This window comes from Haematobia irritans, chromosome 5, assembly GCF_050003625.1.
Source record: "Haematobia irritans isolate KBUSLIRL chromosome 5, ASM5000362v1, whole genome shotgun sequence".
Lineage (NCBI taxonomy): Eukaryota > Metazoa > Arthropoda > Insecta > Diptera > Muscidae > Haematobia > Haematobia irritans.
Genome location: NC_134401.1, coordinates 170,881,761 through 170,998,306, shown reverse-complemented (window position 1 = coordinate 170,998,306; position 116,546 = coordinate 170,881,761). Strand labels below are relative to the sequence as shown.

Genomic DNA, 116,546 nt, shown 5'->3' with positions numbered 1-116,546 from the left:
AAGCTGTTAGGAACTACTAATATTACATTCACAAACAGTAGTGATGGCAAAAACTGGCTAACAGTAGTGATGGCAAAATACTTTCATGTACATTTTGAACTTTTTGATATACTTCCCCTATCATAGTTGTAGTGACATTTATGTGCTAGCGATGAGAATGAAATGGAACTTTGTAATTTTGGCAGGGTAATAGGAAATTGGTAAAAACGGCCAATAAGGGAAGTATCATAGGACTGGTACAGGTGCTCCGTTTTATGACAATTTCAAAATTTGCTTATATACATATTTCTTTGATTTCTGTATTATCATGATCAAAATACCAAAATTGACTGAAGTACAATTGTCAGTAAAATTTGTTGTTCGACATTTTCCACGATTCACGATTTCAGTTGATTCGTTTGGGTTCAACTCACTTTCCGCCATCAATTTGCGCTTCTAAATCAAGTTATCTCTTGTTTTTTAATACAAATACACATAACATTTAGCTTCTTTATTGCTTTATTTAAATTAAATAATTTCGTTTTAAAACCTTCTATTGTACAATTGTGTAATCTGTACAATTTTATGTACATTTTTATTCTCGATTTTCGAAATTTAATTAATTTCGATTAATATCGAAAATCGATTTTTTTTATTGATACACAAGGTGGAGCGCCTTTTTGTTTCTATGAGATAACGGTATTTGGTTTACCGTTTTAAATACTTAAATGCAAGTTGAGAAATACACGTTGAATTAAAGAAACTTTAAAAAATTAATTAAAAACTTTAAAAATGGAAGTGTACATGGAAGACGACTACGACGTTGGCGCTTGTGAGTACGCCAAGGAGGTGTATGTTCCTGAAATCGACTACTATGAGAGCGCTTGTGGAGGGGGTATGTATATGTATACCCTCAACAGGGTACAGGGTACATGGTGTTCCAAAATCTGTCCCTGAGTCGAGACTCAGTCTGTCCGTCTGGTTGTGTACACATTTTTGTAATCAAACATGTTTGTAGTCATAATAATAAGTTATGTATGTTAAATATAGTTATGTATATACATAATAATTTCTATATATAATAGGATAAATTATGTGGAAAAATTAAAATGAGCGTAATTTCAGAAGGCATCGAATACGTTGAAGCTGTGGACGAGGTGGAGGTGGACATGGGTGAAGTAGTGGACAAGGAGCAAGTGGCTGAAAATGGTAAGTAGTCATGCATAGTATCATATCAATTTGATAGTGAATTCAATCTTCAACATTGATTCAAATTCTTCAAAAAACATTAATTCAAAAATTACAAAAAGTTGATTAAAATTTCCGACTTAGAGGATGTTAAAGACAACAGTCATTCACTTGAGATTCTTGGTGACATTCGAGGTTAAAATTGTCCCAAAAATATAAAACCAAAACCTTAAACGATAATTTTCATTAGAAGCAGCTTTCATGCTTCCAAAAAAAATTATTTTATGTTTCAATAAAAAACGACTTTTGAACGATTTATAGTTTTACACTTAAGCAAAAAGTCAACAATGCTATAGACGATTTCATTAATTTTGAAGATTTTTTCAGTAGTACTAAAGCCAAGTTGACTTAAGAAAAACGAAATTTTCTTTCATGTTAATACCCGCTTTTAAGCCGAGTCGTTTAACAATACAAACAAACCGACTTCAAAAAGTTTATCGACTTTTTTTGAGCAAGGAAAATACTTTATATACTTTATATTCTGTGCTAAACAAAATTAGCATTAGTATTGGATGACATTAAATATTGAGCAATATCACGCGAATAATTTTTCAGTGCATTGATACTATTGAATAAGTGATAAAGTTTTTAAATACTAGAAAAAAATTTTCGAAATTTAATTAATTTCGATTAATATCGAAAATCGATTTTTTTTATTGATACACAAGGTGGAGCGCCTTTTTGTTTCTATGAGATAACGGTATTTGGTTTACCGTTTTAAATACTTAAATGCAAGTTGAGAAATACACGTTGAATTAAAGAAACTTTAAAAAATTAATTAAAAACTTTAAAAATGGAAGTGTACATGGAAGACGACTACGACGTTGGCGCTTGTGAGTACGCCAAGGAGGTGTATGTTCCTGAAATGGACTACTATGAGAGCGCTTGTGGAGGGAGTATGTATATGTATACCCTCAACAGGGTACAGGGTACATGGTGTTCCAAAATCTGTCCCTGAGTCGAGACTCAGTCTGTCCGTCTGGTTGTGTACACATTTTTGTAATCAAACATGTTTGTAGTCATAATAATAAGTTATGTATGTTAAATATAGTTATGTATATACATAATAATTTCTATATATAATAGGATAAATTATGTGGAAAAATTAAAATGAGCGTAATTTCAGAAGGCATCGAATACGTTGAAGCTGTGGACGAGGTGGAGGTGGACATGGGTGAAGTAGTGGACAAGGAGCAAGTGGCTGAAAATGGTAAGTAGTCATGCATAGTATCATATCAATTTGATAGTGAATTCAATCTTCAACATTGATTCAAATTCTTCAAAAAACATTAATTCAAAAATTACAAAAAGTTGATTAAAATTTCCGACTTAGAGGATGTTAAAGACAACAGTCATTCACTTGAGATTCTTGGTGACATTCGAGGTTAAAATTGTCCCAAAAATATAAAACCAAAACCTTAAACGATAATTTTCATTAGAAGCAGCTTTCATGCTTCCAAAAAAAATTATTTTATGTTTCAATAAAAAACGACTTTTGAACGATTTATAGTTTTACACTTAAGCAAAAAGTCAACAATGCTATAGACGATTTCATTAATTTTGAAGATTTTTTCAGTAGTACTAAAGCCAAGTTGACTTAAGAAAAACGAAATGTTCTTTCATGTTAATACCCGCTTTTAAGCCGAGTCGTTTAACAATACAAACAAACCGACTTCAAAAAGTTTATCGACTTTTTTTGAGCAAGGAAAATACTTTATATACTTTATATTCTGTGCTAAACAAAATTAGCATTAGTATTGGATGACATTAAATATTGAGCAATATCACGCGAATAATTTTTCAGTGCATTGATACTATTGAATAAGTGATAAAGTTTTTAAATACTAGAAAAAAATTGCAAAATTTTATGAAAATGGACCAAATTCCGTTTGGTCCCACCATCGGACCAAATTTAAAAATTCGTAATCTTTCAGACCATAGCAACGCTGTTCCTAGTGCAAAATTTCAACCAAATTGGGCTAAAACTCTGGAACCATATAAGTACATATCGGAAGAAAGATATATATGAAATCTCAAACGATTTCTTCCAAAATCAATAGGGTTCTATTCTGATCCAAAACACATACTTGTGCCAAATTTGAAGTCGATTGGTCTTAAATTGCGACCTAGACTTTGATTACAAAAATGTGTTCACGGACAGACGGATATGGCTATATCGACTCAGGAGCCCACCCTAAGCTTTTTTTCCAAAGACACCATATGTCTATCTCTATTTTTAGAGTATGGTGTAGAGCTAGAGATGCAGGTTTTTTTGTCGAATCCGAAGCCGATGTTCAGCAAAAAACCAATAATCAGTCGAAGCCCATTATTTTCCTGCAATGCTGTATTACTCGAATTAAATCCAGGACATTTTAATGCCCTGTTGTACTTTTCAACTGCAGTTCATGAAATTATATTCTCTCATAGAAGATAGAAGAAAGTATTAACTAAAAGTAAAGAAGAATCGTACGAAAATCTTCTTTTGCTTTAGTTCATATTGAAATTATGTGTACGGTCATTGAACTTTATACCCATGGTTAGTTCATACAAATTTTGAGGCATACTTAAAATCAGTAAGATTTCATTAAGCTGTGGAAAATTTCTATAAAAAATAATAAAATTTAACTACAAGCAAATAATTTTTTCCAATAAAAATAAGTTACATTTAGCGTTACTGACATTGTTTTCTGTGGTTTCGTTCAGGACTGGCATACTTTATTGATATATAATAAATGACACAAAAAGCTTCGGCTTCGGTTAATCGGCCTCCTGACGCCGAAGGCCGATTTATGACCGAATTTCGAAGCCGAAGCTAAATATATAAGGCTATCATCACCAAATTTGGGAAAATCGGGCGATATTTATATATAGGAGTTATAGTTAAACCTGAACCGAACCGATTTCGATGATTTTTTGCACCTATAGTAAGTACTATAGAAAATAAAATGTGGCCAACTTTGAGTAAAATCGGTTGATAAATATTTATGACCGGTGGAGCTCTGTATGGTCATATGTCCATATGCCTAAAAAGGTCTTGATTTAGTGTCGTTAATTTCAGGAACTTATCTAACATTCCTTGATAAGAAGGATTTTTCTTTGATATTATATTAGATATATTAGACATCGATTATATTAGACATCGATTAGTATTAGTGACTTTAATTTATTTAAAAATCCTAATAAATTTTTGAATGAATTTAAAAACTAGTTTATATTTACGAGGGCGTGTAATCGTAAATTAATTATGAAATATCATAGTTTTGAATATTTTGTAAATAAGATGTTTTAATACCGTAATGTTTGATTTCGTTTAATAAAAGTTTGGAATTGGCACATAACTGGACTCGAACTGTTCCTTTGGCGACATATGAAGACAAAAACCGCCCAATATGAAATCGTAAAACATCCAAAGTTAATTTCATTGTAAACGGATAGCTCCTAATATAGAAAAATACTTCTTCTATCCATTCTGTGGAACATTTTCGGATGTCTATTGAATATATATCTTCATTGCAATTAAAGAAATCATCGGCAACGAACTTGAACCCAGACAGGCAACTTTTTACTTTGCTGCATCCATGCGAATTGAAAAATATTATCCATTCGTTTAAAACAGATTCTGTAAATAGAATACACTTTAGTTTTAAGTTTAAGTAGCTAGCGAACAGCGCTTACCATAATTTTCTCTTGATAAATTAGAAAAACATTCTATGAATGCCTTCATTCTGTCCAAAAACTCCACCGTCTTTGCTTTTGTCGCACTTTCTGGCTCTATTTCCTTGATTTTATTTATTATTCCGTTTGAGAATACATTCTGCACCGCTTCAAAGTCTCTAATGCCGTAGTAATATCCTTTTGGACGGAAATGAGTTATGCAAGCTTCTGGGTAAAAGTTTCTGGCTTTCGTTATCATGTCGCCATCAATGTCAAAGTGACCTTTTAATATGGCATTAGTTATCCCTATTATCAAATGTGTTAGATCGGGAATGAACCATATTTGCTTGTCTAACGGATTGCAGGAAGACAGTTGCGGCAAGTATTTGGCCTTGAAATTATCCCCACTATTAAACGTTTTACAAATACTATACAATTTTTGGGAAGTTGGACATTGATCGGCGGAAACGCAAATTACATCAAATCCACATTCATAGGCAACGCAAATGCGTTGGGCTATTGAATTCTTTAAGCGTCCGATTGTATTTAGACCATTTTCGATAATGTCGTAGGACGATATACACTGCCAGTCGCTTCCAATACCATTCAAAGCAAATATTCGACATAAACGTGTATCATCGTCAATATCAGTCGTTACATTGATTTCATCATACTGTTACGTTTTTATATTTAGGCGTTTTTAATTACCCGACAATTAAAACACGGTTCTTTTAAATAACGACAATCTACAATTTATTTACTATGACTTCACACTTTACAATTCGTTCACACTGAAGTTATTCGTTTGACGCTTTAATTAAGACTGACTCGTTAGCAGCATGCGAGCGCTTTTATATATGACAGTGTGGCAATACGAGAACATTCTGGTAGCACTACAATATTCTGGCAACGCCAGAACATTCTTAGACAATGCTAGAAGGATCTACGACCATTAAGTAATTCGTCTGGTGGCTGCCAAACACATACACACTCACATAGATATATGCTCGCATTACTACAACAACAATGACAATAGACAATGAGATGAAATGAGAAAGCAAAATAACAAAGCAAAGGGGTTGTTATTCTATGAGAGAGTAAGAACTAACATTTCGGTAAGCAAACAAAAGAACATAAAGGAAATTCAGGAAAATACTAGAAAATGAATAGATGATTCCAACAAGTGATAGCGAAATTTTATCGTTACAATTTTAAATTTTAAATTAACGGAAACTAATTTAAATAAACTTATATCTATAATTATCAAATTCGTAACACTGTCTCCCGCTTAAGCCTGTTCGTCCCGAACAGGCACAGAACCTGTTCCGTAAGGAGCCAATCGTTCCAGATGTACAACTTTCATCTTTGATCTAGGGCTGTCGTCCTTCTGAATCCGGTATACAACATCATTGATCTTCTTGATGACTTTGTATGGGCCTTCCCACTGTGTTTGCAGTTTAGGACACAATCCTTTCTTTCGTTGCGGGTTAAATAGCAGAACCAATTCTTCTTCTTGGAAGCCTTCAGTATTTACAGCACGATCGTATCTCGCCTTCATTCTGTTGCTGACCATTTTTATTTTGTTGCGCACTGATTCGTGAACTTCACCGAAAGTGTTTGGGATGTCGTTTCTGTTTTCTTCCATGGCGAGCTCATTAGGTTTAGCACCGAATATCAGATCACCAGGCAACTTCAACTCAGTTCCGAATAGAACATTGGCCGGTGTTCGAGAGGTGGAATCATGAATGGCAGATCTATACGACAGCAAAAACTTTGGTATATGCTCGTCCCAGTCCCTCTGGCCGTTGTCCACTACTTTTCGAAGATGTTCCTCCAGAGTGCGATTAAACCTTTCTACCATGCCATCGGATTGTGGATGTAATGGTGTAGTCCTCGTTTTCTTGATACCAAGGGATTCACACATCTCTTTGAATATGGCCGATTCAAAATTTCTTCCCTGGTCTGAGTGAATCTCGGACGGCACACCGTAGCGACATATCCAGTTTTTGTTGACAACATCCACAATCGTTTTTGCTTCTTGGTTTGGAATTGCATACACCTCCGGCCATTTGCTGAAGTAATCCATTACCACAAGGACATAACGGTTTCCAGAATCACTTACTGGGAAAGGGCCTGCCACGTCCATTGCTATTCTTTCAAACGGGGCTCTTGGTCTATATTCTTGCATAGGACCTCGACTTTTCCTTGTTGGACCTTTCGCCTTCATGCACTTCTCGCAATTGGCTACCCATTCAGCAATTGATTTCTGGCATCCAACCCAGTAGAATCGTTGCTTCACTTTCTCGGCGGTTTTGGTTATTCCCAGATGACCTCCACTGGGACCATTATGGAACTCCGCCAAAACATCTCTTATTTTGGAATCTGGAACGATGATCAAATTTCGGCTGCTCTTGCCATCTTCGCTTTCCCATTTACGTTGCAGGGATCCATTGACTAGAACTAAACTATCCCATTGAGCCCAGTATGATTTCATAAGTGGACTTTCGGCTGCGATCTCTTTCTTACTGGGCTTCTTGTTCTCTTCCTTTGCCGAAATAATTTTGTTCAAAATGGGATCTTTACGCTGTTCTGTTGGCCAGTCCACTCCAGATTCGACGTGTAACAGCCGAATATCAACAATCTCCTCCTTGTGTTCAGCTTTCGAGCAGTGCTTGCATGCTATACTGCAAGGTCGACGTGACAAGGCGTCAGCGTTACCGTGTTTTCCACCTTTTCTATGCTCGATACTGAAATCATAGCTTTGGAGCCTCTCGATCCAACGTGCCAGTTGAGCTTCCGGATTCTTGAATTGGAGCAACCATCGTAGAGCTGAGTGATCAGTCCTGAGCAAGAAGTGTTGTCCATACAAATATTTATGATAATGTTTTACACTCTCTATGACGGCTAGCAGCTCTCGTCGCGTTACACAGTAGTTCTTTTCGGGCTTGGACAACGTTCGGCTGAAATATCCGATGACCTTCTCCTTGCCGTCTATCTGTTGGGATAGCACACCTCCAATACCATGCGCGCTAGCATCTGTATCCAAAACAAATTTTTCGCCCGGAATAGGATACGCTAGAACAGGAGCTGAACATAAAAGTTCTTTTAAATGTTGGAATGAATCCTCCTGTTCGTCGCTCCACTGGAACTTCTGACCTTTTTGGGTCAATTTATGGAGACTAGCGGCGATGCTGGCGAAGTTTGGGACGAATCGTCGGTAATATGTACATAACCCCAGGAAACTTCTTAATTCGTGGAGATTTCGGGGTCGTGGCCAATCTCTGACAGCTTGGATCTTGTCTTCATCGGTGGATATGCCCTCTGCAGTCACATGATGACCCAGGTATTTAACTTCCCGCTGGAAAAGGGAGCATTTCTTTGCGTTAAGGCGTAGACCAGCGGCTGACAATTGCTGGATAACGTCTTTCAAGTTCTTAAGGTGCTCGTCAAATGTTTTGCCCATCACTATGATGTCGTCCAAGTATATCAAGCACGACTTCCAGTGCAACCCCTTCAGTACCCGCTCCATCAATCTTTCGAAGGTAGCCGGAGCGTTGCAGAGCCCGAACGGCATTACATTGAATTGCCAGAGACCGCCATTAACGCCAAAAGCCGTCTTTTCCTTGTCTTTCTCGGCGATCTCTACTTGCCAATATCCACTCTGCAAATCAAGCGTAGAAAACCATGTTGTTCCGGCTAGTGTGTCCAACGTGTCATCAATGCGTGGAAGCGGATAACTGTCCTTTTTGGTGACATCATTCAGTTTTCTGTAGTCCACGCAGAATCGGGTACTTCCATCTTTCTTTTTGACCAGCACAACTGGGGAACACCAAGGACTTGATGATGGCTCGATCACTCCACTCTCCGCCATTTCCTTTATGAGCTTTTGAACTTCGTCTCTTTTTGCCAGGGGAACACTTCGTGGTGCCTGTTTTATGGGCCTTTCTTCTGAGGTTTTAATTTCATGTTTCACTACTGATGTTCTTCCTTGATTTCCCTTTTCAGAAGCAAAAGCAGAGGCGTTTTTCCACAACAATTGCTTGGCTTTATTTCTCTCTGACGGCGATAGATGACGTGCCCAAGCCTCGAAATACCCTTCTAGATGTTTTCTCACTGCTCCATGTGTCTTTGATGAGTTGCCTTCCAAATTGACTATTGCCTCGGCTGGTGTACATTTTCCAATATCAGAAAATTTTACAATTTGCTCATGATTGTCAGACAAGTTCAAGACACGAACTGGTATTAGTCTCTCTTCGTTCGTTGTTACCAGGGCATTTGCTATCAAGATGTTGTTGCTTTTGTTTTCTGCTGGTTCAACAACCCACAATTGGCCGACTTCACAATCTCCATTCATAGAAACCCATATAATTGCTTCGGCATTCGGTGGTATAGACTCTGACTGGCTCGTTGTCAAACGTCTGACAGGTGTATTCTCGTCGTATCCCACGTTTACCGTTATTTCGGCATCGCACCATGTCATTACACGACGCTTCATATCCAGATTGAGGCCAAAAGCAATCATGAAATCCGCTCCAATTATAACTTCGTCAACTATATCGGCCACAATGAAATCATAAGTAACGGATTTGTTAGCAATAGTTAATTTTACGGTGACCTTTCCATATACGGTTGCGTCAAAGTACGCTTGTCGCCATTAATAACACCCGCAATAGTTAAATTGTTATTTTTCTGTTGAACTATTGCTATGGAGATGGTGGGGCCATCGTCTGTGGGAGCCAGCTCTTGCCCCGCTGAACTAGCTCGATTTAGTTTAAAGATGACTCACTTGACTGTGGGGTCACCTTCTTATGGCTATTGTTTAATGGAGATGGTGATGTGGACCTTGACCGTTTGCGTCGTGCTTTGCATTCTCGAGCTAGATGTCCCGGCTTATCACAGTTATAGCATTTGATCCGGGATTTATTTGCCTCTTGCTTCATTTCTTGCATTGCCTGCTTCATGGCCTCTTTCATCGACTCAATAACGGACTTTGATTCATCACACTCTGTCTCTACTTTACGTACCTTGTGAATTTGAGGCCGCGCTAGCAATCTCGCAGTCTCCTGTGCAAGTGCGAATGTTACTGTTTCAGCGAATGTAGCCTTTTGTGACGCATATGTTGCACATTTTATATCTGGGTCTCGAATTCCATTGACGAAGGTTTCAATCTTGATGCGGTCCACAAGAGGATGACTCTCACCTGGGTATGTCAAAAGCACTAGCCGCTCAACTTCTGTTGCGAAATCTTGTAGGGTTTCATTCGATTTCTGGATTCTTCCTCTCAATTCCATTCTGAAGATGTCCTGCTTGTGCTCTCCACCATACTTGCGTTGAAGTGCCGCTATTACTTCATTGTAGTTATTTCTAGAAGCAGCGGGAATGCTTTGTATCACATCAGCAGCATTGCCCTTTAATGCCAATAGAAGTTCAATTGCTTTATCATCGTCATTCCACAAATTTCTACAAGCAACCATTTCGAATTGGAATTTGAAGACATCAAATGACGTTGAGCCATCGAAAACAGGAGTTTTGATTTTTGAGCCCTCGATGACGCGCACTGGACCACCTTTAATTTCCAGCTCTGACATTTTTTTCTCGATGTGCAGAAACTTCTCATCATGAACCATAATTTTCTCATCCACGGAAAGAACTTTCTTATCCAATTCCACAATTTGATTTTCTATATGGTCCACACGTTTCTCCATGCCTTCAGAAATTTGTTGTAATTTTTCGTTGACCATTCTAGAATTTTCGTCGAATTTTTCTTCCATTTTTCTAGAATTTGCTTCCATCATTTTGCTCAAAACATTGAGCATTGATGTGTATTCCACAACACTCGAAGCCACAGATGGAGTTTCTACACTGCTTGTATTGACGAGTATTGATTCATCAATGTCTTCCTTATAATCAAACTCATGCGTCGCAATGTCCATATTACGCCGTTCAAACTCTTCCAGTAGACGCTTTTGAAGCTGGGCCTTATTGCCTGTTGTCGGCAGCTCCAATTTGCTCAATTCCTTTTTTAAGTCTTCCACACGAAGCTCATTAAACTTCATTGTAGATTTTTTTTCGTTATTTCACTTCCGACACCAATTGTTACGTTTTTATATTTAGGCGTTTTTAATTACCCGACAATTAAAACACGGTTCTTTTAAATAACGACAATCTACAATTTATTTACTATGACTTCACACTTTACAATTCGTTCACACTGAAGTTATTCGTTTGACGCTTTAATTAAGACTGACTCGTTAGCAGCATGCGAGCGCTTTTATATATGACAGTGTGGCAATACGAGAACATTCTGGTAGCACTACAATATTCTGGCAACGCCAGAACATTCTTAGACAATGCTAGAAGGATCTACGACCATTAAGTAATTCGTCTGGTGGCTGCCAAACACATACACACTCACATAGATATATGCTCGCATTACTACAACAACAATGACAATAGACAATGAGATGAAATGAGAAAGCAAAATAACAAAGCAAAGGGGTTGTTATTCTATGAGAGAGTAAGAACTAACATTTCGGTAAGCAAACAAAAGAACATAAAGGAAATTCAGGAAAATACTAGAAAATGAATAGATGATTCCAACAAGTGATAGCGAAATTTTATCGTTACAATTTTAAATTTTAAATTAACGGAAACTAATTTAAATAAACTTATATCTATAATTATCAAATTCGTAACAATACGATAAACAAACTTTGCGACGACGGCAGACTTTTCGCAAATGCTGTTAGTATTTCTTTAACTTGTGGATACATTTCTGGCATAGCTCGAGTAATGAGCCTAGAATTAAGTACTCCAGGAATACTGCGACCAATACCTAATAGAAATAAAAGAAGTACGGAGCGAGCCATCTATATTATTACCGTTGAGAAAAAGTGGCAAACGTCGAAAAAAGTGGCACAATTATTTTTGAAAAGTGGCACATTCTTTTTATTAACTTATACCAAAACAAGTATATACGGCCGTAAGTTCGGCCAGGCCGAAGCTTATGTACCCTCCATCATGGATTGCGTAGAAACTTCTTATAAACACTGCCATCCACAATCGAATTACTTAAGTTGCGGTAACGCTTGCCGATGGCAAGGTATCTTAAAACCTCCTAACACCATCTTCTAAATTGTATGTAAGTCCATACGTGGTATATATTAAATCAAAAAAGATCGATCCAATACGTATATAATTCAGTTTGACAAAGTAGACATAAAATTTTGACAACATTTTCTACAGAAATAAAATTTTAACAAAATTTTCTATAGAAATAAAATTTTGACAAAATTTTCTATAGAAATAAAATCTTGGTAGATTATTATTTTTGGCTCGAGTGGCAACCATGATTATGAACCGAATAAAATTTGAACAAAATTTTCTATAGAAATAAAATTTTGACAATGATGAAAATGTTATTATGAACCGAATAAAATTTTAACAAAATTTTCTCTAGAAATAAAATTTTGACAAAATTTTCTATAGAAATAAAATTTTTGGTAGACTATTTTTGGCTCTAGTGGCAATCATGATTATGAACCGATATGGACCAATTTTTGTGTGATTGGACCAATTTTGGTATGGTTGTTAGCGACCATATACTAACACCACGTTCCTAATTTGAACCGGATCGGATGAATTTTGCTCCTCCAAGAGGTTCCGGAGGTCAAATCTGGAGAACGTTTTATAAGGGGGCTATATATAATTATGGACCGATATGGACCAATTCTGGCACGGTTGTTAAAGATCATATACTAACACCAGTTCCAAATTACAACCGGATTGGATGAAATTTGCTTCTCTTGGAGACTTCGCAAGCCAAATCTGGGGATCGGTTTATATGGGGGCTATATATAATTATGAGCCGATGTGGACCAATTTTTGCATGATTGTTAGGGATGTACAAAATTTCAATATCATGTACAAAATTTCAGTCGGATCGGATGAAATTTGCTTCTCTTTGAGGCTCCGGAACCCAAATCTGGGGATCGGTTTATATGGGCGCTGTATATATTTATGGACCGATGTGGACCAATTTTTGCACGGTTGTAAGAGACCATATACCAACACCATGTACCAAATTTCAGCCGGATCGGATGCAATTTGCTTCTCTTTGAGGCTCCGCAAGCCAAATCTGGGGATCGGTTTATATGGGGGCTATATATAATTATGGACCGATGTGGACCAAGTTTTGCATGGTTGTTAGAGACCATATACCAACATCATGTACCAAATTTCAGCCGGATCGGATGAAATTTTCTTCTCTTTGAGGCTCCGCAAGCCAAATCTGGGGATCGGTTTATATGGGGGCTATATATAATTATGGACCGATGTGGACCAATTTTTGCACGGTTGTTAGAGACCATATACTAACACCATGTACCAAATTTCAGCCGGATCGGATGAAATTTGCTTCTCTTTTAGGCTCCGCAAGCCAAATATGGGGATCGCTTTATATGGGGGCTATATATAATTATAGACCGATGTGGACCAATTTTTGCATGGTTTATAGAGACCATATACCAACACCGTGTACCAAATTTCAGCCGGATCGGATGAAATATGCGTCTGTTAGAGGCTCCACAAGCCAAATCTGAGGGTCCCTTTACATGGGGGCTATACGTAAAAGTGGACTGATATGGCCCATTTTCAATACCATCCGACCTACATCGATAACAACGACTTGTGCCAAGTTTCAAGTCGATAGCTTGTTTCGTTCGGAAGTTACCGTGATTTCAACAGACGGACGGACGGACGGACGGACGGACGGACATGCTTAGATCGACTCAGAATTTCACCACGACCCAGAATATATATACTTTATGGGGTCTTAGAGCAATATTTCGATGTGTTACAAACGGAATGACAAAGTTAATATACCCCCATCCTATGATGGAGGGTATAAAAAATTAAAAAATAAATGCCGCTGCTATGAGGTAAAACTAAAATATATTTAGCGAATTCATGCAAATTGGAAAACAATGCTCTTTTTTAAAATTATAACCCAAAAAAATGTGAACTCAATAGTTTTTCATGGAATTATTATCTTTTTTTGCGCACTTTGGTTTAATGAATTAAAAACCCGTTAAAAACTTTTACACAGAATAATTATTTGGATTTAACTTGAGATTTAGATTTCTTTAAATTTGTAAATTGAACTTCCTATGCCACTAAAGACATTTTTAATTTTTGAACTCGATTTTTTTCCTTTCGAATTAATTTTTAGTTTTTAATTTTTCTTTCGAAAGATTTTATTGAATTTGTCGTTGTTGTTATTTTTGTGTTATCGGCGCAGCATTTGTAATACTATTTGTAATAAATTTTTCTAAAAATGTTATTTTTTTTTTTAAATATTCAAAATTTTATAAAAGCAATTAACTTTTTTTTCCTGTAATAAAATTTTTGAATATTAGTTTTAACTGTAATATCAGCTTTTGGAATGTTTCGTGGTCTATGCATTCGCAACTTTGGGTGTAAACTTCCCAAAAAGTTTAACATAATATAATTTGTGCCATTATTTGAACGAACATAACGATTTTAAACAGTATTATACTTAACTGTCGAAAATTTTATCAATTAAAGTTAACCGGGAGTTAACGCCTAACGGAGCTACATGAAATTGGTATAAATATACATACCCCCTCCACAAGTGCACCCAGAGAAATGGTTGGTTGCAATTCGATAATTACAATGAGGAAATGATGTCAGTAACTTATTTTTTGTTACAAGAACAATGTTTTGATTATTTTCCCCATTATACATTCAACACGACCATAACAAAGTTCACAGGATCAAAACGAAATTCCCATAACCATTCAATTGGTTACAATAATCAATGCCGATAAATTTGGTTTTAAGCTGCATAAAATTTTTGAGCTAACCACCAGCATAGTGAGACCTACTTCATGGGAATTAACAAATGGTTGGTACAACCAAAAGTTGAGTATACTAATAGAATCTTAGTTCAATTATAGGACGGGCGTAAGGTACACGCTCACAAAAAATCGCTTCTGTAACATATACTCCCAAACATATTTTGCTTCAAGCATATACATTTTTGGGTATTGCCCAAACATTTATATGTTTGATCTCTTCCAATATATAATATGTTTGAAAGCATATTAGTCTAAACAATATATGTTTGGGTAGTCTAAGTTTCAAACATTTTGTATTTTTGTATCCAAATTCAATAATGTTGTCTTCCAAAAAACAATATGTTATTATGTGAAGATATAATATGTTTGGAAGCATTTTGCACCCAAAAATATTATATGCTTAAAAAAATTCTCCCAAACAATATTGTGCTCAAAATTTTATTTATTTATTTATATATTTACAATCATAATGAATTATGAAAATAAACAGGTAATGTAGTTGCTAACAACATAGGTTTTCGACCTGAATGCTCAAAATTTTGTTTCTGCCTAATTGTATATTCCCCCACATCTATCTCACTTCCACGAGATTTTTTAGTTCTTAGCACCTTTTTCTGTAATACAAACATTGTAGAAGAAATTATTCAATTTTATGATTTTTTTTATTTAATTTTACCTTTTGCCAGACGGGGATTCGAACAGCGGACCACACAGTTTGTAAGGATACAGAAGTAGCTGATCAATTGCCCAAGGAAAAATAAAATGTTAATTTTGTAATAACAAGCAACAACCACCAACTTAATTCAATATCGCTCCCTGTTAAATAGCGCTCCAAGTTACTAAACACATATATGTTTATAGACTATTTCTAAATTAACATATGTTTGCATCCAAGCATATTATATTTACAAACATTTTATGTCCCAAACATAATATGTTCTAACATATTAACATATATGTCCCAAACATATTATGCTAGTTTATGAACATTATATGCTTGCACTCAAAAATATTGTGTTTAAAAATTTGTGTTCCAAACATATAATGTTTATAGCCAAACATATGAAAAACAGTCTTTTTCATCCGTGTAGTTGTTGCAACAAATAAATATTTATATCAACGTCGACATGGTAAATGGTATGACGCTACAAAATTTGCAAAACGGGGAACAGCATTTACTTGATAATAGTCCGCAATACATTGAATAAAGTTTATCCCATAGAAAAGAAGTTGCCTTCAGGTAAGTAGCGCACCGATTTATAAAAAAGGAATATTACAAAAGTTTCCATAAAAATTACAGGCTTCATACACCAACAAACACAAATACTTTTTACGGCAAGCGAGCTTTTTTTTATTGTATTAAGAATACAGGAAGAGTCTAAGTCGATCTGTATTTATATCTAGAGGCTTAAGGAAGAAATTTCTGGCAAGTATATATTGAATTAAGTTCTGTAGTTTGACCACATAATTGCAACCTAATAACCATCTGTCATTGGTATACAAACATTACCTATAAAAATTGTAAATTGTAATGTAAATTGATCTCACATATATGTAGATCAAAAGCCTTTGTTGTATTTATTTTCGTAGTTTATTATGATTGTAAATCTTGTAATAAATTAATAAAATCTCAATATAATCTGCCCTTTCATTTGATATTGGAATTTGGTTAGGATAATAGTAAAGAAAATCGAGGGCGGTTGCACCAACAAACAAAACAATTAATATGAAATTGCGACAACCAATGCAAAGTTGATCCAACATACTACCATGTAGTTACAATTGCCAAATGTTAGTTGTGCTGACAGATATCATTGATAGTTGATGGAACCACCTGCTTTCGGTTGGCAAATAATTCGGTTGAGACAACGAATTTGTTTTCTGGGTGTGCTCTTATAGTACTCGTTGTGAGTAAAATATTGATTCTGCACATCATTATCAGGTGATTCCACACCACAAGAGTCCATTTCAGGTACATACTCCTGGGCGTTTTCATTAAACTGCTCCAGCGGACCTGTAATAAGCGTTTTTTGTTTACGTTTTTTCGTAGACAACGTAAACGATGGGATTATCGTGAAGAAATACAGAATCCCACTGCTGATCATATTTATTCATTAATATTCTGGCAACGACCATATGAGAGAGTAAGATCAAACATTTCGATATGAAAATAATCAAAGAAATGTAGGAAAGCACCAACAAGTTTTAACGAAATTTTATCGTTACAATACAATCAGAGGCTCCTCTCCTTTTGGATGTTGCAAATATATGCACTAACTTATAATACCCTTTTCCACAGTGTGTCGTATAAACACAATAAAAGTTACAAAAATATATTTAGTTTACCATCACAGGTAGGCACTGAACCGATTTACTTTAAATTTCCAGTAAACGTAGAAGGCGATCATGTGGTGAAAATAGGGTACCTCATTTTTTGATATCTGGTCAGGGAAGGGTACAAAAATATATTTACTTACCATTATGTTACAATATTCAATTGTTGCTACTTCAAAATTATGGTATTGCTTAAATAAGCTCACTATTGACAAGAGTAAAACAAATACAAGAGCAAAAAAAGAGATACTGTATAAATTTTCTATAGACAAAAATTTTTTTTGACAAAATTTTCTACAGAAATAAAATTCTGACTAAATTTTCTATAGAAATAAATTTTTGTGTTTTGTTTTTTCTTGTTGGTTCTTTTGCTTTAATCGTATTTGTTGTTGTTTCGGCTTGTCTATAGGGCTTTGCCCAAATAAATTTGACAAACATTCTTTTCCTCTGTTGTTTAGTCAATGCATGGTTTTAAGCAGATATCAAAAACAACAACAATGATTAAAGAAAAAACAAAACCAACAATAACACAACAAAACGAAAATTTTCTATAGAAATAAAAATTTGAAAAAAAATTTTACCACATACTTACACCACGTACTAATTTTCAACCGGATGGAAATAGAAAAAATAACATTCTTTATCAACTTATCAACTTATCAACACATCAACTCAATTTGTAAGTGACCAAAACAAAATATATTTCTATTATAAATTCCACATTTGGAAGTGAGTTTTCCTAATCTTTCCTACGAAGTTTTGATTATATACTTTTAAATTTATATATCTACGATTTTTCGACTCAGTAATGATAACCTAAAACAAAGTATATTTGAAAGTGTGTTGAATATTAAGATTTCACCATATCGATAATACATTGATAAATCAGCTGTTTTTTGTTTTTGTTTTACGCCGTCAGCTGGAGGACTGTGTGCGGTTGAATTTTTTGATAGAGTTGTTCCCTACAACTATGAGACCCCTAATCCTCCTTCGTTTCAGCAGGCTATTACGTCATGAGCTACGACCGATCCGCCATATTAAAGTTAGTGCAAGTTGTATAAAATTCATCCATCCACAGCATGTCACCAGTGAAAATCTATGCTGTGCAAGATCGTATAGCACGCCTGGAAATGCGGCCAAATTGGAAAATGAAAAACCCCATTGTAATATTGGAACAATTGGCCATGTAGATCATGGCAAAACAACACTAACTGCAGCCATAACACGGGTATTGTCGAAGAAAGGTTTGTCAGAATTTGTATCATACGACCAAATAGATCGGGCCCCCGAAGAAAAGGCCAGAGGAATAACAATTAACGCCTGTCACATAGGATATGAGACACCTTCACGAACGTATGCCCATACCGACTGTCCTGGACATGCGGATTATATTAAGGTAAGTGGCATAAACTTAAAAGACTATAAACGTGGTTAGCATTATTCTATGATTCGCAATACTACTTATCGGCCTTTAAGGAGTCGAGTCGGTGATTGTGAGTGCATTGTCACATTTTAATTTTGCGTTTTATTTGCATTCCAGAATATGATATCGGGAGCCTCCCAGATGGACGGTGCTATTTTAGTTGTCGCTGCTACTGATGGCCAAATGCCACAAACTCGTGAACATTTGTTATTAGCTAAACAAGTGGGCATCCAACGTATAATTGTATTTATCAACAAGGCTGATTTAGTAGATCAAGAAGTTTTGGAATTGGTTGAAATTGAAATGCGTGAAATGTTAACGGATTTCGGTTTTGATGGAATTAATAGTCCAGTTATATGTGGTTCAGCTTTGTTAGCGTTACGAGATGATCCATCACCATTCGGCGTTCCAGCTATTGAAAAACTCTTGGAGCATATTGATGCATATGTTCAAACGCCTAAACGGGACTACGAATCCCCCTTTATACTTCCTATTGATAATGCGTTTACGGTACCAGGACGAGGTACTGTAGTTGTTGGAACAATTAAAAGGGGAACAATATTGAAAAATGCCGACTGCGATCTGCTGGGATTCAATCAGAATATAAAGACTTCTATTGGTGATATACAAATATTTCGAAAAAGTGTGCCTAAGGTAAGGCCAAAAGGGATTGTTTTACTTTGACAAAGAATGAGTAGTAGCTTATCTAAGCTGACGATGGTTCGAGATTAATGAAGACTTAATATACAAATTTGAAATTTACCCCTCGCAGGGAAAATTCCTAGTTACACTAATGATATGATGCAAAAATTCGCAGAAAAAATCGGTCTAGCAAAGCAATTAGTATCTTTAATTTTTTTGCCTAAACGAATGAATTCGAAATACGAATGGAAGCCCAAGTTAAGGTGTTATATATGAAAAAATGTGTAGGCTCTAGAATATAATGTGAAAACCCACAGCTGAAAGTTGTGATATGTATACAAGAATTTTTTATATTAGGCAATGTAAAATATGCGGACTCCTTTTTTTATTACTCTCAATCTTATAGGCTGTGGCCGGTGAAAATGTTGGAGCTCTCTTGCGTGGCGTTAAAATCTCCAGCGTTGAGCGCGGTATGTTATTGACGCAACAGGGATCCGAAGATATATCAAATCATTTTGTTGGATCCATGTATTTATTATCACGAAGTGAAGGAGGACGTACGAAACCAATGCTCTCAAAATATATACAACAATTATTTAGTGTAACATGGAATGTACCGGCACGTATTGACATGAGTAAGATCCATCTATACATGATTTTGCATATACATAAACTTTCTAATGTCTTTCGAATTTAGTACCAGCTGATGGCATGCTAATGCCTGGAGAGCATGGTAATGTCCGAATTACATTACTACGGAAAATGGTAATGTGTCCGGGACAAGGTTTTACGATCCGTGAGAATGGAGCAACCATTGGCACAGGCATAATATTGGAACGAAAGCCCTCACTTGACTTACCAAAAAATAAATTATCCAAGGTCATTGTTAATTATGATTAAAATAAAAGATACATTTTTTTCAATTTAAAGGCATTTTATTCAACATTATTCAATTTGTTTCCAAATAGATATATTTCATTTAATATCATAATAAATAGATATTCTGTATATATTGTTATATATAAATAAATATCGTATAAAGTTATATGATTTTATTTCTATATTGTTTCTTTATATAAAAAAGACAAATGAGTGAAAGTTATTAAATAACATTTCTCAATTCAAAACAAATTTTTTTAAGTACACAAGCATAACAATTTACACAAATGCATATTGGCATTGAACATAGCAAAAAATATTTGTATATATATAAAAAAAAGTAACAAACATAACTAAGGGCAAGTTTTACTAGGAATTATAAATTTGATATAATTTTTGTCTCGACAAATAGTTACTAGGAATTTAAGAAAAAAATCATAAGACATTGGATGGAGGATATTACACAATTGGTTTATAAAAGCAGTTTGAAATATTGCATTTTCAACTCAGGTATACATATATTGTTTCGGCTTTTAAAAAGGCATCTAGGGTAATGTTATTTATTTTTTTTTTTTTTTTTTGAGTCACACTCAATAGTGAATTTGTATATAATTTTTTCTTTTACATAACATAAACAACAATTCAATCTATGATTTATATACGGAAGCACTAATTCAGGAGAATACTAAACAGGAATATAGGATTTAAATAAAATAAGGCAGATGAGAACAGACAAAATGTATGTTCTAAATACTAACACAAAATACTAATAAGACTAATAGGTGGCTTTAGGAATGTTCATGTTTCATAGTTTTTTTTTTTTTTTTATCGAGCCTCAGGGAGATTTAGATTTTCTCTAATAAATCATCTAAGCCTAAATGTTTTGGGATTTCAATCTCTTCCAATTTTATATCACTGTATTTGAAAACCACTTTGAATGGATAAATTAGTTTTTGATCCATTGTAAATTCGTTGTTTTTAATCTGAAAAATAAAAATGAAAAATTCAATTAAGGGAGAAAAAACGACGGCACTTGGTTCAACTTTATTTCTAGGAAGGGTACATGAATAGCATTACTAAAACTAAATCTATTCTATTGTTATTTAACCTTTTTTATTAAAAAATGCGTATATAAATTTAACAGCTGCAAAATTTTAAGAATCTTTCCTATTGCGAAAAAATTATAAGGAATTTTGCATATTAATAAAATATTATTTTACGAAGGAAAAAATACCATCAGAGCACAAAGCTAACTTGATGAATGGTTTCTGAACGTTGCCTCATGAAAATTATGGATTATTATTAGAAATTAGCACGAAAGACGTTGAAGACAGTGTGTGCCCAGAACCTCCACAAAATGGGTTTTAAAGGCCGTATATTGAAATTGTAAGATAACAATATCCATGGGTGTAAAGCTCTGGGCAAAATGGGTATGGCTAACTTTTTACCAAAAACAACGACGAGTTGATGATACACAAATGTATTAGAAGATTATCCAACGTAATGCGTTTTTACGTTGATATGTGGCAATGAATACAACATGACCCTAGAATTTTAAAGTCCATATCATCTTTCTAATGCCATCAAGTGGAATCCGATTGAACGTATACAACAGATAGATAACTAGTGCCATCTATTGGAAAAAACAATAGATTTCTTTTTTTCTACACCTAAGAATTGCAAATTGCTTCAGACGAATTCCTAGCCTCAGAATTCACGCTGGGAAGAAATGTTCGTCCGTTCAAAAGGTGATGGGCGATATTGAAGCTTATTATTTATTTTGTTTCTTATTCGATCTTTTTCTGTTTTAATAAAAAATGCTTTATTTTGTCAAGCTTGAGATCTATTTTGTTTTTATTCTTTTCAATTCATCCGTCCTAATATTTCGCAATTTTCTTTATTAGGACGGATGAATTGAAAAGAATAAAAACAAAATAGATCTCAAGCTTGACAAAATAAAGCATTATTTATTGAAGCTTATTTTCAAACAAACAATAAAATCGTACTAAAAAATGTTATGGAACAGAAGAATCTGGAGTATAGGAATACAAAATGAACACAATACATTTCAAACATAAGGAAGAAAACATAATTACTCACCATTGGACGCTCATTTAGTTTTTCAGTTAATTTCTCAATGAACTTATTGGTAATTTCACTTTCATAGTCATCCAATTTATACGATTTCATTATCTAAAATGAAAATTCTTAGTAAACGTTATAAAGCTCAATCTCAAAAATTAACTCACCTTCAATACTTGAGCGGTATTCAAGTTTGTACTTAGATCACAAATACTTTGAACATCGTTTTCACTCTTGCGAGATTGCAGCAACTGCGATACTTGATTGAGTGGAGCCAAGGGTGTCAAAACATCATTAGACTTTAAATGCAAATGAAAACAAAACAAAAATAAATAAATAGCTTCGCCAAACTTTCATTATCCATCATATAACAACTTACCATTTTCTTATCTCTCACCCATTCTTCGATATGACCCAAATTATAACGGATAACCATACCTGTCTCCCACATGCAAACGTCTCCCCTCAACATTAAACAATTCATTGCAACGGCACATATGAAATACATAATCTGGGTGAAAACCTGCTCCGAATAACAACGATCCAATCCAAAATGTGTAAATTGTTTATAAAAGTGTTCCAATTGGCTTATCAGCTGTTTCCAAGCAGCCATTTTTCCATGTTCCGGCGACACATTACTTCCATCTACAGAGAAATTACGACCAATCATACCACCATGCTGGCGACCCCTTTGAATCTCATCATTGTCTAAAATAGCTGGAACTATGTATTGCTCCAATAAACCTTCTACTTGTTTCACTAAAGCTTCATGTAATTTCAAAATAATTTCCAAAATGACACGGCGATATTCGAAGAGGTTAAAGTTTTTCAATTGTTGTTGATTTTGTTTTTCTGTATTGAATTTGATGTATTCTTCCACGTCTCCATATTGCTTGAGGAGATTTAAAAGACTGAAAAAACAGTAAAAGAATTATGTTAACAGAGGTCACACATTGAACTTGCAATTTCAGCTTACGTTATTGAATTCACCAGCCACAAAATGCGATATTCGGTTACATGAGCATTTCGGTGTGTTTTCTTTATATGTTTTACAAACTTGCTCAGGAGAGTGCGAACATCTTCGTCAGCATTAATGAGATCGGTATATCTGAAAATGAAAGCAAATTCCAAATAGGTGCCATAAGAATTGAAGACAACGAATTTACCGTATGCACATGAATAGAACATAAGCCGGGAAACCAGGTAACAGACCAATTGCAACTCTTGTGGTCATATCAGTAACCAAACGTTGGAAAATTTTCTCAAGATCTTCGCTACGAAATTTAACCAAACCTACGGGCAATATCAAATAGTCGATTTATTGATGTACATAATTTTGACATAGTCATAATACCTTGATAGGTCTTGGCCTTTTGTTTACCCACCACTACTTCTGCAGTCTGTAACGACATACTGCTAACAGCGTTTGTATTCTCAATATCCTTGGATGGTGAGACAAAATCACCTATACCATGTTCTTGTAGTTTCAGAGACATTTTATCACTACGATGTTTCAATGACTCGAATTTCTTGAGGAATGTGTTCAACTCTTCTTGTACTTGAGAGTACTGAAGCATTGTTTTCTTAAGCTCGTGCTTAAGGTAGCGGTTTCTCTGCTGTAGTTCGGCAGGGTCTTCTGTATCAATGGTTTCGTCAAGACCATTTTGCAGTAGTTCTTGTAATTTTGTATTTTCTTCGCGCAGGTCTTCAATTTGTCGTGTTAGTTCAGCAAAGTGGGCGTTATTTTCTTCAGTTAATGCTCTCAGTTCCAATTCCAGCTGCCTATTTACCATCTTTTGGGCTTGGAAGGCATCCATTAAATCATTGTCCTGTAGGCTATTCATATCGGAATTTCTCAGCGAAAAACTATCTTGACCAAATGATTTCAAGGACTGAGATTGCTGTTGCAAAACTGATTTAAGTTGAATGCACTCTTCACGTCTTCGTTTCAGTTCTTCCTGTAAAGCGTTGTGTTGTGCTTCCAATTCACGCATTTCAGCCCCACTTCGTATACTCTGACGTAGTAACTCGTAATCATGGCGTAGTTTTTCATTTTCAACTTCGAGCTCCGACACGCGCAGGGAATCTTCGGTGGGCCTATGAAAACCGACAACTTTGTCCAATTGATTCTTCAAAGACTTGTTGTATTTCTTTTCTTCCTCCAACAGGTTGCGTAGTTTTATGAGTATTATAGTATTCTCGCTCTTTGGCGTGGACGTCAACTCCAAATTGCCTCGGAATGATTCCGGCGACATTCGACTCTGATCATTGTTGTTAAGAGAATGATTTGCTAGTTGATCTAGCATATTTTTGGTGGAACTGTAACCGGCATCATCCTCTACATGGCTGGAGGCATTACTTATGGATCTTACATGATGGCTTGTGGGAATGTAATCGACAGTTAAGCCAGGTTGCTTCTGCAATTGTTTCAGGTCCAATTTCAATTGATAATTCTCATTTTCCAAAATTTCCTTTTCTTTAAGTATCTTCCTATAAGCCTCGCTGCTCTCCACATTCATTGTGAGACCATCGCGTTGTGCTTCATAATCGACTTGTTTAGATTTTTCCAACATTTCATCCAATTGCTTGCGTAGCTCTTCATTTTCGGATATCCAAATTTGTTTTTGTTTGGACCACTCCTCCTGATGGCGAGCATTTTCTTCTAGCAATTGCATTTTCTCATCTCTTTCACACTCCAATTGCTTCATGAGCGATTCGATTTTCTCATCCTTTTCTGCAGCTGATTGTTTGAAACTTTTCAACTCGTTTTCCAAATTCTTTTTTGCTTCCAACTTAATTTTCAGCACTGAAATTTCACTATTCTTATTTTTGAGGTTATTATTTTCCTTGGTCAAATTGTCTATGCGTCCTTGCATAGATATAATTTTATTCTCTAGACCCTTATACATATTCTGTATGTGGCTAATTGTCTTTGCTTCAGCTTTGAGTGCCTTAAACTGGCGCTTGGCCAAATATCTTCGAACTGCCGACTGGCAAATAATAATTTGCCGTCTCCTCTTATGATATGCTCTGCGAGCCAAATACCCACGAACAAAACGCTGAATTTGTATGGCACGGTAATGGTCCATGGCCTCCTGAAACCTACGACGAGCTAACATACCCCGGGCATATTGTTGTATGCCCATTATTGAACGTCTCAAACGCACATAACGCCTTCGGCATAACCAGCCCTTGGCATATTTCGATATAATCAAAGCGGCTCGAGCCTCGCGCATCTGTTGAGCCTTCTTTCTTGCCAAATTACCGCGTCCATAACGTTGAATTCCCAAAGCGGTAGCACGTAACCGCAAATATCTCCGGCGGCATACAAAGCGTCGAATTACACTCTGTATTGTTATAATATATTTCTTTCTCAAGTTGGCTCTGACTTGCTCCAAATAGGCCACTTGACCAGCTCTGAAGAATATTTGCGTATTACCGAATCGATATTTCTCCTCATCAGTTATCCATTTCTTTATAATATTACGACAAGATTGCTTAAGATCGTTCTTGTTGAGGAGAGAACGGTGACAGAGTAACTGATAGCGCATATAAAAGTCCATGTAGGACCAGCGGGATGGAAAACCAGCAGCCGAAATGCGAACAGTTTCCAAAACCCCACAAGCTCTTAGTTGCTGAACAATTTTTGGAGCATCCCATTTGAAAGCGATTTTTTCATCGTTTGGCTAAAAGGCAAATAGATGATAATTTCGCTATAGTATAGCTCTAAAACTAAATCTTACCTTTATACATCGCACATAATGTGGTGTTGTAGCGTGCAAAGTTGAAATTAATGAAGTCAAGCTATCACGAAACTGGGAACCGACTGAGCGTCTTTGTTGCTTCGAGGGTATTACCTTTTGCAGAATGAAAAAAGAGTTAACTATTAGGAAAATCTCCAATATTAAGAAAAGTACAGAAAAGTGTTAACGGACTTAAATTGCAGAGTTATATTTTTAGTTTGTTTTAGGCGGAGCATAGGTAGGCTTTTATTTCATTGCAATTTTTTTTTTTGTGGTGCAATAAACATAGGTTAGAGCAAATGCAAAGTAATGTCATTTGAAAATGTTATTAATTTCATGAGGTTAATATATTACTTTTCCCACACAATTAAACATTAAAGATATACATTTAGATATTAATGGGTTGAGTACAGATTTCGTCAAATTTATGTTTATATTTTTTTTTTTCGATGGGGTTAGTTTTCAGTTTTGTTCTGAATGCTCATGCAAAATCAAAATTGGTTAACACAACATAAATGTTACGAATAGTAGATCAATTAGTAGCTGACGATTAGGCAAACAAAGCCAAATATTAGTCTTTGTTATTCAATACAAAATTATTTGTAAAAAAAAAAGAAATTCACTAACTCTTCGCCTTGGTTCGGTGGCAGCCTCGCCCTTTTGTGGGAAATAGAATGACGATCATAAAAAATTATTTTAATGTATATAAAATTTTATAATTGACTATTATAATGAATTGTTATAATACCGGTTTACGTGCTGCGCTTATGACCACTCTGCCTCCTAATGTATGGGTTTTTGCAGCATCAGCGCTAAGGGTGTCAATCTCTTCCATATCCATTAACTGCTTGCATAGTGACATTTTTGACGTTCGTATAACATTAGCTAACTCTTTTGATACAGTATCCCGATTCTTCTCCAGAAATCCATTAACATCGTATTCCACAGTATCGGAAAAGTGTTTTACAGAAAAGCCTAAGAGAGAATGAGAGTATAGTTAATATATATGTACTATACGATATTTCAAAAAATGTGTTCTTGTTGTTTTCTCAAAAAAACACTTACTTGTGTTACCAAACCGAGGCTTCTCAAAGTGGGGAAATTTAGTACATTTTTCAACAAGCTTACGAGCCCAACTTTCATCGGATCCCTTCGGCATCTATATTCAAAATATATCCACCAAGCTAGAATTAGTTATGTTTTTACTCTATGTATTATTATTGAATTACATACTCTGCACTCTTCGTCCAGTAAATCCAAAACACCCAATTTAGATTCTATTAAATCTATGCATGGTTGATTATCATAGAAATCTATCATGGTCCAGGTAATGCCTTCCTTCAAATACTCCTCTTGTTCTAATTTGAAAACATGTTGATTGAATTGCTGTTGCAATTTTTCATTCGCATAGTTAATACAAAACTGTTCGAATGAATTTGTTTCGAATGTCTCAAATCCATAAATATCCAGCACACCAATGAAATATGATTGCTTACGGTCATTAATAAGACCTTTGTTGATGACACTGACAATGTACTGGAAGAGACGGGCATAAATATGTTTGGCTAATGCATCTCTGGCCGCTTCTGCATTTGCTATATTCATTGGTATGAGAACAAATTCATTTACAGACTCTATTTGTCGCATCTTTAACCATTTTCTTAGCTCATCGGAATTAATCTTCAATAGTTCTCCCAATATTCTTAGATTTAAATCATCATGCTGTCGAAGGAAAATATGACTTAATAATAAACCGCAATTCGCAAATATGTTTGTCACTTACATAAATTTCGCAGCCATCTGTATCAATCTCCTCAGTGTTCTTTTTATATTTAGAACTAAACTTTACATTGCCTAAATGTAAAATGCCAGCCAATATATTCAAGATATCTGAAATCTAAAAACAAAAACAGAATCATCATGCAAAACTTAATCATCGCTAGCTAATTAAAAAAAAATAGTTGGGTATGTAGATATTTTATTTTTGGTTCTAATATCTATCAACATGTTGTCCAGAAGGGTGTTTGATTAAATAAATAAATAAATTTGTGTTACTTTGTGGATAAATAAATAATATTCACGAATCTTTAATTGGTTGAAGAAACCAATTAAATTTTAATTATCTTTTTGATTTTTCGACATACGGTATATAAATAATCTTATAATTAGAATATTTTGATGATTATATATATTTTTCCTATTTTTGTTTATGGCTGGGGAGCCACTTTAATATTGCAGGAATAATATAAATGTATATAGAATAATTTGAGTACTTGACTTATAAATATAATAATAATTACTCAGGATTTGTCATAAGTAATATAAATTAATTGGCCTTATAGGCTTTGTATTACGAAAAATTTTGAAATAAATAAATAAATATGTAAATCGGGTCCATAACTAGTTAAGAATATAATTTAATAAGCGTGGGAAATGGACGTATGTAAACATTAAAATGTTCGAATAGGGTTATATTGAATTTACCTGTCTGCTATCAAAACCTAATATCTGCATTGCTTGTATAGTTTCCTTGAATTGGTCTTTATCTGAAACTTTTTCAATATCGGGAGATTGACCCATATTGAGATACTCAAATTTATCTTGATGATCTGAAACGAAAAAGAAATTAATATTTTTCTGTGTGGCTAGTGAAAATTCTCTGTTGGTGTTAGATGGAAATTATTTAGTTTTTCAACATGGCATTTTCGTGATAATTCAATTTAATTTTTAATACACTTTATGTTATGTTGAGTTAGCCTCAACTCATGTTATACATACCAATCATAAAATAAATTAAATTACCTAATATAAGTTCAGGATAATCGCTTCTCGCCGAACATAGCTGGTAGAATATATGATAGTTTCGCTCACCAATTGCCTGGAATACAACACGAGATTTTTCAAGAAGATAGGTGTGCATGGTAGCGCCGGTCAAATTCATCACACCCATATTATTTTTGAACAAAAGTTTCGTAAACTTTCCAAAGCGTGAGCTGTTGTCATTTCTAGTTGTTTTGGCATTTCCAAATGCCTCCATAATGGGCGATGAAGCCAAAACTTTCCTTTCGACTTGTGTTTCCGACTCGGATCCACCAACCGCGGCAAAATAGCGCATAGCATATTTTGCTGAAACAGTTTTTCCAGCACCAGACTCGCCGCTTACTATAATGCTTAAATTAGTTTTTTCACGCTCTAGCCTTGTATATGCTTCTTCGGACAATGCAAATATATGCGGCTCCAATTCACCCATGGAACGACCGCGATAGGCTCTAATAATATTAGGTCCATAGAGAGGCAATTCTGCGTATGGATTTATCGCCACTAATATAATACCACAATATGTATATATGATCTGCCTTTCAGAGAATCGTACTCGTAGATTATGAAGAACACCAGGTTCATGCAGATAGGACAACGAAGTGAGGTCGTTTTGTCCAATTAGAATAGCAGGATTTCGCAGAGGAGGTAAATTACTTCCGTCCGCTTTAACAGGTACTTCAAGTATTTTCCCATTTTCTAGATGCACTTTTAGACTTGTGTTACCTTTCTGGTAATTTTCTTCTAGAACTGCACTTTCCCATACTGTGTCTGGATTGGGTAGCCAGACTTTACATCCCTGAACAAAATAGATAAGGGTTATTAATACATATATAAATAAAAATTATATTTTGTTATTAGACGTATGCGTCACCACCACTGATAAGGGAAACCATTTCATTCATTCTTTAATTTAATGTCAATTCAAATAAAATAACGGTCATTCTGCTCTATCTCACCTAATATATGATATAAACATATTTCCAATACACATAGGCCTTCAAAAATTGATATCGTTTCCATTAATCTAAATGCCAAAAGATGAACGCATTTTGCCATCGCTCATATTTCTCACCTACCTTCACTCACATTTATTATAGCGGTAAATAGGGAAGTTAACCTCCGAGCACACTTTAACTCTTCTATGCTAACTTTCTTCAATTTACTATTTATGCATGTGGAACAATCGATAGTGTAAAGAAAAAGTTAATTAATTTTTGTTCTTCAATGACTGTTTGAATACATTGTTTTTCGAAATAAACACCGTTTCAAATATACAATGCTACAAATGAGGTAGCCTTCCCCCCACACAACACAAACCCAAACATATCAATGATAATAACAACGAAGAATCCATATAAATTCATACCTTTGCATAAAGTAACTCTTCACTTGACATTATTTGGGAATTTATTAATATTCAATTTCCGATGTACGTATACTCCTTTAACATTCTTGGGGTTTCCAAAAAAATTCATCAAAAATCGATGTTTCATTACATTACTACCGGAAATTTAAATCAATAATCAATCCAAAATAATTTTTGAAAGAAAAATTGTTTTTAAATTTCATAAATTTACGGAGAAATAATAAAAGCACAATATATCTTAGTTAAATTAATGTTTCGCTAACGATAAATTTACAATATTTTCTTTGAAACCGAGAAAAATGAAATGATGGTTTGACGGTTGACGTTGACAAAAACTGCGACAGCTGTTTAACCAGTGTTGTATAATGTTGTATATAATTAACAAAATTAATTACTACGGTTAGTAACGTCATTAACCCTGGTGGTTAAGTTATGCGCCTTGCAGACTATTAGCCTGTTTCTGTATGTCGAACCAGGGGGCTAATCACGGCATTCGATATCGAATTCATAACCGTATCGAAAAAATTGTCGATACGATTAAAAGTTTGGATCACGGGATTCGATCGAAATTTGATGCAATTTCTCAAGCGTTGCCAACAGCAAAAAACGAAGCAGAACAAAATGAAATGACAAAATTAGTTAGCGTCACAAAATAGAATGTAGAAAAAACATGTTTTTTGGAGGTTTCAACGTAAAAAGTAAATTATATTGCAGTATATCTTATGGACCCATATCTCTTTTTACATTCCTCCGCATTCCTTCCTAATTGGAGGATGAGATGAATATAAAATAATTCGGCGACAAATAAGGAATAAAAGTTCATATTGTTATTGGTGTAAGTACATGGGTTTGAAATGGTGTGCACTGTTAGAAAGTCACCTTTTGCTGGCTCAATAGACGATTTCGGCTGACGAAGGATGGAAAATAATTTTTGGTGGCATGTCAACGTCAATTCTATCACTTTACAATTGTCTGCCGTCTTAAAACTTTTTGTGAGTGGAAGCCTTCATAATTCACTATTCTTACAAGGTGGTCCGGAAGCGTTATGTTCTCACAGAATGGTACGGTATTTGGTTGATCACAATCTCTTGGATATCGATCTATCATGTGCACTTTATATATGGTTCTTTGCCACGCTAGGATGCTCGCTGCCGAACTCGAATATGACCAATTTTTGTTTAACTTTTATTGGAGTTGCATTAGTCCTAAATATTCAAAATATGATCATTATATGTAGATTTACTACAAACTAGCAACAATTCGAACTAAAACTAATATATTTACTATTCCTATATGGCGAAAACAATGTAAACAACAAGTGAAAAATGTTTTACGATTGCAATTTACCAATCGAAAAAATTGTCGATCAAAAAAACTCGATATCGACTCCCGTGATCCGAAAAATTTAGATTTCGATCAAAAGTTCTCGATATCGAATGCCGTGATTAGCCCCCAGCTGTATCGATCGACTGAAATGGAAACAAACAGCTGAATTTGTAACCAAAAAATCAGCTGTTTCTATGCATTTCGATCGATAGAGCTCGTTCGACATACAGAAATGGGCTGTATAATGCGCTTTACAGACTATCAGTTATTCCGAACAGAATGTCGGTGTTTGTAAAGAATCTTACAGTGTATCGGATCGATACGAATTGTCGGCGATGACTAAATAATCGGTAAATGTGTTATCGATCCCATAAACATGCAGCAGTATCGATTATGCCTTCGGACATAACTTATAATAGCTCCGTTCGAGAACACGATAATTTTTGATAATTGTTACAAATTTTTACTGGAAGTCGTTCGTTTACACCAAAACGCCACCAAAAGAGAGCCGGAGAGAGACTACATTTGACAGTTATGAGATAGAGAAATTGCAAGTTTTTGCTAGAGATTTTTTCCCCAGTAAAATCTTGCAAACCATAGCATGCGTTGCCAGCTGGTTATTGAAAACAAACAAAGTACCAATACAATGTACATGTTCGGCAACTACGATTGGAAGTTAAATATACATGATTCGTTTTTTGTTTTCAATGTTTTAGCAGCTGAAATTTTCAATGTGCAAATAGTTACTGGATACCGTTCGTGTACTTTTCAGCAATTTTAAGCAAAGAGTGTAAAATATACTCTTACTCTCTTGCTAGTTTTTACTGGATATTTTTTACTGGAAAAGTACGCGAACAGACCTAATGTTTGGGATATGTTCGACACGAGCACTGTCGTCCGGAAAAAACTGATAGTCTGTAAAGCGCATAAGTGGTCATGTCGAACATGTCCCATATATTGTGTATTACGGTGTTCTCACCAAGCATGTTTTGGGCTCCCAAATACCATGCGGTAATGATATTGAATTTTCTCTTTGAAGCAACAGCTTGGTTAGAGTGCTTCAAACTTGAAAAAATAAAATCAATCCTTCCATCAATTACCACATGGTATGTAATTCAACCTTAATGCACAGTCCAGGCTATAAGTTTATCCGGACGACAGGCCTCGTTTCGAACATATCCCAGATGTTGGCCACATTATATGTTATGTCCGACCGCATAATCGATACTGCTGCTTGTTAATGTGATCGATGGCATATTTCTTGATTATTTAGTCATCGCCGACAATTCGTATCGATTGGCCACATTATAAGCTTGTTTAAAAACTCAAAAATTTCGTACCGAATAACTTATAGTCTGAACGGGTCACCAGTATCCGAAAAAATATCCCTTGTCTATACAGAATTTTTACAATCTTAATATCTTCTGCCAGTCGACACTATCGCCTAATATGTCGATTCTTCTCGATACCAATTATACATAAATATTTAAACCAGAAAAATTATAATTGTTGTATATTCTTCCAAAATGTTAATCTTTTCACCATACTTATTCAATACCAATTTGTTGTGAAATTTTTATAAAACTATTGTGTGCGCTTTTGTGGTGGCACAATACAGTTATTCGTACAAAATATTTCTGTATTTTCGAAAAAATCTTGTAAAATAGTCAATCGCTGAGATACATTGTACGAATAAAATTATCATGTGAACGGCACACAAAGTGTACGCCGACGATTACCTATTTCTTCATATAAGTTTACATGCAACTCTGTGTTGCACTTTTACGCGCCATAATTTTGCAAACATAACATTGTGGCATAGTTAGTAGCTTGCTTCAAAGCATCAATTAAGTTTGCTTTTAGTTATTGCTATTTAGGCTCCCGAAGAAGAGCATTGTTGATTTGGAAAATTAATTTAAAAAGAAAGAAGAGTAACGAAAAATGTCAAGTCCGGCGCGTACTCCTAGCAGCGGCATAATGTCCAAGGGTCAGAAAACCCCCACACGTTGTAAGTTCTTGGATGCTAAATTAAATGTTCTTCCACTAATGGCCAGTTGTTTTAAGCAATAAATGCTCCAGATGCTGAGACGCCTATGCGAATGGGGCCCAACCATGGTCAAGCTTCGGATAATATCAGCTTGCCCCCAACTTCACCGGGTAATATTAGTTTACCAGCCACTAGCCCAGCTCGAGGTCTTGGTGCAAACATGAGTGAAATAGATTTATCTTCTCCTTTGAATTATGGTACCCCTAGTTCAATGGGATCTATACGCACCCCTCGTTCTGGAATTCGTGGAACACCGTTAAGAGCACGTCCAGATATACGCACAGATAAAAAGATGAGACAGGTTGCCATTGGAGGTACTGGGGTAGGTATAAGAAATCGAAAATGTACATAGCATTTTAACCAACAATTTGTTTGCGTAGCTGGATCCCATACCTGAACGCCAATCCGAAACAACGGATCCAGCTTCCGAAGTTTCATCAGCACCCCAAATGGTCGTTTGGGGCACAAATGTTGTCGTTAGCCATTGCAAAACCAAATTCAAGCAGTTTTTATTACGATATATTGACCCGTTGGCTGAACAGGATGAAATTTCGGAAAACACTGATGTGAACCAGCCATTATATCTACAAAAAATGGAAGAAATTCACACTCTCGAAGAGCCATATTTAAATCTAAATTGCGCTCATTTGAAAACTTTTGATGAAGCTCTTTACCGCCAACTCATATGTTATCCACAAGAAGTTATTCCAAGTTTCGACATGGCGGTCAATGAAATGTTTTTTGAACGTTTCCCTGCTGCTATCCTTGAGCACCAGATACAAGTTCGGCCTTTTAATGCTGACAAAACCCGCAACATGCGCTCTCTAAATCCCGAAGATATGGATCAGCTTATTAGTATTAGTGGTATGGTAATCAGGACTTCAAATGTTATACCAGAAATGAGAGAGGCGTTTTTCAAATGCATTATTTGTGACTTTGTGACAACTGTTGAAGTTGATCGCGGTCGTATTGCGCAGCCTACCTTGTGCACCAACTGCAACACCAATCACTGCTTCCGTTTAGTGCACAATAGATCTGAATTTACTGACAAGCAATTGATAAAACTCCAGGAATCACCAGATGATATGGCCGCTGGACAAACGCCTCATAACGTCTTGCTATATGCTCATAACGATTTGGTTGACAAAGTTCAACCCGGAGATCGTATTACGGTGACCGGAATTTATAGAGCCACCCCAATTAAAACCAACCGAACAACGTCGGCTGTAAAGAGCGTTTATAAAACTCATGTTGATGTAGTTCATTTCCGTAAAGTCGACAACAAAAGGCTATATGAAGAAGAGGAAGGGTAGGATTGAAACTATCCTTTTAACTACAAGCTCCTTATTAATACATTTTACTATTTCTAGGAAAGATCATATTTTCCCGCCGGAAAGAGTTGAACTATTACACGCACTATCCCAAAAACCTGATATCTACGACAGATTATCTCGAGCCATTGCTCCTTCAATATACGAAAATGATGACATTAAAAAGGGGATATTGCTCCAGCTATTTGGGGGCACTAAGAAGAAGCACTCCACAATGGGAAGGCAAAATTTCAGATCAGAAATTCATTTGTTATTGTGTGGGGACCCTGGCACGTCTAAATCCCAATTATTACAATACGTTTTCAATTTAGTTCCTCGTTCGCAATACACATCCGGACGTGGTTCTTCCGCTGTAGGTCTAACTGCTTATGTTACGAAAGATCCAGAAACGAGACAGTTAGTTTTGCAAACGTAAGTAATATTATTCATGTTGGAGAATAAAACTAAGAAATAAAATTATTTTCATTTTAGTGGTGCGTTAGTACTTGCGGACAATGGTGTTTGCTGCATTGATGAATTTGATAAAATGAACGATGCAACTCGCAGCGTTTTACACGAAGTTATGGAGCAGCAAACTTTAAGTATTGCAAAAGCTGGTATCATTTGCCAATTGAATGCAAGAACTTCAATCCTAGCTGCAGCCAACCCTGCTGAGTCCCAATGGAATAAAAAGAAGAATATCATTGACAATGTTCATTTACCGCACACATTGCTATCGCGTTTTGATTTAATATTTTTAGTATTGGATCCTCAAGATGAGGTATTCGACAGGCGTTTAGCTGGTCATTTAGTTTCTATGTATTACGTTACACGTCATGAAGAGGAAGACACGATGTTTGTAAGTTAATCACGATCGACCCATAGGTAATCCAATATTTGTAATTTCTATATGTTTCTTTAGGATATGAGTGTTTTAAGGGATTACATAGCTTATGCTAGAGAACACATTTCTCCAACATTATCAGAGGAGGCTCAACAACGTCTTATACAAGCATATGTTGATATGCGTAAAGTAGGAGCGGGTCGCGGTCAAATTTCGGCATATCCTCGACAGTTGGAAAGTTTGATTCGGCTCTCAGAGGCTCATGCTAAAGTTCGCCTAAGCCAACAAGTTACAGTTCAGGATGTTGAGGAAGCATGGCGTCTACATCGTGAAGCATTGAAACAATCAGCCACCGATCCGTTATCTGGAAAAATAGATGTAGGCATTCTGACTACAGGTCTTTCGACAGCTGCTCGTAAGAAACGGGCTGACCTAGTAGCTGCTATAAAAGAGAACCTTCAGAAAAAGGGCAAAATACCTACAGTTCCATATCAAAAACTTTTTAAAGAAATTAAGGAGTCATCTCAAATTGTAAGTTTAGTCGCATACAAAGCGATTGTTCCGTTTTTTTAAATTATTTTTATTTTTAGCTTATTACCCGAGAACAATTTGAAGATGCCCTTAAAGAAATTCAAGATGAGGGTGTTATAGTCGTTATGGGTAAAAACACAATTCGAATATGCTAAAGTTTGTAGTTAAGATCAATGTTTAATTTGTTTTTTACAAAACTCATTCTTCGTATATTTTTTATTCAAATAAAACTGTTATTTTATACATTAATAACTATCTTCCGGGCGGTTGGCTGTCAAATGTTGGCACACGAAAAGTAGGGTAAGTGTGGTATAGTGGCAGCTCGATATTTTAAGCTCACTTGGAATATTTAGTCCGTTGTTATACCGCATGTTGGGGACTCCTCTCTTATTAAAGAGTGCTGGGGGCTAATCACGGCATTCGATATCGAATTCATAATCGTATCGAAAAAATTGTCGATACGATTAAAAGTTTGGATCATGGCATTCGATCGAAATTTTATGCAATTTCTCAAGCATTGCCAACAGCAAAAAACGAAGCAGAACAAAATGAAATGACAAAATTAAGTTAGCGTCACAAAATAGAATGTAGAAAAAACATATTTTTGGAGGTTTCAAAGTAAAAAGTAAATGGTATTGCATTATATCTTATGGACCCATATCTCTTTTCACATTCCTCCGAATTCCTTCCATAATGGAGGATGAGATGAAAATAAAAAAAATTGGCAACAAATAAGGAATAAATGTGCACATTGTTATTGGTGTAACTACATGGTTTTGAAATGGTATGCACTGTCAGAAAGTCACTTTTTGCAGGCTCAAAGGACGATTTTGGCTGACGAAGGAGGCGTTCCAATGGAAAATAATTTTTGGTGGCATGTCAACGTCAATTCTATCGCATTACAATTGTCTGCCGTCTTAAAACTTTTTTCGAGTGGAAGCCTTCACAATTCACTATTCTTACAAGGTGGTCTAGAAGCGTTATGTTGTCACGGAATGGTACGGTAATTGGTTGATCACAATCTCTAGGATATCGATCTAGCATGTGCACTTTATATATGATTCTTTGCCAAGCTAGGATGACCAATTTTTGTTTAACTTTTATTGGAGTTGCATTAGTCCTAAATATTCAAAATATGTTAATTATATGTAAATTTACTACAAATTAGCAACAACTCGAACTAAAACTAATATATTTACTATTCCTATATGGCGAAAACAATGTAAAAAACAAGTTAAAATGTTTTACGATTGCAATTTACCAATCGAAAAAATTGTCGATCAAAAAAAGTCGATATCGACTCCCGTGATCCGAAAAATTTAGATTTCGATCAAAAGTTCTCGATATCGAATGCCGTGATTAGCCCCCTGTCCGGCCTTTACGTGCAATTGTCATTTTACTTACAATTTGTCATGTCAATATATACAGACTCACACAGATCATTCATTTCATTTTGATATGGAAAATTGGAAGAAACCATCTGCATGAGACCGCCAGAAGGCACCTAGTTGAAATCTCAAATTTGAAAAAAGAGAAAAAATAAATTCTTGTAGATGGGAAGAAACCATTTTCTTGAAAATATTTTTCACATTTGATTACAATTATAAGGCATGTCATGAAACATGCATGCGATTTACCATGGCTCCTTTTCTTCATTTCATGGCTTTTGAATGTTTCTTCATATCATTGTCTTGCCGATGATGGAATTCTTAAAATTTTCTTTGGGAAATGAAAAGCCCGGCATTTTCCTTCCTAAATACTTCTCCCACAAAGTACTTTCGTAAAGACAGACACACTCGATTCAAATGTCTCGGTGAGTGAATGTCGTCTCTTGAGGCATGTTAACCTTTATTGTTTGAAAAATGAATAAAATTAGAATAAATAAATTAGATTTTAAAAAGGTTCTCTTTATATTAAGAAAATTGTTTTTTTTTCTTATAGTTTACGATGTCGTTTTATGTTTTTGTTCGATGGATAGAGACACATGTTGGTACTTTAACATATTTAAGCATCATCATCCAAATTTCCGTGGGATATTTTATTTATACTCTAACGGTCTTTTGATTACTAAAATTAATGTTAAGACCAAAGACAATTAAAGAAGAAGACATGAATTGGGCATGTTGTTATTCTTTTTTCTCAAGAACCAGAGATTAGCCCCATACATGTTCGATGAGAAGTTGCAACTTTTTTTCGGTTTCTCTTTTCATTTTGCATTCGTAACAAAACCTAATTCTCTTATTTTAGCAATTTTTTTAACTTTTAAAAGAACAAAAACACTTCATGAAACATTTAATTAATAATTTAGTGCAAACGACACAGAAATTGGCAGGAACTTTTGAGAAAATAGCAAAATAAAAATTGTCTGTATCAAACCAGTAAGTTCGAAGCGCTTTTCCTACAAGTATGGGGCTAATCTCTGGTTCTTAGCACTAACACTATCAAAGCCCAATTCATGTCTTCTTCTTTAATTGTCTTTGGTTAAGACCTGATTAATTAGTTGTTAGAAAAACATTTGAATACAAAACAAATGTATTGAAGATATTAAGTACTCATTTAATTGTAACGAGTACTCAAAAAATTAGTCAGTAACGAGTACTTGTAATCAAATACTCGTTACTTTTCCAACACTATTTCTAAATGGTAAACAAAAACAACATTAACATTTACAAAGTTTTATATCGAAATTTCAACTTCGACCATTATTAAAGTAAAATTCTTTCCTCATCGGACAGAAATAGAAACAAAACGAAGTTTTTTGTCATCGTTCATCTCGTTAGTCTTATTGGCAACAGGTAAGTCAGTCTTTGATTTTATGACTTTTTGAACGGATTTTTACAAATTCTTCAAATAAACAGGATTTTAAACAAACCATCATTTATTTATTTGGTTTGTGATTTAATCATTAGAAATAAAACACTGTAATTCATTAAAAAATTAGATTTCTTCGGCAATAAAAAGGCTTGATATTTTTGATTTCTTTCCTTTTTCTAGATTCTTAACTCTTTTAGTGTTACAAATAGAGGGTTATAAAGGATGCAAGCTGCAGAGACTAGCACAAATTCTAGTGGTTCTTATACAGATTCCAGTAGTGATAGTGAAGCTAATTGGGAACAGCATGTTGCAGAAGATGGTTCGTTGTTCTACATTGAGTATTTTCCCACTCCTTCTAATAAATCTACTGGGACATATGAAAAAGTCGAATTTCAACGAGATCTGGTGAGGAGTGGCAAGAAAAGCCGCAGACAACCAACAGTAAAATCTGAAACTTCCAGTTCAATTAATAATGTATTATTCTCAAATGTTAATACCGGCGAAGAAGGATGTAAAATATTGGAACTTGTTATAACAGCGAGTGACCGCTATCGATTTGGGAGACGATCCACAGCTGCCGAATCTATTTTAGGATTTAGCGTTGTTCCTTTCTTTGACCAATCTGAGTGTTTAATGGTGGATGGTTTTGTTCACGACATGCCTGAGTTTTTTCAACAAGGCAAACACATTCCCATAGGCAGAGGGGATTGGTTCAAATCTCTAGACAATATAGAAATACGAGCCAGCAATATTGACGAGTTGTTATTGCAATTTGATGAGCCAACAAAAGTATGCCTTAAGTTCCAAGGCCAGAATTCTGCAAGTTCCGAGGATGCACATGGAAGCTGTGGCGGCAACGAAACCTTGGAATGTAAAATAGAGGATTATACACAATTTGTCCAGCACTTTGAAAAACTACAAAAGTCCAATGAGACATCAATGATATTTGGTCTTTTAATACTTCCTCCCGAATGCTACCAGAGTGATGAGCACAAATCATCATTATATTATTATCCAGAGGATAACGAAAATTTTCTCTATAAAGGCCGTGGCAGTTTTCTTACTTTGAGTACTGTTCTGACAGAGGAACTAAAAACCAAGCCATTCGCATCAATCCTAACAGCTAATGACGAAAAATATCTTGTCGTCTATCGTCAAATAAATGGATTTTTAGTTCTTGTCTCCTATTTGGCTTCAATGGTTTCATTGCCAGAGGGGAATTTGCGAACGGACGAACTAATGACGTATATCAGTTTTATGCAGGGACATATGAATCTAGATAGCTTCAAGAATTCAAACTTTCGTAATTTTATGAGGAATTTTTGTGATGTGCAACGCATGCGTTTAATATCCCTTAAAGAACGAAAACGTAGTGAGTTCTTGGAGGAGTCTCTTAAGGAATCGCGCCATTTGCCTCTACCAAAGGAAGCACAATTGCGTATGTTCGATGCTTTAAGTGAAATGGAAGCAATGGACTATCGTAATTGGAACGACGAACCGTTACATACACATCGAGAGTTCTTCATATATGGAAGCACATTATACTACGACAGCCTAATGCTTATATCTCAAATGCCCTTGGACCTAAGACAATATATTGAAGTATTTCTTAGATGTAGAGGTGTTTTCGAATTTAACACGAAATATAACACCAAAGAGCTCTACATTTGGGAAGAGGTAAAAATTCCCGAGTACAATACCGATAGATATTTCTTGGCTGTTTGTGGAAGGGGCCATTTGATACTCGCCGTCATTTTAAAGTTATTTTGTTCCGACGAAGATAGCATAAATTCCAAAATTCAACCATCTCTTTTTTATATTGAAGAAATACAGGAAACACTGGATCATCTTGTGCAGTGTGGCATAGAATCATTAGCCATGTTTTGGTCTGTCTCAAATAAACGCCCAGAAGTGCAGACAAACTTCGTGGAAGGCAAACATGTCGAGCCAACAAAAGACTCTAAGAAAAATGATGGTTTCAATAAGAATCGTAAGTCTCCAACATCTGCAACGAATGCTAATCATTCGCAACGTTACGAAGAGGATGTCCACCAACCATGCTCGTCCTTAGGTGGATCGTCAGTGCACAGTCTAACTCCAAGTGAAGATGATTCAAGTAAAAAGCGTTTAATTTCCAATGCCGATGATAGTGATAGTGGCTCTGATTGGGAACATTTTATGGAGGACAATATATTACGCGGTGCTATTGATGGAGAATTAAAATCACAAGTGACAGAGTCATTGTGGAAAGAAATTAGTAACGTCGTTCCGATAAATATATCATCGGATTGTACAAACAATATCTACTACTACATTTACGTTGACGGAATAAATAATACATCATTTTCGCCGTTAAAATCTATGAAAGATATAGCACCGTTTGCCCGTGAAATGCACTTGGGCTTCCATAGAATTCGAAAAATTCTGCAGTGTAGTAGGCAAACAAGAGAACAACAGAAATCTTCGAATGCTATGATCCCAGTGAAAGAGCATGGCATGACAATGGAAGTTACAGACCATAATTCCGTCACCTATAAATTTACTGTGGTAGGACGCTTATTTCTATCGCCTCCGAAAGAGGTATACATTTGTCATAAGCCAGACATGCCAGCCAATATGGTTGAAATGGCTTTCAGACTATCATTTTTTCCATCTGGCTAATCCACGAGGATAACAATACATTCTTATGAGATGCAATTGTAAAGTGCAATATTAAAAAAAAACTTGAATTCGAGAGTATTCCGTCCATGCATTTAGTAGCAAAAAAATACTATCCATTCTTTGAAATACATATTGAAATTATTTAGTGTTTTGAAAACTATGTATTTAACTATTCTGGGTGAATTTAAAAAAATTGCCTTCGAATTTGAAAATTTAGATTTAAGCATTTGGAAATTTCAAATAAATACGAAATACAATAACCAATCAATAACTTCTCTTTTCGTTTACGTGCTGTAACTTAATCTTGTATGTTCCTGAGTGAAAATCCAATCATCAATAATTAGCAGTAAATAAGGTACGGACGTTTGAGCTAATGAAGACGGGCTCCAAAGTTGATCGTTGGCAGTGAACCTAAGAATTATCACCTCAGATTCTAAAAATTGCCTCAATGGAGAAACAAAGTATTGTTCTATTCTCTATAGCATACCAGTTTACGGCACACTGTTTTTTATTTATTTGTGTATAAACTTAGCATTTACTTATCCAATACTCTTAAAATACTTACGATGATGGTTTCTTAACTATATTATGTGTTCGTTTCATATGACCATTAAGACCCACAAATTGATGGAATTTTGCATCACATAACTTGCAAGCAAATTTTTTCACTTCAGAATGTATTTGTCGATGTCTTATCAAGGAGTGACAATTTGAAAACCCTTTGCCACAAGTCTCGCATATTTTATCTTTGATGTTCAAATGAGATTTGATGTGGTCGGTTAAATCCCGCTTCTTTAAGAAATCTTTGGGGCACATGGTACATTTAAACGCTCTTATCTTTGTATGAATAGCGGTGACATGATAGCCAAGTTGCACCTTTAATCTAAAAGATTTTCCACATAGCTAAAAACAACCAAGACAATTGTATTTGTTGTGGATGACATGTAGCGTTTATTCGCGTATTGTATAAAAATTTCACTTACCTCGCAGGTGTGGGGTTTCTCTGTTGAATGTATACTGGTGTGTATTCTTAGTTCCGACGGAACCGCAAATTTCTTATCACAAAAATTGCAAGCGTATGTCTTACCAACATGTATTCTCTGCACATGAGCTACCAAAGCAAATCTGGATTCAAATCTCCTTTCGCATTGTTCGCATCCAAAAGGCAGTTGACCAATTTTATGCATTTTAAATAGATGGGTTTGTAAATTATGCCGAAGATTAAAATTTTTCTTACACACGCTGCAAACAAATCTCTCTCGTAACCGTTCAACGGGTAAAAACTTTTTACATTTCTTAAAATATTCTTCCTCGCTTTTAGTAATTTTGCTATGTTCCTTCTCCTTGCGCTGTTTGGTCTTGTAGTACCAAGATTGTAACTGGTCTATGGTACTAGTTATAGAATTTTCGTTTACATTTATGTTATGCTCAGTTTTAAGTATATTAGAAAATTGCTCCAATGCTTTGTGTCGATCATTAACATCACCATACGCGGGGTGTTCACCATCATAGAGAATCGGAAATGTCGCATAGACATCAATAAATGCTACGGTATTATCATTCATTTCTTTAAATTCTAGTTTCTAAAATTGGAAAAATATCGAAATTTATTTTAGGAATATAATTGGTTCTGTTCTGCATCTCACGTGAGTTATCGAAGGTTTAATTTAAATAGCAATTTTGAATTTATTCTTTAAATGGTTCTTTGGACATGAAAAGCATGTACACCAAATATAGGATGCATCACGTGAGTAGCAGAAAATTTCAATTTTATACCGATTTGTTGCGGAGTTGCACGCAACTGATATTCCGTTTTATAAGCAGATCCTTCAGAAATGCACATTTATTATAGTAGTCCATTGTAAAATGTGGCATTTTCTTCCCTGTTTCTATATTGTTTTTAATAATAGCGCAATACTTGTGAACAGTATTAAGGGCTCTGTTCAATGCAGAAAGTTTCATAAATATATTAAATTTCTGCATGCCTTTTATAATTTCCTTTTCACTTTCTTTTCTTGCGGCAGGATTTTCGAAATCAGTATGGTGAATATCCCACAAAACCGGCTGATTTTTATACAGATCCAAAAAGTCGTTGAGAAACCGTTTTCTACGGAAAAATGTTGGATTGAACTGAAATATTTTAGAACAATAAATATAGTATAATTAATAAATTATGGGTAAAGCATTAATTCTTCATTATCAAAATACCCCTCTCAATGTGGTACCAAGAATTTACTCGGTGTTACTTGAATCTTCGTTATAATATGATAACGTTATAATTGAATATATCTTTTGTTTTTTTTTTTTAGGATTTGAGAACTTTTAGACAAAAAAACTAAGATTTTTCTTTAACCTTGGATTACAAATGACGTATTTCGAGATAGTAGTAACCAACTTCACATGTTGCATTACCTTGTCAGTAACCGGCATTTCTTCATCGTTGTCGGTCTCAGGGTCACAAGCTTCATCTTCATCATATTGCTCGCAATCGTCATCGGAATCATTGTCTGGCATATAATCCTCGTCTTTTACTTCAAATTCGTCATCATATGGTTCTGGGATATCCGTTTCCTTTTCCTCTAAAGCCATTGGGTCACCCACAGCCTGTTCCTGCAAACAAAGACACACATAAAATTCACTTCTTCGTTGAAGGCCGGTACTAAAGCCAAATTTTGACTGTGAATTTCCATATCACAAATGGTAATTTCCTGGATACTATAGCTACGCTTTTTGCATAAGCTTAGTACCGGCTTTACTACGAAAGATAGCTTACTCCTGCTTCAAGAATATCATATTTAACGACATCACTGTATCCCTCCAAAATCTCCATTTCCATTTCATGTTTGATTTGTATAAGAGGCTTTTCTTCGTCATAGTCCTCGTCAAAGTAGTTGTTTTCTTCTTTTACAACAACAGATTGTGGCTCGGCACAAAATTCGACCCCAGTTTCTTCGAATTTTTTGTGTTTTTTCTTTATGTGCTTTGTGAATTCCGTGTAGGCTTTCGATTTCTTTTCACACAAAACACACTGAAGAATAAATGTCTTATTAATTTCATCCAAATAAATGTTACCACAAATAATCATTTTTGCCTGTATCGAAGATTTCTTGTTATTGGTCTTTTCAAATTAATCCTAATTCAAAAGCGTTCCATCGTCCCCCTCACCCCATCAAGAATACGACTGGTCAATAGACAATAGATGTTATATAGATAGACCATGTGTCTTTTTTAAAAAAATGTGTCAGTTCCAAAAATTAATTTTCTGACATTTCGTTTTGATTTTTTCGTAAAGAGTCAGTCCCAAACGTTAATTTTCGCGCATTTGCTTTTGTGTTGTTCGTAAAGAGCAATGCTGCTCAAAATTAAATTTCGTATTTTCGCGGTTTTGGTCACAATTTTTTGTTCAAATATGAACTTTTAATATGTTAATTTATTTATAAATCCTCTGTTGCTTCATAAACGTTCTAATTTTGTGTAAAATTGGCAAACTACAAAAAGGAAAATGAAAGAGATTGTAAGCGTGCTCTTATTTTTCTCGTTTAATCTTAATCTTCGGAACTGTCAAACTTAGTTTGACACCCATGGCCTATCTATATAACATCTATTGTCTATGGTCTGGCCTAACGTCGATCATCGACACCCAGGGGGTGTAAGTTGTGCGATTGGAGTGCTTTTAACATATAGCCGTTACCGAATGATACAACGAAGCCGACTAAACATAGACAAAGGCGGTTTAATAAAATATAACTACGACTATGTAATTTTTGAACCGGTTGCACTGCTAGCAACTCTAATAACAATTTCATTTACCATATCGGACCATAATTATATATAGCCCCCATATAAACCGATGCCTAAATTTGACCTCCGGAGCCTCTTGGGGGAACAAAATTCATCCGAAACTTAGTACGTGGTATTAGTATATGGTCTCTTACAACCATGCAAAAATTGGTCCATATCGGTTCATAATTGTATATAGCCCCATATAAACCGATCCCCAGATTTGACCTCTTGAAGGAACAAAATTCATCCGCTCCGGTTGAAATTTGGTACATTTCACTAGTGTATGGCCCATAAAAACCACGCCAAAATTGGCCCGTATCGATCTATATTATTTAACCCCCAAAATTTTGTCAAAATTTTATTTCTACAGAAAATTTATGAAGCATTTCGCAGTTGGAGAGGAATATTTTGCAAAATCTTCCAAAACATCAAGAATTCTACCAATCTACCAAACAGTAAAAATCTGCCATTTGTGGTAGACTCGTGTTCATAATTGTATATAGACCATATTGAAAAATGCGATCGTAATACGGGCCTTAAACTCGAACTTATTTCATTTCATTTATTTAACAATACAGTAAGCCTTCGTGGCCAATAAATTGTATTGTTCTTAAAAATAGTAATACATTAATAGTAATTGTAAAGTTATCAATACTAATCATTAATACTTAAATTACCCTACAATGCCTACCACTCCACCATCCTCACTTTGGCCAAAGTCACATAGAAAACTAATATTAATAAAAGTAAACTAACACCTACCATTGGTAAATAACAGCCAACATTAAATATATTCATTATTTTTGTGCCCATAAACTTAGCATTTATTTATCCAATTCTTTTACGATAATGGTTTCTTAACTATATTATGTGTCCGTTTCATATGACCATTAAGACCCACAAATTGATGGAATTTTGCATCACATAATTTGCAAGCAAATTTTTTTACTTCAGAATGAATTTGTCGATGTCTTATCAATGAGTGACAATTTGAAAAACCTTTGCCACAAGTTTCGCATATTTTATCTTTGATATTTAAATGAGTTTTAATGTGGTCGGTTAAATGACGTTTCCTTAAGAAATCTTTGGGACACATGGTACATTTGAACGCTCTAAGTTTTTTGTGTGTAGCGGCGTCATGATAATTTAGTTGCGATTTTAATCTAAATGATCTTCCACATACCTATAAAAAAATAACATTTTGTGTTATGCATTACATCTAATCGGTACAAAAATATGGCATAAAATCTCAAAAACTCCACGTACCTCGCAGGTGTGAGGTTTCTCTGCTGAATGTACAGTAAGGTGACTTTTTAGTTCGGCAGGAACAGCAAATTTCTTATCACAAAAATTGCAAGTGTATGTTTTTCCAATATGTATTCTTCGTACATGAGCAACTAAAGCAAATCTAGATTCAAACTTCATTTCGCATTGTTCGCATCCAAAAGGCAGTTGGCCAATTTGATGAATCTTAAATAGGTGAGTTTGTAAATTATGCCGAAGATTAAAATTGTTCTTACACACGACGCACACAAATCTTTCTCGTAACCGTTCAACGGGCAAAAACTGTCTACATTTTTTGAAATATTGTTCCTCGCTTTTAGTAATATTGCTTTGTTCTTTCTCCGCACGCTGTTTGGTCTTGTAGTACCAGGATTGTAATTGTTCGATGATATTTGTTATAGAGTCTTCGTTTACATTCATATTATGCTGAGTTTTAAGTATATTAGAAAATTCTTCCAATGCTATGTGTCGACCATTAACATCACCATAGAAGGGATGTTGACCATCATAAAGGACGGGAAATGTTGCAAAGACATCAATAAACGCTGTAGTTTTTTCATTCATTTCCTTAAATTCCAGTTTCTAAAAATTAAAAAAAAATGTTGAAAAATTAACGACTTAAATTGAGTTTGTTCTATGCTTCACGTGAGTTAATCATACGGCAACTATCTCACTTGAATCGCAGAACAGTTAATTTGTATACCATTTTGCTACGGAATTGCTGGCAATTGATATTCCGTTTAATAAGAAAATCCTTCAAAAATTCACATTTGTTGTAGTAGCCCATGGTAAACTGTGGCATTTTCTTTCCCGTTTCTATATTGTTCTTAATAATAGCGCAATATTTGTGAACAGTATTGAGAGCTCTTGTCAATCCAGATAGTTTCATAAATATGTTAAATTTTTGCATGCCTTTTATAATTTCTCTTTCACATTCCTTCCTTGCTACGGGATTTTCAAAGTCAGGATTATGGATATCCCACAAGACCGGCTGATTCTTATAGAGATCCAGAAAATCGTTGATAAAACGTTTTCTACGGAAAAATGTTGGATTGAACTGAAATATTTCGGATTATTAGTTGTGCTATAATTAATAAAATACCACTGTATAGTTGTAACGAAATATGCTCTTTTACACTTGACTTCGTGATATTTTGTAATGTAATATGCAATTAAATTGCTGGATTATATACATCAATGACTTTACAAGATATGATAACAAAAAATATAAATTTTTCCACTTTTAGTTTAGAGTTTTGTCGGAAAACAAAATAACAGAGATATTTGGATTAACATTTTAGATGTGAAATGAAATCAAATGAAAATATCCCACTTCACATTTTGCATTACCTTGTCGGTAACCGGCATTTCGTCATCGATATCGGTTTCCGAGTCACAGGCATCATCTTCATCATATTGCTCGCAATCGTCATCGGAATCATTTTCAGGCATGTAATCCTCGTCTCTTGTTTCGCATTCGTCTTCTAACGTTTCCTTTTCCTCTAAAGCCATTGGGTCGCCCAAAGCCTGCTCCTGCAGAAGATATACACACATAAAAATCAATTCTTTCATTTCGCTGTTTTTGTGATATGCTTACTTCAGCTTCAAGAATGTCATAATTAATGACATCGCTGGGTCCCTCCAAAATCTCCATTTCCATTTCATGTTTAATTTGTATAAGGGGTTTTTCTTCCTCGTTGTCCTCAAAGTCCAATAGGTTGTTTTCTTCTTTCACAACGGACTGTGGCTGAGAATCTTCTTCCAATCCGATTTGGATTTTTTTATGTTTTTTCTTTATATGTTTCGTGAACTCTGTATAGGCATTGGATTTTTTATCACATAGCACACATTGAAGAATAAATTTTTCATTTATTTCATCCAAATAAATGTTGCCACAAATTAACATTTTAGCACGGAAATTTTTTGTCAAATCAAAATAAATTTAAATTAATTTTATTTAATTAAACGAAACGAAAACACTTCCTTATGTCCTTATGTTTATTTATTTAGTGCGTGACATTTGTGAACCGGATTGTTTTCACACAACACCAATTACCCAATAACCACAAGGGTGAGCATTTGTTATTTTGAGGCCGAACCTCATTCTCAACATATGGTAAATTGAATAGGCCCTACATTTTTTTTACATTTATCACATGTTTTTAGTATCAATAGCCCTATGATTTAAAAAAATGGTCGAAAATAACAAAAACCTTAATTTTCATTTAAATATTTACAAAATATTCACCCTTATTCCTGAAGTCGCCCTCGCCGTCGCTTTTCTTCAGTCGCCACTAATTGGTATTCCGTTCGTCGATATATTCTGCTATCGAAGAAAATCGGTATTCCTGGTGTCGCTTTTTGTCGCCTTTAAATTTACCAGCGACTAATTTAGTGTTTAATTTTTGAAGAAGTTTTTTAGACTTTATTAATCGAACAATTGAAAAATAAATGCAAAAAAATGGATATTGGTAAGAGGTAAAGTGACTAATCGTCAACAATTACAAAAAAATGGAAAAAAATCAGTATATATAGCAGTTATGGTCATCACATTCAAATCATAGAAAAGAACACTGTACAATTAAAGTAAACGTGTTGATTTTCAATTTCATTTATTTTTAATTGAAATCCTTCAAGGCCAATGTATTTTATTTAGCACCAAACTTAGGTATTTTAAACCGAAAAAATTAAAATTCTTTTTTTGCACATCAGCTGATTGTTTTCTAGTGATATCGGCCTTTTATTACCGAGTATTGTAATTGGTACAAAAAATAATCGTCGTCGTCGCCGTCGCCACTTCGCAGGAATACCAAATGAATGACGAGACGACTTAAAAGCGACAGACGACAAAAAGCGACGGCGACTTCAGGAATAAGGGTGATTATATAAAATAAATTTACATAAAATGAAAAGAGGCGCCAGCTAACAAAGATTCATTTAAATCTACGAAAGAGATCAATTAAATAAAGATATATAGGAACCTTGCAAACTTTGTTACAATTTTCTTCCTTTCAGCTTTCATCGGAATACTCTGCGTGTCAAATTTTGCCAAATAAGAAGTTTTACGTCCTTATTTAGTTTGAACCATGACGTTCAAAGGAAAAACATGAAATCTGGACTTTCCAACACCATAATACATTTTCCAACACTAACCCCCAATCAAAACAAAAAAATTGAGAATATTATTTACCCTTTCCTTATGGATAGTACATTTAACTACATATTTTACATTCTATCTGTGTTCTTTGGTGCGTCTTTACTTTTTCTTATAGGGTTTTTTCCAATCTCGCAGAATTTTACTGTAGGAAGTAATTATGATGAAAATTCTATCTTATCTTTACACGGTAACCGGTGAGTATAAGAGATAAGAGTACCACTTTTCATAAAAAACATTGTCCATTTATGATTTAAATATGTACAGCCTTTCAGTTCCACCACCTCAATATGAACAGGTGATTTTAATGTTAATCGATGCCTGGCGATCAGACTTTGCCAATGCAACTAATATGCCATATTCGTACTCCAAAGCTTGTGATCATGTCAACATTAGGGTTAATATACCAACAGTCACTATGCCTAGATTGAAAACTATTACCACTGGAACTGTATCGAATTTCATCGACATAGTGTATGTATATTTATCTGACATTCAGGTTTCCTAGATTTAAGTCGAAGTTGAAAGTTTATTTTTGAAGCTTTGTTTTCTACAAAAATTTATAAACAAGTTCAAATGTTCAGATTAAAAATATTACAATCCGAATCCATCTAGGCTAAATTTGGGCAATACAGAGAGACTGTCAGATTCTCTCCTTCACCGGTTAGAAGCCAAAGGTAAACAGGCTGTCTTTGCTGGAGATCAAACTTGGTTGCAGTTATTTCCAAACTCATTCGTTAGACAATATGCAAATATGGATTCATTTTTTGTTAATGATTTCTATGAGGTAATATTTATTCACAATTTAATATGGATGAGTATTTACGTTGTATTCATATACAAGGGCGACAAGAACATTACAGCAAGTCTGGGTAAAGAACTTAAATTCAACGATTGGCAGCTAATGATACTTCATTATCTGGGACTAGATCATATTGGTCATGTTGAAGGTTCACATAGTTACAGGATTTTCGAAAAATTGCGTGAAATGGATGACGTTATACAGCATATATCAAGTAGTCCGGTAATTAGTTTCGTATTTGATCGATAAATGTGTTTATAATATTCCGCGAATTCTACAGTTCTTTAGGAATAAGATTTTGCTGGTGACTGGCGATCATGGAATGCGAAATGGAGGTATGCGGTCTGAAGCAAATACTTCGAATATCAGTTTTTTATGATTTATAAAATTTTAGGTAGTCATGGTGGTAGCGACAAAGAGGAACTATATGTTCCTCTTATGATGTTTTCCGACAAATGTCGAGGACCTAAACAAGAGTAAGTATAGATATTAGTCCTGTCGATAATATTAACATGACATATTTTACGCTTTTTTACTATGCTACCTTTCTGTTATAGGTCTTCTTTGGAATACAATCAAATTGATATGACTCCTACTTTGGCAGTTTTACTAGGCGTTGATATCCCTTTCTCGTCTATTGGTTGTTTAATACCAGAGTTTTTAGTCAATTATTCTAGAGAGCAACAATTATATTTCTATTACTCAAATGCCTTACATTTAGTCGAGAAATTCCGGAAGAAATATAGCTTGAACGAAATCAAGACTCAATGTAATTATATAAAATCCTTTCAAGACAATATAATCTGAAAGAATTTTTTCTAGCCTTTTCTGATTATTACTTTTGGCTAGCCGAAGCAGAATTGGAGCATCAAAATTTTTTACAAAGCAATGCAACGAGTATGTTTTCGTACGAAAAAGCAAAGCAAAACTATATACGGGTGTCCAAAAATATTTCCAAACTACTCAGTGATACTTTGGTTAAGTACGACAATGATTTGATTGTTATATCACTAATGTTGACAACGTTGGTAAGTTTTTAATTTTAATTGGTTTTTTTTTTTTTTTTTGAGAAATTGTAAATTGTGTCCAGTCCATAATTTATTTTTATTTATACATGCAATGTGCAGGCGTATGTTTTAACCTTATAAAGCTAGTTAAAAATAGGAAAAATATAGCCCAAGGTGCTCAGTTTGGAATTTTCACATCCGTATTAGTTCTGTATATTTGCCATTTTTTTAGCAATGACTATTTACAATTATCCAAATTATTCGAAATGATAAAAAAATGGTAGAAATATTTTTATTTACCAAATGTCGATTTCGTACTCTTTCCTACAAATCTCTATGTTAAACTCAACATATTTAGAATATGAAACAAATTTTAAAAATTACAGTACGAAGAAAATTGGCGATTTACCCTGCTACAGGTAATCCATGAGGATCACACCTTTTGAATGCAATCAACCATCACCTTTCGGGTGTTCACTTGCATCGTTTTGAAACTCTTTATGCTCATGCGAGTAGGTTCATCACATGCATAATCCAAACACACTATTCTTTCGCTGCGCTATTTACCTTGTAGAAATCTCCATCGTAGCTGTTCTTTGTTTATTTCCTTCAAATAAAACTTTTTTTGTTTCATCTAATTCTGGTATTTCTTTGTGAATACTACTTGCATTTCCTCAAGTTCGTTCTTCGTTTCACAAGAAAGTTCTGAGCTAATTTTTTTTATTATGACATATTTTTTTAGTTTAAATCTAACAATAGCATCTCTACACTCTTTATTACAGGCATCAATTCATTTAATAATAAATACGGTTCTTAAAATTCTATCGAAATATACTGAATGGCCCCAATATTCAACAGGTCGTGTCATTATAAGTGCAGTATCATCTATGATAGCAAACATCATAGCCCATTTTTTCAATTTAATATATTCAAGACATTTCCTATATTCCATGATACTAACAGTACCTATTGCTACAAGCATTTATTTAGCCATTGATATAATAGATTTATTCTCTAAAATTATAATGCCGATTTCATATAGCCGAAAAGCACAATTTAAATTGTCTCTTTCGTGGGTATTGCTAGCTTTCCTATTGTTACACACATTTTCGTTATCATCGTCATCGTTTATAGAGGAAGAACATCAAACCTGGTATTATCTGGCACCAACATTGTTAATTTTTTTGACAATACAAAATGTTTATATCAACATAAGGAAAGTATGGAATGCCGGCAGAGATGTAACGAGCATTTTGTTATCTGAATTATGGGATAATCGTTCGTATGGATTGGCGATGATGGTAGTTGTATTTTGTCGTCGTCTTAATCAAACGGGCGATAAATTTCGTCATTTGGAAGATATAGGAGATATTTTGGCGAGAGAAAATAACTACGTGTATTTGATGATTATTTTTGCATTAGGTAAGGGCAAATCTCTGGGCTCCAAAACATATGTATGTTATAAAATAACTATTTTTTTCTATCATCCAAAGCTTTACTATGGCTTATATGGTCTCTAAGAATACATAATGCAGCGTATGAATTAAAATTGTGTGGTTTGGCCCTTATTTGTGTTTTTCTATATCGCGAATGGGGTCAAAACAACTTTGTGGTACTTCTAACATTTTGGATAGCCGTGACTGTAGTCGCATTTCTACACTATCGCAAAGTCTTTTGTATCAAAAGACTTTATAACTGTGATACTAATCAGAACCTGGTGGAGCTATGGGGCTCAAATTTTACGATTATTGTGTTAATTTCGGCATTACTGCACAAGCCTCATAATGTTATACTGTTACCTGCCCTGATCTTTGTCCTGGAGAGATGTTATACAATGTGTGATAACTTGTATATGAAAGCGAAGAAAATCTATAGCCGATTTTATATAATGTTCAAAGTGATCATAACCATATTTATTGGAAATATGTTTTATTTCTTTCAGGTAAGTGTAATATGTCTATTCTATCTAGCGTATATGTTCTTAACACTAACTACTTACTTTGTAGGGGAATTCGAATAGTCTTTCCACAATTGACCTGAATCCAGGATATATAGGCTTATCATCTTATATTCCTATAGTGGCTGGTTCCTTTATAACATTGAACACCTATAGCGCTCACATAATTTCCTTTCTCTATTTGATGTGGCATATGTTTGCTACACGGAAAAACAACGCTTTGCCCCTGAGCCAGGATACAAATGTCCCATTAAAAAGAAATGATGACAACGACTTGTATTTAGTTATAAGTCTATTTGCAGCCATTACCGTTATGCCCATAGCTGTTTATTGGTTGCTCTTGGTGGGATTCCGCCACCATCTTTTTATCTATTCAGTATTTGCACCAAAAGCTTTCTATGAATTTTTCAATATTTTCGTTTTTTATTTTAATTTTATTATAACAAATTTGTACTTTAGGCTATTCCAAATAAACAATGAATGAAAACTCTAGTCATAAATGATAAAAGATTGAATAATATTAACAATGAATCAATAAATAAAATTCGTATAGTATTATGAAATAATGACGACCTAATTTATATTTAATCTAAACTTCTTTCTTTTAATTCGAATTGTTTACCTTTAAAGCGTAATGTATATCATCCATACTAACATTGAGTAGAATCTTTTGAAAAATGTCATTGCGGGAATGTTCACAAATAAGTAGACGCTCTGATCCAAGTTTGGAACAAATGCGCAAGGCACGGCCTAAAAATATACAAAAGCTTGATTAGCAAAAAAAAAAAAATAGCAAACATTTCTTTGTACAACCTGGAGTTGGGATAGATGCGCCCATAAAAGCAGCTATTGTTTCAATTTGTGTATAGACACCCATAAATGATGTTTCCTCTACCCCTGTTCGTGTAACTTCCGCAACGACTGCTTGTAGAAAAATCTGTTCCAATCGAGAACAGTTTTTAATGGCCTGCACTTTGGCGCTGGCAATCATTTCCGCAAGAGCCTGTTGAACATGTATCATATTGACACAGTGTGTTGAATCATTTGAATTGGTTGACGCTGCGTCGGCAATTTCTGTAGCACGGCGACAAATATCTAGAGCACGGCGGGCATCTCCCGACACTGCAGCCACTTTTCTATTATTTGAAGAAGACACAATTAATTAGTACATTAGTTATTCGGAAAGTATTGTTGTTTTTCATACCTTGCTACTAACTGCACGGCATCTCCTTTGAAGGCTGTTGATCCATTTAAACGACCAGTAACAATTTCCTGCAACTGTTTGTGTGTATATGGCTGAAATGTTAAGCGAGTCAAACCCAAGCGTGATGTAACTTTACCCATCAGCAAACGTTCTGGTAAATCCATAGTGTTTGCTATCGTTACAACAACCAGCCTCGCTGCCGATTTAGTGGGCCAGTCCAAGAGATTATAGACAACATCTTGCCGGCGATTACACAATATGTCCAATTCATCTACCAATAATACAGTTGTAACTCGTCGTGGGGCTGGTGTGGTAAAACGTTTTTCCAACAACGAATGTGCGTGTTCCCATGACACCGTCTTACCAGTCAACTGTCTATATATATGGACGTATGCCTGGCGAGGTTCAGTAAGACGCATTCCATTGATTTCCAGAAAATCAAAAGGCGGAAGTTCATCTTCTTTTACTCTTTTCTGAAGATTTCTAATAACTCCCGTAACTGTAGCAGTTTTGCCAGTACCTGGTACGCCAGATACGTACATACAGCCTCCACATTGATCTTGAATTTTGCCCTCGAGAAATGTATATATGTTGTCGAATTCTTTTTCACGACAGGGTAAACTTTGCGGTACTACCGATACATGTAAGCGTTCACGAGCAATTTGCAAGTCGGTTTTACCTTTTTCAGAGCCTGCTGCAACGCCTCGTTTCTCTAGAGAAGGTTTAATTTCTCCAGATCTAATCATTTTTAATTTTTGCGATGGAGTTCTTGGTGTGCCTGGAGCATCTGATGTGGAACTTTTTGTTGCTGATCTTTTAGTTTTTGATGGTGTTCTTTGAGTGGTTTTCTTGGGGGTACGCTCCTCAGGCACATAATCATCATCACCATCATCATTGTGGGAAGATGGAACGGCAATCGTTTTACGCGCTTTGGAGCGTTTCGGTGTATTTATCACGTCATCGTCATTAAAAACTCTCTTTTCTACGATGCTCGATAATTGAATACTTCTTCGAGGGGTTCCTTCAGCTGCAATGGAAATAATTATTATACATAAGCAAAATGTTATTTTATAAAAGCAAAAGAAGGACGTACCAAGTCTAGTTGAGGCCGACTTCAGAATACTCTTTCTACGGTTTTGCAACGGTGTCCCTTCTGACACATCTTTTGTGGCTTTAGTGGGCGTTTGATAAATTTCATTCTGCGCTGCACTATCTTGTTTCGATAAAATTATTCTCTTTTTGGTTGCTGGGGTCCCTTCTGAGGAAGCTTTGGACTTCTTAGTTGGTGTCTGGTTACCAGAGTCTACACTTTGTTTTCCATTTCTAATCTCTGCTTCCAATTCGGATCTAATATCTAATGGATCTTCTTCCATAGAAGCCAGGCGTGTTGATCTTCTCCTATTACATATTGTTTTAAAATTGAATATTTAGTCTATTTTTCTTTTTGTTGATATTACATAAATTCCTTTATACAAACTATTTTAATATACACCCTCACCTTTCTGAGAGCCGCAGCTTGATTTTCATATCATTCTGAGGTTCCTTTTTATCCGGTGTATTCTTTACAATGGAGTAGTTTAGACAATCAGAGTCAGCAGTGGTATCAGCACCGTTGTCTAAACTCAAATTCAAATTTCTTTTGGCAGCAGCCACTCTGGATCTAGGGGTAACTTTGATATTTTGCTCCGCCAATGGAGATGCTGGCAAATAGTTGGCATTAATTTCATCTTCACCTTTACCCTTTCCACTTGGTGTTGATTTCTTTTTAGCCGATAAGCGAACGACGCTCCGTCCTCCAATGATTTTAATAGGGGATACTTTATTCTCTTCGTTGAAATAATTTAGATCCACAAATTCCAAAGCGTTGGAGGCGCTGATGGATGCCCGCCTTTTTCGTGTCGATCCCTCATCTTCATTCACAGCTGAACGTCTCGATTTCTTGGCAGACGTTACTGCTTTCGTACTTTCTACTGTAGTTGATTTTCGCCGTCCAGTTTCGGCCACACTAGTTTCTTCCTTTGCAAATTCCAATGGAACAAGCCGATAAGTATTTTTCACTTTGATAAACTTATAGCGGCAGACAAACATGGGACAAGATTTACGTTTACTTTCAAAGTTCTGTAAAAGACCAGAGGCCGACGTTTCCGAAGTACCAAAAATAACACTGCATTTGCGGAAAATTGTTTCTAGTGAAATGTCTGCGTCATAAGGGCGATATTCCTCAATAATTTCACATCCGAAATCCACACAAATCGTGTCGTCATCAAAATGTTTATGAGGAATACATTCTGGACGCGAATACCATTGAACGATAGCACGACAAGGATCTTTCGATGGGGACATTTCCCTTAGTTCGTACAGATGAAGAATTCTTGCTATGTCGCAGCCCTCAATTGAATCCGGATCATTGGAGTCGGCATTTGAAACCAGTACAAAATCACCTACGCTTAAAGTAAGAGGACCGAAAATGCACTTCGCGTAGAAATAAACGTTTTTATGTTGTAAATGATCGACAATAACTAATGGATCGTGAGCCCCAATCCACTTTACAATTGGTGTCGACTCTTCAATTTGTTTTAACACCATTTTTTGTCAAAACAAAAAGAATGTACTAAATTAAATTTTAAAAAGTAAGCAAGTAATTCTTTTCGACTTTCTCAGTTCCGCGAGATCAGCGTTTTCCAGTGTCTATCTTCCCAATTCGTTAACAAACAGAAAATGACCAGGTGGTGATATTTACTTTTGAGTGAGTGAGTGAGTATGTGTGTGTGTATTTGCGCGCCAAAACAAATGCTTGCAGAGCCTGTGAAAGGCTCATGTATGTCGGCGTTGAAACGTTAATCTTTCGACGGCTTTTTTACAAATTGTGGCAGTATAGGGATACCGTTGTTATCGATTGTTTACATTTTATGTAGACAAAACGAAACGGGTGTCAATTTTCTTTTTAAATTTCAAGTAAAGCCCGGTATGGAGCTCTTGCGAAAATTCCCATTGCATGCCAATAATACAGTTTTTCCATGCATTTCATATGGGAGAAAATGTAAACAATCGATAACAACTCCTCATGAAACTTTCGGTAGCAAAAATACCAATGCATTTCTTATGGGTAGCGGAAATTTCGTTTGAGGTGCATACCTGGCTTAAAGGCCGGTATGCACTTCTAACGAAATTTTGCTAACGAAAATTCCGTGAGGGTTGTTATCGACTGTTTACCTTTTGCTTATACATGGCAAAACTGTGTTATTGGCACGCAAAGGTCGGTATCATTCAGCTCTTACGAAAATGCCGAAAAGGCAGTTTTTCTACGTATTTCTCATGAGAGCAAAATGTACACAATCGATAATAATCCACACGTAATTTTTGTTAGCAAATACATATATCAACGCACATATTTTGAAAACGGTATGGATATCACAATGCTTTACAAAATAGCAGTGATACCTTATGGCCGGTATGCACCTCTAACGAAATTTTCGGCACCCATAAGAAATGCATTACTATATTTGCTAACGAAAATTCCGTGAGGCGTTATTATCGATTGCTTACATTTTGCTCCTATAAGAAATACATTGAAATTTGTCAGAAAATAGTCTTGAAATAGAACAGAAAATACCAACAAACGAACAAAATCTGTCGTAGTTAACTTTAAATACGAGTTTTGGAATGAAACGCCAAACAATTCGTAAAATATACGTTAATAAATATTAATGAAAAAGGAAGGGACTGTTGTATTTTATGTACACACAGAACAAAAATCTGCTAAAACTGAAGTCGGTGTTTGCTAGATTAGATTTCTTTACTTTATAGTCTAGCTATCTTGTAAAAATTTTCAATTTTAAAATGTTACCCGAAGTATTTTTAAGAACCAAAAAAGGGTTTTGCTTTATTTAATATTGTATTACGATAGCTTCTAGTACACCTTTTTATATATGGTAGTATATGGTCATTTGCATTTTGTTGAAATGTGAGTTAAATAAATAAAAAATAAAATGAGTTAAATAATAATTGAGCAAACTGTGACTTCTTTCCCCTTTTCAGCAAACTTTTTGCTGCTGAAAAAGTAACTACTAGCAAATTTCTTTGGTATATGCAAATGTATATAAAATACCAACTCAGGGGAATTTTAAATAGATTTGCAATTTATATCAGTTTTTATTAATACGGCTCTTATGAGTACTATTTCACATATAACGCCATTATTATGAATAAAATATATATATATACATATTTCAAGTTAAAAGTAAACAGTTCAATACATATTTGAAAAAAAAAATCTAAGTCTAATAACTACATACATATAAAACAAAAGATTTGTATTTATTGAAGCAATAAACCCTTTTGTGGAAGAATATCGATTTCATTAAAATCACAAATTATCCTGATGCATTCAGGCTACTACAGTTGTCTTGGTGTAGGATAGATCTTCATTGGGAGGATGTTTGTGGTGACGCTGATTGCGAGTGACATAAGGATGTGCTGGTCCATTTTCATAGCTAGACAAGAAGGGTAGATTCAAAAGTTTTTCGGGATATTTATCCAGCAAATAAACATAGCATGGGACAGTGCTTAAAGAAAATGAAAATTTATTAGAGCGAAACGTAGTCATACACATTTTTTCGTTTATCTTACCCTTCACCAACGCCAATATTCATATCACGCTTTTCACGTATATATATGTCTTCACAATCTTCCAGATTATCCAAAGACTTCAACATTTTATCATCCACTTCGTATATTTCACCAGTCACATAGTAACCCATACCAGGTTTATTGAGCAAAAATGGAATGTTATAACGTGTTGCAATGACCAAGGGATATTTTTCAGTTGTTGTAGCACGGCACCAAAATTTGGACAAACCGTTGGCAGTATTGGCTAATATCGAATGACTGGGTTGACCATATTTTAAGCCGCCATAAACAAATAGTTTATGAAGAGCTGAAGATGCTTTCTGAAATAGCAAGAAGAATATTCGTAAAAACTATTGAAAAAAGGCGTTTTTCGAACGTATATTTAATATATTTAAAGCGATTATTATTGGTAACAACTTCATTTGACTATATAATAAAAAATGAATTAAAGATAACTAAATTATATGAAACTAGATCAAATTAAAAGTGAGAGTGTTGGGGTCCTCGCCTACGAGTGCTCAATGAGAATTCGCATACACTATGCAAAATGAGCATTCGGTATTTGGTTGAATTCTTGATCTACCGAACAATATTTCGTAAAATGTAAACTTATAGAAAAAAGTCTGCTAAAACAGCAGTCGATGTCAGCTATTATATTTATATATATATATATATATATATATATATATATATATATATATATATATATATATATATATATATATATATATATATATATATATATATATATATATATATATATATATATATATATATATATATATATATATATATATATATATATATATATATATATATATATATATATATATATATATATATATATATAATAAAAAATTAAAATTAAATTAAAGATAACTAAATTATATGAAACATTGAAAATTCGCATACACTATGCAAAATGAGCATTCGGTATTTGGTTGAATTCTTGATCTACAGAACAATATTTCCTAAAATGTACACTTATAGAAAAAGTATGCTAAAACAGCAGTCGATGTCAGCTGTTATATTTTTATACTTTAGGGTTTAACTAAAAACAAATTATAAAATTTTTAGTTTATAAATGTTTCCCCAAAGCATGTTTAAGAATCAAATGTAGTTTTTAGTATATTTTTGCACTGTAATATACTTACAAGCTCCTAAATATGATCACCAAACATTTTGTTTGCTGTTGTGCCTCAATTTGATAAATATTCAGATTTTTGGGTAAATACTGTAGATATTCATAAAATATTGTTTTAATTGTATTAGGATATCTCCTAAGTAGACATTTGTATTTGTTTCAGCCAAACTAAAACATGTTTTAGTGTAATCGAGCTTAAAAAAATGGAAGACAATGTTTGCTATTTCAGCATTCCCTTTTTCAGCAGACTGTCTGCTGTTTCAGCAAACTTTTCTGTTGTCCCTACTAACACATTTCTTTGGGTGTATTGTTTTTATTGTTTTACAATAGCTCCTAGATAATTTTTTGGTAGTTCCAAGCGAAGAAAATTTTAGCATACAGTAATTACTTTACACTCTTCCAGAAATTTTTTGCGTTGGCTACCAACAAATTTTTTTCAAATTTCTAATAGGATTTTGTTTTAATGAAAATATTTATTCAACGACATAGGTGGTAGTTTCTTTTGGAAAACGACACAAGCAACATTATCTATGATAGTGATAAGAGATCTGCGAAAAAATTAACAATTCACAAAGCGAATGTCAAGTGAAACTGATAACAATACCAAGCAATACAATTCCAGAGACTAGGGCAATGTGGCTCGTTGATAAATAAAGTACTTATAATTAACAGATAAGTTCAAATTCTTCGCGTTGGTATAAGATGTCGTTAAAATAAACCATGCCAACGGGAAAACCTGTAATGAAAGATTAACGACTGAATAATAAGAAAAATATACCTTCTTGACTGACATATTGTTAAAAAGATTGTATTTTGCTAAAAATGATTGCTTTTATGTTAAATATAATACTCAGTTTTGTTTGTCAGGATTTATTATCGATTGCTCAATTTTTCTTCTCTTAAGAAAACATGACAAAACTGTTTTATCGACCTAAAAAAATCGACAGAAGTGAATACCGGACTTTAATAATAAAGGTGGCTATTAAGTTCGAGTTTAGACGCTAAAATCGAAAACAAATCAGTAAAAAAAATATAAAATTATACGTCTTTCATTCAAATTTTTTGGGGAATACGCCAAAGCAACTTTTCACAAAGTTTATATTATTTCACCCAAAAAAAAGTGAACCCACCGTGGAAGAAAATGTAGGTTTATTTTAGAAAATTTTAACTAAAATAGTTTTCTAATTGCAACATGTTATAAATAAGTTAATACTTTTTGTCAAACTGAAGAAATTTTTTTAAAACTAATTTTTTTCTCTTGTTTAAGAAAATTCATGTGTTGAAAGAAAAAATTGGATTTAAAAATTGTTAAAATGTCTTTAGCGCTGTACGAATTTCAAGACAGGTACAATTTTAGTAAAATTTACTCATTTTAGAGACTTATGAACTCAATTTAAGTAAGCATCTGCCATTTTAGGAAAATATGAACTATTTTATTTTGTAGTAAAATTGTGCACTATATTTGTATACTTTTTTCTTATTTTTAGTTCACGTCATTAAAGTCAACAAAAAATTATTCAAATAAGGAACATTTACTCATCTTGTGCAAAATTTATCTAAAATCGACTAATCTTCATGAACTAAAATTAAGTTCAGCTGGCATTAGTGCCCTTTTTTCTGGGTGTTATAATGGATAATTAGAGAAAAGTAATCGAGAAAAATCGGCGATTTTAGCGGCTAACCTCAAATTTAATACTGACCGTAACATGAAAAGCTATGACGAACCTATTGTTGAGTTTGAAATACATTGAATTTTCTCTCGTCAAATATAGCGTTTATTTTCTATGAACGAAGATCGAGTTTGCATGGAGAAAATTTACAACAAGTCCTATTTTGTAATATTATAAGAATTGGGCAGAATAACATTTTATTGTTTTTTTATGCCTTTGTTCAACAAAATATGCTAATGAAGAAAAACACTCCAATCTTCGGTTTCGGCCGATTATTACTTTTTTTGCCGAACATCAACTTCGGCCAAAGAAAACACACAGCTTCGGTCGAGCTCTAAAACATTTTTAACATTTTACGTTTTCCAAAAAGCATGAAATGTACAAATAATGAAACTGGTTTTGTGAGTTACTCTCTTTAATTATTTGTACGTATCTGTTATAAATATATACCAATCTATATATGACAATCTGAACAAAATTACGATATTCGCCGATTTATGACACAAGATTAATCAGTGTTTGAATAATTTTCTTGCATGTGTCTAAAATATAAAGCAAAATATTCATGTTATCAGACAAAATAGTCGGGAATTTAAGTTATTAAAAAAATAATAACAACAACACGATAAGAATATTTTGTTTTTAACAAATACAAAATTCGCATGAGTTTAATATGAAGCACAAGTTAATGACAATACACTGTGAAAAAATGTTAGTTATTGGAAGTTGCAAAAGAAAATTCGAAAATGTTAATATACATGTTAGGACTGCCTCTATCCTCTAATGATGATTTCACGGAAATTTTTGGTAATGTACATATTACCCATTTAGACCTAAAGGATTTAATATGTATTTGATATTGTCACTTGATTCCAATTTATTTGTAATGTAATAAATTCCAATGGAGTTCATTGATTGCATGTACAGATTGTTATAGAATCACTTGCATGCATCCAAAACATTTAAAAGCATCTCATGCAACCCATAGATATGAAGATTTATGTGGATGTAAATGATTATATACTGCCTATATGTTATTTTAGTAGAAAGTGCAATGGAAACTTTCGCGTTGTCCAGTTTTATTTTAACTTAATTAGTATATGTATCAATAACAAATTGTATTGAATATATTTATTATTTATAATTGTATTTATTACTTATATTTATATGTATTTCATTATCCTACGTAACCAAATCATACAAAGTCCTTATACTATTATTAACATTACTACACAGAAAAAATTTCCATAGTTAAACTAACGCCAAATTTAACTTATTTTGATTGCAAAAAAATTATTTGTTTGTAGTTCAATTTTATTACTTTCTGCGAAATTTTCCACAGTCCAATGAAATTTTCGTTTTTTTAAGTATGTCTCAAACATTTTATGAACTAAACGCGAGTATAAAGTTCAATGACCGTACACACAAGTTCATTTTTAACTAAAACAAATGAAGATTTTCGTACGATTCCCAAAAATAGTAAAATTTCAAAAATTATGAGCAATTTAAATAATGACACATCATAATGATCCTAACATTACTACGACAACATATCGATGTCCTCATTCCAGAGTACGCTAAGTCGACTTAGCATTTTTTATGAAGTTCATTGTTTTTTTATTCGAATTGATGTAAATTGCGTTCTGTCAAAAGTTGGAATTTATTGGACACTTCTATCAAAAGTTATGGTTAATATTGTACGTAGCCGGTGACTAAAGTCTACAGTGGTCTAAGTCATTTTTAGCCATGTCACAATTGGATTTTAAGACCAAAAAAAGTGAATTTGTATCTTATACGGTTTTTGAGAAATTCCAAACAAAAAATTTGAAATTGTTCCCTGTAAAATTCACTTTTTAGACTTAGCGTACTTTGGAATGGAGACATCGATATTAATACGTGTATTATTCAAAAAAAAAAAAAACAAACAAATACAAAATGTATGAACAACTTATTTTAACAGAATCTGACAGTATAATTTATTTATTTTTTTTTGCGCGATTTTATAGTTTGAAGCAGGGATCCGGAGCGGTCCATTTTTTTCGCTCCGCTCCGCTCCCGCTCCGGAGAAAAAAACCGCTCCGCTTCGAGAAAAAAAAAAATCGCTCCGCTCCTCTTCGAGAAAATTATAGTACAAACATTGTATTATTTGTTCAATTGAGTTTTATTATACCCTGCGCCACACTGTGGAACAGGGTATTATAAGTTAGTGCATATGTTTGCAACACCCAGAAGGAGACGAGATAGAGACATGGTGTCTTTGGCAAAAATGCTCAGGGTGGGCTCCTGAGTCGATATAGCCATGTCCGTTTGTCCGTGAACACATTTTAGTAATCAAAGTCTAGGTCGCAGTTTTAGTCCAATCGACTTCAAATTTGGCACAAGTATGTTTTGGCTCAGAATAGTTCCCTATTGATTTTGGAAGAAATCGGTTCAGATTTAGATATAGCTCCCATATATATATATATATATATATATATATATATATATATATATATATATATATATATATATATATATATATATATATATATATATATATATATATATATATATTTATATATATATATATATATATATATATATATATATATATATATATATATATATATATATATATATATATATATATATATATATATATATATATATATATATATATATATATATATATATATATATATATATATATATATATATATATCGCCCAATATGGACTTATATGGCCCCAGAAGCCAGAGTTTTACCCTAATTTTCTTAAAATTTTGCACAAGAAGAACAATTAGTACTTTAGTCAAGTGTGCCAAATTTTATTGAAATCGGTTCAGATTTAGATATAGCTCCCATATATATCTTTCGCCCGATATGGACTAATACGGTCCCAGAAGCTAGAGTTTTACCCCAATTTGGTTGAAATTTAGCACTAGGAGTACAATTAGTAGTGTAGTCAAGTATGCCAAATTTTATTGAAATCGGTTCAGATTTAGATATAGCTCCCATATATATCGTTCGCCCGATTTACACTCATATGACCACAGTGGCCAATCTTTTACTCCGATTTAATTGAAATTTTGCACAGGGAATAGAATTAGCATTGTAACTATGCGTGCCGAATTTGGTTGAAATCGGTTCAGATTTAGATAAAGCTCCCATATATAGCTTTCGGCCGATTTACACTCATATGACCACAGAGGCCAATGTTTTGCTCCGATTTAGTTGAAATTTTGCACAGGGAGTAGAATTAGCATTGCAGCTATGCGTGCCAAATTTGGTTGAAATCGGTTCCGATTTAGATATAGCTCCCATATATAGCTTTCGCCCGATTTACACTCATACGACCACAGAGGCCAATTTTTTTGCTCCGATTTAGTTAAAATTTTGCACAGGGAGTAGAATTACTATTGTTGCTATGCGTGCCAAATTTGGTTGAAATCGGTTCAGATTTAGATATAGCTCCCATATGTATGTTTTTCTGATTTCGACAAAAATGGTCAAAATACCAACATTTTCCTTGTAAAATCGCCACTGCTTAGTCGAAAAGTTGTAAAAATGACTCTAATTTTCCTAAACTTCTAATACATATATATCGACCGATAAATCATAAACTTTTGCGAAGTTTCCTTAAAATTGCTTCAGATTTAAATGTTTCCCATATTTTTTTACTAACATTGTATTCCATCCTAGTGCATTAGCCGACTTAAATTTTGAGTCTATAGATTTTGTAGAAGTCTATCAAATTCTGTCCCGATCGAGTGATATTTAAATGTATGTATTTGGAATAACCTTTATATATAGCCCCCAACACATTTAACGGATGTGATATGGTATCGAAAATTTAGGTCTACAAAGTGGTGCAGGGTATAATATAGTCGGCCCCGCCCGACTTTAGACTTTCCTTACTTGTTTTATATTATTATATATTTAATTCGTCATTGGAAAATTAAACAATAAAGATATAGCTATATCTATACAAATAATAAATGTGCGCATTTCTACAGTTTTATTAAATCGATTTCCATTGACATTTAAAATTAGTTTTAACCTTTTATGAACAGGGATTTCTAATTTTAAAAACAAATATTTTCCAGATTATTATGATGATATGTTAAATTTTCGTACCTAACAAAGACAATTTAGATTTAGACGTTCGCTATATTATTAACAGAACAAACATAAAAGTTGTAGATTTCATTGTGATGGAAAGAATTTCAAGGTAGCTTTGCCAAGAAAAAAGTTAAAACGATGTCTGAGCTTGCGTCAAAGATGAACACTCTCAATGAGAAAATACGCTATTTTTTTATCTTAAAAATTTTTGTTTTATTTAATGTTTACACGTGTAACAATACAAGATCTTATAATTAAAGTGTAGAATTCTCATAACATACATATTTTCCGGTTAATCATTCTACCAATAGAGGTAATTAGTTTTTAATTCAACGCTACAGATTTCCATTAGAAAGCTCTCTTTACATCCGACCATGTGAATAAGTTCCTAAGAGAATTGTAGAGAGATAAGTTCTCTTAGATGATGTTCTCCTACAATCCAAACTAAGCGAATAAGATCAAGGAGAAATTGCAGGAAAATCCCCAAAACTAGGGTCCGAACCCAAGCGAAATTTGCCAAAATTGTCTATTTTTCTTCAATACACTAAAAGAAGAGTTTTGTTTTCTGAAGAACGAAATTTTAGACAAACGAAGTTTTCTTTTGAAACTAATAAATTTTCTTTAACAACAAATAAAAAAGATTAGAGACAATCGTTTCATCGTTTGTCATAAATACGGCTTTATTTCCTCTTAAAGAAATTGCTTTACATTAAAGGCGAATTTCGTTTGTCTAAAATTTCATTCCAGAGGAAAGTATTTTTTGTTTGAGTGTATTATTCTACCTCATGTTATTTTAGAATTCATTGTACTAATTACGAAATTTCTCTGTCTTCGCTAAGGTATTTTTTTAGTGTATTATCACTGTTTGTTAGTAAATTAAATCTTAACTTGGAGGCCCGGCCGGCAATTGTTTGTTCGTATTGGAAGATGTGCATGTAGTTGTATTGTATGTACATATTCACCGTACAAAAATCATGCCACTATTTCAAGCTGTTCATAACTCCAAAATAAATTCATTCAACAACTGTCGCCATCACATTCATCACTACCATAATAGAGATTACTCATTACGCAATTAAATATCTGTATTGAGATTATGTTTTAAGCGCCAAAGTAAAACATCTAGAATATTTTATTTGAAATACATCAAAAAATATTTTAATTTTTTTAATGGGTTCAGATTCCCCCTTTAACCAATATTTCCCATACTTTTAAAATGCGTGTGCAAATTTAAATATTCATGAGGACAAAGACTTCTTAAGTGTGCTTACAAAAAATATATATGCATATACTTACCCTTAAGTTACACATTTTTTTCTTTGAGATATGTAGGTTTTATTTGTTTGTTATTATCCGCAAATATTTGCTGTTCTCTGTCCTGATAAATGTTTTCCCAAATACCACCAAAATCCAACAAACAAAAGGTGCGCTCCAGATCCCTTTCAAAATCACCAGATATGTGTACCTATGGAGAGTCCAACTTCAACTGAATATTCATTTTGGTAGCTCAATGGCTATGTGTGTTGTATTGTATATTTGTATAAATGGTCTTTATATTAGTTGTTGTTGCTGTGAGAATATTATTTCTGAGCGGCTGAGAGTCGTTGACAGGGATGATACAGTGGAATTTCTCGTGTTTGTTATATATACGAGTATGAGTCTTGAATGTAACATTTAGTACTTTTTATATATATTTTGTGATTTTTTAAATTATATTCTTTGGTACATAAACTTATTTTTGCTTAGTACTGTTTGGAAAACATGAATTGTTCGGATTTTTAATTAATCGATATATAAATCTGAGAACTCCCATAATACTACATTAATGGATGTCCCAATTAAATTTTTAATAGTTAAAGGGTATACTTAATATTATGAGAACAAAAGTTTAGGTTAGATGAGGTATAGTGGCTGCTCACAAGTGGTGAATTTCTTCTTATCAATGAGTGCTGCCCAATTTTATGTTTAGTTGAATGACGAAGGATCGCCTTTTTACAACCGAGTCCGAACGGAGCTGCAATATTTAACATTTCCTGTTGAATGCCATTAAGGAAGAAAAATGTAAAGAATAACATCGTTCTTTTGTACTATTTCGTATCTTACCTGGTACTTGCCTGTTCCCGAACTTTTTTATCTAACCTGTTCGTTGGGGAGAGAAAGCGAGTATTCATTAAAAAAAAAAAAAAAACAAAGAGAGACCACAAGCAGATATGGAAGTATGTTTGTATGTATATACCTATCTATTTATGACCATATGTATTTACTTGGTTATTGTTGCTTGACAATCGGCGAAATTGATGGACAAGAAAAGTTTGGGACGACGTTGTTCTTATTATAAGACAAGTTTGGAATAGTAATTTATTATGGACCAAATGAGTTGTTGTGTTTGAGGTCCTGTCCTACACACCGTTGTTGCTTATATGCTATTTTTATATATTGCGATAGACCAATTATTATAAACTTTTTCTAGAGTATCGCATTTAAAATAATCCTTAAAGGACACTATTTGTTCTAAACCTGAGGAGATATTTCAAATCTTAGTCGTATTCATCGGTGTGTGATTTATGTACAAAGATACAAGTTGTACGTTAAAAATTTTTAACAATGTATTAACCTCTATAATGCCGCATGGCGCTGAGGCATTTATTATATTTGTTAAATTTTTTATAATGAATTAATAAAATCTATAAATAAAAACAAGTAGACACTTATTCATATGCCAAAATCACTAGATTTTGTGGTAATCCAAAATTTTTGGTTCTAATCCTTCCTCGCAGTTAGTATAATAAACCCAATAAATTCATTTACATATGTAGTATATATACTATATATATAGTACATATTATGTACCGGTTCAGTCATTTTTGGAGTAGTCACGTACACCATTTTATTGTCTTTGATTGTATGGTATAATCGCTCATCTAAATATTAAGTGGGGTTCAAAAACAGTTTGTTGATACGTGGATAATTCAAAATTTTGGATTTATGAAATTGCAACATTATAAAAACACTCAGGATGCACTACAAATAATTTTCTATAATAATAAGAAATGATTTTTTAGATTGTATCCGCTGATATATTAAACATTTGTTGAAACAGCTGTAATAACTATGCTGTATTCATCCAGAGAAGGAATATGATCACCTCAAACATGTTTCAAGAGCAAAATGTTATTTTTGGACGGGGAACATGTAACATGTTTGTCGAAAAAAGTTTTCTTTTCTGAGGAACTAAGCTTAAGACAAACGAAGTTTTCTTTTGAAGCTAAAGAATTTTTTTCAATGGAAATTTAATCAATAGTAGAGACAATCGTTGCAACGCTTTTCATAAACGCATAATTGAATACAATATCTTTTTTCTCACTGTTGTGAATTCCGAATTCAAAACAATGCTTTTCAATCAGACTATTTTACCGGTTTTCGATAGTAAAATGCAGTAAACAAAAAGGTATGAGCAACAAAATGCTTAAGATAATGGCATGTTACGAACAAACATACATGTATAAATTGATGGCGTACACAATGTATATATCAGTACAATGCGCGCTTAATACATTAAGTACATTTAAAAAAATTCTTTAACACAGTGATGTAGAAGGGGATACATGCGACTATTGTACAGCTCCTATTGTAGTGATGATATTTTAATTTTATTATCGAGCAGAACATACGTAAACATCAAATTCGGTTATTACAATATTACAAGGAAAGAGGGCTAGATAGACGATTTCGTCAAATCTGCTCTACTTTCCAACTAATATGATTTTACATTTTATAAATAGCGTAATCCCGCCTGCATTTCACAGGACGACTATCAAGTTTCTAGTTTGAAAATGTTTATTATTCAAACGCCAAAAACAGAATAACAAGATTTTACAGGTGTCTTCTTATTTAAAAGACTTTAAGAGTGCTTTACCCTAACGGCAGTGATACAAAAAAGAGTACGGTGATGTTGTAATTAGTAAGTAGGTGATCTTGTTACAGTGATGAAAATTGCAATAATTATTTTTGTTTTTTTTTTCTAATTTTAGCACACATTTGTTTGTAGTTCGCATTGGCGAAAATTTCGTTTACATGCAGATAAGGAATATGATCACCACGAAGGTATTTCAAGAAGAACATAATCTTATTTTTGGAATGGGAAAATGGAACATTTTTGTATTGAATAGATGCTTTTGATTCAATGAAATAAATTTCTTATGAATGTCAGAAATATAGTTGCAGGCTTTAATAGGGATGTACTACTGTGAGAACAAATGTTGCTTGTTAAATGAAAAATATTTATTTTTCTACCTCTTTTTCTCCTCGCGATAAAATACATTTATCATCTTGCGATTACGATTATCGTTAGATTTAATCATTTGTTATAGACAAATAAAGGATCAAAGATAGGAGAAAAAAAAAAATAAATAGACATTTCTACACCCAAAACAAGTGACCCCACCGTGGAAGAAAATGTAGGTTTATTTTAGAAAATTTTAACTAAAATAGTTTTCTAATTGCAACATATTACAAATAAGTTAATACTTTTTGTCAAATTGAAGAAAATTTTTTAAAAATAATTTATTTTTTCTGTTGTTTAAGAAAATTTCATATGTTGGAAGAAAAAATGGCATTTAAAAATTGTTAAAATGTCTTTAGCGCAGACAGGTACAATTTTAGTAAAATTTACTCATTTGAGAGACTTATGAACTCAATTTAAGCAAACTTCTGACATTTTAGGAAAATATGAAATTTTGGTTTTTAGTAAAATTATTAAAAATATTTGTATACAACTTTTTTTTCTTATTTTTAGTTCACGTCATTAAATTTAACAAAAAATTATTCAAATAAGGAACATTTACTCATATTGTGCAAAATTTAACTAAAATCAAGTAATCTTCATGAACTAAAATAAAGTTCAGTTGCCATTAGAGCCCCTTTTGTCTGGGTGTAATAAATATGTAAATAAAATAGTCTGGAAGTTGTGATATTTACTACACTTTTATTTAGAATAAATAATTTTTGGTAACATATTACATAATACTTGGTAAATTCGATATATCAAAATATATAATCTTCGTTGTCATGATAGCATAGACCATCAGGTCCATAGTGGTCATGTTTACTGCGACAGGCGCACATATTCGGTAAAAAACAATAACCACGACGTCCACAGTCCCTGAAAGGTAATAAAACTTTATTTGTTCATAAAAAATAAGAGAATATTTTTTTAAAAAGAATTTTTTAGCGTGAAATGAAATTGTCGTTTGTCTATAGAAAAAAACTTATTTTTCAGTGCACACAGAAAAATCTGATTCTTATTGTTTTTAGCTTGATTAGAAAATTGATTATCAAACAAAAAAATTCTGATTCAATCACCAAATTAATTGATCCAATTAAGTTTTTTTTTATTGAAATATCTTCAATCACGAAAATAATAAGTATAAATCACAGTTTTAATTGGGCATTTCATTTCAATTAATTTTTTAATTGATTTAATTCAAACTTTAATATAATGGGAGAAAAGATGATTCAATTTGTAAGAGGAAATTTCCCAAATGTTTTCTCCATAAGGAGTTAGCATAAAGGGCCCAAAATTGAGTTATCTCTCCCAGCCAGATCTATACTAAAGACTGTGGAAAGGTTCATTCGCCCGAACCGAAACATGTACAGTCCAGGCGTGTATAGATTTGTATCTGGCGTTTTCTTTTCAATGGCTCTATTAACCATGTTCCTTAATCTATATCTGTCCATTAAGCTCGAAAAATAATTGTATAATTAGACTTTAATATCCCTACTAAAAATGTTTTCAAATATCAAGACCTGGCAGGCCCCTTTCTAATCCAAAATATCTTTTGCATGCCGCTAATTCGGTAGCGAAATATAAACTCACCGAATTTTCGGTAGAAAAAATATATATGCCTTTCTTAGGTGTAGCAAACCTTTCTTTAGAGGTGCACACCGGATTTAAGTTTATCCAAATGCCAAATACACAAAAACTGTTTCGGGGATGATTCCTGTTTACCATAAGAAATATATGGGCATTTTTGCCACCGAAATGCTGGTGAAGACAATGTTATCGAATATTTAAATTTTCTCTCACAAGAAATACATCACTGAACTGTATTATCAACATACAACAAGAGCTGTATACTTGAATAGTAAACGGAGTCGACTATAAAGTAGCATTATAAATTAAATCTTACTGTTTACATTCGGGTACACATAGTTGACCTAAGTGAAAACCTTCTGATTGTTTGAATCCTTGGGCACAGGTGCATTTACCCTCTCTGTCACAGTGACCATACGAGCAGCGCCTGAGAAAGAAATTACTCGAATATCATGTATTATGAGTGGTTGTAAGTGAATCTCTTACCCTAGGCATTTTTCACGGAATAAAGAGTATTTTCGACATTTCCTGCTTACCGCATCAAAAGAATATCCTTTGTGTTTGCACACACATATATCAGGAGCGGCGCAATAACCTCCAGCCTCTACACAGCCTGGTAGACAGGTTTGAACACAAACTAAGCCATTTTTATATGAAGTCATGTAAGAATTTTCGCAAGGACAATCACCATCTTCAAAGCACCAATCTCCCTCACATCGTATGGGACAACGAGACACACACTGCTTTGTATTGACAATTAACATTTCATATGCGGAACAGGGTGGCGGTGGATCATTCAATTCGTATGCTGCATAAATGTTCCAAAGCAGGCAAAATGCTATGGAACTGCTTAACAATTCTCTCAGATGCATTCTTATATGGAATGACGTTTTTGGAAAACAAGTGCGTGCAATCATATGGACGATAAGAAGATGATGTTTTTTATGGCCAGTCTGAAACTTTACTGATAACTCCTCTCTACAGATGCCGTCTGTCTATCTGTTGATAGTGAAAGCCTATCCCATTCATGAATATGAACTCCATCCATTGCAATGTTGAAAGTAGTACATTATCATCTTTCGTATATACAACTATTACGGCATAATTGTTTGCTTTTTTAATTTGCATTCTCAAGCTTATTTGCATTAACTATTACGAATGAATAAATAAATTGTAACAGTAGACGCCAGAAAGTCAAGCCGTCCTGACGGAATTTATTGATTTAATAGAGTGCCACACCACCACAATTGGTTGTGTTTGAAATAGTAAAGTTTGAGATAGAAATATGCCATTGCATATTTTTTTTTATTGAGCAATCCCTTTAAAAATTAAATTTAAAATTAGGTCGGGGAATATATGAGGGTGGATCGATAAGGTCGGGGAATATATGAGGGTGGATCGTGGCGATTTATTCTTCAACATAACCTCGATGCACTCGGCCGAGGGATGCTCAAATTTTTTTGGGGTTTTATCAAGGCCAACAACGTGATGTAATGATTAACATGTCCGCCTTGCATACGAAGAGTCTTGGTCAAACTCAGTTCTAACCGAACAAAAAAAAAAATCAGCGGTGGATAATTCCCTCTCAGTAATGCTGGTGATATTTCTGGAGGTTTTAAAGCTTCTCTAAGAAGTTTCTCTGTAGTGTGAAACGCCATTCGGACCGGGTAGCACTCAGTGACGAAAGAACAGTTTAGCACTGTGGTATTACAATGGACTGAATACTCTAAGTGAGCCCGAAATAACGGTTTGCCCCTATACCTAACCTAAGGCACAATAGACCTCCCCATTTAACAGACATGTATTTGTGTCTAGTGAGTGACGTATCAAGTTCAATAGTAGGGAGAGGCCCTACTATCGTAGATCACATCATATGAATCCCAGGAAACTGTGGCAATCAGCTTTCCGAAACGGGGGCCAGCCTACGCCCTCTTCGGAGGACGTTTTTTAATTGACTTATCCCTTGTTGTTGCATGCCATAAGGCAGTTTTGGCATGTGTTTCCTATAGCCGGAATGTACCTCTAATGAAATTTCCGCTACCCATAGGTTAGGTTAGGTGGCAGCCCAATGTATCAGGCTCACTTAGACTATTCAGTCCATTGTGATACCACATTGGTGAACTTCTCTCTTATCACTGAGTGCCGCCCGATTCCATGCTAAGCTCAATGACAAGCGGACCTCCTTTTTATAGCCGAGTCCAAACGGTGTTCCACATTGCAGTGAAACCACTTACAGAAGGTTTGAAACCCCCAGAAATGTCACCAGCATTACTGAGGTGGGATAATTCACCGCTGAAAAACTTTTTGGTGTTCGGTCGAAGCAAGAATCGAACCCACGACCTTGTGTACGCAAGGCGGGCATGCTAACCATTGCACTACAGTGGCTACCCATAATAGATTTCATGAGACGTTGTTATCGATTGTTTACATTTCACGTAAACAAAACTTTCATTATATGTGCATACCGGGCTATATGGAAGAAATAAACAGCCGATATTATCTTATTAAGGAAAATTTCAGTAGCAAAAATGCATGTGTATTGGTAGCAAAACAATCGCTGGAGGTGAACCCCGGGCAGTTTTGCTAACAAAATTTTCTTTAGGCCGTGTTATCGATAATTTAGATTTTCTACCATAAGTCTACACAAAAATCGCACGAAAAACTGTTATAGTCCGTATAAAAAACTGCAAAATCTTTGTTTTGAGTTTTTTTTTCGAACAGATGGTGGTACATCTGTGAAAATTTCGTACGGAAAAATAGAAAGGAATATTATATCGCACAAATAAGCTATGAATACTGTGTTTGGGACCCCATTCACACTGATAAATGCTGATATTCTCAGAAAAGATATTAGTACTACGCAATAAATAGTAAATACCAAAACTGTATTATCGGCATGTAACCGGAATTTTCGTTAGAGCTTTAAGGTGGGTATTAAGTTTGAGTTTAGCCGCTAAAATCGTAATTTATTCACGATTAGTTTTCTTTTCTAATCCATTTTAAATAAAGTTACTTTGGGCTATTTCCCATGAAGTTATATTAAAATTATTTATACTTTTTTGCTGATTTATTTTTGATTTTAGCGGCTAAACTCGAACTTAGTACTCACCTTTAACCAAAATCGTGCAGGGAATCGTTATCGACATCCGAAAATCCATTAAACCCCGGTATTACCCCTATTTCTTCTACCAGTAACACATTTTGTCTCATAAAAATGCATTGTAAAGGAAGTTTACGCTAGAAGTACACCTTGAACATTTTTAGTTGTTTAAAACTGTGGACTTATCAGCATCAAGAACATTTCTATTCTGGAAAATGTTGTTTAATAAAAATATAAAAAATTGCACGTGCAGTTCTTTTTATAAATTTAAAGAACTCTTATTTGGGTTTTGTCAAGATGAATGGTCATACACAGAAAAAATTATCATGAAATTTTTTCCAATTAAATTTTTAATTGAGTTAAAATTTTTTTAATGGAAAAAACAAAAATCAATCACAAAAATTTGTTGTATCTATTAATTTTTTAATTGACTTTGGTGGTAGATACTATTCTTCCTGTGATTGAAGACATTTCAATTAAAAATTAATTGGATCAATTAGTTTTGTGATTGAAGACAAAAAATATTTGTTTGTGTGTACAACGCTTTAATTTAGTAACTTGGCGTGATACATTTTTTCCCAAACAGGCCACTTTTATATCATCTTATACGACTGATTTCAACTTGATACGATATCTAAACTATATTGCCATAGTTGTGATAAATTTATATACCAACTATCTGCTCGGTGTTTAGTTTTGAAATCCACCCTAATATATCTAACATGCAGATAACATTTTTCTCTTAGATCTGGGCGCACATATATTGCAAAGAGCATTAAGAGAGCATAGCTAGCGAATATTAAGTCGATAGCGGCATTAAAGCTAACTTTTTGTCATACAGGAATTTCATTTTTTCCAACACACATTATATAGAGGGGGAGCATGTTTGCCCGAAAAAAAGCTTCAGCAGCACCAGAGTGTTTTCATTTGCCACATTTGTGTCTGACAATGAGTGCTAGTGCCTCACTGGCTGGCGGGCGGGTTTTTCAATATGTTTTTACTGTTTTCTTTTGTGCATAGCTTCCTCCACAGGGCAGGCCAGCACAACTTCTTCCACACACGTTATATTGATGATATTTGTTTGGCTGGCTCGCTGCCTGGTGGTTCTGGATGAAGTCACTGTCTGTCAGTTAGCCAGTAGTTGTTGAATTGTCTAGCAAAACGGCCGCAAAATTTTTAAATTGGAAGAAAGACAAAAAACAAATACGCTCGCGAAAATCAAGAACAGTGAACAGTATTACCACTCCAGCCTGTTGAACAAGGTAGAGGAGATCCAATGGAGGGAGTAAAAAAAATGAAAAATCGTGTGTGATCCAAAGCTTTTACTTTAATTAGCATCTGCAGTTAATTACCACCCAGTGTCCAAGTTTTGTTTTTGGTGGATTTGTGTCGTGAAAAGATGTACTAGGCTGTGGAACATGAGACACTTGATGTACAACATTTTACCCAAGAATTCTCGTTTAGGATTGGGATTGTCCAGGGATGGGGGAGTATACGTTCGATGTGTTTGTATGTTTTTCTACCACTGCCAATCGCTAGAAGGCTCATTTAAGCAGCTGCTGTTTTTTTTGCTAGTTTGCCGCACCCAAGATTGGGTCTTTCGCATATTTCGTTCTTTTTTTGTGTTTCTTTAATCTGCCTGGCTTATTTGAAAGTTTGTTAATTCATAACTTCACATTCCCTTTATTTGATGATTTGGGATTTGAATCGCTCGATCGTTTGGTATAATGATCGTTTGCAATCTATTCCCATTAATCGTTGGTCGGTTTTGCCTGCCGGTTCTCGCCCATAAATGTTGTAAGTGAATAATTCTGAATTCGAAAAAAAAAATGTTATGGAATAATAGTTTTTAATTTGAATATTGTTATGGTGTTTGTCCATAATTCAATTCCGTTCCGTAGACACCACACAATAGCTACAGCTATGATTACAATTATGTGTACTTCGTTATTCTCCCTCTCCAAATGCATATTACCAAACATTGTGTGTTGTCGGGTGCGTATACTACTAACAGTGTAGGGCAAAAGTAATCACGTATAAAATTAAACAGGGATGCAGCATTGATGATTGACATCACCCGTACCATGCGATTATAAGTATATGTTGTGCATATCTATTGGTGCACATCTAGAGGAAATTTCCGCTATTCTGGGAGGTGTTATTATCCATTGTTTTGTTTGTTCCCATAAGAAATATATTGCAAAACTGTGTTATTGGCCCCCAAACTAAATTTCCGCTAGATGTGACCAGTTCCAACATTTCATGTTTATCCCTTATCGATTTATGTTTATCCCTTATCCGAATCCCAAAAATGGGCAGAAGCTTGTAGCCATTTTTCTTCCTAATGTTGGCTATTTTTATACTCTCCACCACAGGATGGGGGTATATTGACTTTGTCATTCCGTTTGTAACACATCAAAATATTGGTCTAAGACCCCATAAATTATATACATATATTTTGGGACGTGGTGAAATTCTGAGTCGATCTAGTAATGTCCGTCCGTCTGTGTAATTCACGCTAACTTCCCAACGAAACAAGCTATTGACTTGAAACTTGGCACAAGTAGTTGTTATTGATGTAGGTCGGATGGTATTGCAAATGGGCCATACCGGACCACGTTTACGTATAGCCTCCATATAAACCGACCCCCAGATTTGGCTTGCGGAAGCTCTAAGAGGAGCAAATTTGAACAGATCTGGAAATTTGGTACGTGGTGTTAGTATATAACCTCTAACACCCATGCACATATTGGTCCGTATCGGTCTATAATTATATATAACCCCCATATAAACCGATCCCCAGATTTGACCTCCGGAGACTCTTGCAGGAGCAAATTTCGTCCGATTCGGGTAAAATTTTGTACGTTATATAAGTATATGGTCTCTAACAACCATGCAAAAATTGGTCCATATCGGTCTATAATTATATATAGCTCCCATATATACCGATCCCCAGATTTGACCTCGGGAGCCTCTTAGAAGAGAACATTTCTTGGAGACGCAAATTTCATCGGATTCGGCTGAAATTTGGTACGTTGTGTCGCTAACAACCATGCCAAAAGTGGCCCATATCGATCCATAGTTATATATAACCCCCAGATAAACCGATCCCCAGATCTCACTTCTGCCTCTCTTTTACCAAGCAAAAATTCATACAGGTCACGAACTGAATTATATAGGTTTTAATCTGCTCTTTTGTCTAATATATACCCCTATGGACTAACTTCTAATTTTTAAAGGAGTTTTAAGATATCTTGCCATCGACAAGTATTACCACAACCCAATTAATTTGATTGTGGATAACAATGTTTGGTAGAAGTTTCTACGCAATCCATGGTGAAGGGTACATATGATTCGGCCTGGCCAAATTTATGGCCTTATATACTTGTCGTTCTTCAGTTTAGCGTCAAAAGGCGAACAAAAATTCAGCATGGTACCCCGTGCGAACAACTTTTCGGCGGATGAACCGTCATCGCCTTCTTTGGAAATCGTACGATGTGAGCAATCCAATGCTTCGCTTATTCCTTGATTTGGGGTGTGTGCCGATGGATCGATATACATGAATCCACGCGGAAACTGCGTCAAAAACGGCTCCGCACACAGAAAAAAATTACACGAAAATTTTTCCAATTAAAATCTTAATTGAGTTTTAAAAAATATTCAATTAAAAATTTAATTGAATCAACAAAATTTTTAATTGAAATAAAAATCAATCACACAAATTAATAGTATCAATTAATTTTTTAAGTGGATCAATTAATTTTTTAATTGACTGTCAATTAATTTCTTAATTGATACTATCATTTCTGTGATTGAAGATATTTCAATTAAAAATTAATTGGATCAATTAATTTCGTGATTGAATCAGAAATTTTTTTTGTGTGCAATTGTCTAACAGTTACGTTTTTTTCTAAATATGCAAGATGTGACCCATTCGAAATGTCAACTATATAAATTTTTTCACGCACATTCCAACGGTAGTTCGCCGGTTAAAGATCTTGGATTTTATGATTATTTATGCTCCGTGGTAGTTGGAGCACTTGAACAAGACAAATTGAACAATTTTTGAAGTGCATGTGTCGCCTTCAGAGCAGAGAATGAAGCCGACCCATTTTTGTCGGCGGCGGCTAACACTAAATTTTTGCCTCCGGCGGCGGCGGCTTGACGGCTAAGCCGATAAAAAATTGTCTGTTCGGCGGTGCAAAATTATCTATTATAAAATCAATTTGAAGTTTTCCAAATTGTAATGAGATTAGTTGTACAACCAATCTTACAATCAAATTTACATTTTATTAAAATTTTTTGAGCTAAATTTTTGTAAAACTATTATAGCAACTTGATACAAATTGATTGAATGTGGAAAGTTCAAAATTTTGGCAAAAACTATAACAAATATTATTAAATTTTTCTGATATAAATCAATATTTTAGATTAATTGGCGGCTAAATTTGAGTCCAGATGAGTCGACATAATCGGCGGCGGCGTCGACTGCTAAAAACGGGTCGGCGACGGCTAAAATCGGCGGCGCGACTCGGCGGCTTCATTCTCTGCTTCAGAGAATGTAGCCGCCGATTAAATCGTCGCTGGTCAGTTTTTGCCAGTCGAAGCCGCCGCCGAATATGCCGACTCATCTGGACTCAAAATTAGCCGCCCATTAATCAAAAATATTGATTTAAATCAGAAAAATTCATTAATAATCGTATTTTTTTCTTTAAAATGTTTAACTTTCCATCCAAAATCCATCAGTATCAAGTTGTTATAATAATTTTGCAAAAAATAGCTCAGAAATTTTAAATGAAAGTAAATATGATTGTAAGATTGGTTGTACAACTAATCTCATTACCATTCGGAAAACTTCAAATTGATTTTAAGATGGATAAACGCGGGAATAGACAAATTTATATCGGCTTAGCCGTCAACCCGCCGCCGCCGGAGGCAAAACATTAATATTAGCTGCCGCCGACAAAACTGGGTCGGCTGCATTCTCTGGTCGCCATTTATATAGTAACATTGAATTAAAAAAAAAAACGAAGTATCTTCAACATTCCTTGGGAATAATTTTGCCTGCAACTGTGATATTAGCTCTATGACATCGCTAAAGATTTTAGTGGTGTTGGTGATGTGGTGGTGGTTTGCACAGAGTCCAGTGGCATACTTTGTTATGCCTTAATTCAGGCCCTTTAAGTGATGCACTATATCTTTCGCCTTCATTGTCATTTAACACATTGGTAGACAAGATGTTACATATGGGATTCATCTTCAAGTTGAAAACATTCGTATGGGTTATCCAATTTTGATCTAAATAGTCACTCATCTGATCTAACGAAAAACTCGCTACCAAAATAACAAAAAAAAAAAAAACAATTCTTTGCTCGGTAACTAAATCTTAGACCAACAAAGTTTTCTTTTATTGGTACAGTTGCCACTATAAAGGCAAATATATTATTGTTTAGGGTACCCATTGCTATGGTTGTTTAGCCTGAAAGAAACAACTTCAAATAACAAAAGATGCCATCGTTGGTTTAAAATTTCGTTTTCCATTGTTGCCCATTTCTTATGTGCTGCAGAGAGACATAAGAACCGATTTTGGTTTTGTTTGCAGTCTTTGAGTATATATAACACGTTGTCATTCAAGTAGGCCTCTCATATTTTGCCACTGGGAAAGCAATGTATGTCGGTATGTAACCATTGCATGAAGTATGAATGCAGCACTAGAAGCGAGAAAGATTCGCTTCCGCCCATGGCTGAAGGAATGAAAGAAGTAAAACTCTTTTTATTGTTTTTGTTTTCTTCGTACAACACGCACTGCATACTACATACTCCTCTATATATATATATATATATTGTTCCATTACAACAAAATCATAAAATTTTATTCAAGTTTAGCTGTTTTTTTATATTTTGATTTTTGGGGTGCGGTTCCCAGTTATAATTTCAACATCACTTGGGATATTGGCTGAATTACTGTTTCTGGTGGTTTCAGTTTCGGATTTTCTAAAGAAATGACTTTCAATTAATCGAAACCCAATAAAATAGCCAATTGTCATTAAAAACAAAAAACCACATGAACAACAACAAAAACGATGGCATTGTAGTATGTTGCAATTGTTTTTAATGGGATTTGAATGGGTATTGAATGTTCTTTCGTATGTCTTTTTGGTTTTGATTATGATGGAAATAATGCAATTTTACTTTTTGACATCCATACGAAACCGGGAATTGTGATTACTGATACATACAACTGGAGTTAGATAATAATGAACATCGAAACAAATAGCATGTGATTTAGTATCGTTCGTATAGTGGTGGCCTATTAAGTAGAAATTGTTTAAATGATAATGAAACGAAGTGATCCAATGTGATTTTGCACAAACGTATGTAGTTCAAAAAATGAACTACTTAAAAGGACAAAAAGTTAACGACTAAGGTCAAGAAATCTTGCTATGCGCCTCTAGCAGAAACTACCCATACCCATAAAAATGCAATCTACAGTGTTTTTCCTAATTAAATTTTTACGAGACACCATTATCGATTGTTAGCATTTTGTCCCCTAAGAACAATACAATACAATTAAAATGACATTTCAGCTAGAAGTGCTTACCTTTTAAAGGGCGATATGGATCGATAGCAACATTGTTACTGCCCATAACAAATACATTAACATACATAAATAAAACGAAACACGTAGTACAACTGCATTATCGACACCCAAAGGAAATTCCCGCATAACGGCTTTTTTATTTAGATGCATTCATCGCAGAAGAAAATCGTATCTTAACCCTGGCATACAGTTCTTGAGGAAATTCAGGTTGCGTATCGATAAGGCAGTATTGCTAACGAGAAGGAAAATTTTGAATGGTTTTAGCTAAACCATAGCTTCCCAAATGGGGGGTGCGCCCCCTTGGGGGGCACCACGAGGTTCCAAGGGGGGCGCAGCGTCATTTTTGGTTGAGCAGGTTTTGTATCATTAAATTTGTTAAAACAACTCTGTTAAGTTCACCAAAACATCAATAATACACTACAAAAATGCATACCATTCGTACATTTCGAAATATAATTCTATAATTTGTTGTAGGTTTTCCATTATTAGTCGTTCACTTTATTTGCAACAGCTAAATTTCTTGCTAAAATATCAGAACCAGTACCCACTTTTGTATTCACACATTTTAAAAATTTTGAAACCATTTTCGTCACTTTTAGACATAGAGTCAAAATATCTGTCTTGCCTACATGTTGAAACTGATTTAAGGCGTACTTAATCAGTAATAGTACCAAATATTAAAAATCTAGATAATGAAAGGAACAATTGCCAAATTTTCCACTAATTGATAAACTCTTTTATATTATTATTCATTAACATTTTTATTTTTAATTATTAAATTAGTTATTGTTAATCATATTTTCAGCTTTTGTTAATATTTATTTCTGTTTGAGTAAACAAAATTTATTTTTGAAATTGATACATTTTTGGGGGGCGCGAAGCAAATTGAGCTAAACTGTATTACAAACGCAGATGTCATGCCGATTTGACAAAAATAAGTAAATATTTTTCGACAAATTCAAGAAAATGTATTAGACATAATTATTTCTATGCTTGTTACAGAAAATTTCGAAATTTTAGGGGAAAAAATTGAAGTTCTAAACTGCATAAATGTCTTTAGTACCACACGAAGTTCATGATGGGCGCAATATAGGTAACATTTATAAATTTATTTGTGCATAATGTTTCCCCATTTTTAGTTAATTTAATTGTAATAGAATTAAATTGGCCAATTTGAGTTAAGTTTTTAGAGTGTATTCTTCTTTAAATTGTGTTCCTAGAAGAACTATATTATTGGCAGGCAAACAGGAAATTTACGATAAAGGACGGTATGCAGATATAACGAAATTTTCTATTGGGTGCCGATAACACAGTTTCCTGTGTATTTCTTACTGGAGTAATGCGTCTTACAGACTATAAGTTTTTCCGGGCGGGATGTCTGTTTTTGTAAAGAATATTACAGTGTGTCCAATCAATACGATAATTCGTTTATGAATAAATAATCGGTAAATGTGTTATCGATCCCATAAACATGCAGCAGTATCGATTATGCCTTCGGACTTAACTTATAATGTGGCCAATATTTGGGATATGTTCGACACGACCACTGTCGTCCGGATAAACTTATAGTCTGCAAGGCGCATAACAATGTAAGCAATCGATAACAACACCCCACGGAATTGTTGTTAGTAAATATAGTAATGCAGTATCTTCGTCCAACGGAAATTGCCAACGACGAATTTAAACTCTTCAGCAAGCCAAAAATAAAAATAATATAAATATCAAATAAATGTATGTTTGTTTGCAGCTCCTGTTCAAACATGAAATGGTCACAAAACTTTGTTAAGAGCTACCATTAAAATTACAAAACAAAAAACAAAAAAATGTGTTACATGATCATAACCGGCGGTAGCCTTATATGGTTCCTTTTGAGTCTTATAGCAGATATGTTTGTTATATCGGCTATAGTAACACCAAAATGGCTTATAGGACCATCAGCTCTAGCATTTACCATAACAACGCCGCATTTCCCCACAAATGAAGGACGAAAGAATGAAACCATATCAGTGGCAACAGCTACAACACTCCGATACCCTTCGGTAGGGATATATACTCGATGTAAAGCCATAGCAGATGTAGAACATACACAATACCACTGTGGAGCATTTGATTTGGATGGTTTCGCAACAGATAGTGAAATCTATCCATCAACGTGGAAAGCAGCAATGTTTTTCATTTCATTGGGATTTGTTATTTTAACATTGACCGTTGTGTGTACACTGATTTCATGCTGTCGACAATCAATTCTGGGTAAATCTTTACATAATATGACGGCGTGTGCCCAGGTTACGGCAGGTATAAGTGTGATGTTGAGCTTATTTTTACATCCATTGGGTTGGTCGGCCCCACGAGTACAACTATTATGTGGCTCGGATGCAGAGCCTTTCTATGCCGCGGGATGTTCCTTAGGTTTGATTTGCATTGTCTTAGCCATATGGATTTTTTGCATTTAATTAAAATCAATCTTTTCAGGTATTTCTTTCTACAGTGCTATAGCCGGTGTTGTATTATGTTTTGTATGCGCCGGAATTAGCTTGAAAGCCGAATCATCCAATATGCGTTCAAGAGTGAAAAGACGTGTCGAGGAAGGAGATCGTCTTGTGTGTATTCCATAGATCATAAGATTAGTATAATACGTTGTCATTGTCACAATCGTCCAAAAACTACATCACTAAAGTTAATTTTTGTGATTTTAATATATTTTACAACTAATATGGCTTAAAAGCTTACAATTTATAGTTAAATGTTTGTACTACGTTCTCGCGGTTACTTTTACTTAAATAAATTCAATTATTATTGATTTTCTTAAATAATTTAAAGTCTAAATCTTGATTAAATCTGAACTGAACGTAGCGGCTTTTTGATGAAAATCGTGTACTTAATTCCAAAAAGAGTCATTTATCCCAAATTTGAATTCAAGAATTATATTATATTTGTTTTATTTGCTTTCTATTGTATAGACTGTGTAATTTATAAAGTACTAAGATTTCTTGCAGAAAAATATAAATCACCAGATAATCGTGAAATCATGGCATATATTTTCCAAAATGAAAAAGCAACAAAAATAAATTTTGATATTGGGAATTTCCTTAATACTTCATTGAGGGTTTTCAACATATAAATTTTTTGCTTTAAAATTAATACAATAAAAGCTTTGTATTTTGAAATTTGAATATAATGAAGAAAAAAAATTCGAAATAACTTATATTTTTTACATATTATAAATATGCTAATTTATTATATACATATATAGCTTAAGCAATACTTTATTTTTTATTATAATCTAGATAAAACTTTAACATGATATTCGTTAAAGGTGATAACTTTGAGATTAAAGAAATTATTTTTTAATTAAAATATTCACAAGTGTATAATAAATTAAACCAAAACATTTCTTAAAGAAAACAAATAAAGTGTAATTAAAATTTAAGTCTCATGTTTTTTGAGGCGGTAAATGCCTGGTATGCATTGGCAGGATTCTCCGCTATCCATAACAAATGCATTGGTATAGAAGGTAACGAAGTCCGGTGTTAACGATTGCTTACATTTTGCTTTTCGATTCATGCAAGAGGAATTTTCGCAAGACCAAAATGTTGCATGCCAATAATACAGTTTCGCCATACATTTCTTATGGGGGCAAAAATGAAAACAATCGATAACACGAAATTTCTGGTAGCAAAAATATTCATTTCTTATGGATAGCGGCAATTTCATGCATACCGGTCTTAAAGCTTTGGGAATATTACTGCTACCCAAAGAAAATTCCAAATGTCGGTAATATCGTTCTAACGAAATATTAGCTAACAAAAGTGTCTATGCATTTCTTATAGGAAACAGAAAGAACTTCATACTCTAACGGAAATTTTGTTTCCATACCAATAACACAGTTGTACCATGTATTTCTTATGGGAGCAAAATGTAAACAAACGATAATAACTCCTCACGGCGGAATTTGTTTTACCAAATATAGTAATACATTTTGGGTAGCGGAAATTTCGACTAGCTGTGCAAATTGGGCTTTCTGTGGGAAAATTTTAAACAATCGAAATGATGTTTCACGGAATTTCCAAGAGGAAAATTATTTTTTATTATTATTTTTTTTCTATTTTTTGGGGGTTTTATTTTTCAAGCCATATTTTTTTATCTACGCAAGTTCAATGTATATTTATCCATACATATCCATTTTCTGAGCCATAATAATCATTCTTTAGGTTTTCATTTTTGGCCAATTTCAAAAATAAATTTGACAATATATCAATAACGATTTAAGATATTATAGAATAATTAATTTTGAAGATCATGAAACTTTAATTTTGATCATAAAATTTCGCTTCCACAAATTTAAAAATGTTAATTAATAGAAGTCTCAAATCCATTACTTTCATATTTATTATGTTTGTTTTTTTACAATTAATTTAAAATCACAAACATTTAAATTAACAATAAATTAAAAAAAAAAACTTAAATAATCCGTATACATACCAATCTGTTTTAGTATTTTCAATTTGGATTATAAATTGTTTTCAATCAAGCCTCCGTTACAATTTACATGTGCTCGTACAAAGGTATTTACTTTTTCTTTCCTTTGCCTTTCTTGCTTCGACCAGACACTTCATCATCATTAGTTTTTGCTTTGGGTATATAGACGCCATGATTTGTAAGTTTTAAGTGGGAGAAAAGTTTATTTTTTGATTCAAAGCTACTTTTGCAAGTCACACATATATGGGTTATTGGTTTTTCCGATTCGTTGTTTTCCAGGATACTTGCTACACTTGTCTTTTTAGAGGACTTCATCTGTTCAGTTTTTGTGTCGCCAGTCTCTTGACCAGTGTTAACTGCTTCGGGTGGGAGTTTCTTATTGCTAGTGGGTTTATTCTTATTTTTGGACTTTTTAGATGCCTTTTTATTTGAGCTATTCCAGTCATTGTCTTCTTCATCATTACCTATATCTAGTTTTGATGTTTGTAGCGTTATTTCATCTTCTGGGTGTTCAATTGTTTCCTCATGGGAATCTATTAATACTGGTAATTTAGATTTCTTTATATCCTTCTTGTTCTTCGATTTTCGAGATTTTGTTGTTACTTTGGGCAATTCGGCTGTCTCTTCAGACTCGGTTTTGACAATCTCTTCATCTTCTTCGGTGTGGTCTTCAGCTGGTGTCAGATCATCTTCCTCCACATCTCCTTTGGGTTGATAGAATTTATCCTCTTCTTGCATTTCCAGCTTTAATCTTTCAACGTTTTCTTTATGCTTCTTGCTAGTCTCATGATTGGCGAAAGCTTTTTCATTTTTGAATTCTCTGTTACAAGCCACACAATAGAGATTGTCAAAGATTTCCTCATGTTCCAAGTTGTCTTCGTCGCCCACAATGTCATCGTCTTCCATGTCGTCGTCGTCTTCGTCATATTCTTCACTGCTATATTCCTGCTCCAATTGTTTCAACTGTTCTTCGTACTCTTCGTTATACACGGTCGTGGTATTGCACTTCATTTCTTGTAGTTCTTTTTGGCGCCTACGAATTTGTTCCAAACGATTTTGTTCTTGTTTTTGTCTGTTAAAAGCTGCCCTTTCCTCCAACTGTTTTTTGTAGGCTTGCACGCGTTTGTCGCGTTTTTTGACAAAGGATACTAAGTTTCGAACCTAAAAATTATTTCCTTTAAGTAGCTCTAAGACAATAAGTTGCTCTTACATACCTCTTCGTTTCTTTCTTTTCTTGCTTTCTGGACAATCGGTTTCATTTCTTTTTCAATTGCTCTTACAATGCGCCGATCCCTAATTTCGTTGACATCATATGGACAAAGCCATGTATAGGTCCTTTTCGTACAATAAGCGGACCACCAGGCATAGAAAGGACCTACTACCTCTTCATAGCTACTTGTAGAATCACCAAATTTTGGTATATTTTCCATTTCCTCTTCGTCATCCATGAATTCGGCATCTTCTGCCGCTATCCTTTCAAATACTTCTCTGTACACCGCATAGAATCCTTTGCTATCGTCGGCATAGCCCTTGAAGCAAGAAACGGTAAAGTATTGGAATACATCCAAACAGCTGTCTTCGTATTCCGAGTTTTTGCCTCTCAGAATTTGTTCGCGATGGTTATCATACCAAGCTCTCTCTTGTGCATCAGAAAGAACTTCATATGCCTGTTGTATAAGCTGGAACTTTTCTTTTGCTTCCTCATGGTTTTGTAGATTTTTGTCTGGGTGCCATTTTAATGCCAATTTCCTATATGCAGACTTAATGTCACCTTCATTGGCATCTCGTTCCACTCCAAGTTCTTCGTAATAGCACTTCATTTTGTTGGATTACGTATCCCTTCTTTGTTTAGTGACAACAATCTAACCATGCGCTATTCTCCCAGGTCGACAATCATAACAAAACAAAGTAGCGCCAGTAATGCCAACTACACAAAAATGGATATAATACAAAGAGAGAATAAACTGAATTTTGCGGAAAACACAATAATTATAAAAAGGATTTTGATAAGAAATATTTTGAATTGTTAAGCCATGTATGAACGTCAGGTGAAAGTTTTGCTCCCCACATAAATTGAACTCTTCTCAGGTAGGAAGAATTGCAAAACTGAATTGCCGGCCTTAAAAAGCAATTCCATTTCGTTTTGCGTTAATAAAAACAAAAATTTGCATCACTGCCCACGATAGTTTGATATCGATATTTTCGATATCAGTGCATATAAAAAGTAATCGATATTTTTAAGAGCGAGAACCCATTAAAACTGCAAACGAAATAGACTTTTATGACATTTGAAATTTGAATTTGTGCATAAGCTCGCTCGGTAAGTACTTGAAGCGTAAAGTTTGGTATCCGTAGGAATTTTTGTCTTGCGAAAATTTCGTCACACGTTATTATCGCTTTTAATGTACACTCAAAAAAAAAAAAAGAAAATGTAGGTTTAAGGTGCCAGAAAAAAATTTTAGAAGTTCTTCCAAAGGCACAACTTTAAAAGCACTTCCAGAAGATGTACTCCCAATGATGTTATTTATTTTAACTACACAGGAAGTTCTTTTAATTAAATTTTTTATAACTTTCTTTTTTCATATTTTTAATGGATTTAATGTTAACTTTTTTGTTTCAAATAGGTTAAGAACAAAGTAAGAATTCATAAAATGGTACAAATTATTAAAATTTTGTTGAAAAAAATGCTAAATCCAATCTGAAAAAATGTGAATTTTTCAAAATGTTTGAGGTCGAACGTTTCAGACAAGCGTTAGAATCCATTAAAAGTTATGAAAAATTATACAAATTATTTATTTGACAAAAAATCATAGAATTTTTTAATTTACATCCAAAACATTGAATTCGGATCACACCTAAAGAAGTGATGCAAATTCAGGGCAAAGGCTGTTGAAATGGAGGACTTCCGTCCTATGACAAGCCCATGTTAAATTCATCGCTTCTGCGTCAATTTTGCACCACTTCCGGATCCAAAAGAACATTTTCATTACTTTTTTGGCGACCTTTTTTTGCTGGATGGGTATTAACTTCGAGTTTAACCGCTAAAATCAAAAATAAATCTGTTAATGCAGAATAACATTATAAGTTTTTTGACAAATGTTATTATAACTTGGTGGGGAATGATGGAACAATGCAACAATGGAAAAAGTTTATTTCCTTTAAAATGAATTATTGAAGAAAAGTAATCGTCAAAAAAGTCTATTTTAGCGCGATAATGCCAACTTGTTTTCTAATTGCAACATGTTAATACTTTTTGTCAAATTGAATTTAGTTCCATTTTGTTTTCTTTAAAGGTAAGTACTATGTTCGCTTTTCGCGTTGAAATTTTCGTGGTTACTTTATTAAAACAGTTCAATATAAAGCAGACAAATCAACACAATTGATGCGTGGTTTCTTGTTCCTCTATATTTCGCCAAGACTTTACAGGAATAAGTTTGTTTTCATTTATAATTTTGATTATTTAAGGAAAAGTAATCGCGAAAATAAAGTGGTTTTCAACTCGAAAACCGAACATAGTACCTACCCTAAGGTGGGTATTAAGTTCGAGTTTAGCCACTAAAATCGCTAAAGTGAAAACTAAATCAGTAAAAAAGAGGCATAAAATTATACATATTTGTTGCAAATTTTACTATTACTTGATGGGCAATTGCCCAAAGAAAATTTTCACAAAGTTTGTAGTCCTTAAAATGGATTATTAAAGAAAAGAAATCATGAAAAAATTACGATTTTAGCATCTAAACTCGAACCTAATACCCACAATTAAAGAAAAAAATAGAACTAAAAATTCCTAAAATGTCTTTAGCGCTACACGAAGTTCAAGACAGGTACAATTTCACCAAACATACACTAGAGAAAATAGCTATGAATTTCTTGCACCAAAATTCGGAAAAAATATGCTCAAAAAGGGAAAGCTGTCCCTCTCTGCTGAAATATTAGAAGGCAGGAACATACACTTTGTTGTTTCTTCAAAGTACTGTAATACATATCAAATTTACGAATACAAATTGTTCGCTAGACTGTGAAGTGCAAAATTATAACAGCACCGAGTGTATGAATAACAGAAAGATGCATATCGTATTTTAAAGCCTTTCATGCAGTTCAGAAACTAATTTCGTAACATTTACCTTTGTAGTTGAGTACTAAGTTCGAGTTTAGCCGCTAAAATCAAAAATAAATCAGGAAGGACGAGTGTAAAATTATACCTATTTGGTGCACATTTTATTATAACTCGATGGGAAATGGTTCAAAGCAACTTTTCCAACATTATATCTATTTGATGCACATTTTATTATAACACCGATGGGAAATGGTCCAAAGCAACTTTTCACAAAGTTTATATTGTTTAAAATTGTGTATTAAAGAAAAGTAATCGTGAAAAAATGACGATTTTAGCGGCTAAACTCGAACCTAATACCCACCTTATGGGGTTAATTTTAAAAGCTAAATGAAAATTTTCTCTATTTCATTTAATGTTCATTAATGTAGAAATTCGTAAAGTTCGTGTTCGCGTTATACCAACCTCGTTACGAATAAATTATTCACTCATTCCATGTTTCTTGTTTACATACGGATTTGGCGTATTTAAAAGATTTCCCGCATATTCGTATGCAACGTCAAACGGAAGACAAGAAAGATACACCAAATAACATCACATCCTCTTAAGGGGTGTCAAAATCAGCAGTCCGGCCAAAAAAAAAAAAACACATGCCATTACTATTGTCGTCTTCTTGTCTACTGCTGTATGCTTGCCATTTGACAGTGTGTATGTTCGAGTATTTAAAAATATCCAAACAGAATTTTGCAAAATTGCGCAAGTGCATCCAGAATGAAGAGATGAACACAGAGGAGAGGTATGAAGAAATATACAAAAAAAGGCCATGAATTTACATGGAGAATCTTAGTCGTAGCAGACAACAACAACACATACTTGCGTGTGAGTCTGTGCTACGCTCCAGGAGGACAATTTATCTTGAGTATAATTCACATTGAAGAACTCAGTTGCTTACGGTACTCGCTTTGAATAACATTAAATAACGGTAAAAATACAGGAGCACTAGTGTTCCTAGGGGAATGAAGAAGATTTAATCAAAATAGAAAGCAAAAAAAAAAAAAAAGCAGACATACAATAGAAGCTACTGTTCCATAGTAAACCAACACCTATGTATCTAAAAAATGTGAAGTGAAATATGTAAATCGACAAAATTTAAACGTAAAAAAAATACAATAGTATAATTTGCTTTTTTTCAAATAATTATTTTACAATTTGTATAAGTTGCTAACTATTGCACAAATTTGTAATATTACACAGAAAAATTCATTGATAACTTAAATATTGATTGATTCCAAAATGTTGAATAAAACGTGCTCGAAATATCTCAATAATCATTGAATTGTAGAAGGAACAAATAATCATTAAATATTTATACAATATCTAAAAATGGCCACAGAAAATTCCTTTAAAAGCGTCCAATAGTGTATTGTGTGAAAAATTTTACAGCATTTCGTTTATATAAAAATCACGGCACACCACAACCACCATTGTCCTCACCCACCCCTAAAAAATTGCCAGACTTTAGACTTCCGGTAAGCACTTTCTATGTTACTTTATATTCAGCATTGTGTTTCGATGCCGCAATAACAGCCGAAACAGCATATCATCCCCATACAAGGAGATACATAGCTTCTCATCTCAAGTCGATATGATTTACTCTTATTATTTTATATTTTTCTCTCTATCTATCTCTCGCTCTCTATTATCTGCCAATTTGGAAAATTGCCCTTGCTCTCATTATTTCATCTAACGTTAACTTCACAACATCCTCTTGACGTTTGTTTATCGACACAAACACCAGTTCTCATGCATACATCTTCAGATGTTATTACCGTTATATTCCTTATTGTGCGAATAAATGTAAACAAAACCAAGAAGAAAGAAGAAGCACTAGGCAAAGAGGCGGCACAAACATAAACAGGCACTAGACCACGACCATCATCACCATCATTATCATCATAGTCACCATCGTTAGTTATCACCAGTATTCATCGTCACACAAACGTTACATTGCTGACAATTGAAATAAGAAAATAACCAAAAAGGAAGCAAGCAAGACGTTATCTCCACACAACTTCCTCCATCCTCTGACAAACCCAAAGCAATAACAAAAATAACAACAGAAACTCATGCATGCTTCACATTACCAAACACAAAATATAAACGAACCCAGCGTCAGTGGCTGTGTAATACTCGCTCCCTGCTGTTGGGGTGTGGGTGAGCGAGCTTAATACATAAACTGAAAAAGAAAAGATTGAAATTATTGTCGAAACTGTTATGAGCACAATAAAAAAGGATATGAAGAAGGCTAAGGAAATTGTGAAAAAGGTAATAAAACATTATTCAGCACATTCATTGTAATCTTGGTCTCCCACTCCCATTCCCAATGAAAAAATGTTAAATAGCTAAGCTAACAAAACGAATTGCATACCAGGCATGCGAGTGGGGGAATTTGTTGGGAAATCTTGCTGCATGCCACAATATATTGTAATAACAAAACCCTCTCATTCTTCTTCGGTGTGTTAGTTTGTCCTTTCACTACTATTTCGAGGAGAAGGGGAGTAGACCTCGTAGTTGTAGTAAATGACATGGACAAAAAACAATAGACTCTCTGACGAACTGAATTACTTACTATCTGTACTCAAAGTACCGTTATGTGATGTTTTTAGGTTACACATGAAAGTTCTCTTGTGGTATTTTTCCGTTTTGTTTTTATCACACCATGGGAATCTCTATAATTTCTGTTGTGTAGTGTGTGTATGAGCTTGACGGCCTTTGTTATCTCTTGGTTGGTTGGTCATTACCGTTTGCCCAACCAATCCCTGGAGACAACTTTAGAAAGAAAAGAAAACTTTAGATATTCTTGTTAGGCTGGGATATTTATGACTGTTTTTTAGAAGAACTCTGCGATAGGGTGTAATACCCAATAATGTTTGAAGGAAATGTTAAAATACTTCTTTCCTCTTATAGCTTTTATGACATTCGTGATTTGAATGAAATTGGCATGTGAAACAGATTTAAATCGTTCGATCATTCAATAGAATGATATTTAAATATATGACGTACGTGTATATTGGTTGTTTGTAGTGAATACCATACATAAAGAAATCAATCTTTATAGCTTTGCATTTCCATTTGGGATTTTTCATTTTCATTCAAAATTTCGCTTTAATTTATGAAATTGTAGACACACATTTTAAAATTTTGTACTATGATATTAAAGTATAAAAAAGAAGAAAATAATAATGATTCTGTAAATGACCTGTTTTCCACATGTAGTTCTAGAAATATTGTTTGTATAGAATGTTCAAAGAGCCATAGTGGGACAATGGTTAGCATTAACCACTGTCGGCAAAAAAAAAAAAAAAAAAAACACAAATTTTTGAACGATGATTTATCTTCTCCATTTAAAGCTGATCGCATATCTGAAGATTTCAAATGTTTTTGAAGTGGGTTTGAAGTGGATATATGACATCCTCGGCTCAGATATCTCTCATTGTTAAGTTCAGCATCTGTGGTATCACAAAGGGCTGAATAACTAAGTGAGTTTGGAGTAATAAACTACAAATGTCTTTTTGAATGCTTTTGGATATATGTTAGGTTAGGTTAGGCGTAGTGGCAGCCAGTTATTTCGGGTCATTGTGATACCACAGATGGGGAACTTCTCTCTCACTGAGTGCTGCTCTATTGGCTTAATGGCAAGGGATCTCCTTTTTAAAGTCGAGTACGTTTGGACCACTTAGATAAGTTTTTATTACAATCAGACATGTCATCAACATTACTGAGAGGGGATAAAAAATCGCTGAAGAATTTTTTGGTGTTCGGTTGAAACTGGGATTGAGACCATGACCCTTTCTAAGCAAGGCGGGTATGCTAACCATTGCACCTCTATCCTTTGGAAACCGCAGAGTTTGTTTTGATCATTTAGAATATCTAAATAGAGTAGCTTTTAATTTTTATCAATAACTCCAGGATATTTCCATTTGCATATCCAAGGAAAGATGATTTTTTAAGAATCATAGGAAAAATTTTCAAAAAGAAAAAGAAAAAACACAAAATTAAGAGAAATTCATGATTTCTTTTGGATTGATAGTAAGGACCATATAACTTAATGTTTGAAGATTATTTGACCGCGACTTCGCCTCAAGTGGCCCATCCGCTTAGTCCAATTTTGGTATACTCTATTGAACATTTCGGTCGGTATCTCACGAATACATGCTTCATGTTGTCTTGCAATGCACCAAAAGAATCAGGTTTGTCTATATAGTCATGAGCTTTAACATAGTCCCACAACAAATAGACTAAAACGGTAAATAGCATGATCTAGGCGGTCCATTTACCGGTCCCGAACGTGAAATAAAATGTTCAACGAATTTGCCTCTCAATAATTCCTGTGTTACGCGTGCTGTATCGCATCTTGAACCAGCATTGAAACCAAACATTTTCTTCATTTTAACTACAGAGGAAGTTCTTTTAAGTCAATTTTTATAACTCGATTTTTTCATGTTTTTAATGGGTAATTTTAACTTTTTTTGTTTGGGAGCCACCGTGGTGGCATGCCAGCCTTGTATACACAGAGTCGTGGGTTCAAACCCAGTTTCGCCTAAACACCAAACAGTTTTTCAGCGGTGGATTATCCCACCTCAGTAATGCTTGTGACATTTCTGAGTGTTTCAAAGCTTCTCTATGTTGTTTCACTGCAATGTGGAACGCCGTTCGGACTCGGCTATAAAAAGGAGGTCCCTTGTTATTGAGCTTAACATAAAATCGGGCAGCACTCAGTGATAAGAGAGAAATTCACCATCGTGGTATCCCAATGGACTGAATAGTCTAAGTGAGCCTGAAATATCGGGCTGCCACTATACCTGGCCTAATTCTTTTTCTTTCAAATAGGTAAAAAACAGAATAAGAATTAATAAAATGGTAAAAAATTATTTAAATTTTGTCTAAAAAAGTGCTAACTCCATTCTAGAAAAATTGCGAAGTATTGATAAGTCCCCGGTCTGACACATAGATGGCGTCGCTAGTATTAAATGCATATTATTTTTATATAGTACCAACCTTAGTTTGTGAGATAGAGCGTCTTTTTTGAAGCAACTTTTGTTATTGTGAAAAAAATGGAAAAAAGGAATTTCGTGTTTTGATAAAATACTGTTTTCTGAAGGGAAAAAAATACGGTGGAAGCAAAAACTTGGCTTGATAATGAGTTTCCGGACTCTGCCCCAGGGAAACCAACAATAATTGATTGGTATGCAAAATTCAAGCGTGCTGAAATGAGCACGGAGGACGGTGAACGCAGTGGACGCCCGAAAGAGGTGGTTACCGACGAAAACATAAAAAAATCCACAAAATGATTTTGAATGACCGTAAAATGAAGTTGATCGAGATAGCAGAGGCCTTAAAGATATCAAAGAACGTGTTGGTCATATCATTCATCAATATTTGGATATGCGGAAGCTCTGTGCAAAATGGGTGCCGCGCGATCTCACATTTGACGAAAAACAACAACGTGTTGATGATTCTGAGCGGTGTTTGCAGCTGTTAACTCGTAATACACCCGAGTTTTTCCGTCGATATGTGACAATGGATGAAACATGGCTCCATCACTACACTCCTGAGTCCAATCGACAGTCGGCTGAGTGGACAGCGACCGGTGAACCGTCTCCGAAGCGTGGAAAGACTCAAAAGTCCGTTGGCAAAGTAATGGCCTCTGTTTTTTGGGATGCGCATGGAATAATTTTTATCGATTATCTTGAGAAGGGAAAAACCATAAACAGTGACTTTTATATGGCGTTATTGGAGCGTTTGAAGGTCGACATCGCGACAAAACGGCCCCATATAAAGAAGAAAAAAGTGTTGTTCCACCAAGACAACGCACCGTGCTACAAGTCATTGAGAACGATGGCAAAAATTCATGAATTGGGCTTCGAATTGCTTCCCCACCCACCGTATTCTCCAGATCTGGCCCCCAGCGACTTTTTCTTGTTCTCAGACCTCAAAAGGATGCTCGCAGGGAAAAAATTTGGCTGCAATGAAGAGGAGATCGCCAAAACTGAGGCCTATTTTGAGGCAAAGCCGAAGGAGTACTACCCAAATGGTATCAAAAAAAATGGAAGGTCGCTATAATCGTTGTATCGCTCTTGAAGGGAACTATGTTGAATAATAAAAATGAATTTTGACAAAAAATGTGTTTTTCTTTGTTAGACCGGCGACTTATCAGCCAACCTGTTAGAATGCATTAAAATCATAAAAAATTATAAAATTATTTGTCAAAATATCTCATCCAAAACACTGAATTCGAATCACACTTTAAGAAGGGATCCAAATTCAATTCAATGGTTGTCTAAACATTGGACATCCGCCCTATGACAAGCCCATGTTAAATTCATCGTTTCTGCGCCAATTTTGCACCACTTCCGGATCCAAAAAGAACATTTGAAGCCAAGCTTTTGCATTTTGTGCAAAAAATCATCTCAAGGTAGTACTCACCATTCACAGTTACGATTCGCATAATTTTTGAAGAAGTACGATCCAATGATGCCACCAACTCATAAACTGCACCAAACTGTGCAGTTTAAAAACAAATCAGCAAAATCAATCTACTAAATAATGAAACAACCAGTTTTTATGCATTCAATAAACTGCGACAACTATGGCCCTACCTACCATTAATAACTGAATTTATGTTAATGCTTTATGATTATGAAACAAAGGCAAAAAAATGGAGAAACAAAAAACATCTATACGGTACATTCCAGTATAAAAGGTTGGCTGATAAGTCCCCGGTCTAACAATGAAAAACACATTTTTTTTGTCAAAATTCGTTTTTATTATTCAACATAGTTCACTTCAAGAGCGATACAACGATTATAACGACCTTCCAATTTTTTGATACCATTTTGGTAGTACTCCTTCGGTTTTGCCTCAAAATAGGCCTCAGTTTCGACGATCATCTCTGCATTGCAGCCAAATTTTTCCCCTGCGAGCATCCTTTTGAGGTCTGAGAACAAAAAAAAAGTCGCTGGGGGCCAGATCTGGAGAATACGGTGGGTGGGGAAGCAATTCGAAGCCCAATTCATGAATTTTTGCCATCGTTCTCAATGACTTGTGGCCCGGTGCGTTGTCTTGGTGGAACAACACTTTTTTCTTCTTCATATGGGGCCGTTTTGCCGCGATTTCGACCTTCAAACGCTCCAATAACGCCATATAATATTCACTGTTGATGATTTTTCCCTTCTCAAGATAATCGATAAAAATTATTCCATGCGCATCCCAAAAATCAGAGGCCATTACTTTGCCAGTCGACTTTTGAGTCTTTCCACGCTTCGGAGACGGATCACCGGTCGCTGTCCACTCAGCCGACTGTTGATTGGACTCAGGAGTGTAGTGATGGAGCCATGTTTCATCCATTGTCACATATCGACGGAAAAACTCGGGTGTATTACGAATTAACAGCTGCAAACACCGCTCAGAATCATCAACACGTTGTTGTTTTTCGTCAAATGTGAGCTCGCGCGGCACCCGTTTTGCACAGAGCTTTCGCATATCCAAATATTGATGAATGATATGACCAACACGTTCCTTTGATATTATTAAGGCCTCTGCTATCTCGATCAACTTCATTTTACGGTCATTCAAAATCATTTTGTGGATTTTTTTGATGTTTTCGTCGGTAACCACCCCTTTCGGGCGTCCACTGTGTTCACCGTCCTCCGTGCTCATTTCACCACGCTTGAATTTTGCATACCAATCAGTTATTGTTGATTTCCCTGGGGCAGAGTCCGGAAACTCATTATCAAGCCAAGTTTTTGCTTCCACAGTATTTTTTCCCTTCAGAAAACAGTATTTTATCAAAACACGAAATTCTTTTTTTCCATTTTTTTTCACAATAACAAAAGTTGCTTCACAAAAGACGCTCTATCTTACAAACTAATTGACTTACAGACGTCAAATTTTGACACGAATCATTTGAAGGTTGGTACTATATAAAAATAATATGCATTTAATACTAGCGACGCCATCTATGTGTCAGACCGGTGACTTATCAGTCAACCTGTTATGCTGTAAAGTCTCTGAAAGATTTTTAAATAATTTTTTTTATTTACCCTTTTTTGCTTTGTTTAGGTGTGTTTTGCTAAAAATTACTCTTTTAATGGAGGCCGCCTAAAGGCGATAGACATTTGATATGATTCAGAAAATTCGTTTGGTTCGGAACGTAAAGACACGCCGTGTTATAGTAGTAGTCTAAACAGACTGCTCATATTGTAGTAGTTTAAACAGAATACACACTATATGCGAACTCATCAAATTTGATTTTCAAAATCATGTCTTTCTCTTACATTACGATCTTAGCATTAATTGTATTAGAGATATCAGTGCCAGTATACGTATAATTTATTTATGTGAAATATGCATCATACGCCCCAAGGTATGTGGAAATAAAAATACATAAAATAATACCAATAGAGCGTCTTTTCCTCGGTTTTTAGGGTTTACTAACACATACATAGTATCCAAGCTTGCTGTTTATGACCATTTCCGCAGTAATTTTCCGAAAATTAAAATATATTTTTAGTTAACATTTATAATTTCCATTTGCAGCTAATTTTGTCGGTTGATCTTTATAAAACATATATTTTCCAAATATAAAGAAATAAAAATTGTATTTTTTCTATGAACTCTTTTAATAATAAGACCTTTAATTAGTTAGAATTTGACTAGAATTAACATTTTTGGAAAACGTTTTGGGAGGAAACTATTTTTTTTTCTAGCGAAACACACAAAATTTGTTTAAATTGGAACAATGTTACAAACGAAACTCTTAAATCATAGTTAAATTTTTACTTTAACCACACTCAACATTTATACAAAAAATGGGTCGCATATATATCACGTCTAGATTTCTTACTAAACCATCAGATATACTATGAATAAATCGCCAAATCTGTCAACATTGAATGACTCCCATATGCAATGCAATCGCACTTGTTTTTTGTTAAACGAGCATTGATACCATGCCGATTGGTTTTCCCTGCTTAAATGCAATGATCGCATTAGAAATAGAGGTGTGCACGTGAGTAATAGTTTACTCACGCTCACGCACACTCACGACTGAAAAATCATACTCTCGCACGATATTTTTTGGTAGGACTCACGCACACGCACACTCACGAAAAGAATATTTGTACTTACGCACGAAATCGTCATGACTCACGAAAAATACCGTGACTCACGAAAAATATCGTGACTCACGAATAATTTTATTATTAATTTACCTTACCGAAGTGTATGAAAACATGAGCATTATTAAAATCGAGAGTGTTATTAAACTCTTAACATCTCAGGTGTCACTAAAATTGTAATCGAATTTAACTCTTAAGCCTTTTATGTTGGTGATCAGGAATATTTTCGTGAGTGTAATTCGTTAATCACGCAAACTCACGAAGATATTATTTTCGTGACTCACGCTCACGCACGACATTTTGGTTTGTTAATCACGCTCACGCATACTCACGTTGTTGTCATGAGCGTGACTCACGCACGAATCTCGAACATTTTCGTGAGTCACGACAATTTCGTGTCACGTGCACACCTCTAATTAGAAACCCAATGCCACCGCCACTTGTGAATAAGATTGCAATGCGAAAAAATCACTGGTAGTAGTTCTCAGATACATACGCACACAAAAAAATAATTCATTGATTTTATGAATATATAATATATGTAATATGTTATTAGAACATCTTCCAAAGTTCTTCAAAAAATGTCCTCCCAAAGAAGTTCTTTATTTTAACTATCTAGGAGGTTATTTTGATTCAATTTTGTATAACTAGCATTTTTCACATTTTTAATGGGTAACTTTTAGTTTTTTTGTTTCAAATAGATTAGAAACAGAGTAAGAATTAATAAAATAGTACAAATTATTAAAATTTTGTCGCAAAAAAGTGCTAAATCCATTCTAGAAAAATTGCGAATTTTTGAAAAGTTTTGAGGTCAAACGTTTCAGACAAGCTTTAAAATACATTAAAAATCATAAAAAATTATAAATTTTTTTCAAACTATCAAAATTTTTTAATACACGTCCAAAACACTGAATTCGGATCACAACTTAAGAAGTGATGAAAATTCAGTGCAACTGTTGTTAAAATGGAGGTCCTATGACAAGCCCATCTTAAATTCATGCAATTTTTGCATGGGAACATTTGCATTACTTTTTTGGCGATGCTTTTTTTTTGCTGGGATACTGACAATTTAATTGTTTCGAATACAATCACAATTGTATTCGAAACAATTAAATTGAAATTGAGTAGAGAAGATGAATTTCGAATTGATCAACCAACTGGCATGCCTTTAATATAAACATTTGTAAATTACATCTTCAAATTACACTAGTTTACAAAACAAGTATATACGGCCGTAATAACAACTACTTGTGCCAAGTTTCAAGTTGATAGCTTGTTTCGTTCGGAAGTTAGCGTGATTTCAACAGACGGACGGACGGACATGCTCAGATCGACTCAGAATTTCACCACGACCCAGAATATATATACTTTAAGGGGTCTTAGATCAATATTTCGATGTGTTACAAACGGAATGACAAAGTTAATATACTTTGTCATTTCAACAGACGGACGGACGGACATGCTCAGATCGACTCAGAATTTCACCACGACCCAGAATATATATACTTTAAGGGGTCTTAGATCAATATTTCGATGTGTTACAAACGGAATGACAAAGTTAATATACCCCCCATCCTATGGTGGAGGGTATAATACATTTTTTTTTATGTACATTTCATGAGATACGACTTTTCTTATGTATTTTTCAATGCTTTGTACTTTTCCGACGGAATAGAGTCACTGTAAAACAGGATTTTTTTGAAAATTTGCCCTTTTTGCATCAATATTGTTTGAACCACTTAACTTATAATCGATTCAATTATAAACGATTACGATTCGTCATCTCATTATGTTACCTTTAAGTACCAACAACGATAAAATCGGACATTTCTAACTCGAGATATAATTTGTTTACTGAAAAACGAGCGGAAAAATAAAATTAAGTGGATATCTCAAAAACTGTTCCATAAAAAAATTTTTAATATTTGTTTTGAATTCAGCAGATCAAAATATATAAGAAAAGTGACATATCATCAAATGTACATTTTCCGTATAAACTAGTGTTATTAAAGGTTTTCTATGGCAAATCTAAATTATTCGAACCCATGTTGAAAGGTATATGAGCTTTCTGCGGGACAAATCCCAGCACTCTTCTGGCTCAAATATTATATTATCAAATATTTATCAAAATATGAAAATTTTATTAAATTTAAAAAAAGTGCTACACACTCCCCTACTCATATTACTTAATATTTTTCTATCATTATTTCGTTGCAGTTCTTTAAGGGAATAACCAAAGATATCCGTCCAATGTTGACTATGGGAGGTCATCAATATTTAAAATATCATAAACTCAAATCGACTTAACTGAAAGGAGCAACTCTTTTGCCATTTTAGCCGGTAAAAGCCAATCAAGTCCATTCACACCTTGTGTGCCAAGGACATACAAGCAAACGACGAAAATGTTTGGCTCCAAATTGCGCTCTTGGATGGAGAATCACATTGTGAGGTCTCGTAAAAAGGGTAATAAGAATAAAAATGTGGCATTATCGGAGCAAGGAATAACGACAACTACAACAACGGTGGTCACCGACCCACAGCATAAGCATAAACATGCTGCCACAGGATTTACAATTTACCACCATCATAGCAATGGCTCGAATAGCTGTTCATCGCCCTATAAAAGAGGTAGTGATTCTCAAACATCCTCCAGTGCCAATCACACAGGTTGTAGTAGTAGTGTCATCTCAAGTCCTGTACGAAGGAGGGAAGTGTCACCCATACAAAATCATGTAAGTACTTGGATGCTAAGGATATCACAATGATAATAAGTGAATGACCTAATTTTGTTTGGGATTTTTGTTGCGTTATAGACTCAAAGTCGTTATGGATGGCAATCACCAGATAGGGAAAATGTTATGTCTCCGAAATCGGATAATTTCCTTTATGCTCCACAACATCATAGTCAACAGTATTTGCGTAATCATCATACGGCTCCAAACACTAGGGAAAACTCATGTGAGGAAAGGCCTTATCAGCAACCCAATCAGCAGGTGCCACAACAGCAATCACAACAGCATCAGCTTAATTGTTCTACTTCATCGTTTTCCTCGCTGTCCTGGTCAACGGGATCCAAGGAACCATCTATGCATTCGACCCACAATAATAATAATAATCAAATTGCAATTCCTGGGAATTCATCCATGGTTGCGGATATGTCCAATGGCAATGTAGCTGAACGTAGAGCTTCCTACACTCCTCCCGAGGATGATGATGCTGTACACTATGAAGAAATAGGAACCTTGATTAGGCATCCTGAGAAATTGCTACAGGATATTTTGAATAACATTGAGAGGCCAAAATCGGAACAGTTTCCACAGGGTCCGGAAAGGATTCCGGTATTCTCGGATGAAAAGCAAACCCAGGATGATGCTTCGACCAGATATGGACGTCTTTTACCTTCGAAAATTCAAAATCCCACCGTCATTAGTTTTCGCACAGGCAGTGAGGAATGTATACCCAGACAAGGATCTAATTTCACCATGCAAAATTCGCAGACTCGTAATGGGACTCGGACCAAATTTCGCAATGGTTCCCAGGTTAATCCCGGAGTTCCCATGGTTAGCCTATCATCTCCAGAGAGTGCTTATTCCACGGGCTATTCCACAGATGGTACATCGCCGGGAGCTGGTTATACACCACCAGAATACTATGTCAATATGAGAACTGGTACTCATTACTTTCCAAAGAGCGTCAATTCCTTGGCCATAGAAGCTCAACGCTATAAGTTTGGTCTTAATAAAATAGAAGAAATGTCTCCTATTGATCCATTGGTAAGTGAAGGAGAGAAATAGTAAAATGTCTGCGTTAAACCGACTTAATCCAATTATCTGGTTTTGATTTGCAACAGCCCAAAACATCGTTTGCCCATCGTAATCTGGAGGAAAGTGAGAGTGGTCTCATTAAACACCATCCAACATCAATAGATTCCTATGAAAAGATAGTGGGCAATCACAATAAATATCCTTTGCAAAATGGCCCAAATATGGGTAGTCATAGTCCTTTGCCCATAAGGAACACCATGGTAATACCCACACTAAAGGGATTTGAATGTAAGTCGTTCCGAGATTAACCTTAGATTGCTAATCATATTTGCTTTTGATTTCATTGCCAGCTCCATCACCTCGCCAAAGAAGCCGTATACGCACAAATCCTTGGTATTCAACCACGGAAACCTCTTCATCCAGTTCGACAATGCACAACACTGGTCTCCATCCCCATGAGTCTTCTGCTGCACTTATGAGTGCATCACAAATCTCATGTATGACGATGTCATCCACTTCATCACACTCTACATCGGCCTTATCGACCATACATCTGGAACAGGATTTCCATCGTATATCGTTGCCTAGTGCTATTGTCAAGTCAAGTAGGAATTATACCTCGGGCAGTAGTGTGGGAACATCGTGGAGTATACAGGCCACTACCAGTGGCAGTAGCATTAACGTAAGCAGTTCAACTGGCAACAACAATTGTAGCACCAGCATTAACAACAACAGGTAAGTGAGCACAAGTGTGCATGAGCTGAAACAACAACAAAAAAAAGAGAACAATTAAAGTAATTAAATCAAAAACCATCTTCTCTGTTTTCTTCTTCTATGCCACCTACATCAACCATGCACCTTGTTAGAAGTATCAGCAGTAGCATGGCCTGTGTTTCTTCGGAGTCCTCATCCTCTTTGACTGAAGTGGAAAATGCACAACGTCCTTACACACCAAACACGGTGAGACGTAAACGCTCGTTGCAAATGCAACAACAGTACCATTACCATCATCCCCTGGAGCATCCTATGGAACCTGTTGCCGCTGCTTTCAGTCCACAAAGGAAACAGCCTGAGGCTCCTTTGGCTGTTGTTAGCGATGATGATACTACACTCAACGAAATGATGGGAAAATTTGATGAGAGTTACATTTACGAGAAAGAGACTGACATTTTGAGGTGAGTGCGAGTGTGTGAATAGATGAAAGATGGATGAGGGGGAATTTGAGTTGCATCATTTAAATCACCCTAGGACTTGAGTTTATTTTCGAAAAAAAAGAGACAGCAAACTTGGTTACAAGCGGAAGATGATTTTGTATCTCTGACTAGAGTGACAATATAATCACAATTCAATGGGTAAAGAATTGTAAAGTATGTTGGAGGGAGTTATAATCATAAAGGGTGTTTAATGCCTGTTAATGCATTAATTTTAATTTCAAATGTAAGACGAAATGGTTCAATAAATTCAATCGTTTTTGGTGTGTATCAAAGGCTTAAATGTCGAGATCACCACAATTAAGAAAAAATTACAATATTTGGAAAGTCAACACAGTGCATAAACATTGTTTCGCTAAAGGAGATGTCCTTGCGGAGTTAGTAACCCCGTTGGGGGGAAAAAGTTAAACTATGTGGGAAGAGGAACTAGTGATTGAGAAAAGTGTAAGAAGTGATAACTATTGTTGACCGCCCAGAACGAGCCTTGAATTCGAAAGCTTTAATTTTCAAGTCAGAGCGTCTTGCTCTGTGACATCAATGAACTGCGAATGAATTGCTTTTGCAAAACTTCCTGGTTATCTGAAGCAGTGGCAGCGAAAGACGTTAAAGAGAACTCTTCAAGGGATAGTTTTGTTATTCAGAGATATCATAGGGAGAGAGAGAGAGTCTTTTTGTGTTGAGTTTCTGTTTTATGTGCCTTGACAGATGATCGTAGGACTATTTAAACACAATCATAGCGACTGTCGGTAGTCGAACACTTTTGCATGTGTAATTCTTATGGGAAGTCAGGATATCCCAAACAGGTGGCGGCGTATTAATATAAATTCTAATTTCTTGGCGCTCAATAAAATTGCCTTGATTAAACTCTCGGCTAAACATAGTTGTTGCTTTGCCGACCAGATTATTTGTATTTCATCGCTGAAGAATGTTAGGACTATCGTCGACATGGTTGTGATTCCACACTGGGAGGGTGTTGTGTTAGTTTGCCAACTTTTTTTGATGGAGAAAATATGCATAGTAGTACCGAAAATACCTTAACAAAATTACATTTAATTTAAATTAAAATTCTCTTATTTTTTCTTTGCAGTAGTGACTCTGATCCCACTGATTGTCCCACCGATTTAGATACCGGTCAAGATGCTGGCGATGAATGCGATACAGACGATCTATTGGATATTGATTTTATTGATACATCCTCTATGCAAGAAATCCACGATGTACGTCGCGACCAAGTGAATTTGGGTAAATGTTACTACATCAATGGTAGCCCTGTAATGCCTCAACGTAAGGCATCATCGATTCGATACAGACATGGTGCTAGGAGTATGAAAACATCGGGCGAACAATCGCTGCTAACAGCTGCTGCAGGAAGTGCCCAGCGTAGAAGAAAACGTTTCCACAAGACACGGAAGAAGAGCTCCGAGGGTAGGGATAATTGTCGATCGCCCATACGTAAACCACGTGAAACCCGTAGTGTGGGAGGTACTCCAGTATGTTTGCGAAAGAATACGAACATCAATAATAGGCAAAGGTAATTATGTGTTGGAAATATTAGCAAGTATTTTTACTTTTGAAGACCTTGATGATGGATATATATTTCTTTCCTTACTTCAGATATAGCCAAACAACACCACATCAGTTGTCCCACCGTTCGAGTTCCTTGGTATTTACGGATGTAAAAGAGAATCGTTTTATGACCATAGCTGAAAGTGAAAAGGCTTTATTGAGAGCTGATTTTGAAGCTGATGTTAAATACAAGCAACTTATAATGGAAGCAGAATCTATACTCACCTCAATGAGGAATAGTGTTCAGAGGTATACATATATAGCCCAATAGTCCTATACCGATGTTAATTTTATTTTTAATATTCCTTTTTTTGTATCACAGTATACCACGTGAAACTCCCGTGGCCAGTCCACGCCGTCTAAATCCTTTGGCAAATAAAAGGGTAGAAATGATTAAAAATTGTGAAATAGATTTGCAGAAACAGCAACAGCAGGCTCAATCGAAATCAAAATCTTCCGATTTAAGCGATCAAGAACTAACGGCAGCTGTTAATAAGCGTATTGAAATGCTCAAATTGGAAACTCAATCACCACCAGGCAGTCCAAAATTGGGTGCCTGTAGTCCACGTAAAACCCATTTGACCAATTTTATTAATCAAAATATTTCTCCCGAACCGGGTTTAAGGAAAAATTCAATAAATTCACCTCTAGTCCATCGTCGAAGTTTGAGTCCCTCGGCATCTCCCATGCAACAGAGACGTTTGACAACTCCACAAAATCTAAGTCCTTCAGTATCGCCCATACAGCAGAGACGTTTAACTACACCCCAAATCAATATGAAAATACAGACATTTAATCAGCAATTCAGCGATTCCGATCAAGATTACCATCATCAGGGTCATGCAGTAATACAAGTGCTAAATCCCAAAGATCATGTGAATCATAACTATTTGAAAATCCAAAACGAGTCAAATGTGAATGATAACAATGATGCCAGGAATCATAATACAATAAAACACACAATGGGACCAAAAATAACATATAATTATTGTCCACAAAGTGAACCTGTAAAGAGGAAAGTTTACAAGAGACATGCCACATTTGATCACAATAAGCTTAGGAGTCAGGTCAACAGTAGAGAAGGTTAGTACCTCGCATGTTATACAGCTATGTGGTATTATAGGTTATTATATATGGACAGAAAAAATATCACCAAAATATTTTCAATTAAAAAGTTGATTGAAGTTGAAAAAATGTTTAATTCAAAAATTAATTGATACAATTAACTTTTTAATCAAACTCGGAGGATTAAGTCAATTAAAACAATTATATACGGCCGGACCGAATCTTAAATACCCACCACCATAAATCAAATAATGTATTTGTTTTCTTAGAAAATTCTTCATCAGGTTAATTGAAAATACATATATAGAATTTCACGTGGATTTGATGACAGATACTCTGCCAAGCAAACATATATACCAACATAGAAATCGGGAGACTTAACACATACCAAAACATGAACCGATCCTCACCATATTCGATACACCTATTTACCAACCGAAAATACCTCTAAATTTTGAATTGAATTGGGTAAAACTTGCGGTGTCTTGAAGTCAAATCGGGAGATCGGTCTATATGGGGGTATATCAAAACCGATCGATACGCCCCATATTTGGGAGATCGGTCTATTGGGTGCTACATGGACCGATACACACCATTTTCAAAACACCTATATGTGGTCCTAAAATATCTCTAGATTTCCAATTTCAGGCAAATCGAATAGAAAATACGGTTTCTAGAAACCCAAGAAGTAAAATCGGGAGATCGGTCTATAAGGGGACTCTACCAAGACATGGATCGATACACACCATTTTCGGCATACCTATTTGTGGTCCTAAAATACCTCTATATTTCCAATTTCTGACAAATCGGATAAAAGCTACGTTTTCTAGAAGTAAAATCGGGAGATCGGTCTATAAGGGGACTATACCAAACTATGGATCGATATACACCATTTTCGACACACCTATTTGTGGTCCTAAAATACCTCTAGATTTTCAATTTCAGGCAAATCGCATTAAAACTACGGTTTCAAGAAGCCCAAGTCCCCAACTTGAGGGATCGGTTTATATGGGGGCTATATCAAAACCGATATAGCCCATCTTCGAACTTGGCTTATATTTGATGTGATGGATTTTTTTTTTAATTTTTAACTAAATATTTATGTCAGACAATCAATTTTTTAATCAAACAAAAAAATACTAAGTCAATTAAGTTAGTAATTGAAAATAGTTACGATTTTAATGAAAAAATTAATTGAGTTTTACAATCAACATCAATTAAATTTTTAATTGAATCAATTAAAAAATTAATTGAAGTTTGCTAATGAAATCAATAAATTTTTTAAACAAGTATTTTTTTAATATCGAATTGTGATTGTTGCTTTAATTTTCGTTATTGGAGAAATTTCAATTAAAAAAATAATTATAATAAAATAATTGAGTTCGTGGTTGAATCCGAAGTGATATTTATATACACACAAAAAAAATTCACGAAAATTTTTCCAATTAAAATTTGAGTTTTAAAATATATTCAATTAAAAATTTAATTGATTCAACAAATTTTTTAATTGAAACAAAAATCGATCACAAAAATAATAGTATCAATTAATTTTTTAATTGGATCAATTAACTTTTTAATTGACCTTCAATTAATTTTTTAATTGATACTATCATTTCTATGATTGAAGACATTTCAATTAAAAATTAATTGGATCAATTAATTTCGTGATCAGAAAAAAATTTTTTTGTGTGTAGAAAAGCTTGGTGAGTGTGTTCATTCTGGTTTTGGATCTTAAGTTAAAAAATTACAAAATTCAAAACTATATTGGACCCGTTTTCTTTTGAACACTGGTCGGTATTGCCAGATTAAAATGTGATACAGTGCCGTTTCTTTCATTCACAATAGAGATTTATTGTGAATAATTTTTAATTAACTTCTTAAATGACCACAGTAATTGATTTTCTTATTTTCTTGACTAAAGCAATTTGAATTAAAAATTAATTCCTGATTGCAGCTAAAAACTCTTGTTTTTGATTACTGATTTATCTTATCTTCAATTTATATCAATAATTTTTTATATTCCCTGCATTACAGAAAACTTAAAACATCATCACTCAAAAACTTTTAGCACAGGCAGTGGTGACATTGCTGACCCACATCATAATACATACAATGGGAGTGGTCATGATCTAAACCATTTCTCGTCAATGAACGGATTAAAGACTGATTTTTGCTCTACCACAAGCATGACGTATACAACAGCCACCAACACAACTACGACTAGCTTAGATAAGGCTGCTTTAATACAACGGACAATTGCCGATCTCAAGCGTAATCTGGAACATCAAAGCCTTGAATTGAATGGACTTCATGAAACGTAAATGTGGCTTTCTGTTATCTAAAAATTTAATTTTTTTTTTTGATAAAATTTAAAATAAGAAAAATTAATAGTAAGCTGCAAAACCTATACTAACTCAATGTCCTACATTCAATACACCCCATAAATCCTTATAATACAATCTACAATAGATATATACACACATACATACATACATAACTAACTATTTACACCGATGACGATGATACACAGGTACACTCTGAATAAAAGTGTGTGTAGTATTTATATAAAATTTATTACAATATCAAGTATGTATTTACGTAAAAGAAAACTAGATTTTACAATAACCAAGTATGAATTTAGACGACCAACAAAAGTATTACATTTTTGTTTATTTTCTTTTTTATGTTTAAATAATTTATAAATTCTTATACGAGTAGTTTATTATTTATTTTCTTCATCCATATGTAGTTCATATTCGTATTGACTTTGTCACCTGTACAAGGTACATAGTATATCCATATTGTCTTACCTATATATACATACATACCCACACATACGTACACAATTACCTAACACCTACCACTTTAATCAAAATTTAATCCCTCCATTTATTATTCTTTAGATAAATTTTACGATTGTTTTGTTAGTTATAGAAATGATCCAAAAATGGAATGAGCCCCCTTTGAAATTAAAATATGCAGTTCTCATATTCAAGTTATCCCCATTTTCATGAGGTATCGTTAGTGCTACATTAGTTAATAAACTTTCTAAAATGCCGTATGGACATGTCTGCCCTCTTTCCAGTTAGAAACTTAGTTGCTAAAAAATTTAAAGGTAACCCGAGGAAAAAAGACCGGAGCTAAATGAAATTGGTCTTATGCAATACGGAAAGGATTTATAAAAAATATCGCTATAATTGTGTGAAATTGATTCAATTAATTTTTTAATTGAATCAATTAAAGAATTAATTGAAATTTCCTAATGAAATCAATTTAAAATTTATTTTATTTAATCAAGTATTTTTTTATGACCAACTAAAGCTGAGATTGATACAATATATATTTTTCGTGATTGAAGACATTTCAATTAAAAAATTAATTGGATCAATTTATTTCGTGATTGAATGAGGAAAAATATCTGTGTAGGTTATTTCAGATATTCAGATATTCGTGACATGATTACACCGGGAAGTATATTGAAGAGAAGTGGTTAGAGGACACATCCCTTGCGTTATTATCGATTTTTAACTCTCATTCTATTCTATCAAACTGCGTACTCAGCTTAAATAGTTCAATTTAGGTGCTAAACATTTACATGCCATAAAGCCTAAACCTATTGTAAATTATTTGATTGACTGCATATAAGATTAACACTTTAATGGGTTCATTCCACTTTCAAATCTCAAAAATCACAAAAAAAAAAAATAATACTAATCACTGGATCGCAATGGATATTTTTTATCGTTAATAATTATTCAAACCAACTTATGTATTTGGATGATATCACCAACACATACACACTAACATTCTCTAAAGTAATCATACATATAAATCTATACATAGAATACTTACACTCAAACCAAATACCATACATGTAGTAGTAGACATTATCGGGTATTGTTAAATGAAGACCATTTCTCCAGTAGTTTGTTGCCACTTGAGTAATAAAAAGTTTTGCCATAAAAATAGACATAGGTAAATGAGTGGTGATTGTAATACCAAATAATATTAGCTGTCAGTCTCTATTGATATTGACTCTAGATTATCGATGAATTCGATAATAGTTCGTGGTTTACATTTATAATTTTGTTTCTGTCTTCTAAATTATAAATTATACAGAAAAAAATAGCATTTATGGAAATTTAATATACATATGTACATATTTCTTCAAGTCTCCTAACGGAAAACAAAGGGAGAGAGAGTGAGAGGGAGGAGAACTATAAAGAGCAGAGAAATATGTACATTACTATTTTGATTGAATGATGGTTAGAGAACAAAACCACAGAGTGTATGGTGTTCACCGTGAATGAGTGTCTCATTACTTATGTGATCTTATACAATGCTGAGATGATACTTTACGCCATCTAATAGAAATGAATCCATTTGGATAAAAGCAACAATACCAACTACAACCACAATAATTAGTATTAGAAATTATAATGAATTGAATTTCGTTAGAATAAAGTGAAAAAACCTACACACACATTAAGAAAAGGTAAAGCGTGCTATTGTCATAAAAATCACATAAGCAGATTAGAAAGAATACATTGACACATACAATTAATTTAAATGTAACAACCATACTTAATTTGGAAAAAAGATAACAATTTGCAGAATCATTTCAATTCACAATATGTGTTGGAAAATATTGACAGTTTATATCTTCCTAATTATATTTTATAAATAATTTATTATACTTTATAAATAAATTATAGCGGAAAATTTCCATGCCGATAATGCAACCCTGTTACATTTAAACTCAGTATGCAGCTTCTTCTGCATGCCGATAAGGCAGTTTCACCAATTATTTTTTAATATGTAAACTTTGTCATAACGAAAATTTCGCTAGCAAAAATAGCTATGTATTTCCAATTGGTAACAAAATTTTCACTAGAGGTCTATACCGGGTTTATGAGCAGATTCTTATCTTATCGGAGACAGAAATTAATATTTGAGAATAAAGAATAGTCGCGCCAGCGATCAATATTTCACAGTAAACGCTGCCGCCGTTTACATCGACTGGTCTCAGTCAGACTTAAATGTAATTAAAAATATAAAAATTTACGAAGGGAAAATTTGTATTTATTATTATATAAAATATCAAAACGGTCAACGTGTGAATGCTATGATTCTATTATCATTTAAATTTAAATTTCCAAATTTTGCTCAATATATATTAATTGGTCCAACATAGCAGTTGCGATTATTTTTACAACTAATTGAATTATCGTTCTACCAAAAAACTACCAAACAAACAAATCTTCTACTAAAATTTTGTCAAAATTTTGTTTGTATAGAAAATTTTGACAAAATTTTATTTCTAAAGAATATTTTGTCAAAATTTTATTTCTATAGAAAATTGTGTCAACATTTTATTCCATACAAAATTTTGTCAACATTTTTTTCTAAAGAAAATTTTGTCAAAATTTTATTTCTATAGAAATTTTTGTATAAAATGTAATTTCTATAGAAAATTTTGACAACATTTTATTTGTACAGAAAATTTTGTCGAAATTTTATTTGTATAGAAAATTTTGTCAAAATTTTATTTTGTATAGAAAATTTTGTCAAAATTTTATTTCAATAGAAATTCTTGTATAAAATGTAATTTCTATAGAAAATTCTAGACAAAATTTTATTTCTATAGAAAATGTTGTCAAAATTATAATTCAATAGAAAATTTTGTCGAAATTTTATTTCTCTAGCAAATTTTGTCAAAATTTTATTTCAATAGAAAATTTTGTCAAAATTGTATTTGTATAGAAAATTTTGTCAAAATTTTATTTGTATAGAAAATTTTGTCGAAATTTTAATTGTATAGAAAATTTTGTCAAAATTTTATTTCTATAGAATATTTTGTCAAAATTTTATTTCTATAGAAAATTGTGTCAACATTTTATTCCATAGAAAATTTTGTCAACATTTTATTTCTATAGAAAATTTTGTCAACATTTTATTTCTATAGAAAATTTTGTCAACATTTTATTCCATAGAAAATTTTGTCAAAATTTTATTTCTATAGAAAATTTTGTCAAAATTTTATTTCTATAGAAATTTTTGTATAAAATGTAATTTCTATAGAAATTTTTGTATAAAATGTAATTTCTACAGAAAATTTTGTCAACATTTTATTTCTATAGAAAATTTTGTCAAAATTTTATTTCTCTAGCAAATTTTGTCAAAATTTTATTTGTATAGAAAATTTTGTCGAAATTTTATTTGTATAGAAAATGTTGTCAAAATTTTATTTCTATAGAAAATTTTGTCAAAATTTTATTTCTATAGAATATTTTGTCAAAATTTTATTCTATAGAAAATTGTGTCAACATTTTATTCCATAGAAAATTCTGTCAAAATTTTATTTCCATAGGAAGTTTTGTCAACATTTTATTTCTATAGTAAATTTTGTCAACATTTTATTCCATAGAAAATTTTGTCAAAATTTTATTTGTGCAGAAAATTTTGTCAAAATTTTATTTCTATAGAAATTTTTGTATAAAATGTAATTTCTAAATAAAATTCTGATAAAATTTTGTAAAAAATTAATTTCTATAGAAAATTTTGTAAAAAATTAATTTCTATAGAAAATTTTGTCAAAATTGTATTTCAATAGAAAATTTTGTCAAAATTTTATTTCCATAGAATATTTTGTCAAAATTTTATTTCTCTAGCAAATTTTGTCAAAATTTTATTTCAATAGAAAATTTTGTCAAAATTTTATTTCTCTAGCAAATTTTGTCAAAATTTTATTTGTATAGAAAATTTTGTCAAAATTTTATTTGTATAGAAAATGTTGTCAAAATTTTATTTCTATAGAAAATTTTGTCAAAATTTTATTTCTATAGAAAATTTTGTCAAAATTTTATTTCTATAGAATATTTTGTCAAAATTTTATTTCTATAGATAATTGTGTCAACAGTTTATTCCATAGAAAATTTTGTCAAAATTTCATTTCTATAGAAAATTTTGTCAACATTTTATTTCTATAGAAAATTTCGTCAACATTTTATTCCATAGAAAATTTTTTCAAAATTTTGTTTCTATAGAAAATTTTGTCAAAATTTTATTTCTATAGAAATTTTTGTATAAAATGTAATTTCTATAGAAAATTTTGACAAAATGTTATTTCTATAGAAAATTTTTTAAAAAATTAATTTCTATAGAAAATTTTGACAAAATGTTATTTCTATAGAAAATTTTGTAAAAAATTAATTTCTATAGAAAATTTTGTCAAAATTTTATTTCAATAGAAAATTTTGTCAAAATTTTAGTTCCATATAATATTTTGTCAACATTTTATTTCCATAGAATATTTTGTCAAAATTTTATTTCTCTAGCAAATTTTGTCCAAATTTTATTTCTATAGAATATTTTGTCAAAATTTTATTTCTATAGACAGTTTTATCAAAATTTTATTTCTATAGAATATTTTGTCAAAATTTTATTTCTACAGAAATGTTTGGAGAAGAATATTTTGCAAAGTCTACCAAAACATCAAGAATTCTACCAATCTACCAAACAGTAAAAAATCTACCATTTTTGGTAGAATTCTACCAACTGCGTGCTTTCGACTCCATCGATCAATTCGGCCCATCTTATTTTCTGCCACTGAAATTTTCACCCAAATAATTAACAGGCGCCGCCATTAAAAATCAAAATTGATCGGCTTCACTCTCTGGCTCGGAGTCATTATCAGATGCTCTTCAGACACAGAAATTTTGTTTGTCTATCGTCATAGACAACATGACATGCAACATGAGTTTTCGCAAGAGATGTATGTATAACAGGCCTAAAAATATATTTCACTTTGGTGATATTTTTCCGCAATCAGCTGGGGTCAGTTGATGGAGTAAAATTTGAAATGATTCTGCAATGTAATATACATACAAGTGTTTATATACCTTTATAAACAATATAAAATATAAAGTAATTCTCTTTAGAGATTACACAAGTGTGCAGTAAAAAAATTTCAGTTTGGGATTACGCCAAATTTGATTTGCTTTTAAAAATTCCATATTGGGATTTTTACTGTCGTATGGCGATATTTACAATTGCTGAGGTATTTTATTGCATCATATGTATATAGAAAACCATAAAAAACTTTAAACCATCTAACTATATTTGTTAACTTGTCATCATAGATTCATAAAAAGTCAATTTAATTTTTTGCGATTTTCATAAATCCACCTTTTATTAAGACCAAAAAAATTAATTTTTATATTATATGGCCAATTTTGTGCAAGTGCATAGTATTTTATTTAGTCAATTGTTTCATTAAGTTTGTTATTTCTTTTTAGAATAACCAAGTATATTTAAGTTTAAATTAAATGTAGAAAAATTTGTTCTCAATTGTTTGAAAGAAACCAAAACAAAAAAAAAATGTTATTTAAAAAAAAGTAGTGCAATAAAAAATACCATGTTTAGTTAATAATTATTCATATTAGAAATATTTATTCTTATTAATAATTTAATACGATACATGTATCAACAATGATCCTGGGTTCCTTAATTTAATTTGTTATTTGTAGAGAATACCAAAAATAATGCTCTAAAATGGGTATAGTTAATTGGTATTGCATTTAGAATAATCCTTAAGGCATATCTCTTATTAGAATATATCGTTTGATTGAAATTTGCTATTATGGTAATATATGGTAATGTTACCTAAGTAATATTACATTATTTATAATATGATACAATAAATAAATAAAATCAAATACTGAAAAAAAAAAAAAACAATATAAAAAACCACATACACTTACGACAGCAAAGTGATAATAAATTGTATTGATATTAAATACTTATCTAGTTGTTTTGTTTCATTTGTTTTTATTCAAATAGAATATTTAATGCTTTATTAAACATTGTATCTGTAGTTTTCGGATGTTGTAGTGAGCTATTGAAATCTTTTGAATGTATAAATTCCGATTTTCGTTACAGTGAATATGATATTAAAGGTTATCAAACATTTTTCAAACCTTTTTCTTATTTTGAAATCGCCACAATGGACTTTGACGAAATGGATCAAGTAGAAAATTATTTTTTTATGGTATTAAATACATAGAAAATGTAGTCAAAATTTTATGTCTATAAAAATTTTTATCATAATTTTATGTCTAAAGAAATTTTTTTCAAAATTTGATGTCTATAAAAATTTTTGTCATAATTTTATTTCTAAAGAAAATTTTTTCAAAATTTTATGTCTATAGAAAATTTATGAAGTATTTTGCAAAAAACTTATCAAAACATAAAGACTTTTACCAATCTACCAAATAGTAAAAAATCTACCCTTTTGGTAGAATTCTACCAAGTTTGGCAACCGTGCACATGGCTCCATTC

At 33.8% G+C, this 116,546-nt stretch overlaps 13 protein-coding genes across 19 annotated transcripts; 6 read left to right on the top strand and 7 right to left on the bottom strand.

The window, feature by feature from the left end:
* The first annotated feature begins 17,987 nt into the window (after positions 1-17,987).
* On the top strand, positions 17,988-20,087 carry mEFTu2 (mitochondrial translation elongation factor Tu 2). Its single transcript, XM_075313132.1, has 4 exons — positions 17,988-18,489; positions 18,634-19,170; positions 19,565-19,793; positions 19,856-20,087. Exons 1-4 carry the CDS (start codon positions 18,064-18,066, stop codon positions 20,056-20,058), a joined length of 1,395 nt encoding a protein of 464 aa, XP_075169247.1. The 5' UTR covers positions 17,988-18,063; the 3' UTR covers positions 20,059-20,087.
* On the bottom strand, positions 20,072-30,370 carry didum (dilute class unconventional myosin). 2 transcript variants are annotated; one of them, XM_075313130.1, is made up of 16 exons: positions 30,049-30,370; positions 28,665-29,478; positions 28,347-28,471; positions 27,646-27,759; positions 27,096-27,584; positions 26,928-27,021; positions 26,611-26,837; positions 26,490-26,519; positions 25,863-25,976; positions 23,474-25,805; positions 23,286-23,412; positions 23,096-23,227; positions 22,499-23,030; positions 22,287-22,418; positions 22,138-22,230; positions 20,072-21,020 (listed from the first exon to the last, which is right to left on the bottom strand). In XM_075313130.1, exons 1-16 carry the CDS (start codon positions 30,076-30,078, stop codon positions 20,883-20,885), a joined length of 5,523 nt encoding a protein of 1,840 aa, XP_075169245.1. In that variant the 5' UTR covers positions 30,079-30,370; the 3' UTR covers positions 20,072-20,882. The 2 variants fall into 2 exon arrangements, with proteins under 2 accessions (XP_075169245.1, XP_075169246.1); XM_075313131.1 differs by lacking the exon at positions 26,490-26,519.
* A 2,801-nt stretch (positions 30,371-33,171) lies between these two features.
* Positions 33,172-36,358, top strand: dpa (disc proliferation abnormal). The gene is made up of 7 exons (XM_075310235.1): positions 33,172-33,382; positions 33,439-33,743; positions 33,802-34,730; positions 34,792-35,163; positions 35,224-35,590; positions 35,654-36,106; positions 36,166-36,358. The coding sequence occupies exons 1-7, from the start codon at positions 33,316-33,318 to the stop codon at positions 36,259-36,261; spliced, it is 2,589 nt and encodes an 862-aa protein (XP_075166350.1). The 5' UTR covers positions 33,172-33,315; the 3' UTR covers positions 36,262-36,358.
* Positions 36,359-38,754: 2,396 nt separating this feature from the next.
* Positions 38,755-41,852, top strand: in (inturned planar cell polarity protein). Its single transcript, XM_075309029.1, has 2 exons — positions 38,755-38,901; positions 39,101-41,852. The coding sequence occupies exon 2, from the start codon at positions 39,143-39,145 to the stop codon at positions 41,579-41,581; it is 2,439 nt and encodes an 812-aa protein (XP_075165144.1). The 5' UTR covers positions 38,755-38,901; positions 39,101-39,142; the 3' UTR covers positions 41,582-41,852.
* A 193-nt stretch (positions 41,853-42,045) lies between these two features.
* On the bottom strand, positions 42,046-44,728 carry LOC142237646 (uncharacterized). The gene is made up of 5 exons (XM_075309028.1): positions 44,355-44,728; positions 43,994-44,191; positions 43,358-43,711; positions 42,565-43,164; positions 42,046-42,484 (listed from the first exon to the last, which is right to left on the bottom strand). The coding sequence occupies exons 1-5, from the start codon at positions 44,664-44,666 to the stop codon at positions 42,143-42,145; spliced, it is 1,806 nt and encodes a 601-aa protein (XP_075165143.1). The 5' UTR covers positions 44,667-44,728; the 3' UTR covers positions 42,046-42,142.
* A 1,433-nt stretch (positions 44,729-46,161) lies between these two features.
* Positions 46,162-48,657, bottom strand: LOC142237645 (uncharacterized). Its single transcript, XM_075309027.1, has 5 exons — positions 48,246-48,657; positions 47,999-48,181; positions 47,352-47,705; positions 46,631-47,230; positions 46,162-46,547 (listed from the first exon to the last, which is right to left on the bottom strand). Exons 1-5 carry the CDS (start codon positions 48,552-48,554, stop codon positions 46,206-46,208), a joined length of 1,788 nt encoding a protein of 595 aa, XP_075165142.1. The 5' UTR covers positions 48,555-48,657; the 3' UTR covers positions 46,162-46,205.
* Positions 48,658-49,723: 1,066 nt separating this feature from the next.
* PIG-G (phosphatidylinositol glycan anchor biosynthesis class G) lies at positions 49,724-54,162 on the top strand. Its single transcript, XM_075309018.1, has 11 exons — positions 49,724-49,999; positions 50,070-50,276; positions 50,418-50,589; positions 50,647-50,826; positions 50,885-50,939; positions 50,999-51,080; positions 51,162-51,373; positions 51,427-51,632; positions 52,394-53,033; positions 53,105-53,553; positions 53,618-54,162. The coding sequence occupies exons 1-11, from the start codon at positions 49,755-49,757 to the stop codon at positions 54,050-54,052; spliced, it is 2,883 nt and encodes a 960-aa protein (XP_075165133.1). The 5' UTR covers positions 49,724-49,754; the 3' UTR covers positions 54,053-54,162.
* On the bottom strand, positions 53,962-57,521 carry Orc1 (origin recognition complex subunit 1). Its single transcript, XM_075309017.1, has 5 exons — positions 56,271-57,521; positions 55,866-56,170; positions 54,773-55,799; positions 54,382-54,704; positions 53,962-54,318 (listed from the first exon to the last, which is right to left on the bottom strand). The coding sequence occupies exons 1-5, from the start codon at positions 57,356-57,358 to the stop codon at positions 54,173-54,175; spliced, it is 2,889 nt and encodes a 962-aa protein (XP_075165132.1). The 5' UTR covers positions 57,359-57,521; the 3' UTR covers positions 53,962-54,172.
* Positions 57,522-58,884: 1,363 nt separating this feature from the next.
* On the bottom strand, positions 58,885-67,815 carry Tina-1 (Troponin C-akin-1). The gene is made up of 3 exons (XM_075309026.1): positions 67,613-67,815; positions 59,402-59,721; positions 58,885-59,337 (listed from the first exon to the last, which is right to left on the bottom strand). Exons 1-3 carry the CDS (start codon positions 67,625-67,627, stop codon positions 59,160-59,162), a joined length of 513 nt encoding a protein of 170 aa, XP_075165141.1. The 5' UTR covers positions 67,628-67,815; the 3' UTR covers positions 58,885-59,159.
* Positions 67,816-71,280: 3,465 nt separating this feature from the next.
* Positions 71,281-73,306, bottom strand: LOC142237643 (uncharacterized). Its single transcript, XM_075309025.1, has 3 exons — positions 72,675-73,306; positions 72,505-72,615; positions 71,281-71,477 (listed from the first exon to the last, which is right to left on the bottom strand). Exons 1-3 carry the CDS (start codon positions 73,103-73,105, stop codon positions 71,360-71,362), a joined length of 660 nt encoding a protein of 219 aa, XP_075165140.1. The 5' UTR covers positions 73,106-73,306; the 3' UTR covers positions 71,281-71,359.
* On the bottom strand, positions 71,281-88,311 carry LOC142237640 (dnaJ homolog subfamily C member 21). 2 transcript variants are annotated; one of them, XR_012722532.1, is made up of 3 exons: positions 87,583-88,311; positions 86,372-87,529; positions 71,281-71,477 (listed from the first exon to the last, which is right to left on the bottom strand). XR_012722532.1 is itself a non-coding variant. In XM_075309019.1 (2 exons), the coding sequence occupies exons 1-2, from the start codon at positions 88,186-88,188 to the stop codon at positions 86,459-86,461; spliced, it is 1,677 nt and encodes a 558-aa protein (XP_075165134.1). In that variant the 5' UTR covers positions 88,189-88,311; the 3' UTR covers positions 86,261-86,458. The 2 variants fall into 2 exon arrangements, 1 of the variants encoding a protein (XP_075165134.1); XM_075309019.1 differs by lacking the exon at positions 71,281-71,477 and having other exon boundaries at positions 86,261-87,529.
* Positions 76,413-84,715, top strand: LOC142237641 (LHFPL tetraspan subfamily member 2a protein). Of its 5 annotated transcripts, none has more exons than XM_075309020.1 (3): positions 76,413-76,550; positions 83,637-84,298; positions 84,362-84,715. In XM_075309020.1, the coding sequence occupies exons 2-3, from the start codon at positions 83,713-83,715 to the stop codon at positions 84,502-84,504; spliced, it is 729 nt and encodes a 242-aa protein (XP_075165135.1). In that variant the 5' UTR covers positions 76,413-76,550; positions 83,637-83,712; the 3' UTR covers positions 84,505-84,715. The 5 variants fall into 5 exon arrangements, with proteins under 5 accessions (XP_075165135.1, XP_075165136.1, XP_075165137.1 ...); XM_075309021.1 differs by having other exon boundaries at positions 76,423-76,592; XM_075309022.1 differs by lacking the exon at positions 76,413-76,550 and adding an exon at positions 81,210-81,382.
* A 4,298-nt stretch (positions 88,312-92,609) lies between the features above and the next one.
* LOC142237637 (uncharacterized) lies at positions 92,610-112,479 on the top strand. Its single transcript, XM_075309016.1, has 10 exons — positions 92,610-92,747; positions 101,819-102,333; positions 102,415-103,374; positions 103,452-103,653; positions 103,716-104,100; positions 104,232-104,540; positions 105,664-106,107; positions 106,191-106,391; positions 106,465-107,225; positions 109,242-112,479. The coding sequence occupies exons 2-10, from the start codon at positions 102,004-102,006 to the stop codon at positions 109,526-109,528; spliced, it is 3,879 nt and encodes a 1,292-aa protein (XP_075165131.1). The 5' UTR covers positions 92,610-92,747; positions 101,819-102,003; the 3' UTR covers positions 109,529-112,479.
* Positions 112,480-116,546: the final 4,067 nt, after the last annotated feature.

What these genes read in the sequence shown, in the direction of transcription:
- mEFTu2 (XM_075313132.1), top strand. Translation starts at nt 18,064, where the DNA reads ATGAGACCCCTAATCCTCCTTCGTTTCAGCAGGCTATTACGTCATGAG. An exon ending in GACATGCGGATTATATTAAG is followed by an intron (nt 18,490 to 18,633) that starts GTAAGTGGCATA and finishes TTTGCATTCCAG; the next exon opens with AATATGATATCGGGAGCCTC. An exon ending in TTCGAAAAAGTGTGCCTAAG is followed by an intron (nt 19,171 to 19,564) that starts GTAAGGCCAAAA and finishes TCAATCTTATAG; the next exon opens with GCTGTGGCCGGTGAAAATGT.
- didum (XM_075313130.1), bottom strand. Translation starts at nt 30,078, where the DNA reads ATGTCAAGTGAAGAGTTACTTTATGCAAAG. An exon ending in GCCTCGGTTTGGTAACACAA is followed by an intron (nt 26,838 to 26,927) that starts GTAAGTGTTTTT and finishes ATTCTCTCTTAG; the next exon opens with GCTTTTCTGTAAAACACTTT. An exon ending in TGGCTGGTGAATTCAATAAC is followed by an intron (nt 23,031 to 23,095) that starts GTAAGCTGAAAT and finishes CTGTTTTTTCAG; the next exon opens with TCTTTTAAATCTCCTCAAGC.
- dpa (XM_075310235.1), top strand. Translation starts at nt 33,316, where the DNA reads ATGTCAAGTCCGGCGCGTACTCCTAGCAGCGGCATAATGTCCAAGGGT. An exon ending in TTGCCATTGGAGGTACTGGG is followed by an intron (nt 33,744 to 33,801) that starts GTAGGTATAAGA and finishes TTGTTTGCGTAG; the next exon opens with CTGGATCCCATACCTGAACG. An exon ending in CTATATGAAGAAGAGGAAGG is followed by an intron (nt 34,731 to 34,791) that starts GTAGGATTGAAA and finishes TACTATTTCTAG; the next exon opens with GAAAGATCATATTTTCCCGC.
- in (XM_075309029.1), top strand. Translation starts at nt 39,143, where the DNA reads ATGCAAGCTGCAGAGACTAGCACAAATTCTAGTGGTTCTTATACAGAT.
- LOC142237646 (XM_075309028.1), bottom strand. Translation starts at nt 44,666, where the DNA reads ATGATTATTTGTGGTAACATTTATTTGGATGAAATTAATAAGACATTT. An exon ending in TGCAACTCCGCAACAAATCG is followed by an intron (nt 43,165 to 43,357) that starts GTATAAAATTGA and finishes TTCCAATTTTAG; the next exon opens with AAACTAGAATTTAAAGAAAT. An exon ending in AGAAACCCCACACCTGCGAG is followed by an intron (nt 42,485 to 42,564) that starts GTAAGTGAAATT and finishes GGTTGTTTTTAG; the next exon opens with CTATGTGGAAAATCTTTTAG.
- LOC142237645 (XM_075309027.1), bottom strand. Translation starts at nt 48,554, where the DNA reads ATGTTAATTTGTGGCAACATTTATTTGGATGAAATAAATGAAAAATTT. An exon ending in AAATGCCGGTTACCGACAAG is followed by an intron (nt 47,706 to 47,998) that starts GTAATGCAAAAT and finishes GAAATATTTCAG; the next exon opens with TTCAATCCAACATTTTTCCG. An exon ending in AGCAATTCCGTAGCAAAATG is followed by an intron (nt 47,231 to 47,351) that starts GTATACAAATTA and finishes TTTAATTTTTAG; the next exon opens with AAACTGGAATTTAAGGAAAT.
- PIG-G (XM_075309018.1), top strand. Translation starts at nt 49,755, where the DNA reads ATGAAATCTGGACTTTCCAACACCATAATACATTTTCCAACACTAACC. An exon ending in AGCATATATCAAGTAGTCCG is followed by an intron (nt 50,827 to 50,884) that starts GTAATTAGTTTC and finishes CGAATTCTACAG; the next exon opens with TTCTTTAGGAATAAGATTTT. An exon ending in ATATGTTTTATTTCTTTCAG is followed by an intron (nt 53,554 to 53,617) that starts GTAAGTGTAATA and finishes CTTACTTTGTAG; the next exon opens with GGGAATTCGAATAGTCTTTC.
- Orc1 (XM_075309017.1), bottom strand. Translation starts at nt 57,358, where the DNA reads ATGGTGTTAAAACAAATTGAAGAGTCGACACCAATTGTAAAGTGGATT. An exon ending in AAGCTGCGGCTCTCAGAAAG is followed by an intron (nt 56,171 to 56,270) that starts GTGAGGGTGTAT and finishes AATATGTAATAG; the next exon opens with GAGAAGATCAACACGCCTGG. An exon ending in GCCGTGCAGTTAGTAGCAAG is followed by an intron (nt 54,705 to 54,772) that starts GTATGAAAAACA and finishes TTCAAATAATAG; the next exon opens with AAAAGTGGCTGCAGTGTCGG.
- Tina-1 (XM_075309026.1), bottom strand. An exon ending in AATATTGGCGTTGGTGAAGG is followed by an intron (nt 59,338 to 59,401) that starts GTAAGATAAACG and finishes ATTTTCTTTAAG; the next exon opens with CACTGTCCCATGCTATGTTT.
- LOC142237643 (XM_075309025.1), bottom strand. Translation starts at nt 73,105, where the DNA reads ATGATTGCACGCACTTGTTTTCCAAAAACGTCATTCCATATAAGAATG. An exon ending in TTCCGTGAAAAATGCCTAGG is followed by an intron (nt 72,616 to 72,674) that starts GTAAGAGATTCA and finishes TTTCTTTCTCAG; the next exon opens with GCGCTGCTCGTATGGTCACT. An exon ending in TGTGTACCCGAATGTAAACA is followed by an intron (nt 71,478 to 72,504) that starts GTAAGATTTAAT and finishes ATTACCTTTCAG; the next exon opens with GGACTGTGGACGTCGTGGTT.
- LOC142237641 (XM_075309020.1), top strand. Translation starts at nt 83,713, where the DNA reads ATGTGTTACATGATCATAACCGGCGGTAGCCTTATATGGTTCCTTTTG. An exon ending in TGCCGCGGGATGTTCCTTAG is followed by an intron (nt 84,299 to 84,361) that starts GTTTGATTTGCA and finishes CAATCTTTTCAG; the next exon opens with GTATTTCTTTCTACAGTGCT.
- LOC142237640 (XM_075309019.1), bottom strand. Translation starts at nt 88,188, where the DNA reads ATGAAGTGCTATTACGAAGAACTTGGAGTGGAACGAGATGCCAATGAA. An exon ending in GAAAAGAAAGAAACGAAGAG is followed by an intron (nt 87,530 to 87,582) that starts GTATGTAAGAGC and finishes AATAATTTTTAG; the next exon opens with GTTCGAAACTTAGTATCCTT.
- LOC142237637 (XM_075309016.1), top strand. Translation starts at nt 102,004, where the DNA reads ATGTTTGGCTCCAAATTGCGCTCTTGGATGGAGAATCACATTGTGAGG. An exon ending in AAAGAGACTGACATTTTGAG is followed by an intron (nt 104,541 to 105,663) that starts GTGAGTGCGAGT and finishes TTTTCTTTGCAG; the next exon opens with TAGTGACTCTGATCCCACTG. An exon ending in AACATCAATAATAGGCAAAG is followed by an intron (nt 106,108 to 106,190) that starts GTAATTATGTGT and finishes TCCTTACTTCAG; the next exon opens with ATATAGCCAAACAACACCAC.